This window comes from Equus quagga, chromosome 6 (genome assembly GCF_021613505.1).
Source record: "Equus quagga isolate Etosha38 chromosome 6, UCLA_HA_Equagga_1.0, whole genome shotgun sequence".
Taxonomy (NCBI): domain Eukaryota; kingdom Metazoa; phylum Chordata; class Mammalia; order Perissodactyla; family Equidae; genus Equus; species Equus quagga.
The window spans coordinates 102271314-102415492 of record NC_060272.1 but is presented as its reverse complement, the minus strand read 5'-3'; the positions used below and the strand labels follow the sequence as shown (position 1 = coordinate 102415492).

At 44.0% G+C, this 144179-nt stretch overlaps 1 protein-coding gene and 1 long non-coding RNA gene across 7 annotated transcripts in view; one reads left to right on the top strand and one right to left on the bottom strand.

The window, feature by feature from the left end:
• Positions 1 to 801, bottom strand: part of LOC124241320 (uncharacterized) — an 11974-nt gene extending 11173 nt beyond the window's left edge. Inside the window, exons 1-2 of the long non-coding RNA XR_006889171.1 lie at positions 563 to 801; positions 66 to 155 (exon numbers count right to left, since the gene is read on the bottom strand). This is a non-coding gene — a long non-coding RNA (uncharacterized LOC124241320). The remainder of the gene's footprint in view (positions 1 to 65; positions 156 to 562) is intronic.
• A 22692-nt stretch (positions 802 to 23493) lies between these two features.
• On the top strand, positions 23494 to 135135 carry TJP2 (tight junction protein 2). 6 transcript variants are annotated; one of them, XM_046663836.1, is made up of 25 exons: positions 27545 to 27671; positions 27806 to 27963; positions 48806 to 48926; positions 100025 to 100078; positions 103393 to 103517; positions 104657 to 104759; positions 106157 to 106736; positions 111053 to 111156; positions 111787 to 111940; positions 113218 to 113326; positions 113431 to 113546; positions 115356 to 115422; positions 116265 to 116415; positions 120290 to 120398; positions 121553 to 121763; positions 122474 to 122661; positions 123122 to 123217; positions 124209 to 124288; positions 124704 to 124914; positions 127405 to 127505; positions 128712 to 128924; positions 130134 to 130244; positions 131347 to 131676; positions 133021 to 133106; positions 134150 to 135135. In XM_046663836.1, exons 4-25 carry the CDS (start codon positions 100034 to 100036, stop codon positions 134313 to 134315), a joined length of 3456 nt encoding a protein of 1151 aa, XP_046519792.1. In that variant the 5' UTR covers positions 27545 to 27671; positions 27806 to 27963; positions 48806 to 48926; positions 100025 to 100033; the 3' UTR covers positions 134316 to 135135. The 6 variants fall into 6 exon arrangements, with proteins under 6 accessions (XP_046519793.1, XP_046519792.1, XP_046519789.1 ...); XM_046663833.1 differs by lacking the exons at positions 27545 to 27671; positions 27806 to 27963 and adding an exon at positions 43210 to 43340; XM_046663837.1 differs by lacking the exons at positions 27545 to 27671; positions 27806 to 27963; positions 48806 to 48926 and adding an exon at positions 23494 to 23609.
• Positions 135136 to 144179: the final 9044 nt, after the last annotated feature.

The following is a 144179-nucleotide window of genomic DNA, read 5'->3' as shown; positions in this document are numbered from 1 at the left end:
CAGGCCCCTGAGGCCGCATCCGAGTATAAATTCTAGTGCAAGAGGGGCCTCTACTGTCCACTTACGTTTCTGTGATCTGCGGGAGCATTGGTAATGCCACAGCTTGACCTCAAAGTTTTTAGCTCCCATTTCTGCCTTCTTCAGTGGAAAGGTAACTAAATTATACAGAAAAATAGGACAACGTCATTCTCCAATTACATTCATTTCCTACCCCTGCCCCTCAAATGCCAACTGAGATTTTCCCAAAAAGACAGTTTCTTAAATAAAACCACAAGAGAAAGAAAACTTTAAAATCTCCAAAGTTCAAAAGTAATAGAAGCAGATGGATTTAGAGTCGGGGTTGCTGTACAAGGCTGCCCAGGCTGTGCACTGCACAATTGAGGCGTCATTATTCACAGAGATTAGAGTAACCACCACACGATGTGAATGGTGCCACCTCGAGCTGCTCAAATTGCTCAGAGCATATCCACCTGATTCTGCTGGAATTCATCATGCCAGGCCATCAGCAAGTCTCCTCAAATGTGTCACTGGACACTCCTTAAATCTGTCCCCTCCTACTTACATCCAAATCAGTTCCTCATCATTTCTCCCCTGTGTTATCGCAGAAGCTTTCTTGTTTCCACGCCGTGTCTTTCTGTCAGTCCATCATCCATGCTGCCTCCAGAATGAGCTTTTACGAGTGCAAGTATGACCCTTACCTCTGTAAAACTTTAGCAGGACCAGGTCAGACAGGACCAAGTCCAAGTACGGTAGCAGGAAAAGTGAGCTTCTCTGACTAACTCTGCGCTGACTCTGCCGTACGATTACCCTTTTCTCCCCCCTCACACTGGACACTTCCAAATCCACATCTCCCTAAGTGCGATGTGCCCTTTCATGCAGCTCTGAGACTGGGCCAGCACTGAATCCGTTGTTGTCTTTGTTTCTCACTTTTCTGCCCGGGGCAATTATTCTACCCATAAAATGTTCTTGGCGCAGCCTTGCTGTGGCCTCCTCCACTCGCCCTCTTGGCCTGGACACCCTTGATGGTTCCCTGATCTCACAGCACCCCATGTCTCTCCTTGCCAGCACTAGTGGCCATGGCCATGAACTGGTCTACCATTTGTCACCTCAGCTGGACTACCTGCTCCGGAGGACAGAACCGTGTCTTCCCCATCTACTGTGGGAGCCCCAATATCTAGCACAGTTCCTTGCACACATTAAGAGTTCCACAAATATCAAGGGAATGTGTTGTAATGATGTGTCTACTAGTCTAGTCCAAATAAATTCAAAATAAACCCAGCTCCAAAACTGGTAACAAGAAAATCAATTTTATGGAAGGATGATTTGTGGTGGTGGTAGGGGGCTATCAATGGAGGGTGCAGGGGAGGGAAAAAAATTCTCTTTCTTCTACCCATCTTAGATTGTCCCGTTGGGGCGCTGTGAATTAGACTGGCAAAGGACAGATCAACGAGGGAAGAACAAACAGGAGTTTATTGACATGAGCATCTTGCATAGACACATGGAGCACCTGGTGGTGAGCAACCCAAAGAGGTGGTTGGGCATGAGCTTGTATACCATCTTAGGCTAAACAAAGGAAAACGGGTTTTGTGCTTGTGGGCAGGGAGGCAAGTTATGGGAAGGTGACCAGGAGAAGTATAGTAAACAAGGGTTGTTTAGTGAAGTTTGTATGCACATTTAAGGTGCTGCCCTCTCCATTGTTGAGAGTTGTCAAGAGTTCTATCTGGTAAGTATCTGTCTGCTAAGGAGGAAGGAAAGGTCTCTACAACTGGAAATTTCCTTGATAAATGCAAATGTCCTGTACAAAAGGAGAACACGGCCTGTTTTTATTTTTATTATTTTATTTTATTTTATTTTACTTTGAGGAAGATTGGCCCTGAGCTAACATCTGTGCCCATCTTCCTCTACTTTATATGTGGGACGCCTGCCACAGCATGGCTTGACAAGCAGTGCGTAGGCCAGCACCTGGGATCCGAACCAGCGAATCCCAGGCTGCCGAAGCGGCGTGGGCAAACTTAACCGCTGCACCACCGGGTGGCCCCCATGCCCTGTTTTTAGAGTTTTTCCTGAGTCTGGTGGTTCTCAGTGGCCTTTAGCTCAATATGATCCACATGCCAAAGAGACATATTTTGGAGTGGCATGTTCTGGTACCCTTCACTATTAAGCCGAACATTACAGATTTACAAAACTATAATGTCATTCTTCTCACTAAATGCTGTCTTTTTTGTTTTGAAAATATAGTTATTTATCATAAATTATGTCATTAATATTAACAGGTAATGGGTTCATTATTGTTATTTCTAAATTAATGAACTAATAAATATCTTGAAATTTTTCAGATTTAATTTTAAATATGGTAAAAATGGACAAACAAAAGCTCTTTGCAGCCCTTTATAACTTTTTTTGATAGACTTTATTTTTCAGAGCAGTTTTAGGTTCACAGCAAATTGAGAGAAGGCATGGAGATTTCCCATACACCCTGCCCGTACGCATGCACAGTGTCCCCATCACCAACATCCCCAACCAAAGTGGCACGTTTGTTACAGCTGATGAACCTACGCTGACGCATCACTCTCACCCAAAGTCCATAGCCTACATTAGAGTTCACTCTTGATTGTAGTAAATAAATGACAAGCAATAGGATATATTAGAGTATATGAGGAAGCCATTTAGGTTAAAACTAGTTTGGCCTGACCTTGTTTTTCCAAAAGTTCATGCTGTGGCCTATTGAGCATGCATTGTATAACTGCTTTAAATGTTTACTATGTCCCAAAGACAAGAACAACACTCTTAAAGATAAGGATGTAACTTCCCCCTCATCAGCATTTCTTTAAGGATAGGCACCTCATCCTCTAAGGATTAGTTGCTGACCTGCTGTGCTCACCTTGTGACCACCTACCTTGTGACCACCAACCTGCTGTGTTCACCGAATTGCTGTGCTGGGAAAGCAATCTTGTGACTATTGTAAAAGGAGTATTCCTGTCATATGTGATGCATGCTCTTTGATGGTATATAACCACTCTGTACGCCCCACACCTTTGGAGTGCTCCCTTCCTTTGTGAAAGGACTCTCCCGGGCTATATGGTCCTCAGGGTTGGCTCATAAGAAACTCAGCCCAATTTTGATTTATAGATTGTTTATGGATTACTTGTGTCAACAGTTGTACATCCAATGGTTTTAGACAAATGTATAATGACATGTACCTATTATTACAGTGAAGGAGTTGAAGACATGACAACTCAAAATATGCCACTTTGGCATATTGTCTATTCTGAAGGCACTTGAAAAACAGCAAATGCAGGGAGAGCCTTTTCTGAACTCTCCTTATCTGCCTCCTTTGGAGGCAAAAGAAACTCACTTGTCACAAATCCCCTCCCTGGGAGCTTCATCAACTAGGGATGATTGACTTTTATCCCAGGCGAGACTAGAAGTCAACCCCAGACAAACTTTGTCACAAACTATCTTATCTCCCATCTAGTCTTCTAAGGGCCCGTTCATCTTTTCTAAAAATTACTTATTCTCCTCTAAGTGGCCTATAACCCTCATCTTCTTCCCCAGTGAAGATGTTATAGAAATTCTCAAATCTCATCATTTTGGGGGGTATTCACTTTTTTCCTGTGATGCCCTTATGCACAAGATATTAAAAATTAATTTAAAAAAATTAACAAATTTGTATACCTTTTCTCCTGTTCATCTGTTTGTTGTCAGTTTACTTCATAGATCCAGCTATGGAACCTAGGAGAGCAGAGGGAAAGTCTTCTCTTCCCTATGACAGTATCATACAAAGGAGTTTCAGTGCTCTGAAAATCCTGTGTTCGGCCTCTGTAGCTTTGAGTGTAAGGAGTCCTGAGATTTTTTCTTAAAGTTTGGGATCCACTGTACTATTCTATCCTACTAGGATCAAGGCTGCCCCAGGGAGAAAAGCCCAGGGCGCCCTGCCCTACATGCTGATCTGTATCATCCTCCGGGAAGCATAGCACATCCTACCTGATCTGACCTGATTCGTACCCAAAGTTATAAGACCACCCGATAACCAGACCCCACCTGCACTGATACGATCTTAAGGGTTTTTTTTCATGATCTTTCCTTTGTCTTGTAAAGAAATAACTCATATACCTATGCCTTATAAATTTAGCTCTAACCGTCAACACATTGCAGCTCTTCACTGCCCATGGGTCCTGTCTCCATGCTACTCCATGTTATCCTCTGAATAAAAGAGCACTACTGCCAGACCTTGAGAGTCCAAGAAATCTTTCTTTCAACTCCTTGGCTGGCTGAGCCCACATCAACCCCACAATCCACTCTGGTTTTCTGAATTTCTAGAATTGATGTGAGCCTCGAATCCTCAAGTTCCCCTCACAGCATCCCCTAGCTGTCATTGAGGACTCTCTCTCCACGTGGGCTTCCTACTTTTTCTTCCCCTTTTAAGGGCCCTTTTGTCCTTTCCTCTAATTTTGTGAGTCACCGGCAGGGTACTGCTCCTTCCAAAGCTGGTAGACCCGTCTGTACGGAGCAGGGGATGGAGGAGGGGAGAGCCAAGAGCCCTCTCATCCATCTGCCCTCAGGGTGCACTATCCTCAAGATTATGGGACATTTCCAAGGACCTGACTCCTTCATCCTAACCAGGTGTGTGCCCAACCCTGGGAGGAGGGAGGAAGAACCAGGAAAATGAATGCTGCCCCCTGCTCTGGGCAGCTATGTACCCTGCTCTACCCCACTATGTACCCTGACACTGCTTCCAGTGAGGGCTGCCTGCTGTATGGACTCCAGGTCTGAAAAGCAAGATCAGCCCTAGGGAGTGAGGTCTTCCAGGAGTTTTAGAAAAGAACTAACAAGGGGAAAGTTAAAAAGATTGCAGGACGCCATAAAAACATCACAATAAATGCCTTTCCAGATGTTCACAGGAGCATAAATGAAGCTCAGCCCCATCCTTCACAGCTGACCTTGTCCTCAACTTTGCGGTGAGCTACTGCTATGTGACTCAGGATTTTTCACCAGTGGTTAAGAGTTTTGCAGGGACCACCCTATGCTCAAGGTTAAAAGTGCAAGCTGTATAAAGAGAAAAAATCATCAGACTCCCAAGGAAAGTTCGTTCACCATGCAAACACCTGGACAAACTCTAGGGCAAAGGAGAAATCTGCATCTTTGACTAACTCCCCAGGGGGGTTCTCATGTAAACTAAAGTCGGGAAATCAAGGGCCTTAGAGATAATAAGAGGGGTTATTCAGAAAACCAAAGAATACAATGGATTCCGAAAAGAAGGAGAATCCAGACCTTTCCTTTCTTCCTGCTCAGCAAGGGGCCTGATAAGGGCAATGACTTCCTGGAGCCCATAGCCGCGTCTGGTGGAAGGAAGTGGACCTGGCAGGGAGGGGAGCGAGGGAGTTGGAACTAGGCAATATAAATATCCCCTGCCTCATCCCTTATCCCCTCCTTTCGTCCCCAGAGACTGGCACTGGGACCAGAGAGAGTGGAGAGGTGGGAGGCCAGGCAGGCGCACACTTCCATTGCCAGCTCTAGGGGTGTGTCAGTGACAAGGAGACCCGAGAGAAAAGGAATCCCGCAGGCAGCTTGAAAAGGAGGGGAGATTCCCAGGGGCTGTGGGAAGGCGAGAGAGTCCCAGTGGAAAGCACTCAGGGCTGCATTTGGCTGCAAACCTATAAATACATTCTTCTCTAAGATCAGATACAAGCATTTAGAAGACGGGCCATTAAAAAAATAAACAGTATTAACGATGTTAGTAATCATGAGTGTCAGTGTGTTGAAATTTTTCTGGAACCCTTTCCTGAGTTGCTTAATGCCCAGAGAAGGAAAATAACAGGGTTTAGCAGACGTAAATTATAGGATCAGGGCACAAAGCTATTGAAATGATGAGCCAGGGCTTGTAAATTGGTTTTGTTTGGCCTAATTAGATGTTCGTTGTGTGTATGTGTGTACACGTGTGTTTAATTTCATGATTTTCTTTTTGCCTCTAGCTCTTTCTGATTAAAAACAAAATTTTAAAGGTTGGAAGTGACATACACCTTTGATGGATCTGTGTTTATGTTAAAAAATTGGCTTAGTAAGTTTAACTGAGACAAGGAAACTGTTAAAGGCAGTGCTTTTGCCTTTATTTAATGATTTATTCAACTGACTTTTACTGATTGCCTGTTGGATCCAAGCCATGCGTTAGGTTGCAACAGTGAACAAAGGCATTCCCTTCCCTCAAGGAGTCATGGTCTGGAAGAATTGGAAAAGTAAGAGAAGAAAATGCATGGTGAAAAGGGCGTGTACTCTGGGCACACAGAGACCCGCCCTGTACTTATCCAAGCCTACCAAGATGCCTTTTTGAACTATAAAAGGCTGTAGTACACTGTACAACTGCTGGGCATCTTGGGTTTGTGTTTTAGGTTTGTTTTCTACTGTACAATATTCCCTGGGGATCATTTTACCTGGTGGTTGTGCTTTTCAAATAGATCCTTTGGCCCTGAGCAATGGGTAGTGGGAGGAACTGGGACAGTGCGGAGCGAACTGGGGCGCAGAGTCAGGAAGGGAGGGAGGTGCTGTTGCTGCATTTTCATGGCTGCGTGCCCGGGTGGGAGGGGGACGCCTTCAGCCTGGTGCTGGACCTAGTGGAGGCTCACTCACCCTCTTGCATTTCGCTACAGCTTCTCTAGTGGAAGAGAAAACTGCAGTTCCTGCCAGGGCAAAACCTAGAAGCTATTTTATTCATGCCGCAACTATGGCGAGCTAAGCGCTGGGTTAGTGTTCAATAATTATCGCGACAAATACAATTTACTGTAAGGCTTAAAATTTAGGTGTGTAAACATCTGTAACTCTGTTATGTAGTTCTTAGAAATAAATGTTAAGACTTTAAAAATTGTCACATCTAGGGCCAGCCTGGTGGCACAGCGGTTAAGTTCGCACATTGTGCTTCCGCAGCCCAGAGTTTGCTGGTTTGGAACCCAGGTGTGGATGTGGCACCACTTGGCAAGCCATGCTGTGGTAGGCGTCCCACATATAAAGTGGAGGAAGATGGGCATGGATGTTAGCTCAGGGCCAGTCTTCCTCAGCAAAAAGAGGAAGATTGGCAGCAGATGTTAGCTCAGGGCTACTCTTCCTTAAAAAAAAAAAATTGTCACATCTAGCATAGGATAACCTGTGTTCAACTCTAAGGTTCAATTACATATCTATCGATTATTATATAATTCTATGTAACCATTTGGGAACAATTTTGATTTTGGTAGTGCAATAAATAAATAAAACAAAATTAAACCACTGATTTGGGAGAGAGCATAGAATTCGGGGAGGGCGCATCTCCTCACCTTAAATTTTCAAGTGTTTTGTCAATGTGCTTCATAATGCTGGGTTGTTACTCTACTATTTATCTAGCAAAGGCTTGCCTTTTCTAATTGAAAGGATAACTTATGACAAATAGAAATGGCAAGCAATAGGATATATTGCAGTATATGAGGAAGCCATTTGGTATAAACCTAATTCGGCCTGACCTTGTCTTTCCAAAAGGGCCTGACCGTGGCTGTTGAGCATGCATTGTATATCTGCTTTAGATATTCCCTGTGGCAAGAACAAAGGCCCTTGAGATAAAGGTGCAACTTCCCTCCTCCTTCCAACGTTGGCATTTCCTTAAAGATTAAGCATCTTTCCTTAGGCTGGGAACTGATTGCTGTGCTCATCTGTGACCACCCAGCTCTAGACAACAGACTTGCTTCCTGCTGCGCCTGCTGAGGTAGCAGACCTGCCACCTGCTGTGTCCATCAAAGGCTGTGTCGACAGGGCAATCTTGTGACTATTATAAGAGGGACATTTCAATCATATGTGAAACATCCTCTTTGAGGGTATATAACCACCCTGTATACCCGTGCTTCTTTGGAGTGCTCTGTTCCTTTGTGGAAGGACTCTCCTGGGCCATGGTCCTCACATTTTAGCTCAGAATAAACTCTCCCAAATTTTCATTTATAGATTGGTTATGGATTTTGTCGACACTTCCCAGGTCCTTATCCCTGCCAGTATCTGCTGTGCAATCCCCTAAATTTGATGAAGAGCTGTAGGAATGACTTTAGGGAACCTAAGCTGGGTTCCCTGTGCAAATAAAATGTAGTGGTCCTGGGGAGCCAAACCTGGGCAGAGTGGTGTGCCGGGAAATACTTAACAAGCAGTTATCCGAAGGGGCAATGCCCTGATTTGTAGGCTTTGCCAATTCCATGGTATAAACACTTCTCCCAAGGATGATAGGGCAACCAATTTGTTCCAGTTTACCTGGAACTTTCCCAGTTTTAGCCTTAAAGTCCTGAATTACAGGACACCCCTCATTTCCCAGGAAATAGGGTGGTTGGTCACCCGAATGGCCGGTTTCAAGCTGCCAACATAACATCGGTGACCATGGAGTGCACATGGTGCAAGCCTTGTGGGGAACAGCCTGCAGCACACCACTGCCTGGGTGTTCTTGGCCTGTTAGAGGGGTGCTAACATGGCTAGGTTGTTGTTCATGTCATCTCTCAATTTACCACCTGCCCTGTGTTAGTTTCCTAGAGCTTCCACAACAAAGTGCCACATACTGGCAGGCTTAAAACACAGAAATTTATCATCTCACAGTTCTGGAGGCCAGAAACCCACAATCAAGGTGTGGGCAAGTCCATGGTCTTGACGGTTCTACAGGAGAATCTGTTCCACGGCTTTCTCCCGGCTCCTGGTGTCATTCCTTGGCTTGCAGATGCATAGCTCCAATCTCTACCTCCATTGTCACCAGGGCATTCTTCCCTCTTTGTCTCTGTGCCTTCACATGGCTTTCACATGGTCTTCACATGGTCTTCTTATAAGGACATCAGTCATTGGATTAGGTGCCCACCCTACTACTCCAGTATGACCTCATCTTAATTTAACTAAGTTACTAAGTTGACTTAATTTAGTTACTAACTAAATTAATTTAATTTAAAGAATTAATCGATTTAATTAATTTAACCTCTGCAATGATCCCATTTCCAAATAAGTTCACATTCTGAGGTACTAGGGGTTAGGACTTCAACATATCTTTTTGGGGATGGGGACACAATTCAACCCATAACAACCCCTTCCACCAGTATCACAACAACCCTAATTACTAGGTCCTTTTTTGAAGAAGAAGAAGATTATCCCTGAGCTAACATCTACTGCCAATCCTCCTCTTTTTGCTGAGGAAGACTGGCCCTGAGCTAATATCCGTGCCCATCTTCCTCTACTTTATATGTGGGACCCCTACCACAGCATGGCTTGACAAGCAGTGTGTAGGTCCACACCCAGGATCTGAACCAGCGAACCCCAGGCTGCCAAAGAGGAATGTGCGAACTTAACCACTGCACCACCGAGCTGGCCTCCCTAATCACTAGGCCTCGAGTCAATGTGTTAGAAATATAGGAGTTCTAAAACTTAAATCTGTTTTAAATATTTTGCTACATACGTTCGTAATTGAAGCAGTAAATGAATGAATAAGATTTCACCAGTTATAGAATCATCTTAATTAAAAAACGCTTTGTTAGAACTATTTCTGTGTGGTGAGAATTGGGGTAAATTTTCATTTTCTTTACTCGTCCTTTCCTGTATTTCTTGCTTTTTTCCAAATAGTCATATCACTTTTATATTTTGACAACTAATGACAGATCCAGAGTTTCAGAGAAATGAAGAGAATCAGGTTATTCCATTTGCACTAGGAAGATGATCCGTGGGAGCTGAGCCAATGGGACATGATGGGACACGATGGGACACAAAGTGGGCCACAGCCAGAGTAGCTGCAATGAGGACAGGCATGGAAAGGGGAAAATAAGCTCTAAAAGTAAGCAGAGAGATTGTCCACTCCAGCACCTTCCCAAGTGAGTCCATGGGTTCTGCAGGAATAAAAGAATTCTGTGGGCAAGGAAATCTGGGACGAGCAGCTTCCTCTCTCCCGCTTGAAAAGTCGCAGTGCACACATGCTGAAGTCCTGCAGCACAGAAGCCTGTCTAGCCCTGAATCCCAGACACCCGGATTCAGACCCCTGGTTGGGAGCACGATGACATCTATCAGAACTGGGGGTTTGCTCTGCTGTAGTCCAACTCCTTCATCTTATAGACAAGAAAATCGAGGCCCAGAGAGGTTAACTGAGATCAAGCAAGTAGTCAGAGGCAAAACTGGGACAAAGCAGTCAGGCCTCCTGATCATTGATTTATCCCCATGCCTGCTGTTTCCTGCATTTCTTCCTGCTCAGGTTTGGTGTGGTTCTGTTGGGAGTTTTGGGGAAGAGAAAGAGGAGTAGGACATCCCTGTAAGATTTAGGGAAGAAGGAAGGAGTGAAGCTGTCATTAAAGCAATAGAAGCCTACTTGTTTGGGACAGTTGTTGGGTTTTGTTTGGTTTTTGTTTTTCGCTGTGATAATTCTCAAGTAAATTAAACAAATTTTTAAAAAAATGTTCTCTTGGTTGCTCCTTCATGAGCCAGAAATCAGCCAAGTTTTGCACATGAGAAATGGCAGCTTGCACAACAAGTCTCCACGTTCTCTCCATCTAGGCTTCCACTGGCCTTGGGAGGACTCGCCCATGGAAGACAGACGTCCGTGGTGAAGTGGACCAGTCAGTGGGGTTTCCTGTGGGCCAACACTGATTTCTCCCTCCACACTGACTGAAAGCCAAACACGGACAAAGCTCTGCCTTCCCCGGTTTCAAGTCCGCTCATCAGAAGCCGTCTTTCCTGTGATGACACACAGTAAACATCTGCCCTGCTGATTCCCTGCCCTGTAGACCTCGGGGCTCAATCAGGTGGACCAGACAGGGCTGTCTCTTCTCTCTGCCCGTGGGCAGTGGCCATGAAGTCACATGTGGCCCCATCCTGTTCTGGCATGGCACAGCCACTAACACCCCCATCTAAAGCTGAGAAACAATAGCCTTGACAGAGGGTCAGATGTGGAGTATAATGTCCTGGAGGCACATGTGACAAGAAGTCAACTCCGACAAACTTGCTTTGAGCACCTGTTGTGTCCACCACCACGCTCCCCTCAAAGCTTACAGTCTGGTTGGAAGGAGAGATAGAAGCACACAAATCTTTGATCCCAAACCCAAAATAGTGTTCTAAGAGAGGCTTGAAATAAAATACCATATGAACGCAAGGAAATTAACACTTGCATTTGATCTAGGAAGACTGGAGGAGAAGGCCTTGAAGGATGAGTACAATTGTGGCAAGTGGAGAAGAGAGGAGGGTAAAGGCAGTCCATGAAAGGGGTCAGCTGGAAGAGGAAGGGGGCGCATTCTGGATAGGGGAGAGATTTGAGGAGATGTGAGGAAGGAATAAAGTGGACAAAGTGATAAAGTGAGCAGAAAAGTCTGCTGTTGGCGGAGAGTCGGGGGTAGTGGGGGGAGGGCCTCGATTCTCGAGGCCATGAATCTGTAGGCAAGGAGCTGGATTATGCTCCTGTGACCCTGCTCCATGCAGTGATTTGGAGGAAGGAGGGGACATGCTTATAAATTCCATGGCCACCTTAATTATCGTACTGGAACTGTTACCGTCAGAAATTAAGATGTCATGCCATCTATTACATTTGGACCTTCTACCGCTGTTAGTAAAAAAGCCACAGCTAGCTCAGGGAGTTTTTTGTTGTTGTTCATGGTGTTGGTTTGCTCAGGACCTAACATCTTTCTTAAGTCTTACGTGAGACTTTGGCATGCAGTGGAATCAGGAAGTTATTCCTCAGAATTGATCTATGTAACATTCTGTGGTTAGCACTTACTATTTCTTCTTCTCTTTTTAAAAATAGATTTGTTTTTCTTCTAAACATGGAGGACTGGGGAGTATGGAAATAATAAGATCAGATCTATGTTTCACAAAGATAACCCCGATAACTCTAGGGTCGGTGTTCAGGACGGACTGGATTAGAGGCGGCGAAACTAGAAGTGGGAGCGCTAGTTTTGGACCCAGTTTGCTTGCTCATTTTCATTCATTGCTCCAGAAAATCTTCAGGGTATTGACAATGTGCCAGGCCCTGTTCTGGGCATCGCAAATATAGGAGTGAAGAGAACAGATGAGGCCCCTGCTCTCCTGGAGCTCCGTTTCATCTGGGGGAATACAGACAATACACACGTGAATTGACAGTGCTGGGTATTGATAATTGCTAAGAAAAACAAAGCAGGCCAGGGGGCCGCCCGGTGGCACAGTTGTTAAGTGCACACGTTCCCCTTCAGCGGCCCAGGGTTTGCCAGTTCGGATCCCGGGTGTGGACCTATGCACTGCTTGGCAAGCCATGCTATGGTAGGCATCCCACATATAAAGTAGAGGAAGATGGGCACGGATGTTAACTCAGGGCCAGTCTTCCTCAGCAAAAAAAGAGGAGGATTGGCAGCAGATGTTAGCTCAGGGCTGATCTTCCTCAAAAAAACAAAAAACAAAAAAAAGAGAGGGATGGAGAGTGCTGGGAGGGGCTCTTCTTTCTTTTTTTTTTTAATTGTGGTAAAATGTGCATAATATAAAATTTACCACTTAACCACTTTTAATTGTACAGTTCAGTGGCATTACGTACATTCACATTGCTGTACAACCATCACCACCATGCATCTCCAGAACTTTTCTGGGTAGAGCTCTTTTTGATGGAATAGCTGAAGTCTTCTCCAACACAGGAGCCTCTAAGCAGAAGCCAGAATAAAGAGTGAGAACAGGCTTTGAGCTTAAGGAAGCATGTCCCAGGCCCTGGAAACAATAAGAATATTTCAATAGCCCAGGTGAGAGTTGATACAATAAGGGCTGGTGTAGCCGAAGCCCCCCCTCCCCCCCGCCCCAAAGCACAAAGGAGAACAGACTTGGCAGTCACTTTTCTCCAGGAAGTAACTCAGTTAGTGGAGAGGCCACCCCAGATCCACAGAGAGACAGACAATTCAGGGCTAAGCACAAGATCTTTAATCATGGAGAGGATTTTTATATCTGTCCCAGGATCCCGCATCAAAGAGCACGTGGAGTTTGTGGACGCCAGTTTATGAGGCTGAGAAGTCTACTGAGTTTCCTTTTTGAGTTATGACTTTCTTCCATCAGATAGGAGCAAGGAGTCATGAGTTTACTTTGGAATGTCCTTTAGCCTGTTGGTACACGTTTGCCTGCGACAGGAGCAATTAGTCATACATTACTGAGTACATTCCATTTTTCTGCGGACAACAAGGAAGTGCCTATATCGCCTCTCCTTGGTCAGCAGAAATACCTTTAGACCTTAATCCACTCATCCAACCTAATAATTTTGTCATCCATGAAATCTTCATGTGTTCTGAATTCTGTACCTGATTCCTGTTCATTGAAAGATCCAAATCATGATTTCTGACTTACCTGGATATTTGAAAGATTCACTTGCTGTGGTAATGTTACTGAACCCAGATTCGTTTTTGCCGGTTGCCAGGAAAGTCCAACACCACGACAATGTCTGATGAGCAGAGAGAGGGTTTAATCACAAGGCAGCCAAGTGAGGAAGCGAGAGAATGAGTCTCAAATCGGCTTCCCTGAAAATAGGGACTCAGGGATATTTATGGGATGGGGGGCAAGGTGGTCTGAAATGTGGAGAGGGGTGATTGGAGGTGAAGAGAGGTGAGGTAATTGATGATCTGCGCAAGCATAGTCAGCCACCATGCCTCTTCATAGGACCCATGTTCACAAAATGGTGGCATTAGGATGATCTGAGGGTGGAGTTTTTAGCCTGTTGATGTCAAAAGGTCACTTATCAGACATCTGTGCAGGGCCCAGTTGATGAGCTGGTGGTCTCAACCGGACTGAAGTGGATAAGGAGTTCTAATTCCTGAAAAACAGCTTAAACACCCATTACCATGGTGACCCAGGATTCAGGGAGATGTTACCTATAGGAACCTAGTGGGAGTCAGATAGCATATTGCCTAAACAGCACAGTCAGCAATGGGCAGGTAAATAGCTAAAGGCTATAATCAGTAATTGCAAAAAGGAAAACAAAACTTTAGTTCCTACTACTTAATCATCAATGGCTAACTGTTTGCCGGTTTCAGTAATAATATACTGAAGTCACAAAACCAAACCCAACCCCACAGGCGTGAAAAGGAAATGAAGGGACACACAAAGAAACTGAACATGTTCTTCTTTCAGTTGCTGTTCTAGTTTGCTTTCTTTGGAAACTTGCAGAGAAACTTGAGTAGATTTGCCCTAGGTTGATAGCTCTGTTCTTATTGATATGAAAAGCAGTAAGAGGAACTACAGTAGTGTTGCCTGTAAGGAGGGGCAGCCCTTGTAAATATAGGCAGAGCCAGTGCAAATTTGTAGTGTAAGAATTTTGGGGTGTGTCTGATGAGTTTGCAAACTTTTCTACCGGGCTGATACAGCATGCAATAATTAGGGGTGGGTATAGTGTATGTTCGGTCAGGGAAAGCAGAGGCTCTACAGCTTATAAGGTGCTACAAGTGCAATTTGACATGCTGAATAACTCATCAATAACTGCTCATCTCCCTGAGGTTTAATTTTACAGGTTCACTATCCTTTACCTGAAACCCTTGGGCCATCTGTGTTGGAATTCAGAGTTCTTCAGAAATCTGGTATATATCCTATATGGCATTATATAATACTTCCAGCCGAGTCTGGAGTGGCACCCCGTCATTAAATCCATGGATATATCCCCAGTGAAACGCATGATTATTAATAGGACATAGAATAAATAAAGATCATAAATAGACCCACATCATCAGTTCAGGGTATGGGAATACTAAGACCACATCTCTGTTGTAAAAAGATAACCTGATAACTCTAGGGTCAGTGTTTAGGATGGATCGGATTCGAGGAGAGAAAGCAGAAGTGGGAATACTAGTTTAGATTTTGCTGCCAAATTAGTTTAAGCACCAAACTTTTGGTTTCAGAGACAAAACTCTGAAATTTCAGAATTGCAGCTAAGGGTTTAATGGACCTATGTAGCCTTCTTGTGAGTAATTCCAAAAAGCAATTGCTTGAACCAATCTCCTGAGTGGCTACAATGCCATAAATCAAGAATGTTGGCCGGGCCGGCCGGTGGCGCAGCAGTTGAGTTCACATGTTCCAATTCTTGGCCGCCCGGGAATCGCCGGTTCGGATCCCGGGTGCGGACATGGCACTGCTTGGCAAAAGCAATGCAGTAGGCGTCCCACATATAAAGTAGAGGAAGATGGGCATAGCTCAGGGCCAGTCTTCCTCAGCAAAAAGAGGAGGACTGGCAGTCGTTAGCTCAGGGATAATCTTCCTCAAAAAAAAAAAAAGAATCTTGGCACAACCAGAAGGACCTACAAGTAGAATATACAACTATGTCCTGGGGGGCTTTGGGGAGGAGAAGAAGGGGAAAAAAAAAAAAGGAAAAAGAAGATTGGCAACAGATGTTAGCTCAGGTGCCAATCTTTAAAAAAAAAAGAATCTGGATCTGGGCAGGAACGAATTCCTCAACATCGCATCCTTCCACACACGTTGCATACATCTGTAATGGAAGGTCCTTGATTGGGTGGTGTTTAGTGTCTATCAGTGGGACCTGAAAACATACAAGTAAGAACTAATATGCATTTGTGGGGTGTTTTTATCTGGTTCACCAGAAGGCAGAAACCCTATGAATCATAACCAGTGAAGCAGGTGCAGGCCACAGACAACTGATAGCTCCCAAGTGAGTTTGAAGGATCTTGTTACCCAGGATCCTAAGGGGGTTGTTGCCTTGTTGCCTTGGGAACCATAGGTAAGGATAATTAACTCAGCTCCTTATTTTAGTGACTCGAGTTCTTGATCCAATTTCTCGCAGACATGGCTGCCTAACAATTGCCAGACCCACACTCACGACACATTTCTTCTCCCGGAAGGTTAACGTGGCACCCTTGGCTGCTCCACCCAGGACAGGCACTGTGGATCATGCTCTCCCAACAGGCCACGTACTGGACTACTCCTGGTTTCCATCTCCCGGGTTTCAGATCAGCGAGTTTGAGGCAAAGCAACCTGGACAATGTGGTTCGTAGGATGGCTTGGGAGCCACGTAAGTAGCTTTTTGTTTTTTCCTCACTGTGGGTGTTTACTATAGAGGAACATATAGAACTTTCTTGACAGGCTGTTTAGTCCTATCAAGTCAAGAAATTAGTATTTCACTTTTGACTTACTGTTCACATAAGAAATCATACCTTGATGAGATAGTTCAATTTTTTAATTCAACACATATTATTTATTGAGCACATTTATGGTCACTGAGTCAAATGTAAGCTCAATCTGCAGGATTTAGAGGCTGGGGTATGTGTGTGGGTATATGTGAGTGTGTAATCAGTAATAGACTTAGGACCCAACTTTGGCTAATATAACATAAGCAGAAAAGCACGTAGGAAAGCTTACAGGCAGACTCAGCTGGCACAGGCTTCTGCTGACACTGTGCACTAGATGCCTGAGGTGGAGGAACTGTCTTGGAACTATGAAGATGAAACCACAGGCAAAGATGGGCTGACCCAGTGGCGTCATGGTTAAGTTCCACATGCTCTGCTTCAGCAGCCGGGGGTTTGCGGCTAGATCTGGGGCGCACACCTACACACCACTAGTTAAGCCACACTGTGGAGGTGTCCCATATAAAATAGAAGAAGATTGGCACAGATGTTAGTTCAGTGACAATCTTCCCCACCAAAAAAAAAAAAAAAAAAAACCACCCATAGGCAAAGATGCCAGAACAGAAAGACTATAAAAGCGGTCCCCTGTTTTAATCTTAGAGCTGCTGTACCAAAACTGGATTGTCTACCTCCAGATATTTTGTGATGTGAAAAAAAATAAGGCTTATTTCTTTTTTGGCCACTGTGGTTGAGATTCTGTTATCTGTAGCTGATCATGATCCTGATACAAGATCCTTCTAGAGCTTTTTCTCTGCGTATATAGAGATATAATTTCTAAGACTAATAACAGTCTATGAGGCAAGGAATATTATTCTCATTTTTAAAAGGGAAAACAGGTCCAAGTAGGTCCAGTGAGCTTACTTCAGTCACACAAGTAGAAAGTGGTCACCCTGGGACGTACGCCCAGGTCTCTGGGACTCCAAAACCCATGTTTTCTCCTATGTGCCCCTCTCTAGAGTTCTTGCGCTGGCAGAGGAAGAGGTTCCTCCAAGTCTTTAAAAAGTACACATTGTTAGAAAACTTTGGTGGCATAGTGGTTAAGTTCGCCCGCTAGGCTTTGGCAGCCCGGGGTTTGCAGGTTCAAATCCTGGGCGCAGACATACACACGGTCCATCAAGCCATGCTGTGCTGTCCCACAGTCAAAGTAGAGGAAGATTGGCACAGATGTTAGCTTAGCGACACTCTTTCTCACCCCCACCAAAAAAAGACTTTGAACCAACAGTATTAACATGCATTTATTGAAAAAAAATAAAAGATCAGATCCTACTGCTTTTTCTAGTACTTTTCCTTTCTGCATAATTGTTTCAACTCTTGTTCATGTGTGTGCAGAGCTGCAGCTATTCTGTACATACTACTTTTTTCAGCTGATGTTTCTTTTTTTTTTTAAGATCGGCTCCTGAGCTAACATCTGTTGCCATTTTTTTTCTCTTTTTTTCTTCTTCTCCCCAAAGCCCCTCAGTACATAGTTGTATATTCTAGTTGTAGGTCCTTCTGACTCTGCTATGTGGGATGCCACCTGGGCATGGCTTGATGAGCGGTGCCATGTCCACACCCAGGATCCCAACCAGCAAAACCCTGGGCCGCTGAAGCGGAGCATGTGAACTTAACCACTCGGCCACAGGGCCGGCCCCTAATAGTGTTTCTTGATGTTTCTATATAGCTCACATTTTAAATTAAAAAAGTACTGAATGCAATCTGTAAGATGATGAAAGTGGGGAAATCATCTGGGCTATCACTGCCCCCAAAAAACCAAAAACACAGTTTGCATTTTGGTTTATTTTGTTCCTACCCTTTCACCTACACATTTCATTTTTGCATCTTGGTAATCATAGCATGTGAATTTTGTGCTCTGTCATTTACACTGAATATTCCATGGTAAGTATTATCCACGAGCTCCATGAGGACAAAACCTCCATTTTTTGTTCATTATTGTACCACCTACGCTTAGCAGGATATAGTAAAGCTGACTCAATAAATATTTGTTGACTAGCATATTGCTACATACTCTTCATAGTTAACATATAAATGCCCGTATAATGTTCCTTTTAGTAGCTATGCCTTAATTTACTTAACCTTCCCCTAATTATTGGCTATTTCTGTTTTCAATTTTTGCTTCACTTTTTTTCATAACAATGTATTATGAAAAGTTTTCTGCATATAATTTTCTCTGCATTTGTTCTATTTTCTTAAAAATAGGGCCCCCAGGGTAAAATTACAGGGTCAAATGATTTGGGCATTTTTTACAAGTCTTGATGCATTTTATGGAAATGCTTTTAAAACAAGGGAGCACTTTACAATGGCAATAGCAACAGGACAGTTTCTTCATACTCTCAGCTGCCCTGATTTTTGCTGTGTTTTTAAATCGTTGCTATTGATTTAAGTGGAAGAATCCCTTAATCAGTTAGCATGCTTATATAACCTCAGTTTAGTGTCACAGGCATACTAAGCCAAATAAATACTCATTAAAATGTGAGCCCATTATTTCAGTCACGTCCCTAATACCCCGACTATTAACCGATGCATAATAAGCACAGGTGCAATTCAACTGTATCTCAACTCTAATTTCCATGACTGGCCTATGTGAATACCAGTTGTAATTATCACAGAACTATTATCTTATGGTTTAGAGCTTTTCGAGCATCATAATGAGAAAGATGATTTTTACATTAGACACTATAAGTAATCATATCCTTTTTTCTACAAAGTCGTTCAATGAATTTATCTCTAGCCGTGTCTCTACATATTTCTATCTCCACCTTTCTCCCTGGAAATTTATAGGCAATCCCAGCTCCAGGGAAACTATGCTTTTCATGTGTGTTAAAAATTAAAATTCAGGAGCTGGCGCCGTGGCTGAGTGGTTAGGTTCACACGCTCTGCTTCTGCGACCCAGGGTGGTTGGAATCCTGGGTGGGGACATGGCACTGCTCATCAGGCCACGCTGAGGCGGCGTCCCACATACCACAACTAGAAGGATCCACAACTAAAAATACACAACTATGTACCAGGGGGCTTTGGGAAAAAAAGGAAAAATAAAATCTTAAAAAAAAAAAATTAAAATTCACCAGAGGCTTAACTAAAACTATGGTGATCTTTGGACAGTTAACAAATGATTGACACAAAATATTATTTCTTTATGAGCTGTTTGTCAAAGTCCAAATAATTAACATTGTTGAATGTGATAAAGCAGGCAGTGTGCCACTTAATGAACTAATATTTTCTTAGAAAAACTTCCAAAGTTTTGGCCATAGAAACAATGAATCTCGAGGTAACCCCTAGCTCCAAACAGAGTTATAAATTGAAGGACTTAAGGTATCACACGGAAGTAGAATGGACTATAAAGTGTGTTCAAGGGGATCAGAATAATTAACCCAGTAATTGCTGAGCAAGGAGAAGGCATCATCTTTGCCTACTCTTCTTGCCTTTCTTTCCACTCCATGACGGGAAGCTACACGGGAGGTGTTTATCTGCCCCATTTCCGCCTCTGCTTGGAGAGAGGGTGGGGCTGCTGCCTGTGCGGCCCCATGGAGGAAGGTCCTGGGATTTCTCCAGGCCCAGGAGCAGCCTGCCCTCAGGCCAGACAGGTGTGACTGGGAATAAGGCCAAGGTGGGGAGCATTGAAAGAGCACTCAGCAGTCACGTGACTCAGGCAGTCAGAGCCAGTTTGTTTCTGAGAGCTGCAGCTGGCTCCATTCAATCTTCAGGAAGCACCAGGGCGTCATGACCACAACCTCTCACGAAGCCCCCATCAGGACAGACGTCCTTCATCCCATTAGGCTCACTGCAAGTGTCAGCCAGAAGGTACGCGACAGATCTTCCAACCCACCCCACGCATTTATTTTACTTCTGCTTTTACTTAAATTCAAAATAGTACCCAAAAGTACAGGTCTGTCTTCACCACTGTCTCTACCCCTCTAAATCACAGCCTCTCCCATTCACCTTTCCAGTTAACCACTGTTGTCAAGATGCTGAGCATCCTTGCGGCCCTTTTTCTATCCGTTTGCATATACATGTGCATGTATGTATTGCATAAAGAGGTTCATACCATACATATGGTTCTGTAACTTGCCTTTTTCCTTAGCAACAGGTCTTGGAGTCGTGTCTTTGCATGTTGGGTTCATATAGACTAGCTTACTGCTTTTAACTGATGGAGAGCACTCCTCAGAGTCAGTCAGGGGAAATACCTTAAAAAGTTGTGATCCCTCATCAAAGCCAAGACAGACATCCAGAATTCAATCCAATTCAATTGCCCTGCAATTTTTCTATCCGAAAAGTTCAAATATACAAAATAGTGGAAAGGCTGGTACAGTGCCACCCGTATACTCGCCACTATTTTCAACAATTGTCACCACTTTCGTTGGCTGTCACTTTAACTCTGCTAGAGTTAGATGGTTCTAAGATAATTATGAAAAGAAATAGGATTCATCAAATCCCAAGGTCTTGGGGCTGGCCCCGTGGCCGAGTGGTTAAGTTTGCGCGCTCTGCTGCAGGCGGCCCAGTGTTTTGTTGGTTCGAATCCTGGGCGAGGACATGGCACTGCTCATCAGCCATGTTGTGGAGGCATCCCACATACAAAGTAGGGGAAGACTGGCACAGATTTTAGCTCAGGGCTAATCTTCCTCAAGCAAAAAAAAAATTAAATTAAAAAAAATAAGGAAACCACCCAGAAAGGCACCAAAATACATTTAGCACATTCTGTGGATGTACCATTGTTTATTCAGCCATTCTTTTGCTGGCATTTCATTTTAATTTTTTGCTATTCCAGACACACAGGAATAAGCATTCTTGAATATATTTCTTTCAATACTTGTGTGACTTTGGGGGCAAGGGAGATAGATACCTAGAAATGGAGTTGTCAGGTCAAAGGGTGAGGAGACTGAAGCTGAGGCCAGAAAAGTTAGATGCAAAACTCAGGATCACACAGGGCAGCAGGTAGCAAAGTGAAGGCTGGAAACAAGGCTCTTTCTGGGGCTCTGCGGTGCGCCCATCGCCAGGAAAGAAAACAGCTGTCTTATCAAGGGATGTGTCCCACTTTAGACTGTGGCGTCACCCTTTGCCCCTCCTGCCTGGCCAGCCTGCAGGTGAAGTACAGTATCGATTTCAGAACCTCAAGACACAGAACACAAGAGCTCCCTGTCACAAGAGGCAGCAGAATAGGGCTTTGTCTGGAAAGGCATGGTGGTTTCTATGGGACGGCCTTGGTGCCAGTGGCACAGAGGGAACCTCAGCTGAGCTCCAGCTCAGAACCCTGAGTTCTCATCCCACTTTTCATAGCACTGCCTCTGTGGCCCATAGAAGCGTCTCTTTTTATTTCTCTGAGCAGATTTTGCAGTGTTTAGTCTTCAGAGTGGACATGGTTTTTAGTTACGGAAAATGCTGTTTTGCTGATTACAGGAAAGCACAGACAAAGGAATACATACAGCATGTACACAGAATAAAAAGAGTGGGTGGGAAAAACGAAGATAATGTCAGTTACCAGCTTGGCCAGCCAGAGTCCCTTTCTTCCTACCTGAACACATTCAAAGAAAATCCAAAATCCAAGACTTGCTTGAAATGTTCATTTCATTTCAGATACAGAAAGAAATTAAACAGATGTTTTATTGTGTGTGCATACACATATATAGAAAATGAGTATGCCACCCAAACACATGTAGTAGCAACATCGACTCCATGTGTGTACTAGATTAAATCAGTGATGTATGATTAAAATTTTTCCTAATTTAGGGAATATCAAATTTCCCCAAATATCTCATAATTTTTTTTAATGGTTGGTTGGTTTGAATCAGGACCCAAACAAGAATTATACATTGTATTTCATTGATACTACTTAAGTCTTTTAATCTATAGGTTCCCCCCCCACCCCATCATTTTGAACACCTTGCTACTTGTTGAGGAAACTGGGTCATCTGTCTTTTTGAGTTTCTCATGTTCTGGATTTTGTTGATGGTACTCAAAGTAGTTGTTTAACACATTCCTTTATTCCAGCAGTTCCTATAAACTGGTAATTGGATCTAGAAGCTGGTTCAGACTCAGGTTTGCTCTTTCTGTGCTGGTGTGTATTTCCATCAGATGGCACACAATGTCTAGTGATCCTTTCTGTGATGTTGGTGGCCATTGATGACCACGGCCTTGATCCATTATTTCATTAGGGTTTTGGAAAATTCAAATGTTGTCATCCCTTATTTATTGACCAGAATAATTTCCTCGTCAACGACTTAAGTTATCCTGAGACGCAGTTTGGACATGTCTTAGCCTGGGTTTCTCAAGAAGCAGAGCCTTGAGACGTGGGCTGCATTGGGGAGCGTGGTCCTGGGGAAGAAGTGAGGCATGGGGGAAGCAGAGAGCCAATTCAGGGGAGCCTCCCCAGGAGTCTCCTGCTTCAAGCCAACACCGCTATCCATCTCCAGAACATTTCATCACCCCAAATTGAAACTCTGTACCCATTAAACAATAACTCCCCATGATCTTTCTAGGCTTTTTAAAAAGACTCAGTGGAAGGAGCACCGGCTTGCCAGGTGCAGGCTTGGGCCCTTGCAAGAGGCTGCCCTCCCGGCTGAGCAGGGATTCCGTTGTGACTAAGCAGGCTCTCCGGTTAGCGCTCCCGCCCTCACCTATTGTCCCAGCGGGAAGAACCGGTATTTCCGGATTGGGGCCTCAGACTCTGATGCCGGCTAGGGGCGAAGGAAAAAGGAAGGGGGCAGGGGAACGGAAGCCGATCATAAAAAGTTAACTTTCCACCAAAATCATTAACCTGCTTCGCATCCCCCCCAACTAAAACAAAGACCCCAATACCACCGGATAGACACTCGCAATGGCCCACAACCATCCTCTCGTGGTCTTTTGAAGGTAGCAGAGCCGAGCCCTTCCTCGCCAGCACCCCTGGGGAGGATCGGAAAGCCGACCTGGGCAGAAATAAAGAAAGCAGCACAGAGAATTCCAGTCGCCCTGGGCGGGAAGAAAGCTCAGCAGCGGTTTTGCAGAGAAGGGAAGAGGCAAGGGAGTGGGCGCGCCGGCTCTGGGACGAGGCGGTCTCCGCGCCCCAACCCCTGCCCCACCACTGGGTGGCGTGTGTGACGCTCCCCTCCGTCCTTCCCGACACCCCAAAGTAGCGCTGCAAGAAGCTGCGTCCTTCCCTGAGGTGACACGTCTGGCACCCTCGGGGTCTCCAGGACGCAGGTGACAGCCGCGGCCCACCCTCGTCCCCTCCGGATCGCCGCTCTCTGACTCGCTGCCGCCCACCTCCCCCTGCCCCCACCCTGGATATTCTTTTTCTTTCTTCTAAACCTCCAAACAGGAAATAGCTTGAGTCACAATAATACACAGGAGCAGCGGCCGAGGCCACTGGCTCCCGCCCATTCCCGGGGCAGCCTCCTGCACTCCGCCTCGGGCCAGGCGCCGCCAGCGACGCGCGCGGGGAGCGCAGGGGACACGGGCCCAGCAGCTGGCGCGGCGACGGAGCGCGCCCAGGCGCCGCCGAGAGCCGCCTTCGCCCGGCGCCCGACTCCGCTGACTGCGGCCGCCACCCGCCTCCAGGCGAGTACCCTCCCTCCTCCCTGTCCCTCCCCGGGCCCGAGAGCCGGCCGGGCGGTCGGAGGAGAGCCGCCCCAGGCGCAGCAGCCCGGGCTCGGGCGTCGCCGGGCTGCCTTCCTCCTGTCCCAACTTTGGCGAGGGAGGGATTCGCGGGATGTGGCGGGGTGCTTGCGCCGTGGATCTGTCGTGCGGGCGGAGGTGAGGGGCAGCACCAGTAAATGCGAGTGGATGCCCCCCTCCCCTCCCGATCTCTGGATTCGGGGTGTACTTCATTGGGCATTGATTTTTTTCCTCTCTGGGGATGCTTAACTGACTTTTGCCTCCTCGTACTCCCAGGGGACGACAGCGCATCACGGGGTTTCTGTTGGGGAATCGCCCGGAAGTGGGTTCCAGCAGCTACAGGTGCCTGGGAGCCACCTTCTTTCTCCTACCTGGCCTAGAGCCTTCTACCCCAAGGGATGGGAACTGTTTCACTTTCTGCTGAGCTTCTCTTTAACCAGATTAAAAGGGCCTCTGAGTTTCTGTTGGCGCAGCCAGCGTTTGCAGTATCTAGAGAGGGCAGGAGCTGGTGCCTTGGGTTGAGGGAGGCGCTGGTCAGCTGAAAGCAGGTGAGGCTGCCGGGCGGCCAGCAGATCTCAGCTGCGGGGCTGGAAAACTGTGCACACTTGCGAGCCTCGCTGTACAGCCCCGGAGGTGCTCGCAGGCCTGCGCAGCCGGCAGAGCGGGGATCTGTGCCCCCGGCCCCGCAGGGCTTTCGAGCATCTTATGTGTGTGTGAGGTTTTGTTTTGGTTTTTTTTCTACTTTCTGACCCATTTGTAAGGGAGGGGCCGAGTTCATCAACATGCTGGGTGTTGTCAGTTTTCAAGGGCTGCGTTGCAAGATTCTTCTATAGGAAACTCAATCAGAACTGAGTTGGAGACTTTTATGTTGGATAAAGGCCACTGAATTCCAGGCATTCTTCGAGCTTGAGAAGGGTATTTTCAAGCCCGTTTTGAAGTCTGCATGAGGGCTTTCTACGAAACTGCCTCTCTGTCAACTATCCTTGTCCTTGGCTGCTTCCTGGTCCCGGATGGGGTGAGGGGTGGGGGGTGCTCTCTGGCGGCCCCTTCAGTCAGTCCTTCTGTCCAAATGTCTCAGCGTATTTTTACAAACGGTGGTTGGTAGGTAAGTTGAGTCCTTAACCAGGTTGCTTGAAAGATACGCTCGACCCTCTGCATTTCTTGGTGAGGCCAACGGTGTTCTAGATGGTCAGACCGATAGGGTGACAGCCTGTTTACTTTCCAGTGCTCTGGGGACTTGTTGCTTCAAGGAGGCCCATGGTCCAGGCGCAGGGGCATCACCTGGGGGCCTATTAAAAATACTGGATCTCAGGCCCCACCCAGACCTGCTGAGTCAAAAGTCCCAGGGGACTGTTTGCACATTAACGTTTTTTTTTAAAGATTTTACTTTTTTTCCTTTTTCTCCCCAAAGCCCCCCAGTACATAGTTGTATGTTCTTCATTGTGGGTCCTTCTAGTTGTGGCATGTGGTTCGCTGCCTCAGCGTGGCTTGATGAGCAGTGCCATGTCTGCGCCCAGGATTCGAACCAACGAAACACTGGGCCGCCTGCAGCGGAGCGCGCGAACTTAACCACTCGGCCACGGGGCCAGGCCCTGCACATTAGCGTTTGAGAAGCACTGGCCTGCGGTGTTTAGGGAAGTTTTCTGCTCAGTGAAAAGAAGTGCTTCACAATACATTTCCATCCAGTCCTCCATCTGAACCTTGATTTTTGCCAGGTGGGGACAAATGCACCACAGCCGAATGGGTCCCAGCCCCTCGACCCCAGGGTGACAGGCTCCTTAGCAAGATTTGGACAAGTGGTTGGCATACTAGCCTGTGATTTTTTTGTTTCTGGATGCTTTTATTTTATTGTTGTGTAAAATATACATAACATAAAATTTACCATTTTAACCATGTTGAAATGTACCATGTAGTGGCATTAGGTACATTCACGATATTGTGCAACTATCACCACCGTCCATTTCAAGGATTTTTCCTTATCCCATTAGACTCTGTACCCATTCAACTATATGCCATTCTCCTCCTCTCCCCAGCCCCTGAGCCTCTGGATGCTGTTAATGATATTTTTTGTAGGGTATAGAAAAGGTGGAATAGGAATGTGAAGTAAAACTGAAATTGTGTTCACAAAACACGAACAAACATTTGGAGATTCCTGGGTTGCTGGCCTGGTGGATATGGCACTCTCTAGTTCCAGGCTCTTAGAGACAACCGTAAACCATAAATTAGGGAAATTTATGGGATAAAGGGGTAGAGTGGCCTGCAGTGTGGGAATAGATGATTGGAGGTAAGGAGAGGTGAGGTAATTGATGATCTGCACAAGAGGAGTCAAGCTTCCTGGCTCTTCACAGGATGCACGTTCACAAAATGGCGGCCTTACCATGATCTGAGGGTGGAGTTTTTGGCTCCTTGATGTCTATGAGTCCTCCAGGAAGGCCCAGTTGATGAGTTGGTGGTCTTAACCAGCCTGAACTGGACAAGAAAAACCACACAGGTTACCGCAGTGACCTAAGCAGCCCTCAGAGATGTTATCTATAGGGTGGGGCTTAGTAATGCGTTACCTAACTGCTTTTGCAAACAACTAACTGAGTTTAGTTAAAGCAAGTTGGCCCCCAGTTTCAAACCCATGAGGATTTCCTTTTTGGTTTGGCTGGAAAGGAATGGAGCTCCCCAGGGCTCAAACTACACTAATTAACTAAACGTGATACTGGTAAAATCCATCTCTGTGCTTCTTTTACCTGGCTTCATTTTAGGTGTCTTGTTTATATTGGGTTTAGGTTTTTTTAACACTGACTCAAACTCAGTTTTGAAAGTAGTTGAAATAAACCCGAAGGAAAAGCGCTGTTGTTTGGTAAATAGAGGAGGTCACAGCAAGACTTCAGAATGAAGATTCGAAGTAATTTTCCAAAATACCCCAAACTATTTTGTTTCTGCTTTAATGTTAAATACGTCCAATAGCGTTTTTTCTAGTTGTAAAAACGTTTGTATACTTTAGAAGAGCCTTGCAATAGTGAAAATTATCTCCTTAAAATTGTCCAGCCTGTGGTTTGAGGACACGCTGTTCAGTGAGGTCATAGATATGAATTGGTGATCTAATAAAAATGGTTTCATTTATGATCTAAGAAAGTTATTGTTATGGATCGAGAGTGTGGTTCAGAATACATAGGTGATCAGAGATATTGGGAAGATTTACTAAATAGCTGATTAGTGGGAGATCTTTCAGATTCTTTCCAGATTCTTTTTTTCTCTAAGACCCTTGACTTTTCTCGCATTATGATTTTCATCAGAATGAGGCTGTCAACTTGTAGGAAGGAACGTCCAGCTTCCTTTGAGTGAAAAGTCCCTTTGAAATGATGAATGAAAATAATTCAAATGGGCAAGATTTGGCAGAAAATTCTCCTTATTGAGGAAATTCTTATAGTCAGAGGATTTTAGAATGTTATTTCCTTCTAATTCTAGTAATGCAAAAGGGAAAAAGTTTCCCTACTCCACTATATTATCTTTTGAAATAGCAATATAGTTCAGTGTTTTATTTGGTGAACAAATGCTATTTTGTAGTCCACACGTAAGAAAAAATTCCTTAGAAACTGTCCAATGAATGGTTTTACCACTGGTTCAGTGATGCCTGGGGAATCATGTGGGGAATTTAGTAAATATAGAAACTCTCCAGCTACTCCCAGACCTACTGAGTGAGAATCTTTGCATTGGAATCTGTTAACACCTTGGGTGATTCTGATATATAATTAGGTTTGGGTTTCTCTAGAATAAACACACACACATGCAAACTAAGATAATTGAAAAGTTAATCTGAAGGTATAAGAGAACATAATGTTATATTAAACATGAAATAAAATTAATAATGAATTTTTCCTTTAAATTAGGTAGACATTGTTTCAGGTGTGGCAAATGTAATCAACACCTTTTGATGTTGGTCATCATTCTTGAGATCTGAGATTTAGAATCCTGAATGTCTAGAAGAACCCAGGGGTCTCCAGAGGAGAGATCAAGGTATTAGACTATTTGACTTAGCATCAGCCAACGTTTGTTGAGTGCCTATTGTGAATCCGGTATTTTCAGATATATTCTCATTAAATCTTTATAAAAACGTTGAGAGAGGTATTTCTTTTTTTCTCATTTTACAGACGAAAAAACTGAAGCCAACCTGGGTCTTCCTACTCTAGACCGTGGTAGTTTCCGTGGTCCCTCCATGTAGCATAATAAATCCCTGCCTATGACTCTGTTTCACCTTCAAGAAGCTATGGTTTCATTAATTCTTCATTCACATCTCTTGGAACATCAGGTACTACGTGCACCAGGTCCTGAGGCAAATAAAAAGATGAGCCAAAACTGTAAAAAATTCCGAAAGAGCAAAGAGTTCTTTTCCGTGGTACCACAAGACCTCTGATGAGTGGTCAGTTAGATTATACTTGCTTGAGTGTAGCATTAGTGTAGCTAGTCCAGCTCCCAGAAAAATCAAGTCTTGGTCATTCTTATGGTTGAGATCGGTCAGCTAGGTTATCTCTGCGCATTTGCCTGACAGTGTCTATGTTGGTGCCTCAAGATGTTACACATGTAGAAGAAAGGGCACGGAATTTAGGTAGAGAAAAACTGACATTTCCCTTGACCAGCTGCCTGAGCAGGAGGAAACCTCATAAACTCAGAGCCACTGCCTCCTGGACTGTAAAATTAGGGAGTAATTCTCCCCTCTAAGATCGTGGTAAGGACTCGAAGGGAACTTATTTGTAAAAGTGCTTGTAAACTGTCAGATGATGATAAAAAGCTATCTCCTGTCTTCATTTGGGAGAAGTTTACAGTGCAAAGGAGACAGAAAAAGCAACACATTTGAGGTAACTAACACTTTTTAGTTAACTGAGTCTGTTTGTAATTCTTTTCTAGCTTTAGGCCATTTTTTAAAAAACAATTTTATTGAGAAACAAAATTCACGTGCCATACAATTCACCTATTTCAAGTGTACAATTCGTTGGTTTTGAGTATATGAACAGAGTTGTATAACCGTCACTACAATAAATTTTAGGACATTTTTATTGCCCTAAAAAGAATACCCCCCCAAGCCCCCATGAACCCCTTAGCTGGCACCTCCCGAGCCCCTCCCTCCCTCACCCTAAGCAACCACTAATCTACTCTCTGGCTATAGATTTGCCTATTCTGGACATTTCATACAAAATGGAATTACACAATATAGGGTTCTGCATGTCTGACTTCTTTCACTTAGCATAATGTTTACAAGATTTATCTGCCTTGTAGCATGTATCAATGCTTTATTCTTTTTATTGGCAAATAATATTCCATTGTACGTGTATACCACATTTTGTTTATCTATTCATCTGTTGATGGACATTTGCATTGTTTCTACTTTTTGGCTATTATGAATAATGCTGTTGTAAACATTTATGTACAAATTTTTTATGTGGATATATGTTTTCATTTCTTTTGGGTACATACCTAGAAGTGGAAAACATATAACACTATTTTAACATTTTCAGAAACTTCCACACCGTTTTCCAAAGTGGCTGCACCCGTTACAATTCTACCAGCAATGTATGAGTGTTCCAATTTTTCCACATCCTCATCAACACTTATTGTATCTTTTTTTTTTTGAAAAAGGTTAGCACTGAGCTACCATTCATGGCCAATCCTCCTCTTTGTGCTGAGGAAGACTGGCCTTGAGCTAACATCTGTGCCCATCTTCCTCTACTTTATATGTGGGACGTCTGCCACAGCGGCTTGATAAGCGATGCATAGGTCCACACCCAGGATCCGAAGCAGTGAACTCCAGGCCACCAAAGTGGAGTGCGTGAACTTAACCGCTGTGCCACCAGGCCGGCGCCTTGTATGTCCTTTTTATTTTAGACATTCTTCTTGCTGTGAAGTGGTTTTGAATCACTCTGCTCTGATGGCTAATGATGTTGAACATCTTCTCAGGTGCTTATTTATTATGCCATTCTTTCTTGACTTTTTTAAAAAAATTCTTTTCTAAGGGAAAACTAGATAAAGAAAGAGGGAAATCAGTTTTGAATAGATTCTCAGTTTTGGTGGTTTAGAAGAATACTGAAAATGTAAATTGAGCCCATTGCTCTTTTGACATTTATTTCAGTTTGGGCTCATCTTTTTATTTGCTTTAGGTCCCAGTGCATGTAGGACCTGATGTTCCAAAGGACATGAGTGAAGAATTAAGGAATACGTAGCTTCTTGGAGGTGAAGGGGAGTAAGTAGGCAGGGACATATTATTCCATATGCTGATTTAATGCCCTCTAAAACATCATGCACCTCTCAAATGTCAATAACACACCAAAAAATGGATTGGTGCTAGTGGTAGACATTTTAAACACTTTAACTAAAATATCGTTTAATATTATGTTGGTTAAAATCTGTCCATTCTACTTATTAAAATATACAATGATATACTTTAAAAATCGTATTAACAAATTGTTTACACATTTTATTAGGGTACTCTTTATTTTATTTTCAAGTACTCCTAAAAGGAGGTAGACTAGTGGACATTTTTGGGTTAGTATGTTTTTGTTCTTTCCTAAGCTGCCTAGCGGTGTTTTTTCTCTACTGCCATGTGGACAACTATCTTCGTGCTCTACAGTCACAAATCAATCGTGAATTTTTAAAATACCTGTTGGCATTTTGGAGGCCTACTCTATTGAACTTGGTTTGTGCTGTTTTGATCTTGCATTACTGGTAATGTAGGTAGCATTAAGAGAAATAGGGACATCAGCTGGATTTAGAAAAAGAAAATGACTTCCATTTGAGAATTGTTTGAGACAGCCGTGGAGTAAGCAAGTGGCAGTGTGTGGTGCAGTGGTTTTCAAAAATGAGCCTGAGTCTGGTGGGGCGGAGGGTGGGGAGGGAGGAAGCTGAGAATCTGCATCTCTAACCGGTACCCAGGGGATGCTGATGCTTCTGGTTTGGGGACCACATTTTCAGAACCAGTGGTTTGGAGGTATTTGGAAGTGTAGGCCTGGAGCAAGACAGAGGGAAGGGACAAGGCTAGAGGTTGCCTTGGGCATCCTGTGCACACAGGAGCTTGGTGGAGCCAGGGGAGTGGGTACAATTGAGGAGCGACATGGACAAGTGCTGGGCCCTGAAACATAGGGATCTGGTGGGGAGTGTTAGCTGAAAGAAGAGAAGCCTCTGAGATGGGGAAAGCATGGGCAGAAGGTAATGAGGTGACCAAGGCCGGTGAGGGCCCCAATTGTTCCACGTAAACAGAGGAGCGAGGACACACCTGGGGTTGGTTGCAGAGGAAGGACTGGGCTGCTGCCCAGATGGTGGGTGTTGTATGTGCAGGCCTTGCCTTTCCACCACTTTCAGGAAGGCCAGCATTACCGGGTAGTGGGATATGCTGCTTGGGGCCACAGGGTCAGGTGTGGACTTTCATGAGATGACAGAGCCCCTTTAGTCCTTCAGGCCACAGTCCTGGAGTCATGACTGACTCCTCTCCTTCTTGCCTGTCAGTGCTAACTGTAATCAACTTAGAACCACGGCGAGCTTTGTGAGCCAGAAGCAAGAGTCCTTAGTGCAAGTGGGGCTGTCACTTTTCCGCCTTTCATGCGTTTGCCCGCTCAGCTTAATAGCTTTAAGATCTGTGCTACCGTGCGTCGAGTCTCCTTAGCGTAGCTCAGTATAAGCCGATTCTGAGAGCGGGTGCTGACAATCCACATTATGAAGGTCAGAAGATTTGCTACAGAAAAGAAATCCAAGAAGGGCAGCAGCCCACTGCTGGTGGGTCCTCTGACGCTGAGCTGTGTGCCACCCTTCCTGCTGGTTTCAAAGAGTCGGGACAAATGCCTCCTGATTTTATTTTATATTTTAATTTAAAGGAATCCTCATTATATTTGAGGACATAAAGCATTTCTCTTGGGTTTCGGAAGAAGGCCAAAGCCATCCTAAGGTGTTCTGTGTTATCCTTTGGGGACACTGAGCAGAGCGAGAGGGTTAATATCAGTGGTTGTAAGCTAACTGCCCAGCTCTGCCTGGGGCGGGCCGGGTGGTCAGGAGCTGAGTGGCAGCTACCTACGTTAGACTCACCTATTTGTCCCCAGGCCTACTTAGCTGGTTGCACACTTTTGCATTCCTGCCTGGCCCCTGCAGCTCTGGGTGTCTGATTCTTCTGGTTAATGGACAGGACTGCATAGGAAGTCTTTCACAATCCTGTTTGTGTGGAGAGACCGTGTCTTGAGACCCCTAAGACCACCCCCAGTCTCAAAGATTCTCTAGGAGGCCTCCCAGAGAATCTTCACATATAGTCATCCTCACCACTATGAATATTACAGTGAAAGAACACCAAAAAAGTCCACCAGGGGAGAAGGTATATGGAGCGAAGACCGAGGAAACCAGACTCAAGCTTCCAAGTGTCTTCCCCCAGTGGGGTCACACAGGACGTGCTTAATTCCATCAGCAACGAGCTGTGGCAGCCCACGAAATGTTGCCAACATTCGCCTGTTCATTAAAGACTCAGTGCCCAGCGTTTTACCTGGGGACTTGTTACATTGACATCCTCCGCACAGCGTGTACCAAAAAGTTCAGACTCCCAGAGAGAAAACAGGTGTCAGCCACTCTTATTAGTCCTGGGAATGATGGGAACCTTCCTAAAATCCAAGTTCCCAGATGCCAGCCAAGGGCCGACCTTGTCCACAGTCCTTTCAAAAGATGGTAACTATTCTGTGTACTGATGGGGCTGAGGATGGGAAGTGAGGATGGTGATGCAAGCCCCTGCACTTGGGGAAGGGGTCTGTCCATGCAGCTTCAGAGTCTGGTGCTGCAGGAGCTTCTCTCCCTCTGATCAAAGCAGGGGAAGGCAGAAGTGACCTTGGGTTTTGCACTCAGGCCTTGGTTTCAGGATGATGACTGGGATTCCTTCACTACAGGGATCGAGAAGGGCACATTGGAAAAGAGTTCAAGCCTTGTTCATTCATGCATTCGTTCATTCTTAACATGCACTATTGATGCCTGTACTCTGCCAGGCATTGTGCCAGATGCTAGGGATATTGAGCAGAGCAAAGTCTCTGCTCTCATGAGACCCATATTCTGGAGGAAGACAAGTAAGTAAAGAGGCAATTACATTCATTATGACGGGGATAGGACATACCTAGGGCCCTCGGGCACCTACCCAGGCTTAGTGGGTGTCAGAAGGCATGAATTTTGTAATCAGACCATCCTGGTAGGAATCACACCTCCACCACTTCTTACCTGTGTGGCCTCCGGCAAGTTGCTTAGTCACTTGGTGCCTGAATTTCTTCACCTGAAAACAGGAAGATTTTATATGCACCTTTCAAGGTCATGAAAATTAAACAAGATAATGCATATAGAGTGCTTGTCTCAGTGGTTGGCACAGTGGACATGTTCACTAAATAGTGGTTTATCGACATCTAAGCAAGGGGAAGGTGTGTTAGCTGGAGGGTTTGGCATCTGCCATACCCTTGCTCTGTGCACAGCCTCATGTGAGAAGGCTACCCTGCCTCCTGCCAGCCTTGGGCTCATAGATGCACCGCAGGCTGCGTTCCTGCCAGCGCGCTCTGCTTCCGGGTCCAAGAACACTCTTTGCTGTATCGCTTTTCTGGCTCTTGGGGATACTTTTCCCTCTGCTTAGGATGCTTCAGATCCTTTTGTCAGCCTAAGAAATATCTACTTATATTATTAAGACCTAACCCAAGGACCTTCTCTGTGAAAACTTTGCCAAGCCAAGCCCCTGCGACAGGATTGCCCACTCTCTGCTTTGCCCCTCCCTCTTCCGTGGTCACTCGCATCCCTGTTACTGCATGCTAGGTTGCAGTTACTTGTCATCCCATTGCACTGGGTCATTCTCTTTTTTTTTGAGGAAGATTAGCCCTGAGCTAACTGCTGCCATTCCTTCTCTTTTCGCTGAGGAAGACTGGCCCTGAGCTAACATTCATGCTCATTTTCCTCTACCTTCTATGTGGGATGCCTACCACAGCATGGCTTGCCAAGCGGTGCCATGTTCGCAACCGAGATCCGAACCGGCGAACCCCGGGCTGCGGAAGCAGAACATGCGCACTTAACTGCTGCGCCACCGGGCTGTCCCCCGACTGGGTCATTCTTGAGGACAGGGATGGTTTGGTGTTATTTGTATGTCCAGGTCAATCAGTGTTTGATGGGGAGGGAGCGGCTCAATGGTTGTCCAGGGAATGAATGAATGAATGAATGAGTGTGGGGTTGGACTAGAAAACCCAACAGGAAGTGGATACACTGTCAGCAGAATAGGTCTCTGCCCTCAGATCAGAGCTTGCAGTGTAGAGGGGGAGGCAGAAAGAAACAGGAAAACACAAATATGTAATTAGAGACTGAGAGGTGACACAGGTAAACAGAGTCTGGTGCAGCAGCAGATGCAAGGGGAGCTGGAACCGGCAGGAACGGGAGGTCCGAATGTTGATGCCCTGGGCAGTGTGCTGTTATTTTCTGCAGTGTGGGCGGTGTTGGAGGCTGGAAGGACTGGTCAGGCAGGGAGCCGCACCAGGAGAGCCAGGAGCCCTCCAGATGGAGATAGATATGCAGATCAAAGGTTATAAGCAACTCAACTGCCAAAGGACAGGCCCATGAGAAGATCTAAGTGGACACTGGGAAGCTTGAAGTGGTCTAGTCAGGGGCCGTGGAAAACTGGGGTTGAGGGCCCTAAGGGTGATTGAGGAAGTGGCACCCAGCGAGCTGAAAACCTGTCTGAGCTGGATCCAGGATAGTCAGCTCAGGCTTCCATAACCAAAGGCCATAGACAGGGTGGCTTAAACGACAAACTTTTATTCTCCACACTCCGGAGGCGGAAGTCTGAGATCAGGGTGCCAGTGTGATCAAGTTCTTGGTGAGGGCCCTCTTCCTGGCTTGCAGAAGGCTGCCTTCTTTCGGTGTGCTCACATAAGCTTTCTTAGGTACATGTGTGCAGAGAGAAAGAGTGAGATCTCTCTCTTCCTGTTCTTATAGGGGCACTTTTCCCATCAGGAGGGTCCTGCTCTCCTCACCTAATCTAAGCCTAACTACCTCCCATAGGCACCTCCTCCAAGTACACTGGGGATTAGGGCTTGGGACATAAACATTCAGTCCATAGTCACCTGGGCCAATAAATATTTACTGAGGAAATAATAATCGTCGCTAGCACTTAGATAGCATTTTGTATGGTCTAGGCCCTAAGTGTTTTGCATTTTTCATTAAATTTGACTCCTACCCAACCTTCACAGGTAGGTGCTATTATTATCTCTTGTTTACAGATGAGGAAACTGAGACTCTGGGGAGGTTAAAAGACTTGCCCAGATCACACAGCTAATTAAGTATGAAGCTGGGATTCAAATGCAGGCAATCTGGTTCTAGAATGCACTGTCTTAACCATTATACCCTGCTGCCTCTTAATTAGCAAGTGAACTCTGATATTCTTGAGTATCTATCATATGCTGGTTCCTGAGCAAGGAGAGACTCTGGAGATACAAGGATGAATATGACATCCGGCTACCTTCTAGGCCATCACAGAATGCTCATGGAGATAGACCAGCAAAAACATAATTTTTTGAAGTCGATTAAAATTTATTGAGACTAACAAGAAACTTTCTTTACCTTTTTCTCTTTTTTTTTTTCTTTTGAGGAAGACTAGCCCTGAGCTAACATCCACTGCCAATCCTTCTCTTTTTGCTGAGGAAGATTGGCCCTGAACTTATATCTCTGCCCATCTTCCTCTATTTTTATGTGGAACACCTGCCACAGCATAGCTTGATGAATGGTGGATAGGTCTGTGCCCGGGATCCGAACTGGTGAACCTCAGGCCTCCGAAGCAGAGTGCGCAAATTTAACCACTATGCCACCAGGCCTGCCCCTACCTCCTCTTTTAACTGTGATACATAGAACTATTGGCAGAGGGAAGTGTTTTGTCATTTCAAATGTGTCTGGCAGTTAAACTGCTTGAAAAAAATATACTGTTTAGGGAATAGTGGGCTGACTCATCAAATTAAAATTTACTATTTATTTTTAGTAGAGTGAATAATATAATGAGAATAATTAAGCGATCGTAATAGGTAACCTAAAATTTATAAGACTCTCAAGATGCAATTGAAAAAGTAGATGTATTGAAAAAGTAGAACCACTTCTGTGAAAGAATTTTTTTCACTAAAAAAATATAGATAATTTAGAAATATTTTATAGGAAAGTTTAAAATGAGATGCCTTAAAAGCCTTGTGGTATTTGAGGATCTTAACTATTAGGGTCCTGTGGAAGCTCACTGAGCCCAGGAGGTAAGTCACTTCTGGTTCTGGATGGGGGTGTCCAGGGAGAAACTCAGCCCATGAGGGGGAGGATGAGGAGGACAGTGCCCCCTTGGTGAGGAGCCAGTGTGGTGATGGTGGTGGTGGGGCTTACTGGAGAAGGAGAAGGAAGAGGTTGTCTCCTTGCCACAACTCCACATTTGGATCCACTGAAACCGGCAGATTGGGCAAGAGGGGGAGGAGAGGGAAGAAGAAAGTCTGCAGCTAGGAGGAGAGTCTGAGGGTGGGGGTGTGAGACCTCCTGTCTCAGAGGAAGCAGCACCCCCTACCCAGGGATCAGGGAGCAAATGCTCTGGCTGGCTCATCAGATGCATGAGGATCTACTTTTAGAAGGCACTAGAACAGAATAGTAAAGAGTCAGACCTGTGCTTGAATATTGGCTCTGCCACTTAGAAGCCACGTGATCTAGAGCAGGTTTCTTAACTCTGAGACTTATTTTCCTCCTTGTAAAAGGGAGTCGGTAATATTGCCTTCTCCCTGAGTTGGGGTGGCTCCAGTTTCATTGCTTTTTTGGTTATTCTTTGTCTCAGGTCTGCACCCTCCCATCTTGAAAGGGGAAGGTTTCGTTCAGCCTCCCACACTCTCAACCAATGATCATGAGCTCTTTTTTCAAGGGACAGAAGCTGGCTCTGAGAAGAAAGGATCTTTCCAGCTTTTTTCCAAGGTCTTTTAGTTTCTTTGGAGACCTCCTCATGTTCACAGCTCATCTTGTCGTTTGCTTCAGACCTTTGCTCCTCTGGCTCTGCCTTGACAGGTAGCATCCCAATAAGCTCCATTTCTTTCTCTTGACAAAGTGCCATCATTTCATTTCCTCTCTCCTGAAGGTTTTGAATTGTACTTTCAATCAAAACTTGCTCAATCTGACATTATTAAGATGGCCTGTCGGGTCTGCTTTTCTGTCCTGTTCTTCTGCAGTGTTAGTGTAGATTGATTCTTCTCTCCATCTTGGATGGTGAGATTCATGCTTGATTTTGGAACATCAGGCAGTTTCCTCCTGGATCTTCCTGCCTGGTCATCAATGTGGTCTCCATCCTCTGATTCCAACTTATCACCCCGTTCTCTTCTCCAAGAGAAGCTGCCAGTTCTTTGATCTTGAGTGAGCAGCATTCCACCAGACGCGGCTCTGACTCCCCACACAGGCCCTGGAGTGCTGTCCAGTCTTTCTTAGTTGCTCGTAATAGTTTTATGTGGCTTTGTCCTCTTATATTTTAATGGATTCAGCTTCTGCTTCCAGAGACTAGATCATTCTCACAGTATCAGACATTGGCTCATCTTGAGGACGGAGCATTTTTTTTCCTAGCTGTTGTGCTCTAAGGCATTTGCTGGACCAAATTGCAGTCTGGACATGTCCAGGCCATCAGGTACGTCTGGGCTTTCGTCTTTTTCCATCACAGGGCAAAACTTCAGGAGAGCTTTATATTGTTTTTTCACTTTAGGCAGCGTTATAGGTTGAATTGTATCCCCTCCCCCTCCAAATTCAGATGTTGGCGTCCCAACCCGCAGTTCCTCAGAATGTGACCTTATTTGGAGACAGGGTCTTTACAGAGGAAATCAAGGTAAAATGAGGTCATGAGGGTGGACCCTAATCCAATATGACTGGTGTCCTTATAAGAAGAGGAAATTTGGACACAGACATGTACAGAGAAAAGATGATGTAGAGACACTGGAAGAAGATGGCCATCTCCAACCCTGTCAACACCATGGTTTTGGACTTCCAGCCTCCAAGACTGTGAGATAAAGAAATTACAAGATTTCTGTTGTTTAAGCCACGCAGTCTGTGGTACTTTGTTATGGCAGCCCTAGCAAACTAACACAGGCAGAAAAAGAAATTCTGCCTGAAACTGAGAACCATTAACACAGCGGCTATCACGGCACACTCCTCCACCTCCCACTGATACCCAGGGAGAGCAGGGCTGGGTCTCACATGATCAGGTTCTTCTGCCTTGAACTCCGCGGCGTCTCCTGGGTATACAGCTTTGGGACAGGATGAAGCTCCTCCCTGGGGCCCCACACTGGGGCTCTGCGGCCAGCTTGGCCACAACACTGTGATCACTGAGCAGATGTGCGCCTGGAACCAAACCTGTGTCTGACAACCAGGTGGACCCTGCTGGAGAGGGTTGGGGGCAGGCCTCAATCTATGTGGAGCTCAAACCCCCTCAATGCTACCCAGGACTCCTTCTTTCCTTTAATTAATCTTCTCCATGGAAGGGCCTTCCATGGCCCAGAGGACCCACTGTATCCTCTGCACACATTTCAACACAACATAAATTCATCGTGGTTCCAGTTTTAATAGGTTAAGCAGAAAGTATTTGAGAGAAGAAGGAGCACCTAGCCCAGTCTGGGGTTCAACCAAAAGAGCTTTCTGGAAAAAATGAAGCCGCAACTAGTTAGCAAGGAAAAGAAAATAACACACACTTTCTGGCACATAGAATATGCTGGACATTACAGGTGCTAAGAGCTTTACATGTAATAACTTAGTTTTTAAAACAACACCATGAGGTCAGTGCTCTTACTAGCCCCACTTTACAGATGAAGAAATGGAGGCAAAGAGACATTAAGTGACTTGTCCAAGGTCACACAGCTAGTTAGTGGTGGAGCTGGACTTCAGTCCTAGGCAGTGTGGTGCCCCAGTTCATGCTAGTGAGTGGGAGGGGTGTGTCAGCAGCTGGAACTTCTCTCTCCAGGCGCCGGCAGCAGACTGCTGTATCCCAACCCTTCACCCCTGGCGTGGTCCCTGCCAAGTTCCAGAGACTCTCTCCCTTTCCTACAATTGCAGAGCAGAGGTGACTGATATCCCCCTAAGCCAACGAATGGCCAAGCCCCTCTTGAGCTAAGCCAGCTCCCATCAGTGTTCTAAATTCTGTGCAATGCCTCCTCACTCGTTGGCTCCTGGGCGAGAGACTGGACAGAATCCAAAACTCTAGGTTCTGAGTGGAAACGTAACATGAACACAATTTCTACCAACACTAGTAGGGAGATTTCTCTCACGTAAGGAGTTGAAAGTTTTTTATTTCTTAGGAATGAGGGTACTTGAAGAATCCATGAATTATTATGTAAGCAGGTTATTTGGGAGGGGCAGTCAATAAAGTGATTTTAATTTTGGCTTTTAATTATTCAGTAGCAGAGGTTAAAAATCTGGGAAATATCATAAGGAAGAACCTCCCCAGATAGTGGGCACCATCTGAGGTGGGCCCCAAGATCCTATGTTTACTCTTTCGAACTCACTCCAGCCCCTGGGTCCCTGTACCCTTCAGCCAGCCTGTTTTCCAGTCTCTGTTTTTCCCACAAAACCTCTCAGCCTTGGGGTTTTTGGTTCTTTGACTGTGTGTTGAAGGAAGTTGTAGCTGCAGGGATAGTCAGAAGTTTATCAGTGTACCTTGTTCTTACCTGCAGAGAAATGAGGATTGAGGAAGGTTTCTTGAATAGGTATTGGGGATGGGAAAAGCAGAACAGATGGCAAAGGTGGCAGGAAGGCAGGGAGGAAAAGCTATCCATTGAATGCATATACATCATCTCATTGATTATTGAAACCACCCCTCCCTGTGTTGTGGTCTTATTCCAGTTGTACAGATGATCAAATAGGTTCAGAAGGATCAGGTAACTTGTTCAAGTTCACAAAGTCTTAAACAGCAGAGGTGGGATTTAAGTCGAGTCTGATTTAACCACATTTAAGTATTAACCCATTTAACCACAGCTCTCTTTCCCTGTGTTGTGGGTTTATATGATTGGGCACCCACAAGGAATGGGTGAGGGTGGCTTCAGGGTTGTATGTCGGAGAAACAGGAGGAGGATGCAAGAAGCAAGAAAAGGCAAGAGGCAGCACTGCTGGGGGCTGGGCATTGGGTTCTTTCAGATATATATTGGGTTGGGTGGGAGAACAGGTTTGGAATGACAGATTTGGTGACATCCAGTTGAAGGTAATAGTTTCAACTCAGTAGCGAGTGCGTTCTGAGAATGACTGTGAAGAGAGAAGGGTAGTTTGTGTTGAGGCGGGTGAATCAAGGACAGCCACAACGAAGCCTCTTGAACTCTTTGTTAATTCTTTTACATCAGGCAGCCTGTTTTTCTTACAGTGTTCTGGTGGGTCACCTGAATAGGAGATAGGTAAATAGATATTATATATGAAGATATTAAGGGGGGAAATGAAATGACATGCATTAAGCCATATGGTCTATTTGTAGTAGAGCTAAAAAAAAAAAAAAAAGAAAAATAGCTGTTCTCTACTCTTCTACTTTTAGTTAAGGCTTTTTCCAGCTCCCTGAAAAGCAGACCACACCCTGTAAAACAGCCTGTTTGAGAAATTAGTTCATTTCCATTTTTATACTTCCAAAGCACAGGAACAGTTAAAGGACCCAGTGAAGAAGGATGTCCACTGTTTTCCTCCAGCAGAAATAAAGTTGAAATAATTAGTTCAAAAGGAATGTCAGCGTGATCTGTGAATTTTTATGTTCAACCTTAATCATTCAAAAGGAGAACTTGAACATCCTGACATAAAAGCTATTTTTGGATCATGTATATTTAAAGACTTTTTTTAAAAATAGATAAGTGATTTTTAATCAGACACTTGTAGTTGTAAAGAATTTCTGGAACTCTAAGGGAGTTAACCAAATAAATGCGTATTTCTAGAATCATACAGAAAATGCCATATAAGCACATACCTGGATGGGGTATTTTGGCTAGATAGATTTTTATTCTGTGTTACTGTCCTTGTGTACTATTATGAGGGAGTTCACACAAAGATGACAATTTGTTTTAATGAGTAAATAAACTAGAAAACTGAACAATCTCATTTGTGAAAGAAAAGCAAATTCTTTCTAAATTATTTGCTAAGGCAAAATTCTTTTCCTAATGAAAGATCCTATTTTAATTTTGTATGAGATCATCATAGATAAAGATCACTTTGTAAGAACCGTATGCTAAAGGCATCAAAAATTCTTACAGAAAATGAAACTTTAAAACGGGCCATTTCTAAAGTATTATGTCACTTTTACTGTAGTAAAACAGCTTCTAAAGGGGAAAAGTTTAACGATGTTTTTATCATCGCAGGCTTCATTTCTTGTTCGAGAGGGTTGTGTAGTAATTTTTATCATGCGTCCTCAGAAACGTACAAATTGTTAGAACAAAGACTGTTGTGTAAGTATAATTACATCTTCCTGTATCATTAAGTGAGAGCTGTATTGAAGCTTTTTTCAGGGGTGGCAGCTGTAGCCAGCCAAGTTCAGCCTGTAAAAGAATTCCTGTGACTAACTGGTACTAATTGTTTGCAGAGCAGCCAGTGGGAGGAATAGTCATGAATACTATGGAAATGAAATATCCCAAGTCCAAATGGTTTATTCCTTGTTTTCACCACTTTCTTGTGGTCAGATTACGTTATTTGGATAATCAGGCGAAGTGAAGTGGGTGATCTTAATCTTTTGTTGTTGCTGGAAGATAAGAGCATTCCTGTGTTCAGACCGCTCATCTTAGAAATGGGGAAACTGAGGCTTAGGGAGCAGTTGAGGGGCTATTTAAGTTACCGACCTTCAAACTTTTGGCTCACACACTCCTATCAGATTTTTAAGTGCTCCCTACAATATATATAAGTATATTAATTTATAAGTGATATACCTTAATGTAATTTGCTCTCTTAGTTCTCAAAGTAAATATGAATATTTAAAAAACATAAATACTCAAACTAAATTTTTAATGGATGAGGGAAATGAAAGGAAATAGGTGGTTTAATATTGTCTTCTCACACCCCGAAGATTGTTGGTGTGTGTACCCAACTTTGGAGACCACTGATTTAGGTCATTTTGCTTTATTCAAAAAAGCAAAAGGGAAAAGAAACTTGCTATTGAGGAAAGAGAGAGAATCTGCAGAAGAAGGTTCAAGATTTAGGGGGATGGGGAAGGGTTGGGACATTTATTCACTGTGGATATCTAGGTTAATCAGAATTAGTACACAATGTTGTCCTTTTCTACTTTACTTCCCTTTTATATATGAGTTTGTTCAGACAAGAAGCAGCACAACTCCTATAGCACATTGAACAGAAAGAAAATAGCTTGAAGAAGTTCCTCAAGGAGGTGTATAAATCAGCTTGAAGAAGTTCCTCAAGGAGGTGTATAAATCAGAACTACTTCAGAGTTCTGGAACTCTGAAGTACGGTGACAGAAACTCAACTAAAACTAAATTTCACAAAAGTTAATTTATTAGCTGTAATAAGAGTGTACCGGGGATCTCCTGGGATGACAGTGGCCTTAGGCATAGCTGGATCCGGAAGCTCAAATGATGTCATCCCATTTCTATTGGTACTGTTTTTCTCAGCTACTGATGGTGAGCCCTCTCCACGGGTGGGGAACATGACTGCCAACAGCCCTAATTTCTGTCAGCCCTGGTTAGCAGCTCCAGTGGAGAGAGGGTATTTCTCTCTCAAAGTCATATTTTCATCCCAGGGAAGACTGTGTACCGTGACCCATTAGGTGGGCCACGGTGATGGACGAACCACCTTTACCCCCTGGAAAGAGGGCAAGAAAGGTCCTCAAAGGTGAGGGGAAACACATAAAAAAGGAGGAGGGAGTAGATTTGGAGCATCTCCAAACAATATATTTTCAGGCTAGCAGAGCTCACCCATGGGGTTCTAGAGGTATTTAAAAAGATATTTAAAAAAAAAACAAAACCAAAGCCAGAATTATTCCTCAATTAATTAGTCTTTGCTTTGCTATTGACTCAAGCTAGGAATTTATAGCATTTAGAAATGTATTGCTATAAAATGACAACTGGCACTCCGTCATTTGTCAAAGCACAGCCTTTTAGAGAGAGAGATCTATAGAACGAGCAAATCTGCTTCTGATTTTAATTCTTCCAGAGGCATGCTGGCTTTTTGGACCAATTATTACCAGACCTTGAGATAAATCACCTCCTGCGCCATTAGTACTTGAAGGATTAGTGGCCTCAGATTTATGTGCGGATTAATTGGGCGGTGGACGTTAGATTGCTGTGTTTACAACCACGGTCATCCTGCAAATCATTTTCATTAGTGCTTTATTCAAAATTCTTTAGCTTATATAATACTGACGTTGCAGGGAAATCTGACCGAGCCTTTTCTTTCTTTATTTGTGGTTCGGCCTTAGCTTCGCAGCCACCCTTACCCCCACCGTATTGTTTAACAGCTCTGGCTGGGGGTACACAGAGCATCTAAAAACACAGCAGCTTCTAGTAGTGTTGCAAAGATTACTTCAGTTGCTTCAGCTGAACAGTGACTGAAATTTGCATGCCCTTGAAGTGAGAGAGACAAGATGAGGTACAAGAAATACATGGCTATTCTGGAAGCAGCAGTTGGCATCACCCCACTGAATAAAAGAGAACTTCTACCTGAGAGCAGAAGACATGTGAACCTTTGGCAGCACCCCGGGTAAGCAGAGGAGACCAGAAGACGCCTTGTGGGGGTCTGGGGCCTGGATGGAGGAAAGGGTCATGGGTGTTGTAAGGGCGACAGATGTAGAGTTCTTCATGGAGAACTTTTTTCTTCCTGGTGGATATGGCCTTCCCAGACTGATTTTTTTAACAGTCAGTCATGAAATGCATGGTAATAATACTCTAAGAAAAATCCCTGGTCTAACAGTCAAGAAGATGAAGAAAACGAAGTCTACAGATGATTTTTACATCCAGATATTTTAATTTTCTAATTTTGAAATTTTTTTACATGGTCTATCAATGTAGCAATCCTTAAAGATGAAGTCAATGTGCCTTATTCTTTTCTACAATGCAGTGTTTTTCTGACTGAAGTTTATGTGAAGACTGTTTCAGGTAAAAACTTTTCTTGAAACAGTAGTTTTTACTTCATATACTTTACTTTCTAGGGCTCAGTGATTCACTGTTTTGAGGAAGTGTTTCGACGTTCTTTTCTGAATGGTTAGAGGTCTCCATCCTGACTTCTCTGTAATCTCTCTCCTGTATCTTTTGCACGATGAGGAGAAGTTTAATTTATGGTGCTGGTGTGGTAAGACAGTATTTTTAGGGACTGCATTTAATTTTTAAACTGAATGAGCCACACCTTGGCGCTCACCCAAGGATCAACTCCAGGTATCTGTGTAGCTAATGATATTTCTTTTTAAAAAGTAGAAAGTTTATTTAAAGTCACCAGTTTATTTTTATTATGGAAACAATATATGTTCATTAGAGAAGATTTAGAAAATACAGAAGAATAAGGGGGAAAAGTCACCCATAGTCCCGTCTCCCTATGAGAACTACCACAATCATTTAGGTCCATAGTTTTCAGTGGGAGGTGGGGGGGATTTGCTCCCCAGGGGATATTTGGCAATGCCTGGGCTCATTTTTGGTTGTTATAACCTGGAGGTTACTACTGGTATCTAGTGGGTAGAGGTAGGGATGCTGCCCAACATCCTACAACAGACAGGACAGCCCCCCACAACAAAGAATTAGCCAGCCCAAAATGTCAAGACTGTCACTCTGGAGACCTTTGATTTAGGTAGATTTTCTTCCCATCTGTAAAAGGTTGTTTTTGTAAGAAATAAATTAGATATTTCTTTGGGGAATTTTTAGGATGCTTTGCAATGGAATCCTTAGGCAGCATTATTACCGTTACTATTACTACTATTATGATTTTACTATTCTCTTGAAAGTAAAAGGAAGTGTGTGTATGTGTGGAGGGGCAAGGGGCATATGGTGACTCCATGAGAGTCCATGTGGGTTCACGTGTGGCGAGGGCTGCGGGAAACAGTGTAATGACCAAATTGAGATTCTTCAAGTAGCCGCTAGAGATTGGACATACTGTAGCCTGGACCTTTGTCCCAGAATGATGAGGGTTTAGAGCTGGGAGGGCCTTTTGTCAGGGATGGCGAACAGGTCTCATAGGGCAGGTCAAAGTCAGTTTATGGGGGTGCTGCTTAGAGTGTCACGTTAGGGAGAACCCCGGGTCAAGTCTGGGCTTAGCAGAAAAGCAATAACGCAGTTGATGAGGGATGTTGGTTCTGGACATGTAATTGGAGACTTGGGGAGCTGCAACACGTGGTCTGTATATTTACTATTCCTTAATTCTAGTTTAGTCTTCGAATTTTATAAGTGTGAAACTCAGCCTCATTTGAGTCATCACGAGCTAGAGCTTGGCTCTCAGACAGCAACTGGATGTTCTTAGTTTCTGACTCAGGATCATTCATTAAGGGATTCACCCTAAACAAGCTCACATGATTTAGATGTGTAAATTGAGAGCCAAATTATTCATTTCTTTTTGGAGATGACCTTTTCCAGAAATTGGAATAAGTAAGTACCCTAACTAGAACCATCTCTGCTTCTCCTCATTTCCCCAAGTCAATCCAAACAGAAGTCAAGTTATTTATTCCAACACGATCCTTAATGAGGGAAGTGGAATGTTCCTTTCTTTTTTAAGAGAACGTTTCCTGAAGCCTGATGAGGTAGCCCTGCCTGACAGGACAAGAGGACCTTCCTTATATCTGTAATACTTTGAGTTCTTTGAAAACACATGGACAAAACACGGTTTTGTGATGCCCATTTTTTTGTTTGCTGACTCCTTTGTCACCTGACACAGCCTTCCTTTGGACATACTAATATTCCTCACTAAGCTTGTAGTAAACTCTCCTTTCTGGGTCTGCTAGGACGGGGTATCTTCTAAATCTTTCAAAGGCGCCTTTATGTCTTAAAATGCAGATTCTAATTCTGTAGGTACGGTGGGGCCTGAGAATCTGCATAAGCCTCCAGGTGATGCTGTCAGTTCAGGTGATGCCCCATGGATGGTCCAGATGATGCTGATGGTTCAGTCTCTGAACCACACTTTAGGGAGCAGCATCTGGAGAAGCGCTTTCCATCATAGCATACTTGTTTCTCTTGACCTGGAGCTTTTCTATTTTATTTATTTATTTATTTATTTAAGGAAGATTAGCCCTGAGCTAACTACTGCCAATCCTCCTCTTTTTTGCTGAGGAAGCCTGGCCCTGAGCCAACATCCATGCCCCTCTTCCTCCACCTTACAAGTGGGAGTCCTACCACAGCATGGCGTGCCAAGCGGAGCCATGTCCACACCCAGGATCTGAAACAGCCAACCCCGGGCCACTGAAGTGGAACGTGCGCACTTAACCACTGCACCACCAGGCCGGCCCCTGACCTGAGATTTTTATGGGGGTGGTTGACTAAACAGTGAGGCTGATATTTCTTCCAAGAATTCTGTCTCTTTCATTCTTTTCAAGAAGTGTTCTGATTACTACCGCATCCTTGTACTATTGCATAGTTTTCAAGAGCAGCTGCTTTTGTGTTTTAAAACATAATTGGAAGTCAGGTTATGAAGCAGATTTCAAAACCTCAAGGAATTCATTCTCCACCAAGCCCCTCCTCCTGTTTGTACTTTTTCTTGCTGTCTGCAGACGAGGCTGTGCTTGGCCTTCTGCTCTGCAGACTGCACAGTCACTCGATAGGCCAAACCACCAGCTACAAAGCAATTGACTGAATGTTGCAAGTTCACTGAAGCACAGATCTGATGATTTATACATGTGCGTGTTTCCCTCACTGTCCAGCACATGATAGGTACTCAGCAAATATTTGCCGGTGCTTACTTGGTTTCGGTATAACCACAAATGAAGAAAAAAAAGTTTTAAAGGAATTGGCATCCAAACATAAAATGATTGAGCCACCTACGGATTTTCCTTTTAAAAGTTTGTAAAGTTTTTCAATGCTAACTCATGTTACCTGACGATAATGTTACATATCTGTCAATACTATTGAAAACTAATAATATAATTTAGATCTTTCTGCCAAGCTTTTTCTAAATTTAAAGGTAGCCCTAGTCAATAATAGTATGTTTTAGAAACGGCTGATTGTTATTGATGGTTCCTATACGTGTCAAAAACCTTGGGAATGTTACAAAGAAAGTTAAAACCAAGATGTCTTAGGAATGCAGAAAAGTGAGTAAATTAACAGCAAGCTCTTTCAATAAAAGAAACATGCTCTCTTTGGAGCTGATACCTGTAGGAAAATTTCATATTAAGGCCAAAAGCATAACCAAGCCCATGTTGATTTGCTGGCCATTTATTTCTCTCTGGAAGTAATAATAGAAACCATGTGTAGGCTGGGCTCTCACCCTGTGGTTTGCTTTGTAGGATGTCCAGATGACCTTGCCTGAGCCAGGACCTACATTTCCTGCTGGTCCTTGGAGAAGGGAAATGTGTCCCCTGCCTGTACAAATAAAATTGATGCTATCTTTTAGTTTTCTTTCGTGGTGTAGGGAGTGTTTTGCACAGATGCCACAATATCACTTTGTCTAGCAAACAGAGGAGTATGTCCAGAACTGGTGAGAAGCCACATTCTTCCTCCCACTGCAAGTGTTCTCTGTGACCGCCCCGTGCGAAGCTGCCATGGCCCAGGCCCAGCCCAGAACTGAGCTTGTTTCCTTGTGCTGTTTGAAAAGCACATGCAGGATTAATAAAAATGTCCAGAGGGATATTCCTTGGATTTTCTTGGGATAAGGGGTAAAAAGTATTTGCCATCTGTTTTTTTAAAGATTATATTTTTCCCCTTTCTCCCAAAGCCCCCCCGTACACAGCTGTGCATTTTTTTAGTTGTGGGTCCTTCTAGTTGTGGCATGTGGGACGCTGCCTCATCGTGGCTTGAGGAGCGGTGCCATGTCTGGGCCCAGGATCCGAACCAGTGAAACCCTGGGCCGCCGAAGCAGAGCACGCGAACCTAAACACTTGGCCACGGGGCTGGCCTCTGCCATCTTTTGTAATTATGGGCAACCCATACATATGGAAGTAAAGCCAAGCCAGTATTATAAATGCTGTGAAGAACGAATTCCCTTTTAGTTTAAAATCTTTTCTCTACTGTATACTTTAAAACGGTAAATTTTGGGGCCGGCCCAGTGGCACAGCTGTTGAGTTCGCACCTTCCGCTTCTCAGCGGCCTGGGATTCACTGGTTTGGATTCCAGGTGTGAACATGGCACCGCTTGGCAAAAGCCATGCTGTGGTAGGCATCCCACGTATAAAATAGAGGAAGATTGGCAGTAGTTAGCTCAGGGCCGATCTTCCTCAAAAAAATAAATAAAATGGTAAATTTTATGTTATGTATATTTTACCACAATTAAAAAAAAGTTTTCTTTAAATATTTTCTCACCTGCTGAGCATTTTTTAACCTGAAAAGTGAATTCTTATAAGATGTATTCTTCAGGATGACCCTCAGGTGGACTGATGATGCCAAACTTTACATAGTTACTCATTTTCTCCATTTTTTGAAGACTGAAAACATTAGGGGCAACAATTCCTCTCCTAGATATATATATATATCCACAAGAAATGAAAACTATGTCCACATAAACACTTGCACACGGGTTTTCATAATAGCCAAATAGTGGAAACAACCCTAATGTCCATCAGCTGATGAGTGGATAAATACAATATGGAGTGTCCATACAATGGAATAGTGATTGGGCATCAAAAGGAATGGAGTTCTGACATATGCTACAACATGGATGAAACTTGGAAACATTAGGCTAAGTGAAAGAAGCCTGTCACAAAAGCTCACGTATTGTGTGAGTTCATTCATATGAAATCTTTCAGGATAGGTAAATCTATAGAGACAAAAATTAGACTGGTGGTTGCCTAGGGCCAGGGTGAGGTGAGGGGAGGCAATTGGAGGAGTCGGGGGGTGATGTCTAAGGGGTGTGGGATTTCTTTTTTGAAGCAATGAAAACATAAAATGGACTATGGTGATGGTTGCACAACTCTGTGAATAGGCTCACAGCCATACTGTAAATGGGGAAATCGTGCAGTATGGTGAACTCCAACGCATTTCCCAAGGTGTTGCCATGCTGGGAATGACCACGTTGGATTTTTAACAACACTGTCTTTTTCAGGGTGCGGAGTACCACCTTATTATCCTCTCCCTGTGAGTGGGATTGGCACCCCAGCTCTACCTCCTGGCATAAGTACTCCACGAAACGCAGACGTGTGCCGGCTGACAGCCTGCCTTACCAGGTACTTGCGTTTTTGTCTCTCATCAACCTACTTACTGATGGAAATTATTTCCCATGCTAGAATCAAGGCCACCATTTTTGATGTTGCTGATAGAGAAATTGTTTAATATCAAAGAAAATTTCTTTGTCATGTCCTGTTTACCAAAGAACAGAAACATCTTACCTGCATTTATGGTCTAAATTGATAGGTATAACTTTGGGTGAATGCTAATTGAGGGGCCTTCCTGGCTAAAGCGAATAAGTCCAACTCCTTTGGTTCAGAATAAATGCCTAGCGAGGTATTTTGGTGTCTGGGGTTGTAGGTCATTCTGGTAGGTCACGTTTCTTCCATTATCTTTGAGGTAGCACAATTGTATAACAGTGGTAAGCACTTTGCTGAAAATATAAAAGACATCAGTCACATTGGCTTCTAAAGATTAATTATGTACATACAAGCTTTTAGTGGAAGAGCTAAGAGTGAGTATTATCTGTTTACTGATTCAATTTTAAGTACGAATTAAATGAGATTTACAAGGTATTAGATTTTATTTTGACAGATGCTGGGACGTATTTGTTCTTAGTTACACTTTAACCCCTGATTATAGGCCAGTCCGTGGCCAGCCGGAATGGGGTTGGAATTTTTTTCATGTGCCTGTTTCATAATTCCTGTCTGTGTAAGCTCACATCTCCTGCTGGGTGGATTCCCGCTATGCGTCAGAGTTGGAGTTTAGTGGAGTGTGAATAGCACATTCTGGAATAGCAGATAGCTGTTCAAATCCCAGTGCTCCCGCCTTCCAATTGTGTGATCTTGGGCAAGTGTCCTAATGTCTCTGAGCCTCAGATCCTTCATCTGTAAAAAGGGAGCGTGAACATGAAGCTAAATGAGTTAGCGTACAGAAGCACTGGGCACAGGCCAAGGCCTTTCTTGGAGTTTAGTTATCCAAATGGGAGGCTTGAGTGGGGAAGACTCAGTTTCCACTGAACTGACAGGGTTGGGAGTGGCTTTGGTTTTTCAGAGATGTTCTCTATGGAGCTTTAAAGGTTCCAAACCTAGGAAGACAGATGCTTGCTCAGGCTCCAGAAGTGGTTTTCCTGAAACTAGATTTCTAGGTAGGATCTGCTGATTTAGTCAAATGAGTTGGTGGGACAGCATGGAGTATGGCAAAGGGGGATCGGAACTGGCATTGTCTGTTGAAGAGAAGGCACTTTCCCACTCAGGCAAGCCCCTCCTGATAAATACCTCCCAGGTTCTGATTCCTGTGCCCCTCGACATCAGTTCGTTTCCCCAAGTCCATGCCTTACTCCAAGCTCTTTCGTGTATAGACACTTAAGCTGGGCTTTCTGAAATGAATTAGCCTCCGGAGAGCTTGGGGGGGTGAGGATTTTTCCCAGAGCATCCCACATCACCCTCATTTCAGATCCAGTGAACGTCTATGTAGAGCCTTTTATTTGCCAGGGACTGGGCAAGGAGCTTCCGCCCAGGTTGTTTATCCCCAGAAAACCCTGAGAGAAAGGGGTTACAAGACCCCTTCTGCAAATAAGGAAACTGAGATTCAACTATTTTAAAGATTTTTTATTTTTCCTTTTTCTCCCCATAGTCCCCTGGTACACAGTTGTGTATTTTTAGTTGTGGGTCCTTCTAGTTGTGGCGTGTGGGATGCCACCTCAGCATGGCCTGACAAGCGGCGCCGTGTCCGCGCCCAGGATCCGAACCAGCGAAACCTCAGGCCGCTGAAGTGGAGCGCATGAACTTAACCACTCGGCCATGGGGCCGGCCCCCAAGATTCAAGGATTTTAAATAATTTCCCTAAGATTGCACAGCCCCTGACTCCCAAGTTCAGTGAGATTCCTCTCATCACAGCTGGCTTCTAAACGAACTCTATGGAGCTTGAAGTCTTAACTTCTACCTTCGGATAGTAAACAGGCTCTTTTCAAGGGCCAGTTCTGATCGATTGATAGTGGCTGCCTGGAGTTAAGCATTCGTAGGTGCCATCCCAGTTTGTTTAAGCAAGGATGTTGTGATCCATTAGCAACGTCTGGCATGAGTGGAGGAGCGTGGCTGTAGGGCCTGCCCTTGACCTGAGGTTTCGGATCATCCGCTTCTACCAGTTCTGCCTCCGTTACGGTCTTGGAGTCTCTAGAGAGCACTATTTGCGTGACGCTTGTTTCTTGCTACTTTGAGGGGCTTCAATGATCACTTTTCTCATGTGGCAAAATCATCCTTGCCTCTTGCAGGAAGGCTGCTAAGAGTCTGGGCAGAGCCTCACTTCCTAGACGTGGATTCTCATTGTTGGGCAATTCAGAGTCCTTAGAGTTATCACTGACTCACCCCATAGTATGGGCTTAGGAAAGTGAGTTGAATGTGAAAACTTAAAACTTGTACTTCCAAGCTCCACAGAGCCCCTCCGCAGTCCCCTCGCCCTTAGGGGCCCCTCAGTCTGTAGGAATACTAGGGGCGATCACACCAGCAACCACGCCTCCTCATATTGAATTGGGTAGACGCAGAGGAGTCGTTCTCAAACGTTAGCCGCATCAGAATCACCTGGAGGGTTTGGAAAACACAGATTCCCGGGTCCCACCCCCAGAGTGTCTGCTTCAGCCAGTCCGGAGGGAGGCCCAGAAACTTGCATTTCTAACAAGTTCCCGGTCAGGCTGCTTTCCCTGACCACACTTGGAGAACCACTAAGCTGGAAAGCATTTTTGACAGCTGCTTTAGAGTTTGGGCTTGTGTGGCCAGTTTCTCTACCTGTGGTGAAGGGAGTCCTCCCTCAAACATTTGATGAGCGTCTCCCACAGCGCTGCCTGAGGGACATTTAGAGGAAGGTAAAGGCTCCTCCCTGGGGGCCTTGGGAATTTGGAATCAGTGATCCCACTGCTGTATGCAAAGCACCGCTCTCACCCCTTACAGTGGGTGTGAGCAGAAGGCCTGAGGCAGTGACTGAGCGAGGGGAGGCCTCCTGGGGGAGGTGATGTTTGAGAGCAACCTGAGGAGGAAAATTTGTTGGCCAGGTGTGCGAAGGGGGAAAAGAAACCCAGGGAGCAGAGACTGTACCTCAAAGGGCCAGGAGATGCTGCACTAGGCTGGAGGAAAGCTTGTGGTGTTTGTGGTGAGAATTCCGTTGTAATTCCGACGTGAAGTGAAGCATCAACCTAGAGTAATAAGGGTGAAAGCTTTCTGTTTCTTTGGGTGCTTATTGTCGTGTAGTTGGTACTGTGCAAAACGCTTTAGCTGCATTGTCTTCATTTAATTCTCATACCCACCCCGTGAGGCGTGGTCCAAGGATAATCCTGATTTGTATGCGTTTCCCAGGGCTGCAGTGACAAAGTACCACAAACTAGGTGGATTAAATGATAGAAGTTTATTGTCTCAGGGTTCTGGAGGCCACAAGTCTGACATCAAGGTGTCGGCAGGGTTGGCTCCTTCTGAGGGCTGTGAGGGAAGGCTCTGTTCCAGGCCCCCCTCCTTAACTTGTAGATGGCCACCTTCCTTCTATGTGTCTGTTTCCATGTCCAATTTCCCCTTTTTACAGACTCTAGTCATACTGGATTGGCGCCCACCCTAAAGACCTCACTTTAACTTGATTACCTCTGTAAAGACCCTAGCTCCAAATAAGGCCATATTCTTAGGTAATGAGGGTTAGGGCTTCAACATATGGATTCTGAGGGTACACAATACAACTCTGAGGGTACACAAATGACACCATTTTACAGTTGAAGAAACAGTAGCTTAGAGGACAAAGATAAGCTGCCCAAGTCACACGGCCATTAGGTCGAACTATGCAAACTTGTCATTTTTATAGGTCAGAAAGTTAAAGAGAGGCAATGTCGTAGGTTAGACCTAAAAAGTAGCAGAATTCGGGCTTGTTGAAACCCAGGTCTATCTGATTCATAATTGCGCTCTTTCACTCACTGCGTTACTGGCTTCTAGTGTTTTCTTTGTTTCCGCCATGTTTCCTGATGGCTCACTGGGAGAAGCAGTGGTGTGGATATCAGGGTACCAAACTCCTAGCCTGTTAGTTTCTGGATAAGATACTCTTGTATTTCAGTTTTCTGTCGTATCTGTTTAAGGAAACTGTTGGGAAGTTATTAGAATATATAAAACATTTTTTCATGAAAGAATCGGCTATATTTTTGAAGAAGATGTGCTTTTTTTTGCTATCAAAATGTTAAATATCTGTAAATACACAGGTTATCTGAATATAGATGTCCTTTCTTAATTTCCTTCTCAAACCAGTCTAAACATTTGTAAACACTGTGTTAGCCCTTACACTTGTATTATAAGTACATTTACTTGGAATTATTTCAGCATTCAGGGATTCACGTAACTTCATTGTCTAGCCATAAAGATTTCAGACAAATCAGTACCCATGCAATAATTCCATCTTTTCCTCTGTAAGTATTTAAAATGAGAGCGCATTGCTCCAAATCCCGATCTACAAAGACTGTCATTTTAGCAATTCAAGCAAATTTTCATCATGAGAAATTGCTATACTATTTAAGTAGAAGAAAAAGAAAAATACAAGGGGTTTATGCTTGTTTTCAAATGTTTTAGTGATAGTCTAACGTGTTTTCCAAACAAAAATTAGAGCGTATGGTTTACTCAAAAACAAGGCAGTGGTGGCTATCTGGCCTATCCCTGGAAATCTGAGGTGTCTGGACATTTTAAGTATAGCACAGAGATGGGTACTACTCAACCTTGGATCTGAAATATAAAGTTAATTATACTCTTTGCATGTTTAAGAGAATTCAGGAGCTAAGAATTAAAAGATGAGTAGGAGCTTGCAAATTCACAGCCCTCTCTCTCTCTCATACTTATTACGGCTTAATTTCTTAAAAGGATTCTCTGTGTTTATTATTCCTTTTCCTCACCACCACTTGCCCTTCTCTCCAACACTTTCTCCTCCACCTATTCTAGCCCATTATGGATCCAGTAACTGGTTGCAGGTTCCCTATGGGCTGGGCGCTGCACATGGATAAGGAAATTTACATGGATAGGGGCTCTCCCTGGCTGGGAGTTGCAGACTAATTTGCAATCAGCAGTTACGGTGCTCTGTGTGCTGCCTGTATTGGTCCCTGGTGCTGTGATTATGTGGGGAATCCTAGAGGCAGCTTACTTTATGATTCCCATTAACCTGATAAAATTGAGATAAAGAATTTGCAACTAGCTTCTGGTGGGAGGGGTGTCATCATTGGAGCCTGATTTTGGTACTTCATCACAATTTCATCAATTGAGTGGGTGGCGACAGCAGTTTTCAGTGCAGCCAAAATTTTGATTCATTTAAAGGTAATCTGGTTGTTTAGCGAGATTGGACGGGATATCTCCCACACAATTATAATTATATTGATATTTATATATATCAATTTTTATATATAATATATAATATATATTTGATATATATAATTAATATATAAATATATATACTTATATTTATATAAGTATAATTATATTGAAAAAATATACACAGTTATTCATTATAATTATTAATATTTGATATTTATATTTGAAATAGTTATTGATATTCAAAAAATATATGTATAATTATTTTTAGTTAGGATCTTAAGTCTGGTTACTAGAGTAATTAGTTCTGTCAACACTTTGAAAGAGGCTTCGTGATAATGTTAAAGTTAAATCTGTCTCTTCTAATAGCTTTCGCTCAGCATAAAAAATATGACAAGAAAGAGGGATGCTTTCCGAAGACTTAGAAGAAGAATCAAAATACTTTCGTAACTGGAGGATGGTTCTAGCAGAGGCAGAACTCAATCAGGGAGAGAGAAGATGGGTAAAAAATAAAGTGTCATTGGGAATAATAGCTACAACTGCTCCTGAAAAAATAATAGAAAAACACTTTATTTGTGAATTTAGTGTACAGAATGTAAATCTCAGAGAGCTCTGAATCTCGGAAATAATCTTGATTGATTTGCTAAAAACTTAGGTAATAATTTTGGAGGTGGGAAAAGCTGAAAGCCACATGTATTCCTGAAATTGAATTAAAGATTTCACTCTTGTGCTAACCTCACCCTCTTGGCACAGAGTAGCAAAGAATTTGATGTAGCTTCTATAAACCTAATTTTAGTTATTATAGCTCCCCATGCTGCTTGCTTCTCTCCATTGCTCTAGGAGTGTTGGAAATTAGCTTGGTGCAGTCTTAGCCTCCGAGACGCTGCCAGGCAAGCTCCCCCAGAGATCATGAGACACAAAGCTCAAAGACCAAAATCAGGTGTTCCAGTCACACGATGTATTCGATTTATTCAACTTGAAAACACACAGCAAGAAGCAAGGGAAGGAGATTAGAACACGTTAAAATAATTAGATTAGGATACAAATAGGGTGAGAGGTCCACACTTCTGGGAGCCTGCACTTCCAATGTTTGTCCTGTCTCTCTGCCATGTCAGCAGATGTGTGGTCACAAAGACCAGAGTTGAGGTTGAACCAGGGGTCTCAGCAGATGGAAGCTGTCTGAAGCCAGCACATGCTTGCTCCATGGGAGGGATGCAGGGCAAGTAGCCTGGACAACAGCTGTAGCTTATCAGCCACCTGTGTGTATCTGTATTTCCCGGCAGAGTGTACATGGGGCCAGAACTAGACATAATGGGTGTCACCAGTGGGTGACCAATTTAGGGATGACCTAGCTATCAATCTGGAAGTAACATGAGCTGGGCTTTATTATATATTATTAATATTTTATTAAATAGGAAATATTTATTACTGGTAATATAAATTGTAAGTTATAAAATATATCTAAATAAATACAATTATAAATTAGATATTTATTAAATTTATTAATATTTTATTAAATATTATTACTATTTAATATGTACTTTGTCTTTCCATCCCATTCTATTTATAACTAACACTCTCATTTGTTTCATTCTTTCCATCTAAATTTAACACACAAACACTCCCTTTATTCTGTTTATCTTTACTGCATCTTACAGGTTACTAACTTACTGTCTACACTATACACATCTTATGAATTCTGCCTGAGTCTTACAAGCTACTTGATTTCTCGTTATCTGTGTGAAATATTGCTTAGACGTTTCATCCATCTGGTTTTTTTCCTTGTCCTCTCTACCAGTGTTTTTTTTTTTTTATGGAGGAAGATTAGCCCTGAGCTAACATCCTCTGCCAATCCTCCTCTTTTTTTTTTTCCCCTGAGGAAGAGTGGCCCTGGACTAACATCTGTGCCCACCTTCCTCTACTTTATATGAGGGATGCCTGCCACAGCATGGCTTGATAAGTGGTGTGCAGGTTCACACCCAAGGATCCGAACCAGCCAAACCCGGGCTGTGGAAGCAGAGCACAAAAACTTAACTATTAGACCATCAGCTGGCCACTATACCAGTTTTTAAAAGAACTGTAAATATGCAAATTATAGTATATTCATACAAATGGATTAGTATGCAACTAGAAAATGATGATAATCTGTATTAACATGAAAAAATAGTCAAGCATATTTTTATGTAGACTAACAGCTAGTGGAAGAGCATGTCTAGTGTAGCCCCAGGTGTATAAAGTCGTATACGATAGCTACACGCTTACCTGTGCATAGAGGTACCTGGAAGGGTGCTCATCCAGCTAATAAACAAGTATCGTTTACATACAAATAATTGAAATCCAAATGCGTGTATATAAACATAACACAAGAATTATAGGACCAGACTCTTTCCTTTGTAAACCAAAGACAACATTTTGCAAATAGAGAATTATTTTCTGACCTTCCAAATGTTTTACATGCCTTCGCAATGGTAATCTTCCTGTCTTGTGTCAGAGAATTCTAACAGCATCCCTTTAGCAGAATTTCCTAAACCTCCCCAATGATGAGACTCACCTGGGAGTAGAGGCTAAAAATCCCAATTCCTCAGGCCCCTTCTCAGCCCCACTGGAGGCGAATCTCCGAACCTCCCAGGAGGGCCTCAGGTGATTCTTGCCATCAGGCAAGTTTAGGAGGCCATCCTTATGGAAGCATAAATGTTACGAGCCACGTTTTCGGTTTTTATTGAACGCCTCCTGGAAGTGCCTTTTCCAGGCCCAGCTTCCTTTGTTTTATTTAAGAGGCCTGCCCTGGTGTGCAGAGCTGCCCTGGAAAACTGTCTGGGCAGTTTGCTAAGGTCCCTTTCAGGTCTGAGAATTCTTGGAAAATCTAGGAGACTTCAACAACTTCAGTCCGTGTTGATCAAGGATACTGAATTCTTAGGCCTAGAGGATTTGGGTGATGGCTTTTTTTGAGTTATTCAGTTGTTGCCAGAGGCCCCTCTGGTTTCCCTGGAGGACTCGTGTATCTCATGCCGACAGTCCCCTGGGCCTCTCGGACCTCAGATTCCCTCCCTTGCCCATGAGATGAGGGCCTTTTTACTTAGTGCAATGTTTTAGCTTATTAGAGTGGGGGGTTATTTTTGCTGGTTAACTAATTTTATGGTGGTCATAATTTTGCATATATACACATCAAATCATGTTGCACACCTTAAAATTACACGTTAGATGTCAATTATATCTCAATAAAGGAGCAAAAATATTTTTTCAATGATTTTATTGAGATCACAATGGTTTATAACCCTTTGGATGTACATTATTATTTATCAGTTTCTGAATAGACTTCAATGTGTTCACCACCAATAGTTTAATTTTTGTCTGTCACCATACATATGTGACCCTTTAACCCTTTTGCCCACCCCCAGCCCCCTTCCCCTTTGGTAACTACTAATCTGTTCTCTTTTTTTTCATTTTTTTTAAAGATTTTATTTAACTCTTTTTTTTTTTTTCTGAGGAAGATTAGCCCTGAGCTAACATCTGCTGCCAATCCTCCTCTCTTTGCTAAGGAAGACTGGCCCTGAGCTAACATCCGTGCCCATCTTCCTCTGCTTTATATGTGGGACGCCTACCACAGCATGGCTTGACAAGTGGTGCCATGTCTGCACCCTGCATCTGAACCGGCAAACCCCAGGCTGCCGAAGCGGAACATGCGAACTTAGCTGCTGCGCCACCAGGCCGGCCCCTCTTTTTTTTCTTAAGATTGGCACCTGAGCTAACCATCTGTTGCCAATCTTCTTTTTTTCCTTCATCTTCTCTCCAAAGCCCCCCAGTACATAGGTGTATATTGTAGTTGTGAGTGCCTCTGGTTGTGGCATGTGGGATGCTGCCTCAGCATGGTCTGGTGAGCGGTGCCATGTCTGCGCCCAGGATCCCAACGGGTGAAACCCCGGGCCACTGAAGCGAAGCATGTGAACTTAACCACTCGCCCATGGGGCCGGCCCTGTATGGTATTTCTATTTTTAATATTTTGAGAAATCTCCATACTTTTTTCCACAGTGGCTGCACCAGTTTGCATTCCCACCAGCAGTGCATGAGGGTTCCCTTTTCGCCACATCCTTTCCAACGTTGGTTTTTTTGTCTTGGTAATAATAACCATTCTGACCAACATAAGGTGATACCTCATTGTAGTTTTGATTTGCATTTCCCTAATAAATAGTGATGTTGAACATCTTTTCATGAGTCTGTTGGCCATCTGCATATCTTCTTTGGAAAAATATCTGTTCCTACCTTCTCCCCATTTTTCGATCGGGTTGTTTGCTTTGTTTTTGCTGAGCTGTAAAGTGGTTTTCTTAAAGCACTCATTTAGGGAGAGGGAGCTCTGACAATCAGACTCCAGAATCACATTTGCATCAAGGACGCTAAGTAACTAACCCACCGACTGGAGTCAGGTGGCATTTATTTGTGGCAGCTTTCCCTCCTTAAATTGAAGTTTCCTCACCTCTAAAGCAGGGCAATAATACCAAATATGCAGGGGCGCTGTGAGGCTTCACATTAAGTGAGTTAAAATAGTGTTTGAAAGATTTTTGGCACATAATATGCATTAAATCAATGACTGTTTATTCTGTTTTGTTATTGTTTTTTAATGGAGGGTTAACAAGTAGCATCTTTCCCTGAGAGGAGAGTGTGGATTGTCTAGACCAGACTGTGCTCCAAAAGGTGCTTCCAGGATCTCCAGGCCTTGGGCTGGAGTATGCTCTACCTCAGCCCCGTGTTGACCAGGCTGAGTACACCTCGACCTTGCCTGCCTGCCTGAGTATACCCAGACCAGCCCATAAGTCTCCCAGGAGCCTGCACCCAAGCAGCCTGGCACCAGGAGTTCAGCCCAGACCACAGCTGCCTCTTTCCAACCAGAACTCCCCCTCCAGGGCTTCAGACTCATAATCCAGCCAGCCCACAGCCAACTCTGATTTGCACAGCTAATTCTTTTGTCAACTCTGTGGCCAGCTAAACTAGTTATGCCCAGAAACATTGCCGGTCCCTTACATCAGGGGGAGGATACTGGGGTTTGGGATTTGTGCCATCCCCAGGGAGAGGAGGGCAAATAGACAGGCAACATCCACTGAGAACTGAGAACTTTCTCTCCCTGTCAGTCTGAGTACTGATGTTCTCATCACCTTTGCACTTCCTCTGACATCTTTTCATTGTAGTGATAACAACATCCTGCCAACATATTACCAATAGAAATGATAATAAGGTTAAAAAGAGAGAGGCATGGATAACAGGCACCTTTGCTTTCTTAGGCTACTCTCCCTTCCTGCCTTTGTTCCTCCGTAGGCTTCCCTAACCCTGACCAGACCACCGACTGCCGCCACCTTTCCATACCCCTGCACTGTGCTCTCTGAAACACGCAGCTGGACTCCGGCTCTTTGCTTTAACTTAAACTTGGCCCTCTCCTGAGGTCCTCGCTTCCTGGTAGCCACCTCAACGGATGCTTCCTACTTTAGATAGAAAGTGAGAGCTGAGCAGGAGCTGGCTCTGTGGTCCAAGCAGAGAAGCTTGAACAAAGGCTCTGGGGCAGAAATGAGCTTGGCAGAGTCTCAAGAGGAACCGAGAAAGGCTGGTGTGGCTCCAGGAAGTGAGCTGGGGAGAGTGCAGGATGAGCTGAGCCTGGAGAAGGCAGCAGTGTCAGCTCATGTGGGACTTGGGGGCTGCCTTAGTCAGCTCAGCTGCTACAACGGGATAGCACAGACTGGGGCCTTAAACCACAGGTGCTTATTTCTCCTCGTTCTGGAGGCTAACAAGTCCAAGGTCAAGGTGCTGAGAGATCTGGTTCTTGGTGAGGGCCCTCTTCTTGGCTGTGGACAGCTGCCTCCTCCCTGGGTCCTCACGTGGCCTTTCCTAGGAGCATGAGCATGGAGAGAGCTCTGTCTCTCCCTCTTATATGGCCACAGATCCCATCATGAGGGTCCCACCCTCATGACCTAATTAAACTCTAACTCCGGAAGGCCCCACCTCCAAATACGACCACATTGGGGGTTAGGGCTTCAACCCTCTTAGGGCGCAGAATGGGACACAAACATTCAGCCCATAGCAGAGGCCATGGCAACGAGTTTGGACTGGTGACCTTTTGAGGGTTTAAACGCACAGGAGTGACAAGATCTGATTTGCTTTGTGAAAAGATCACTCTGGCTGCTGGGGAGAACGGATTCGGGGCAGGGGGTGGGCCAGGCTGGATCAGGGAGGGGAGATGGCGAAGAGGCAGGTCCTGGGGAGAAAAGAAACTTTCTGAAATCAAAACATATAATTTTTTCTAAATTAAAAAATGACTCAATGTTTTTCATAATAGGTTTTTCCTTTTTTTTTTTTGAGGAAGATTAGCCCTGAGCTAACTATTGCCAGTCCTCCTCTTTTTGCTGAGGAAGACTGGCCCTGAGCTAACATCCGTGTCCATCTTCCTCTACTTTATGCGTGGGACGCCTGCCACAGCATGGTGTGCCAGGTGGCGCCATGTCCGCACCTGGGATCTGAACCAGCGAACCCTGGGCCACCCAGAAGCAGAATGTGTGCACTTAACTGCTGCGCCACTGGGCTGGCCCCCCATAATAGGTTTTTCTTAAGAAGTGTCTTTGGGAACTCGCTATTGAAGATTTTTGAGGGGAAATTAATCTTTCTTTCCTCTTCAGATGATCTTTTGGGGCCTAATATATTGAAGAACTATTTATCTTATGTTCATGAATTTTTTAATGTTTCATTCGAGTTTCTTTTTTTCTGTCAATAGCAAATAGAATTTGATTCACTACTTTTAAATTAAAATAGCACTGTAGTAGGGTCTCATTTTTGTTAAAATGATTCTGTCTCTGGAGTAGTCATCATCTAGCTTTCTATCTGTATCTATGTATATGTCTGGAATGTTCACCTAATGTCGAAGATGGTTGTTACGATTTTAGTTGATTTTTAAATTTCTTTGTGCTTTTCTGCACTGCTTTGCATGCTTTATAATGAGCATCTTATTTTTGCAAAACTTGCTGGTCTAAAAAATTAACAAACCTGAAAATAGTTTGTGTTAACTATGGAACAATGTAAGTAGCGTTACCTCAAGTCACCTACTTTACTGAATCGAAGAATGGCTATGTGAAAGCTGGCACTGCGCTTTGAGACACTAAAATGTAGATATCTGGACATATTTGAAAAGCGTCAAATTAGAGGAATAATAGTTTGCCTTTCCACATAATATTAAACTATGGAAACAATTCTGAAGACTGGCAGTCTGCAAATTGCTTATCAGTGAACTAGAGACATAGCATGTTCAAAGGTAAAGCAAGAATCTTTAGTTGCCCAAAAGATGGAAGTGGACCTGAGAGTTTTTCTAGCAGTTTATAATGCATTCATCTTTTAGTCTATGTGATTCTAAGTGCTAAAGGATAGTTTGAAAATAATTCTCTGCCTCTGCAATCTTTATAAATCTTTGACTATTATACTTAAAGTCAACTTTGCTCCATTGTAGTATTGTACTTATAGAACCATTGCAGCTTTGAATGAGGAGTGTCTCAATCAGAAGTCTATTTCTCTATGGGGCTTGGGGGTCCTGTGGGAATATGTGGTGTTAGAAGCAGTTCCATATACAAGTGGGCTCTTCCATATACAAGTTAAGCAGTCCTTTAACTTAGAAACAGGATTGGGAAGCTAGGTAGCTAGTCATGCCCCCTCATACCCTCCCCACCACAAGAATACTTTGACAGACTTTCACAGTGAGCAAGAGTAATGTTAAATAACTAAACGTGAAGGCGTGAGGGGCAGAGCAGAACTTTTGAGGCCTCTCTCCTGCATGTTATTTTAGGGCCTTGTGGGGGCTGCTTGGGGAAGGAGTTCTTTAAGTGAACACGTGTGGTTATTGATATGGTGTTTGGACCAAGAGGGGTGGGAGAGGCCAGGAGAGAAGAGGCGGCTACTGGGAATGGGAGGGAATGCCAGGCCTTTCTCCGGAAAAGTGCCCCTCCCTCGGGCCGCTTTAACTGCTGCCTCAGCACCTAAGGCATACGTGAACCTGAACAGTTCTCGTGCCTTGTTGTTATTTGTTTATGTGCCTTTGTCTTCATCACACTGTGAGCAAGGCCCCCATTACATACTGCCTTCAACTTCTCTGTACCTGCCCCAGGGTACGTGGTAGGCATTCAAGAAATATTTGTTGAAGGAGTGTCTTTATGATTGCAGTCCGCCATTCAGTGTCCAGTTAACCCGTAAACTTTTCAATGTCAGATTCTGTTGCTCCCATTTAACAACACTTCATAACCATATTGCAAATATATGTATGTATATATACACAAGTGTGTGTATGTGTATGTGTATATATGTGTATACGTATATGTGTGTGTGTGTATATATACATGTCCCCTAATCTTAACATTCTTAAGGAAATCTGATTATAAGTGTTTAGTTTATCATATTTATTTGAGGTCTTCTGACCAACTTGTTTCAAAGACCTTATACATTGTCATATATACTGAAAAGTGTTGAAAAACTGTCCATTGCACAAACAATAACTACAATTAAAAAAAAATACAATCCTATCCTTTCATCAAATCATGTGCCCATATGCTTTCCAATTCTTTCATATATTTTTCATAATTTCTTCATTGTCATCATAATAGGTAAGATTTGTGTACTTTTTCGTTGATTATCATATTATTCTCCTTGTTGCTATATAGACTTCCTTATTATAATTTTAAGTGATGCCTTGCTGTGCCCATTCAGTTGATTTAACCGCTGTAATTTAATAGCCCTCTCTCATTGCACATTGATGGTTTCTATCTTGCGTTATTATAAAGAGGCATGCAACAAAGTGCTGCCTCGCCTCCGGGTCACCCACTGTAATCTAACCTCTGTCCCATCTTTCTGTTGCAACAGCTCTGGCCAAGATAAGCAGCGGTCTTCTTCTCGAAGAGCATTTTCCCTTCTTACCTTAATTGGCCTCCAAGCTGCGTGTTATTGGCTTCTCTCCCCTTCTTGAAATTCATTCTTCCCTTGACTTTTTGGACACTCTTCTCCAGAGGGTTTTTTCTTCCCTTCTGGCAGTTCCTCTGTTGTCTCTGATGTGGGCACTCAAGCTTGCCCCCTCTATACTGGCATTCCCAGGGATGGGTCCTATCCTTAATCCTCTCTTGCCTCAGTCTGCTTTGTGTCTGTACCGTCTCATCCTCTCCCATGACTTCAACTTTCTTGATACATTGATGATTCCCGCATCTCTTCCTCCATCCTACATCGCTCAGCCCAAATACTCCTCAATGCCTAGCACAGAGTAGACATAGGGACATCTCCATCTGGACTTCACAGAGTCCTTAAACCCAATGAGTCCGTAACTAAATTCACCATCCTCCCCCAAACCCCTCCCAAGATGTGCTCCCACGCCTGTGTTCTCTATTTTGGTAACCAGCACTGTCAGCTACTTAGTTAAGTAAGCCAGAAATCTAGAGTCACCTTAGACTCACTTCCCTCTTCCTTTCCTCATATCTAATCGAGCAGTCATCCAGCCTGCTGGTTACACTTCCTTAATTTCTTTTGAATAGTCTCTTTTTTTCTGACACTGCCTGACTTCATAGCCACATCATCTCTCACCAGCATGCCTACAAAAATGCATCTTTTGCTGGTCTTGTCATTCTTACGGACACTCCTCCCCCCAACCCCCACCCGCCAAATCCATCTTCCAAGAGGCCAATGGAGTGATCTAAGGCCAATCTAATCCCACTTCCACTGTGTTCACAGTCGAGCACAGCCCCTGCTTGCCTGGGCAGCCTCACCTCCTGACACCTCAACAGCAAGCCTACAGTCCCTTTATTCCTTGTTTTGCCACTTGCTATTTATTCTCTTCACCTGGAAAGCTTTTCCGCCTCTTTCTGTCTCACAAACTCCTTCCTGCCTGTCCTTTAGAATGCGTAAGCAACCCTATCTCTAGAAAGCCTTCTCTGAACCCCATTCCCTTAGTGTGGGTGAGAAACCCCTCCTGAAAGCCCTAGAATACCCTGAGCCTGCCAGCAGTCTCAGCACTTACACAGTTTCTTATTATTTCCTGATTTTCTACTGCAATAGACTGAGCTCCCTGAGGGGAGAGCCTAAGTCTTTTATCAGAGGGTTCTGGCTTGACAGAAGGTGTTCAGTAATTACTTGTTGGATGGAAGTTCTTTGGAGAAACAAATTCTAGGAGTGGGTTCAAATGTGCAACCCCACTTGTGAAAAAGATGTACTATAAATTGCTTCTCCAAAGAGTTGTATTGATTTATACTGCCACCAGCAATGCTAGTGTATCACGTTTTTCAACAACTATTTATTGAGTGTTACTATATGTCAGGCATTGTGCTAGAAGGATAGGATTTCTACTATGTAAGTATTTCATCATTTGGAGCAGTGTAGTCCAACAGAACTTTCTGTGATGATGGAAATATTTTATAGCAACGCTGCCCAAAAGGTAGCTATTATCCACATGTAGCTACTGACCGAGCGCTAGAAATGGGACTGAATTTTTCTCTTCCTTTAATTTTGATTTAAATTTAAATGTATTAAGTACCTGCATGTAGCAAGTGGTTATCATATTGGACAGCGGAAACTCTAGAGAGAAAAAGGAGATCACTTAGCATTGCTACATTCTGGGTTCCGTCCTTTTTAAATGCTTACTGGGCGAAGCTCAGTTCACAGATGCTGTCATTGTTATTATTAGGCAACACCACCCAACCTGGGAAACAAAATCAGTGCTTAGGTCAGGCGAGTAACACCTTGCACCAGGAATACAACGGAAACACCTAAGTCTGGAGACTTGAGGGAAGTGGGAAATGTTAGGCACAGCCCTTTTTATTCAGAGGCGTGCACTTACCTACTGCAAAGGAGACCAGAAGCCTAACACTTTCAGAGAGGCATCTGCTGGACTTGTTTTTCCACATAAACTGCCAAACTTGTTTTGATTAGGCAGGAAGTGAAGCAACTTTTCTGGCAGAGAGTCCGGCATCTGTATCTTGTCAGCGGCTCGGGCCAGACCTCTTCACCTTTTCCCTTCAACTTGTGAGCCTAGGCCGTTTTGCTTTTCCAGTTAAGGGAAGAGCAGGGTGCACCGCACTTTTCTCTTACAACGCGGTTTCCTTACATTTCACACCCAACGTTATATTTTCAATCAGTGTACTTGTTTTGATTCTCCAAATAATTTACATGCTCTAAAATAAGGAAGCTTTTCTTTATCTGGCACAGAGAAATGTGGGGTACAGTGCCGTGTACGTGTTGGCTGGCCGGGCAGGCTTCCAGGCAGGGCAGAAAACTTTGAGGTTTCCCCTTTGCAGACAAGAGGCTCTGCAAATCTCTCCAAAAAGTGCTGGTACAAAAAGCGTTCGCATCCTCCCATTGGATGCGCACGCGACCTCACGGGAAGAAGCCGCGGACCCGCAGGCTCGCGTCCGCACTTGCAACTCGTGGCGCTGTCCCGGGCGCGCGCTCGGAGCCGGACCTGCTGGCCCCAGCGCGCGTCGCGGAGCGAACCATTGGGCCGGCCGGGGGGGGGGGGGGGGGGGGCCCGGCGGGGGGGCCGCGGGAGGCTGGGGCCTCGGGGTCCCTCTGCCGCCGCCGCCGCCCCCCCTCCGCCCCTGGCCGGAAGTCGCGCGGGACCCGGGGGCGGCGGGGGCGCGGCGCTGGCGGGCCCTCCTCCCGGGCGGCGCGGGGGTGGTAGCGGCCCATTTGAGAGTTTCCTGGGCCGCGGCCCGCGGAGAGGCGCTGTGGCCGGCGGGGGGCGGGCCCACGCCGGCGCCGCGGGAGGAGGGACAAAGGGGTGGGTCCCCGCGGGCCGGCGCTCCCGCAGACCTGGCGGCAGGTCCGAGGACTGACCAGCCTCGCGGAGGAGGAGGAAGGAAGAGGAGCAGGGCGCCGGTCCCGCGCGCCCACACCGGACCCGCGCCCGAGATGCCGGTGGGAGGAGATCGCGGGTTTCCACCCCGGCGGGAGCTGTCAGGTTGGCTCCGTGTAAGTTCCCTCTTGAGTCCGCTCCTTTGGGAGCAGGGTCGCGAGGAGTGAGGGTGGGAGCGCATGGTGGCCTTCCCTGAGGTGCTCTGGGTAGCTGGGATTCTACCCGGAGGTGGGGCTGAGGGCAGGGGGTAGGTTTCACCGGAGGGGGATGGTGGCTCGTGGCCTCCAGGGCTCCTGGATCCTTTTCTCTGCTCCCTAGAGTCACTTGGGTTTCAGGTTAAGCCGCGAGTAGGGAGAACTGTCTTGAACCCTGTTCGGAATCTCTGCTACGCTGGAGGCATCTCGTTGTGCCTCTCTGTCGCCTGCTGTATGCCTTTGTGTTTTCTTTCTCTGCTTAATGCAGAGTTACGGACGTGTGTGCTTGAGACAGACTGACAACTTGAGACAACTTGAGACAGACTGACACCAGATTCTCGTTTTCCCTTTGAATCAGCTGCCTCTGCAATAGTATAAGTAAAACTTATTTTCAGTAGGGAATGGAGACGGGGTTGGGGAAGAAGTTAGGAAAAAGCAGTGATGAATGCTTTCTCCTCTGGTGTTATCTTACCTGTCGCGGGTGCCTTTTACGTTTTCATTTGTCAAGTTTCCGCTTTTACACTGCGGTGTAAGTTACAAATATTCAGGGTTTGGACTAAAGGGTTTTAGCATTCTTGAAATGTGGACGGCTTGGGAGTGAATACTCCGGGGCTTAGTAATGGAATACAGCCTCCCACCTCTATTTTAGCGTCAGTTCTTAGGCGGCGCTGCTTTCCTGGCAGCTGTCTGGCCTGAGTGATGGTTGTGGTTTCGCAGGAGCTCCCAGCGGAGACTCAGCCAGTCATAGAAACTGCCCTGCGATTGCAGCCCCTCTGTCCGCTTGGGGAATCCTAGCAGAGAAGGAGAGAGGCCCTTTTCTTCAAATCTTAAGGTGTGGTGACAGTTACTTTGGGAGAACAGGTCCGTCTTTGTCAGGGTCGTTCCTGGGAGAGACATCAGTGAATAATGTCTACACGCTCCGCTCACCTGGGAGGAGAGGTTCAAAGTGAGGAGTTAGTAGGAGTAATTGCGTTTGTAGTGAAGTGCCATTTAATGTCCTGTCCAAGAGAATGAAATTTGATTATTCAATAAGTTTTCGTGAACAGTTTCACTTCCGTGTGGGGAATACAAATGGTTAGAGCGTGCCTCTGCCGCACAGTCTTATTGGGGAAGCCTGCAAATAATTAAGACCGATGAGTTCCAATTAGACATATGGACAGGATGCTGTAGCTTCCCCTCTCTGGGGAGGTGAGAGAAGAGGATGCTTTACTAAGGCAACAGAGGCTTTTTAGGTGTTTCTTGAGCGTTTTCAGATCGGTTGCCAGAGATTGATGAAGGGATGTTTTTTCCCCCTGAAGTGCTGTTGGCACCCTTTTCAGGACCCTGCAGCTAATAGCTTAACCAGCAGCCACTTGTGCCGGTCACTGTGCGGAGACACGAGATGAGGGAGACTCATTTCTGCCTTTAGGAGTCTGTTAGGTCTGAACATTTTAGACTGTGTTTTGGAGACTCTGCAGACTCTCTGCAGGGATTCTTGGGGCTGAGGGAGGGAGTGTGCAATACAGAAACACAGCAAAGGGTGGGGTTGTCCTGGAAGCACTCCCTTCAGGGGCTCTTGCTGGGAAGAAAGTGTAAGCCGGTATGGAAGATGGGGCTCATAGCGCGTCCACCTCAGGGGGTTGAGCGAGGACTGAAAGAAGTGACGTGCGGTGCTTGGCATGTAGTGGGTGCTAAGTAAACAGTAACTAATAACATGAAGCAAAACTGGTGCTGAAAACTAAGCGCTGGGTCCTGGGGTTGGTAAGGGACGTGGGATCTAGAAGTACAGGCAGGAGGTGCCAGGTAGATGTCAAGGCAGGAGCTAAGGGAAAGAGAAAGAGTTGCTCACACTCTCTGGAAAGACTTCGAATGCCAGTAAGAGAAGCTCAAAACAGAAGGTTATAGAAATCTCTAATGTATTAATCACTTGACTTTTCCTACAAAGATGTGAGCCTGTTTCCCAGTAAACACTCCCCTCCACCCCCTGCACAGGGAATATGACTATTTTTGAGGCCCTCATATGCTAAGACCAATTAATTTTTACGTCACCCCCTGGGGAATTCCATTTGCAAGGACTTCTGCCTACTTTTGTTTAACTTTTGATCTGGTTTCTTGTACACTGATAAAAGGTCGCAGCCAACCATTTATTTTCTGCAGAAGAGCCTGAGAATGCAGGGAGCCCATAAAATTCTTACAGGGACTTTTGAGTTTAGCAAGGTTTTCTTTCCTGAAGGTTTTCTTCTGAGCAGGCAGATAAGTTCTTGAAACTAGGCGGGGCCCCTTCAGTCCTGTGTACTGTAGTTTTAAAAAGTCACCGGGAGTGGCATGAGGTGTGGGAGTGGTGGGGGTGGGGTGAAGAATTAGGAAGGCTTAGTAATCACTGCTGAAACTGTCAACAGACTTCTACCAAGAATATGAGCCATCAGGGAATTCCTTGTCTAATCCCTAAAATAAATCCCACAAAGGAGTGTGGTCACAGATTCATTTATCCAGGTCGAGAGCTGACTCCCTATAAAATGCCTCATTGATTAGACTGCAGGAATAATTAGGAGGCCAGCAGTTGCTGGCCAGAATGGACCAGCCAGCCTTGGTGTTGAGGGGCATTTTCCATGGAAAGTTGGGTGAGCGGGCAGACTGATTATCTTAGATATTTCACTGAGTTAGTTTCTTGATCCTAAACCCAAGGGTCAGGGTCAGAAACAGACTCAGAGGTCAGATTTCCACCTAAATCAATGTTTATGTGAACTTTTTTAAGGTTAAAAAAGAAATCTTCCCTAAAACTCTTTAGGGCCTACTTCACCCCCACAGGAATTTTTGTGATGACCTTTGTTAGTAGAAGCCCATATAGCTAGCAAATTTTTGAGGGCCTGAAGTGGTGTTCCCATTCAAATGTCAATGGAGAAAAGTTATGGGTCCCAACATGGGTATTGGCAATAACTAGTTCCGGTTTTGAAGGTCCCCTAGGAAAGCCGTCGATGAAGCTTGCGGGCCACCCACATCATCCAGTGACAGGCAGAATTCTGAGTCACAAAGTGCCTGCTCCCGCTTTCTCAACTTGATTAGGAAACGCTCTTCTTAGAACGTGGCGACTGCCTGGCAGAGCCGAGGAAAGCCTGCACGGGCCTTCCCATGAAGGTGACGGTTTCATTTTGGTATTTAAAGGACTAGTGCTGCCACTATCCAGCCGGCCATGGCCCCCAAAGCTTCATCAGCCTCAGTAATCTCTGAGCTCAGAAGAGAGACTAGGGGCTGTCCTGTTGAAAAGGTACCTAATAAGTTAGCTAAACATTTTCTCTGCCTTTTTTGCTGTCCCCAAGGAGTGCTGTACAGGTAGATAACAGGTGGCACACGGAGGGCTATATACTATTTTTCGATTACTGTGCATGAATGTTGTTCCTTAGGAATGAAAAACATAAAGGCAGCCACCAAACTTCATTTATTTCATGGATGGATGGCTTAGAATGAGGCAAAAATAAGTATCAAGTAAAACAGTGAGTTTAAGAAAAATAGTAAATTATTGGGATGAGCAGTATGAAAATAAGGCAGAAATTGTGAATGTAGCTCTTGAAATCTGAGATTTAGGAAATACTACTTAAATGATGAGTGTGACATTTATTATGGAAAGCTAGCCATGCCTTGACCACACCTTCAGGAAAGTCGGACACAGAATGGCCCAGAAAAGGCAAGAACGTCGGATTTGATGGACTTTGTGCCTTAACATGTGCATCTTGCTCTTGTCCACCCCGCTTTCTTATCTCTTATTGCAAACAGTGTTTGTGAAGCTATTTCATGTGTGGCCCAATTCTCATTCCTTTCTCTGCTTCTCACAAGCCATTCTGCAATTTTTTTTTTTTTTGAGGAAGATTAGCCCTGAGCTAATATCTGCTGCCAATCCTCCTCCTTTTCCTGAGGAAGACTGGCCCTGAGCTAACATCCATGCCCATCTTCCTCTACTTTATATGTGGGACACCTACCACAGCATGGTGTGCCAAGCAGTGCCATGTCCACACCCGGGATCGGAACCGGCGAACCCTGGGCCACTGAAGCAGAACGTGTGCACTTAACCACTGCGCCACCAGGCGGGTCCCCATTCTGCAATTTTTAAGGTCTGTTGGTATGATATTTGTGATGTGATAGAGTGAAGAGGGAGGGAATATTTCGGCACTACTGAGGGACATCGCTTGTCATCGAGTACATTTCGCTCATGGTCCATTGGTGCTCCAGAATGGAGAGAGCCAAGTGGCCTTACACGTGAATGCATTTAGCTTTTTAAAAAGTGTTTCAAAAGGGGGCCAATTAGAGAAATTTTTTTTTTCATGTAGCTTATACTGGGCTGTAAATAGGCTTTAACCAGGATTCTCATAGGAACTGGAAGTCTTGAGGTAGAAAAAAAAGTAACCCTCTCATGACCTAGCAAAATGAGCAATTGACGTTCACGTTGATGGTAGGTAAATAAAAGCAGAACAGAAAACACTTTCAGAGAGCAAAATCGCTAATTGTGTGTCTGTGCACACCGTTTATGAGAAATCCTAAGCCTTCAATTAGTCACTTGTACTTTAGTCACTTTAAATCACTACAGATATTTGTTTAGTGCCTCTGCCAGATGGTTAAAGTTAAATCTGGTCTTTAACCTTAAAACATAATGCAGGGGTCTGACCCTGCGGCCGAGTGGGTAAAGTTCCCCGAGGTCTGCTTTGGTGGCTCGAGTTCGCCGATTCGGATCCCAGTGCACACCTACTCCACTCATCAGCCATGCTGTGGAGGCGTCCCACTTACAAAGTGGAGGAAGATTGGCACAGAGGTTAGCTCAGGGTGAATCTTCCTCGCCAAAAAAAAGAAAAGAAAAAAACCCCATAATGCAGCTTTCCTTAGTCACTTATACACTATTGTACATTGCAGACCATAGCAATATACATTTTTGTAATAATGTTTAATTTTCAGACTAATATTTAGCCTAGTTAGAATACTCATGGGTTATAGTTTCTATTTATATTTCTCTTCTCCCAACATGGTATGTGTGTAGGGGGAGGTTTAGGGGCTGGCGGAATGATAGTGGAGGTGAAAGCATACTTTTGATAGATCCTTCGTGGATATAATATTTGTCTGTGTTTTAAGAAACTGGACTCACCAGGAAACTTCAAATTATAATGTTAATTATGGCAGAGATCTCATGTCACATCCTTGAATACAAATGTTTACTAAATTTTACCTATATGCATATGTAAACACGAACTTAAGAATTCAGAATTAATATGGTAATTATTATTTCTATTGTAGGCTTTAATCAGCCATATGAAATATATGCATTATATTCACAAGAAAAATGGTATCATCTTTCGAAACTTTAATTATAGTTTGCCTCATCTGATAGGCACCCTGCATAAGCATGGGGCTAAATATATTGTTATATATTTATAGTTAGTGACAAGTCAGAGGTGTTTGGAGGGAATATATATAATACATTGTGGGAGAGAATTATTGGGATAGTTAATCTTGCTGGTAGGTAACCGTTAATAGGCTGTACTTAATACATAATGATTAAAATCCAATTATATCTTTGCCGTTGTATTAGAGAAAGCTTTGATAGAGAAGAGAGAACACTGCAGATCCCCTAGATTTTGTCACTTGAGTTGAAGGTGAACCGGGGAAATAATGCTTTCTAGTCATCAGTGGGAATTTACTGAAGTCTCCTAGAACCTTTGTTTTTCCGAGGAGGAAATAATCTTCCGAATGTAGCTGCTTGTTTCTGTTGGTTGAGAGGCATTTATCATCAGAGTTTTAAAGGAAGTGTTTCCAGTTCTAGGTTGTGGGATTTCTTTTATGCCCTATGTAGCAGCGTGCATCTGAGACCCCCCCCCCCCCCCCCCGAGTGGGTGGAACTCTTGGATGGGGAGGGGGTGTAATGTATGCTGTGAGAGGTGACTGGCCCATTCTCAATCTGTGGAAGACTGTTCCCAAGTATATCTGGCAAAGCAGAATGACATTATTTGAGGAAACTAATTTAGCAAAACTAACCATTTCTCTTTTTGAAAAGAATGAAGGAACTTCCTGGTGAACTCATTTTTAGAAGCCGAGTTCCTCCCTTACCCTTCTGCACTCAGGCTGAATCAATTGCCCTCTTGGCTGTGATTGGTCACTGTGCTCATGCCAGTATTTATTGGAGCCCTTCTCACGTCTGCCACATGCCAGTCACTTCCCCTCAGTCACTTCCCATCAGCCGTGAGCCCCTCCCTGGTCTGAGTCATCTTGGTCACCCCAAAACTGACAGGGCACCAAACATGTCCACTAAGTATTTACCATATAGAGCCAACTTGATTTGGGGAAGGCCTGTTGCATAAACTAGTAAGAATTGAAGACCCATTGAGAATTTGGAAGACTGGATTCCTGACATTTATATAGTGAGTGGATGATAGCTTTGTAAGAAAAAAATTGTAGAAGTATGTACAGACTATTTCCGTAGCAGCGTATAAGCTGTACTGCTAATCACCTGGGGGACTTTAGCTAAAGCATGGAATTCTGGTTCTCAGTTTCTTTGTAGGAAAGTGAGTAGTTACACTGATGGTCTCTGCAGTCTTCTGCAGTGCTTAAGATTCTAAGTGTTGGGGTATAAAGACTAGAGAACATTCTGAATAATTTCCGTTCATTCTTTTCTTGAATTGCTTCCATGCTCTTTAAACAGCTTTTGTGTTTTTTCTTTCTGTTTTTTTCTTTTAAAAAGAGATCCAGTGGATTCTCTCTGAGAGGCATTTTTCTAAGACAAACTGAGAGCCCAAGAGTGGCTACAGTTGTTTAGTTCATGAAGTGATGGAAAGATCTGTTACTCAGTGCAGCTTAAATAATGTACCAGCACAATGTGTGCTGGATTCTCTTCCTTACTCTGCAGCCCAAGCCAGCAACCGAAACCCTTTGCAGAGCTCCGTGGGAATCACTTTCTCTTTCCTCTTCCTCTCCACCCTTCCCAGTAAAAGCTGCATACTGGGAGCCTCCAACACCCCCTTCTTTTCCCATGGACTTCTCTCCCGGGGACTGCCTTGCCTGTAGCAGCAGCATGGAAGATAAGGCAGGCCTGTGGTTGGGAGCCCTTTCTGGTTTGTTCTTCGTAAATGCGCTGAAGATGAGCCTCCTGGTTACTCTTGCAAGACCTCTTGCTCACTGACTAATGTGAAATCACTCACTGTCATCCGAATTCAGCGTCCCTTCAGGCACATCTGAGGTTTTCCGCGGAACTGCAGGCTGAGTACTTTGCCTCCCTTGGGATGGTCTGTTTAGTGTCTGGGTGAGTTTTAAGAGGGGAGAGAGATTTGTGGCATCCTAGACACCCATTGAAATTTTCCAGAAATGGAACTGGAGACATTTGTGCTTTTCCCTCTGGTGTTACTGTTAGTCTAAAAACAGGCAAGTGGTGGCACGTTGAAATGAAGAGGCACTGAGTTCATTTTGAGATCGGTGGCCTTCTTTCTAGCAGACCCTAAATTCGAATTTTAATCAAAGGTCAGGGAAAAATATTGGGTCTACTTACGCTGCTTAAGCATACAGTTTTTAGATGTCTTTACTGAAGAGTCAGGAAGAGGCAGGAAAGGTAGACTCAATTTACCAAAGAACTGAGGTTAAAAAATTTGCCTGAAACTGAGAAAATTTTTTCCCATAGAAACAGTGTCTGTCCTCCCAAACCTGCTTACTCATAACGATGCTTTTTCTAGGTTATTATTTTTGTGGTGTTTTTATGGAAATACAAAGTATAATTTACATACAATAAAATGCACAGATCTCAAGTGGAGAGCTTGGTAAAGTTTTTTTATTTTGCTAAAACACATATAACAGAAGAGCCACCATTTTAACCATTTTAAAGTGTAGAGTTCAGTGGCATTTCACACATTCACAATGTTGTGCAACCACCACCACTGTCTAGATCCAGAGCTAATGGACTTTTACAGGAATGCATTCACCTGTGTGATTACCACCTAGGTCAAAAAACAGAACTTTCCATCATTCCAGAAGGTTCTCTCTTGCCACTTCTTCTGACTGTTACCACCCCACCCACAAGGCCGCCTTTCTTCTGACTTCTCTCACCAGGGAATAGTTTTGCTTGACCTTGAGATGATCCATATAAATGAAATCAACATTTTGTGTCTGGCTTCTTTCACTCAACGTTACCTCTGTGAGATTCATCTGTGTCATTATGTGATTCAGTAGTTCTTTCTTTCTTCTTTTTTGGGGAGGAAGATTGGCCCTGAGCTAACGTCTGTTGCCAGTCTTCCTCTTTTTTTCTTGAGGAAGATTGTCCTCAAGCTAATGTCTATGCCAGTCTTCCTCTACTTTATGTGGGATGCCACCACAGCGTGACTTGATGAGTGGTGCTAGGTCTGCACCTGGGATCCAAACCTGCGAACCTGGAGCTGCCAAAGCTGAGTGTGCGAACTCGACCACTACGCCCTCAGGCTTGCCCCCAGTAGTTCTTTTTTGTTGCTGAGTAGTATTCCGTTTATATGAATTTACCACAGTTTGTTTATCCATTGCATTGATGGATATTTGGCTTCTTGTCAGTTTTGTTTTTGTTTTGTTATTATGAATAAAGCTGCTGTGAAAATCATCTGCACTTTGTTTTATGAACTTATGAACCCCTTTTTCTTGTGGAATTTCCTAGAAGTAGAATTGTTGGATTAGGGATATGTTTAACTTTCATTCTGTAACTTTGAAGTCAGATACACCTGGATTCAAATTATTCTGTCCTGCCCCTTCCGTGCTTGACCTTAGCCAATTTACTTTTCCATGTTCACTTTCCTTAGCCGTAAATGGGCATTATATACCCTATCAGTCGGGGTTCAGTGAAGAAAACAGAAGAGCGTCTAGCATTTCAAGGAGAAGGGGATTTAGCGGAGAGAATGAGGTGCCCACAGAGCAGTGGAAAGGCTGGAGAAGTGAAAACCAAAGGCCCACCCCTCCCTTTGAGATTTGCCCCCCAGAAAGCTGGACAGCCGCTGCTCCCGGAGCCAGGACCTACAGAAAGCCCTTCCCTGCACTGCCCCGCACCCCTCCAACCTCTGTCTCCTCAGGGTGGCTGATCTGGTAGGGAACCTGGAGATAGCTGCAAACCTTAGTCTGGGAAACCCACTTTTTGCCCAAGGCTGCTGCTATAGGAAAAAGGAAGACAAATGGCATCTGTTTTCCTTCGTTCTTCCAGATCTTAAACACGTGCACCCCATTGGCGCCCTGTTGGCAAGGGAGTCTGGGCTTCCTGGACTCTGGGAGTGAGGGAAGCTGAGTGCCAGCCAACAAGAAATGGCATAGACGCCTCCTGCGGTTGCAGTGGCAACCTAAATGGCCGTGGTTATAATTTATCGTCATCGTCGTGATTACTAGGAACACAGTGCCGCTGCAGTCCTCAGACTGATTTCTGTATCACGTGTTCAGAATCGGTCCTGGGACGTGATTGTCCCCTGCTGGACTGTGGATGCTGCCGTGGGACCTGCCTGTCGCGTAGGCATCGTCTCTCTGAAGGGCCTCCATTTCTTCGTCTCCTCCTGTGATTCTAGCTACTTTTCTGTATGTGTGAGCTTGAGAAATGATCATTTTCAAGCCTACAAATTAATACCAGAGTTCCAGGTGCCTGAATTGTAAGAGCTGCTGCTTTGATGGATAGCTTTATGAAACTTCCTGAGTGTTTTCTTCTTAAAGTCATTCTAATTTGTTAGTCTTTAATGAAGTAAAAGGTGATTCGTAAATCTGGTTTACGGTGGGCTAAAGAGGACGCTCCTTTTTATCTCCCTCCCTCTTTAACTTCCTTTATCTTTTGACAAATGAAATGGAAAGAGATTAGATTTATATCCTATTTTGTGCCTCACATCTCATGCTGATAGCACGTTCTAGTCCACCAAAACATTTGGCAATAGTGTCTGTCCTGTTTCTAGCTTATTTTATGAAATATGAGCTGTAATGTATTGCTCTTGAGACGTTTAAAAATCTTGAATCAATTTTGGCAAACTCCTCCCTATAATGTTACATGTGGGAAGAACTGCGTATTTCTCACTTTTGACTATCTGTGCATCTTCTCTCATTCAAATAATGTTCCCTATGACCCTGCCGGATTTTACTTCCGAGGGATCTTACTGTTGCTGCTTTGGGGTGGTTCCTAGAAACAGGCCGGCTGAGTGATTTATTGATTAAGGTATTTTAGGCTTAGATCCGCAGTGCTGCTTCTCAAAGCTCCTTGCAGACACATTTGAAGCGATAAGGAAAGCAAATATTCCAAGTGCCAATATAAGCATGACCTGGTAACTTCATTTCAGCCACTGGTTTAGCAGTAAGAGTGAGCTGGCTCTTTGCAGAGCTTGCTTGGAAATACATTGACAGAATCCCCTGTTTTATCTCTTTTTCCCCAGACTTAACCAGGCGGCCAGGGCTAAGAATGGATGTCCAAACAATTTACAGTGGCTAACACAATGGACAAAGGGTTTCACTGTTCGGAGAGTAGAAAATAGAGCCGATGGGGAGCTTTTTAAGGGCGTTGACCTAGTTCACTCCTTTGACAAAAATTATTCGTTTTAAATATTTATGTATTTCTGATCCAGGTGTCTGTAAATATTTCAGCTAGTAGTGTTACAGCCTGAGGAAGGGACGTGTGCTGCTGCTTTGTGTGTATTTTTATAAAGTACAGCCGCTATTTTTATTTGACAATATCCTTTAAAATTAAAAAGAAAGAGTTTTGCCGTGAACTGATATTCCACGAAAGTTAGAGATTAAGAAAGGCAGCTGAAATCAGATCGTCACCCCCCAAGTCCTGAAACCACCTCACATTTGGGAATTGCTTAGTCATCCACGTTTTAAAGATAAAATTCCCCGTGGATCTTTCCTTTACAAAATGTGGGGAAACAGAACTGGGTTAAAAATAAAATTAGTTCAGGCACTGCTAAATTTCCAAGTATCGTGTTTGTGATTTACTTTGTCCAGGAAACATAAATTGGCAGTGTTTCTGCTGTTTGTTACCGCAGAATATTTGCTGTTGGAATGCACTGCCTCAAAGAATAGCTCTGCCTATTAATAGAACGGGAGCGCAGGGGAGCCCACGTGTCACCCTGGGGGGAAAGCTCCTCTGGCTTAGTAGTAAGCTCCAAGTAACAATTGCATTGTTGTTCTGAGTTGTCTTTGAGTGTGATTGGATGATTAAATATAAATGCTGACCTGATTGGATTACATCCCAGCGATGAACCTTCCTGAGAAAACAGCAGCACTGTATCACTCCCGACGTTTCCCAGACTACTTCTTTTGGCTTTCTATTTGGGATAATGATTTATGCAGTGCAGTGTCATAGAAACTGGGGTGCTGTCGTGTCTGTCTGTCTTGTCTTCCGTTGGTGTCGTCTTGGATGTACTGGCTCTATTTGTGTAGTCCACTACATGGAGAGGCCATTATCTTCATGGGAAGCGGCGTAAGCTTTTTGATGGGGATGAGCTGAATCAGAACGAATGCCTGGAAGCAGTGAACTGCAGAAATGTCCTCATCTGATATAACCTCCAGTGCATATGTTTATCCTTTCAGAAGAGCCGCGTGTTTTCAGGGAGGCCTGGATTCTCCCTAGTGTTGGGAGGGGGGTCGGCTTTAATGTTGGGGGTGGATGGCAGTTCTCAAGGGCAGCTCTGGTTCTTGCATTCCTAGGCCAGGCGGGGAGTAGTTGCTCAGTAAATGAGGGAAGGTGAAAGGAAGACAATGGAAAAGAGAAATTCCAAAGGACTGCAGTGTGCTCAGCAGGGGTGTGTATTCTCTTCCCTTTCTTACCAGATTCCCCCTTGCCCCCCTCAAAAAAGCACTTTGCGGGTGGTTTAGAGACAGTTTGAGCCCGCAGCTTTGCAAATTTGGACCAACCCATTTAAAATATGCATCAGTGGTGCTTGTGGAACAGGCCGTGTCCTCGGTTTCTACAAATACGGGCGTGTTGGGGGCAGGCTCACTCAGCCTCGTTCCCAAGTGTTCAGTAGGTCTCCTGATGTTTGTGTGAAATGCCTGATCACGAGGGAGCCCAGACACAAAGTAAGAGGCGGTCGTTTTTGCTCTGTGGTAAGACTTCTCTTTTCTCCACAGAACCCAGGGAAGAAAGCCCCGTGGTTGACGAGGCGTTAGACCCTTGGTACAGATCTCACCGAGTACTCCCAACCAGGTGGAGTGAGGTGTTAAAACCCGATTTTATAGGCAGGGAAATTGAGACTCAGAGACGTTAAGTAACTTGCCCAGTGTCACCTAGCTTGTGTGACAGGGAGGGAATTTGAGCCAAGGTCCATTTGACTAATTCAAAACCTCTAGGTTCTTTCAAGTCCACCAGCCTCTGCTTTTCAGAGTCAGATGGCCAGAGAAATAGGGAGAGAAGCTAAAGGTCCTCTGTTGATTTTTAGGAGTTTAAACATTATCATTGGAAGTATACAGAAATTTTCCACTCCGGGGAATCATGAGCAACAATAATATATCAATGTTTTTAAGAGATGTTTTTATTCTTCAGTGGCCTATATGTGTCCTTTACTGTGTGAGGCCCCGAAGATTCTAAGATGAGTAAGACACAGCCTTATGGGGAAGTAGATTACATAGACAACCAACTAAAATCTCAATTTTATTATAGAAATATTAAGAGACTATGTCTTGTCAAATGAGAGTCTGCTGTCTTCAAGTCTACAGCCTCTGGTTAAAAATGATGTGTTATCCCCCCCACCCCCACCCTTTACTCCCCAAAACTGGTTGTTAGTGTCAAGAAAAACTTGTGGTTACAAAGCACTCTATTAATAGAGTACTTTTGTCTCTTCTTCACTGCCTCACCGTGTGGCTTTCTTCCCCCAGGACCCGGAATCTCTTCCATAAGGCTGACACCATTTGAAATGTCAGTGCTTGGTTCTGAGCTCAGCTGTGACAGTGCTGGGTCTATAATTCTGACCATATTCTAAGTTGGACTTCACGGTGGGCAATGGAGACTTCCAGTGTTTACACCCCTCTTTAAAAAATTTCTTCTAAAGCCTTGGGTTGTGGGTGCTACATCCTTGTCATCTTTTTGTGAGCATCCCAACTTGAGACCAGGAACCAAGGTTTCCACTCCTCTGCGTCCAACACGTTTCTTCACACAGTGTCTTGCCCAACACATGTGTCAATAAGACCAACACATGTAGTTAATTATCTGCTTTGAGTATTATCGGAAGCAAGATTTTGTTCCCAGGCCAGCTTGCCCTGCACTATGTGATTGGAAATTGTGAACAAGGTCAGATTTTAGTTTAGGTAAAATATAACCAGAGAACTTCCGTTGCTACCAAAACCAAGCGGAGTTCACTTCGAATTGACCTAACTTTTGGATTATGTACCCAATAAGAACGTACCCCTGTCAATTAAAAAAAGAAGAGAAAAGGAAGAGACAGGCACACAAAACAGGATTATCCCCAAATAGTGCCTGGATGCTAAGACAGCCCTAAGGCTTGTTGAGGATAGAAGTGAAAAATGAGATGAAGGAAAGCGAGAGTCAAGGAGCCTGTGCACATCCCTCTGTCCCGGGCAAGCACCCTGCAGGTAAAGACCATGTCTTGATAAACAGACACCTGCATGTCAGTCAGGGTCGGCAAACTACTACCAACAGCCTGGTTGTTTTTCTGCCTACCAGCTAAGACTTGTTCTTACCTTTTTAAATGGTTACATTTTAAATGATTATATAAGTATCTATAGAATATCCTCACCCACAAGGTCTAAAATACACCCTCCATGGCCATATGAGACCACGCTCGCTCCCCCTGGTTTAGAACGCCTAGAGGCAGTGTGCTTGGTTTCTGGCCTGTTCTGCCTTCTGGGAATAGATATGTCAGGATGCTGACTTGTGAAAGATTCTGGCTTCATGAGGATGCTCTTGTCCAAGATCCCTTGGCTGTAGGAAAGCAAAAGAGAGAAGGGGTTGGTCCTGAGCCCCAAAGGGCTGGTTTGCCTCTGGTTTTGGTCGAGGAAGGTGACTGATAACAGGGCCACTTGTGGAGTTAGGAGTATAGACTTCCTCCAGGGTGAGCAGTAACATGGGTACAAGAAGATGTGGGAAAGTATGCTTCGAAGCGCACGTTTTGTTTTTAGGGTGTAGAAAGGCCATAAAACTGAAATGTCTCTCTATGATAAAACGTTTCTGTCTGGATTGTAGATACTCTTATTTCCTTGCATTTCCAGTTTGGGGATGGGTACTGTTTGCTGTGTTTATAAGTTGTTGACCGTTTCAGTTCCAAACAATGCATTCTGTCCTGTCAGGGAAAACTTCAGAGCTGGAATAAAACCGCCATCATGGGTTCAAAGCCTTGAGGAGATGTAGCGCGGAAGAGGAATTAATGACGTTCCTCTGGCTCTGGGGGTTTGGAAAGGCTTTGGCTAATCGACATATCAGTGACTGATGCCCCAGCTCAAAACGCATTAACTGCGTTGTCCCCAATACTATCTCAGGCCTTTCTGCATCACCAAAACAAGCTTCCTTTGAGGGTAGGGCCTGGGTTCTATGTGATGGGCCTTTGTTTTCAAAGCCTGATGCAGAGTGGATACTTAACTGTTGAATGACTGAATGCAATCTATTTTTAAAATCTTTCGTTAAACTTAGACCACATTACCCTCTTTTAGAGTGGGGCTTTTCTTTTTTTCTTTTTTTTTTTTTGAGGAAGATGAGCCCTGAGCTAACATCTGCTGCCAATCCTCCTCTTTTTGCTGAGGAAGACTGGCCCTGAGCTAACATCCGTGCCCACTTTCCTCTATTTTGTATGTGGGATCGGCTTGATGAGCAGTGCGTAGGTCTGCGCCCGGGATCCGAACCAGTGAACCCTGGGCCACCGAAGCAGAGTGCACAATCTTAACTGCTACCCCACTGGGCCGGCCCCTAGAGTGAGGCTTATTTAATATGGGAAACATTCTTCCTTTGTGTGGTACTTTACAGTTTGTAAAAACTTCCACATAAAATTCTCGCTTCATCTCCCAAGAACCCTGTGCGCTGGGTATTATCACCCGAGATGTTCAGAGAACTTAGAGTTTATACACCTAGTTAGTGATAAATCAGGGACTTGAGCCACTGACAAACTGGGAAGGTTGGAGAGAGAGTGTTGTGTTCTTGTCTGGCTCCCACCCTCAACCCCCAAGGGGAAACACAAGCCTGAGTCATCTGGCAAATGCAGGGGAGGTCCTTACCTGAATTTTCTTCGGTGGACAGGTTTGGGGGCTTGTTGCTCTCCTTCAGATGAACACTCTTGACGGTGCCCAGCGGCTTCCCTGGGTCCTTTGACGTTTCCTGGTGTGTGCGTCCGTTTCTCAGAAAGCCTAGGACACATTTCTGAGGCGTGTCCTGATACCAGTTCCTTACCCGCTCCTCAGTAGCAGACTGCAGAGGTGTCTTTGGAACCTGCCTTAGAAACGATACTTTACTTTGGTCTTTCCTCACAGGCGAAGGGGATCTTGACTGGTACCTAAACCCTTGGCCTCAGCTGCCCTGAGGAAACCATTACTGCAGGCGGAATTCAGGGCCTCCCTTTCTTCCTTCTTCCCGCCTCCTGTATGCAACAACTTGCTGGGGCTGCCGACCTAGGCTTGCATTTCTCCCCTGCTTCTCAGTAAAGTGAGGAATTTAGACTTAAATAGATAAAAATACACACCCACTTGTGCCATCGACCTGCTCAGACTTCTTCTTATTTTCCTCATAGGTGGGGACCAAGATCCTTCCTGAGACCAGGGTCCCCCATCTGCCTCCTCTCTGTGCCCCAGCTGTGGGGGTCTCCTGCCTGTCCTTCCTCAGGGGGCCGCATACCCTGCTTCCACAGGGTCACTAAGAGGGAGAGCCTTCCCTCGTCTGCCTGGAGAGGCCAGTCCTCCTCTAGACCTTGCTGTGCTTTCCCTTCGTGGCGCACGTCACAGTTTTCATTCTGCAGTTGCTGACTGACCCTTGATTTAGGGCCGACCGCGTTAGCCGTGAGCTCCAGGAGGGCAGGACCGTGTTTAGTAGCCTCACCATTTAATCTCTAGTGCTCAGTACAGAGCCTGGCACGAAAGAGGTGCTTAATAAATGTTTATTGAAGGAACCAACGATGGAGCCCACCTTCTGCGTGAAACTTCAACTCCTGTAGCTCTTTCTCCTTGAAATTCTGTTCTTCCATACCAGTTAGGGAACGATGAACAGTAGAAAGTGCTGTCTTCTCCTTTGCGGATGGCTTAAATTCCTTCGGCGATCCCGTGGCACCCAGAGCAGGGTCGGAAACTGTGGGTGTTGATTGATTGTAATAACGCTTTTGTGTTTTTTTAATGTTAATGAGCAACAACTAAAGGTGTAATTTTCCACTTTTGGTTTCCCCCCTGCTATTTGCACATTTACCTGGCCTCTTACAAAAGCCATAATGGCAGCCTTTTATTGTCATTATTAAAGTCCATTTCTAATTTCCTCTAAATTACGTTTTGAAATTTTAAATTTAAAGGGAAACTGGTGTCTCTCCCTTTTTATTTCTGCGTCCTTGTGCCACCTAGTGGATTATAGGTGTGTTACTATGCCGTGGCCTTTGCTGGTTTCCTGATAATCAACATAGTCCACAAAAGGAATATGATGGGTACCTTTTTATGCTTTAAGATCACACACAGTTTCTGCCAAAAATTTACGTTACTAGGCAAAAATGGATTTTTTTTGAGAGAAGCTCAACGTTATTTAATTCAGAATTTAAAAAAAAATGTTGACCCGTATCTGAAATTTCCCATTTCACCAATAAAGGAAAACAATGTGTGTGTGGAGGGGAGAGTGTCCTACACATTTTTTTATGGACTGTCAGTTTAACTCAGTTTATTTAATAATGGCACACAAGATACTAGATCAAAGAATGAAGTCTTTTTTTAAGTTTGGAAATAAGCTGGTTTCGAACATCTGAACTTTTTCTTTCTTTCAATTTTGTCAGGAGAAAAAAAATTAGAGAAGCCTAACTCTTTTGGTATAACTTGCTTCAATTTCATCTACTTCTCTGTTTTATTATTAAGTCGAAGTCATTAGTAAGGCTCCTTGATTTGCATTTTTCTTATTTTTAACGGCCTGGCTCGGGTTCCCACATTTCATACGTTTCATCGGTGTGGGAGGTAGATGCAGGAGACCTCACCTTTCCCCTTCTTGTCTCTGGTCTTTGCCGCCCCCTCCCCTTAATGGAGTGTGTTCTAGTAGGACCGAGCCGACTGTGCAGACCGAGGAGTTCTTTGTTTTTCTCCATTGATTCCCTGAGACGCAGTGGACACGTGTGCTAAATGCACCATACAAGGACACCTTCTATTATCAAGTTGATGATATTTTAAATACGTATAAATATATAACAACAAATACTTATGCAGTACAAGCCCTAAATTGTAAGTTTTTTAATCGCATCCATACATTAATGGTTTAATTTAAAGTTTTTGTGTCTCTTACTGAGAGCTGGTTAAATTAGTGTTTTCAAAGTGTCATTTGCTAAGCGTTATTGACATGTCTACAAAAGGCGTTCAGTCTTTTCGTTTTCCCCCACAATCTTTTTTTCTTGCAGGGAAGTTTTTAAAAGATTACCAAAAGGATGCTTAAAAGTATGAAAACAAGTACTGTTTTTGTAAATAAATAGTATTTTGTAAATAAATAGTATTTTTTTTCTCCTCAAAATGGCGTTTGAAAAATATGGCATTTGACTCATGTTGCTGCAGCACTGTAAATGGCTAGAACTTTTTTTAAAAGAAGAGTCAGTACACATGAAGAGGCTTAGAGATGTTGATGCTCTTTAATTCAGAAATACTACAGAATATGGGGGGAGTGCTTCAGATACAACTACATTTGCCATAGTATTAGTTACGGTAGCCAGAAATTGCAAACAGCTTAAATGACTGCTATGAATATAGTTAATAAATTGTCTACTAAATGTGGCTATTTACAAATTTAATTTAATTAAAATTATGTAAATATTCAGTTCCTTTGTTGCAGTAGCCACATTTCAAGTGCTCAGTAGCCGCATGTGGCTAAGGGGCTACCATACTGGACAGCACAGCCACAGGACATTGTCATCGTGGTGCAAAGTTCTGTTGGAGAGCTCTGCTGGTCCACTGCCTCTCTGTGTCAATGTGCCTACCAGTCACGTGCGGGCTCTTGTTAAAATGCATGTTCTTATCAACAGGTCCAGGGGAGGGCTTGAAATTCTGCTTTTCTGACAAGCTCCCAGGTGGTGACAATACAGTACCTAAAGATGAGATTCTTCAAGGTCCTGCATTTCTTCCCTGGTTATGATAGGAAAGGCGTGGCTTTGAGACTTAGGACTCTGTGTGTAGGCTCACTGGCTTTCTGGGGATTAGCCAGGAAGATTGATATGTGGCGGAAGCATCGTGTCACTCTTTCCTGTGTGAGCCATCCTCTGATGGTGCCCTGGGTCTTCAAGGCATAGTTTACCTTGTGTGTTCCATCACGGCCAACCCTGCTGGCAGGATTTAGCTGAGCACTCTAATAATTGGTTTTCTAACCTGCCTTTTGATAAAGCAGTTTATAATTTTATTTATCTTGGTACCTATCGTGGGGTGGTAGTTTGTTGGTATGTTTGTTTTTATAAAGTGAAGCTGTGTCTGATTGTTATGGGCTTAGTCAGATTTAAAATCATAGGGTAGACAGGGTTGTGTCTGTTTTGCCAAATTAGCACCTTTCTGTTCAGCTTATTAATGGCTTCTTTGTAATTGCAAATAAGAATGGTCTGTTTAAATGATAATTATACTTTATAGCTTAGTGTACCAGAACTATGAACATTGAAGTCTTAAATGTAATTATCTGCTGATGTGTTTTTTTTGCCTCATATTTTACTAAAATTGGACTCATGCAGATCTGGATTCAGAACATGACCAGCCACCTACTAGCTGGGGGGCTGTGTGCAAGTTCCTTAATATCTCAGGTCATATATGTATATATTTTTTTTAAGACTAATTTTTTCAGAGCAGTTTAAGGTTCACAGCAAAATTGAGGGGAAGGTGCAGAGATTTTCCATATATTCCTTGTGCCCACAGGTGCACAGCCTCCTCCATTATCAACATCACCTCCCAGAGCAGCACATTTGTTGCAGTTGATAAACCTACACTGACACATCATCATCACCCAAAGTTTGTAGTTCACCTTAGGGTTCACTCTGTGTTGTACATTCCAGGGGTTTGGACAAATGGATAATGACATATCTCCATCTTTATAGTATCATACAGAATATTTTCACTGCCCAAAAAATCCTCTGTGTTCTGCCTCTTCGTCCCTTCCTCCCTGTTCCCCTGGCAACCACTGATCTTTTTCTTGTCTCCACAGTTTTGTCTTTTCCAGAATGTCGTATAGTTAGAATCATGCACTATGTAGCCTTTTCAGATTGGCTTCATTTATTTAGTGGTATTGCATTTAACTTTCCTCCCTGTCTTTTCCTGGTCTGATGGCTCATTTCTTTCTAGCGCTAAATAACATTCCATGATCTGTATGCACTACAGTTTATCCATTCACCTACTGAAGGACATTTTCGTTATGTCCAAATTTTGGCATTTATGAATAAAGCTGCCATACACATTTGTGTGCAGATTTTTCTGTCGACCCAAGTTTCCACCTACTTTGGGTAGATTCCAAGGAACGCGATTGCTGGATTGTGTGCTAAGAGTACGTTTAGTTTTTTGAGAACCCACCACACTGTCTTCCAAATCAGCTGTACCATTTTGCACTCTCACCAGCAAGGGAGAGTTCTCCACATCCTTGCCTACATTTAGTGGTGTCCTTGTCGCAGATTTTGGCTGATCTAATAGGTCTGTAGTGGTGTCTCATTGTTATTTTAATTTGCATTTAGCTGATGAGATGTGATGTGGAGCATCTTTTCGTGTGCTTATTTCCCATCTATATGTCTTTTTTGGTGAGGTGTCTGTTAGGGTCTTTGGCCTGGTTTTTTTATTCAGTAGTTTTCTTATTGTTGATTTTTAAGAGTTCTTTCTGTATTTTGAATAACAGTCCTTTATCAAAAGATGTGTCTTTTGCAAATACTCTCTCCCAGTCTGTGGTTTGTCTTCTCATTCTCTTGACTTTGTCTTTCATACAGCCGAAGTTTGTCATTTTAGTCAAGTCTGGTTTATTAGTTCTTTGTTTCATGGATCATCAGGGCTTAGGTTTTCGTATGTAAAAAAGGGAGGAATTGGATAGGGTTTTTGGGAGGATTAATGGTCAACAGCCATAAAGCACTTAGCCTGGTGTCTGGCATGCTGTGACGTTCAGTCAATGATGGTGTATTTCAGGCCCCCTGGTTTGCGCATGTGTTCATGAAGGCGCAGCCATTAGGGAGCTTAAACCTAACTGGCTACTGAAAGAGCCAGAAATAAAATCTGACCCGATTCCCTTCCTCCACCCTCTTCTTACCACTCCTTGCAGAAGAGTCACTGAGCCAGGTCGACTGAACCCAGGCCAACTACTTGGAAATGACCATCATGCTTATTAAGATGCTCTGAGTTGTCTGAGTGATTGCATCCATTGCTAGTCTGGGGCCCAAGTACCGACAGCTGTGGAATTTTTTTGGTTTGAAGGCCAGGGACCAGTCCCAGGTAGCTTTTGAAAGCCGCAATGGGTGCACTGTGGGAGAGGCAGTGTTCTTCAATGCAAAGGATATAGACTTTGTAGCCACACTGACCTGGGTTAGAGTCTGTCCTCTGCCACCTTTTACTTGTATGACCTCGAGCAAGTTACTCTACTTTTCTGACTTCAGTCGTATTTTCTGTCAAATGAGTCTAACAATTTTGGTATATTGATAATAGCTGAAAATGCCGGAGCATTTCCTCTGTGTCAGGCACTACCCTGAATTCTGTATGTGTGTTGTCTGATTAAATTCTCACAACTCTGGAGAGGTGGGTCTTGTTACTGCCCCAGCTTTATGGATGGGGGAAACTGAGGCAAGGAGCAGTTAAGTAACTTGCCTAAGGTAAGTGACGGAGCAAGGATTGTAATCCCTGCTTTCTCACTACAGATGCGTTCTTTTTTTTTCTCAAACAGCTTTGCTGAGATATAATTCACATACCATACAATAAAAGTGTACAATTCTGTGGTTTTTAGTTTATGCAGAGTTGTATGTACAGCCATCACCCTATCTATTTTAGAATGTCATCATCACCCTGAAAGGAAACCCCAAACCCATCAGCAGTCCCTCCCCGTTTACCCCTAAATTCCCCTATCCCCAGGCAACCACTCATCTGCTTTTGGTCTCTGTGGATTTGGCTCATCCGGACATTTTACAAAAATTAAATCATACAATATTTGTCCTTTTACATCTGGCTTCTTTTAGTTAAAATGTTTTCAAGATTCATCCATGTCGTAGCATGTATTAGTACTTCATTCCTCTTTATGGCTGAATAATAAATAGTCCACTGTATGGACATACCACATTTTGTTTACCCAATTATCAACTGATGGACATTTGGGTTGTTTCCACTGTTTTGCTCTTGTAGATAATGCTGCTGTGAACATTTGTGTACAAGTGTTTGTTTGGGCGTATATTTTTCATTCTCTTGGGTTCCATGATGCATTTTTAATTACTATACTTACTCTGCTCTTCTGGGAGAAGGAAAACAGGCAGTTCTTACTTGGGAGAGGTCACTTTACTTTGCTGCTAATTAATTTACCAGCATTGCCTCATTCATTTCTCTCAGCAATTATAATGGGCTGGGGATTGTGAGTCCCATTTTACAGATGAGGCAACTGAGCCTCACCAAGTGAACTGCTCTAAGTCACAGAGCTCGGAGCATGTGTAGGGAGCTGAGCTTGGACCCAGGTGTGTGTGATGGGCTACAGAGCTCTTACCTCCATGTTGTATGGCCTCCATTCTCAGGGTATTTATGGCCACCTCACCTCCCACTTGAAGGTTTACTGGCCTGGATTTCAGAGAATGCTTTCGCGGGACTTTCCCTTCTTTCACCCTGTGAAATAGATGATCATATCCTTGTTTGTACCAAGTGGCAATGGAATTGCTTGGGTGCCCAAGGTCATGGGTAAGTTGGAGAGTCAGAGTCTTGGCTGGAAGTGTCTTCTTGGAGTCTGGGCTCATTGCTCCTTATATTTCAGCACAACTGCTTTCAAAACAACAGAGCGTGCCTCCAGGCTTACTGTCATCCTCCGCCAGTTCCTCATTGCTTACTTAAATGTTCACTGAAAATTTTCCCTTAGGTAAATAAAAGGCGATGGGGTTAAAAACTCAGTAACTCTGGTACCCTTCAGCGGTAGGTCTGGAATCTAATCATATGAATTCCGATGACCTATCAGAAACCCATCTTTAAACTTCTATATTTAGGTTTTTTTCTTACCTCTGGTCAGACGCTGGCTATGTTTGTTGTGAGGTGTGTGCTGTGAGCACACTGTGCCCACGGGTCTAATTGTTGCCTGTCAGCACTCGCCTCCCTGAGTTGTGAAGGGAGGGTCAGGAGCTGGGGATAGCATTGTGATTGTATTGGAAAGTGAAATACTGTGGAGTAAACTATGAAAGACTTTTATTGGTAAACCAGAAATTACATAAGGGGTTGTTTAATTCTCTGCTGACTAGTTTACTGCTACCAGGAAGGATTTACCTTTGAAGAGACCACAGGCAAGGGCCTCAAAGCCAAGGAACTTAGTTTATAAATTTAAAAATTACTCATTTTAGGAAGAGGGAGAGTGGAGCTCATTTTCTGTCTTCTCTGGGAAAAAGCAGTTCCTGTTTATTTATTTGATGGGTGTCTCAGAATTATGTCCAGTGAGTAGAATTTTGACTAAATCCTTCACAACCATTAAAATAAGACCGATTTCATGGGGGGAGAGGAGGAGACCACAGAAACCCCATTCTCGGCTCAAACCATAGCCTGCCCATCCTAAGGTTGGCTGGCTATTTATACTCTCTCTTTCCAAGGATTTGAGATGCCTTCTAGAATGACATAGTGGACACAACATAAAAATATCAGAGGAATTCTGATGCAGAAAACCATTGGCCCATTATAGTGGGGTGATGTTCTCCTAAGGTTTGTCAACTTAAAAGCAAATTCACCTGTTATTTTACCCCCAAAATGAGTTTATTCAGGAATAGCCTAAAGAATTTCAGTTGGGGATGTGCGTGCTATAGCGAACCACAGGCAAATCTGGAAAACAAGGGAGGGGAGCTGCTTTTGTAGAGGAAACGGGGGAGTGGGAGGGGCTGTTGTAAAGGAAAGTCCATTGGGAGAAAGTAACAGCTCAGGGTGGAAATGGCTTCTCATTGGCTGAGCTGTGGTGTTTCTCATTGGCTGAGCTGTTGCCAGGTGGAGAGAGAAATCTTCCTTCAGTCGTAAAGTAGTTTTACTTCCTGTGGAAGATGAAGATGCAGGTGTCCCTCTCTTCCTGTTTGGTGTGATTGACGATGAATGACAGGGCGTGAGAGCTCTCCCTGCAGATCTTCCCCACTCCAATTTAGTTAAGGTTTCTTTTATTAATGTCCACAGGTTTCACATCTGCAGTTTGGAGCCTCTTGGGAACTTTGATGATTTCTATTTGGACTCCTTTAGTCTTTCTTACTTTCTTCCTCCCCCTTTCCTTTCTCCTTCCTTTCCTTCCTTTCAGCTACCCACATAACACTTACTAAGGGCTTAGTGTGTGCAAAGCACACATCACATTCTGCTTGTGAAAAAGGGGTTCAGTCTGGAGCCGGGCACCATCTTCACCTCTCTGTCTGGTGGTGGTTAGCTGGGTAAACTCTCTGGCCTCAGCTTTCCTATCTGTAGAATGGGGGCAGTCAAGGCCTGCTCACAGAGTTGTCGGCCTTCAGTGAAAAACTGTATACATAGCCCTGGTGCGGAGCTCTGCTGACTGTTAATGACTTCCTTCCTTTCCAGTTCTCATTTTGTCTCCTATTTCCAGGGAGGGTATGGGTTTTAAGACCCCCAAGCTGCAGATTAAGTTGTTTCCACACTTGTTTCCATGCTGAGATTGTAGAATCCTGTGTGTGTTGTTAAGCACTTTACTGCCCAGCCGCACTGAGGACTTGCAGTGACTTGAACACACCTTGCAGGTTATCCCTCCTGCTCTGCCATGCTGGTCCATCTTCCTACAATGTTCCCCGACCTGGCAAGTCAGCCAGCCTTCAGCAACGAGCTCCTGTAGAACTCTGAGTGGCAGAGAGGGCCTTCCTGTGGTCGGGCACACCTCCCCCCCCCCCCCCCCCCAGACCTCCCATCCCCAGTGAATAACTCCCACTTACGCCATCACTTTCACGCAGTATGTACTTGCCATTACCTTGTGGCTCATCTTGTTCCAGCCCCACACGGCCTTTTTTCTTTCATGAAATAAGAAGCTTGGTTCTCACCTCAGGGCCTTTGCATTTGCTCTTCCCTCTCCTTGGAGAGCTGTTCAGATTTTCCTGGGATTAGTTCTTTCCAGTGTCACAGCCCATGGCACTTATTGCTACCTGCGATTATAATATCTGTTTACTTGTTTATTGTTTGTTTCCTCTGTTAAAATCCTCCCCGTGAGGGAAGGACTTTGGCTTGTACCCCTGCAGCATCTAAAACGGTATCTGGCACGTCGTAGGTATCGGGGAATATGTGTTGAATGCATGAACCTTGTACATTTGTCTGCTGTTGTAGTTGCACTGAGTACGGATAATTGTTTATGTGGCCCACTTCCCACTGGCCTGTGACTGCTTAGGGTCATGACTTAGGGTCATTCGTCTTCAATTTACAGGGCTAGGTGTCTAGTTGCTGCTCGGTAAGTATTTTCTGAATATGTGACTGTGGAGGTTAGGAATCTTTGAGGAGGTAAATCGCTAAACTCTTGAGATCTTCTCATGGAGGTAGCTGTCCACCACAAAACGTCCCTTTGACGTCCTGGCAGAACAGCTGCTGGTTGGCACGGGCTGCGGTGGTTCTGCTGGCCATGCCCTCTGGCCCCTCCCCCTTTCTTTTTCAGGGTCTTTGCCCTGTGCTGTTCCTCGGGTCCTGCACAACCCCCTCCACATTCTTCAGGCTTCATCTCTGCCTCCCTTGCTCGTGCAAACAGCCCCCGCTCCCCACCCACCCAACTGGATCAGGTGCTGGGTCTTGCCAAACTTCCTGAGGGCAGTGCTGTATCTGTTTTGACTTTCATTTGATCCTCAGCGCCTAGCGCATTGCACTTGGTAAACATTTGAGTGAATCAGTAAAGAACTAGTAATAGCACACTCATGTTCATAGCAGCGTTATTCACAGTATCCAAGAGGTGAAAGCAGCCCAGGTGTCCATCGAGGATGAATGGGTAAACAAAATGTTGTATATGCCTACGGGGGAATATTATTCAGCCTTAAAAAGGAAGGAAATTCTGACACGTGTTACCAGGATGAAACTTGAGGACATTATGCTAAGTGAAATAGCCAGTCCCAAATAGACACATGTGATTCCACTTTGGTGAGGTATCTAGAGCGCTCAGATGCATAGAAACAGAAAGTACAACAGTGGTTACCAGGGGCTGGGGGAGGCAGAGATGGGGAGTTGTTTGATGGGTGCAGATTTTCAGGGTGTACATTTTGCAGGACAAGAGTCTTGAAGATTGGTTGTGCAACAGTGTGAATGTACTTAACACTACTGAACTATACACTTAGAAATGATTAAGTTGGTACGTTTAATGTTATTTGGTTTTTAGCACAATTACGAAAAAGAATTAGGGCAGAGACTGATTCTGGAAATCACTGTACAAGAATCTGGAATCCTTAAATTATAGGACACCTGTGACTTCTGGGCAGTATGCATAAATTTAGGGGCAAGAAGTATTTATTTCCTCACCAGGGAGACCCAGATGTTTTCTTAAGGACTGTCAGAGTCAAGGAGTGGGCTGGCTTGAGCCCCTCCACACCTCCCAGAATTCCTGTACTTTTTGCCCCTGGGGCCCCGTGAGCCAAGGAGCCGGGCCCTAGCCCCGCTGGTGTGCAGGGACCCTGCCCAAGTCTGCACGGCCCGGACTGCTTAGCTCCAAGGTTCCTCCTTCAGTCGGCTCTTTTGTCCTTTCTCCTCTCCTGGGTGTAAGGTCTGAAACAAACTTTCATTCACCTCCCATCTTGTTTTGCTGTTCCAGCACTTACGAAGAACTGATTCTTGTAGAGTTCAAGGGAAGGACATGACCATTTCGAGTGCCTGTTCAGCGCAGGCACTTGGTAGTGGTGGCCTCATTTCATGCTGACATTGGCCGCTGAGGTGGAGGTGGTATTCTCCCTGTGTTATAAAGGAGGAAGCAGATTATCCAAGGCCCCACAGCTAAGTCACACAACAGAAGTTGCACCCCAAATCGTCTCCCTTTCAAACTCACATTCTTGCTTCTGCTTCAAGTTGCTCCCTACGTGGTCTCCATCTTGTGGTCCAAACTTATTGCACGTCTCAACCTCAAACAGATCTGATGGTGTAGTCCCTTACTTGCAAATGGCTCGGTCTAGTCCATTGGTGTGACCTACACTATGGTAGTGAGAATGATCACGGGCTCCCCAGACCAGCTTCTGAAATCCCAAACCCAATCTGAAGCCCTGGGCATCCCATACAATCTTTTCTAGATATTCAGAAACCTAGAAATGTGCTTTTCAAACCCCTCTCCCCCAAGTGGTAAAGACAAAGAAAGAAACAGATAGCAGGGCTCTGTTTTGTTCTTTTATCTGCTAAATTTACAGAAAGTTTAGAGAGAAGAGAAAATTCTGCTGAGTGAGGACTCTGTCCCTGAGTTGGCCTTATGCTGCCCAAGTCTTATCTTCTCCAAGAATGTGAAACATCTTATCTTCGTGCCTTTTCGTTTCTATGTAACAGTAGCAATTCAGTTCGCCTAAAATATTACCAGTTCATTTCCAACCAGCTTTTTCTTTGTGTGTGTATATGGGAGGGTCTGTGTATATAAATACTTCTCCAAATATTCCTTTCCATAGTATTGTTCTAGAATGTCCTGCTTTCTTAATTTCTACTAGATACTGAATCATTTTATATGTCTAAAAGGAATATTGACTCAAATTCTCTAGTTCCCTCGCCCAGGAGAGAGGGAGGAACAGAAAGCTGTGAAAGTGGTGCGCAAATGCAGACTGCTTTCCTTTTTCCCTCACAAGCGGTGCTTTTCAAAGCGTTTGGCGTCCCTGCTGTGTGGATGTGCCACTGCGAGATGACAACAGGATTTGCTGGGAATGTGGGCCACTATTGTATCCGCCTTACGTAACCACGTGGAGTGATGGCAATGGGTGAGCAGCCTGGGATGTAGGCAGTAGCCTGGCTGAGTACCCTCCAGAGTACCCATGAAGACTGCTCAGGTCCTGCAGAGGATGTGGATCCAGGCTGTTAAAAAGTTGAGGAGATGGAAAGGCCGTGTGAGTCCCTCTGCAAACTCCCCCCCTTTTCTTTCCCAAGCTTTCTTTGTGGGAAGTTGGTGGGGGGTGGGGGCTTGGGGGGGAAGCAGAAGCCTTCTCACAGTGACTCCTTTCTCTTCCGTTCTTGTGCTATTGGCAGCTTTCAGTATCAAACCGTCAGATGCAGATTCTAGTCAGTGTGGGTTTTTGAAATACTCATCTTATTTTTAGCAGACTTGCACGAAACTGATAGCCTCTTATGGGATTTATGAATCAAAGGCTGCTGTATTCCATGTGTTGGCAATGTGCACGCACAGTTTTGCTTGCTGCGTGTAGCTTTAATATACTGCCTTGTATAAGTCGTTTGTGTTTGGGATTTCTTGTTTTGGGGTAAAACTTTTTGCTTCCTTGTACTGTAGAAACCTATATTCCTTTTCTTATATGTAGGTTTCTAAATTATAGGAAAAAAATTTTTCTCATGTTCCTTTTTTCTCTTTTAGTTTGAACACATGTAATACTGTCACACACAGGAGCGTTCACTTTTATGACTTGGGATTTTTTCCAAGCATGTCCCTTCTGGGCAGATTCCAATTCATCTTTAGTTTTAGCTGTGGCCTCCATCCCTGGGAAGCAGCAGTTTGTGGACAAAAAGCCTAAAAGTTGCCTTTTGGGGGAGTCAGGACAGTGAAGACTTTTGGTATCTGCCTTCTGCTTGGTTTTTATCATACTTCTGTATTCTTATGTAAACTATAGGATTTAACCGGTTCGGCCAGGATTTTTCAAGGGAAAGAAACTTATAACAGCTAGAGGATATTTTTTAAAAGATCAGATAACTATTTGTCTTTGTCCCTTTCTCATCATTCTTCATGTAAACACCTTATCGTTAACGCAAAGTTTTTTGTTTATGGCGGAAAAACAGGCTCACTTTGAACTTCCCCTGTGGTCCAGGAATGACCCGTTATAGTATCGAGGGGGTTGTTGTCAACACTACTTCCATGAAAAGTGAAAGTGATGAGGAAGAGGGGGTGCAGGGCGGCTGCAGATCCTGCTGGTGCACGGAGTGTTGACTCTTGGGTGAGAAGGGGACCAGGGGGCTTCTGTGCGCTGCTGCTCCCCCAGAGCTGGCCTCCTTCCTTCTCCACCTCACCTGCCTATCAGGCACCTTTCCAGTTACAGCCGCCAGCCCTGCCTTGCCCTCCCTCCAGCTGAAATGATCGCACTTTCTTCCGCTCTTTCGTTTTGCAGACTCTGTACTGCGTTAAAAGGTGTTTGGTATAAGATCCTTGGCCGGGAATTGGGTACCCACTGATGTTCATTTATTCCCCCCCCCCCCCCCCCCCATTTTTTAGCTTACGAAATGTTTGGTACATGTAACAGAATTATGTATCTGAATCGTAAAGCATAATTATAAAATCCATATCCCTGAGTCCATCACACACCCCGGAGACCCTCACCAAGACGGACGCGAGTTCCTTCCCCACTGCTCTGCCTCATCCCCAGGCTGCTTCATCCTGAACCTTGTGTTTTTCGTTCCCTTGCTTTTTCTTTATAGTTTTACTACACACACACACACACACACACACACACACATACATACAATACATACAAACATCTCTAAACAAAAAAATGGTTTTTTAAAGTTTTTTTTGGTTTTGGGGGGTTTTTTGCTGAGGAAGATTCACCCTGAGCTAACACCTGTGCCAGTCATCCTCTGTTTTGTATGTGGGTTGCCACCACTGCATGGCTGCTGCTGAGTGGTGTGGGTCCGTGCCCAGGAACCAAACCTGAGTCACCAAAGCAGGGTGTGCTGAACTTAACCACCAGGTCGTGGGGCCGGCCCCAACGAAAAATTAGTTTTGTTGGCTTTTTTTCCTATTGTAGTCAAAAACGCATAATGTAAAATTTACCATCTCAGCCATTCTTCAGTGCCCAGTGCAGCAGTGTATATTCACATTGCTGTGAAACCTTGGTTTGCTTTTTGAATCATATAAAAATGATATCACACTCTGCAAATTCTTCTAGGATGTTTTTCACCCAACATTTTGTTTTGAGTTGCGTCTGTGTTGTGGTATGTGTGGCTCTTGTTTGTTTTCATTGCAGTATTGCATTTTAATAGTATAATTCTATGTGTACACCCTGAAGAGGACTCATCGCATAGTGGAATATGTGTACCTTTAACTCTGTTATATGTATGTTCTTCCTATGGCCCTGCATATAAAGCTCCCCAAATGCTTAGCAGCTACCCACAGCCATTCACCCAGAGAGAGTCTGAATATTGACAGCAGCTCTCTGATCTGTGCATAGCCCAGCACAGGTTGGGTGGGGCCAGAGCCCAGCAGCCCAGTTTGAAAGGCATGAGATCAGCTCTCAGCTAAGCTGCTACAGGCTGGCAGCCTGTCCCAGGGGATGTACACAAGCTGATGTTCTGAGGCATGTGTGTGATTATGTGGGGTGCTCTGTGTTCTGAAAAAAGAACAGATAGAAGAGGCAGGGAAGATACTCAGTGATTGGCTTTTGGGGCACACTGTGATTGGTTTCTCCACGTGGGCTTTGGCTGTTTTATTTTTTAATTTTTTAAATTTTTTTTTTTTTTTTTTTGAGGAAGATCAGCCCTGAGCTAACATCTGCTGCCAATCCCTCTCTTTTTGCTGAGGAAGGCTGGCCCTGAGCTAACATCCCTGCCCATCTTCCTCTACTTTATATGTGGGACACCTACCACAGCATGGCGTGCCAAGCGGTGCCATGTCCGCACCCGGGATGCAAACCAGCGAACCCCGGGCCGCCGAGAAGTGGAACGTGTGCACTTAACTGCTGCGCCACCCGGCCAGCCCCTTCTTTGGCTGTTTTATACAGCAGTGTACCCCAAGTGCCACATAGTGGTTGCTCAATAAATATTTTTGAATGAATGAATGAGTGAATGAATGAAGGGTCTCAGTAAGGAAGGGTTTCCTCTGAGACTTGCAAAAAGTCACAGCACTGTGGGCTCAGCACGCAGGTGTCGTGTATTTTTAATGCTCAAAGGAGCTATTAAAATTTATTTTTAGTCCAATTTCCTCACCTTTAAAATGAAGATTTTATATTTATCACTTAGTTTAACAGAACACATATTCTTTTAATATTATGTTTAAGTCGGTAATGGTTTATGTCATAACCCATTAGCCCTGTGTAAGGTGAAGCCCCTTATGGTCTGATCAGTTTCATGTCAAGTTGGTCAGCAGCTGGCGAGCTCTGATTGATTAGGAATTTGGTTCAGTCCTATTGGCAGTAGGGGATTAATCCTCTCTCTGACAAATCTAATTTAAATTACCCCAGCAGGCAGCACTGGCATACTTAAAGACAGCAAAATCTCATTATGGAAGAACAGTCCGTTTCAAAGCCAGATTCTTTCTACTTGGACAACATTTTTAAAATGGAATTTTGTAGTAATTCATTTACTTGGCCAAATGATAAAATTTAAATCCAAAGCTTTCAAAAGGGAGTTTGCTGTTTTCTATTTTTAAAATAAAAATGTATTCCAAAATGTGCTCATAGAAAAATCTCTGCCGTACCACAGCTCCTGGGGAAATTTAACATTTTTTGGCGTTTATTCTTCCAGTCTTTTCCCTATATACCTATATAAATATATATAGTTATGAAAATAGGAATGAAAACAGTGATGGTTTGTATCTTGATTTTTTTTCTTCCCCAAATAGACATGTAAGTATAGATCTCTAGATGTGCAACCAATCTCCAATTGCTGGGCATTTCATGATTATCTAGTTAAAAAGTTAAAAGTGGTTGTAAATAAATTTATACTATGTCTTTGTGCAGTTGTGCAAATATTTCTGTGGAATAAATTTCTAGAACAGGAATTGCTTGACCAAGGAATATGCAGATTTTAGATTTTGATACATATTGGTCATTTGCCCCCTGGAAGGTTTGTATTCATTTATATTTCCATGGCTTCCACCAACAACGGGCAGACCAGAAAATATAAAACTAACTCTCTTTCTCTCTCTGTTTAATTGGAAAAACAGTCATCATGATGAAGAAACTTTTTTTTTAGGTTATAAAGGTTTATAACATTGTGAAATTTCAGGTGTACATTTTTTTTAAAGATTTTATTTTTCCTTTTTCTCTCCAAAGCCCCCTGGTACATAGCTGTATATTTTTAGTTGTGGATCCTTCTAGTTGTGGCATGTGGCATGCCGCCTCAGCATGGCCTGATGAGCGGTGCCATGTCCACGCCCAGGATTCGAACCAGTGAAACCCTGGGCTGCTAAGCCAAAGTGGAGCACGCGAACGTAACCACTCCGCAATGGGGCCGGCCGCTCTGGTGTACATTATTTATCAGTTTCTGTATAGACTGCATCTGGCTCACCACCAATAGTGTAATTTTTTTTTTTTTTTTGGCGAGGAAGACTAGCCCTGAGCTAGCATCCATTGCCAATCTTCCTCTTTTTGCCTATGGAAGATTGTTGCTGAGCTAACATCTGTGTGAGTCTTCCTTCATTTGGTATGTGGGGTGCTGCCACAGCATGGCTTGATGAGCAGTGTGTAGGTCTGTGCCCAGGATCTGAACCTCCAAACCCCAGGCTGCTAAAGCAGAGCATACGAATTTAACCACTATGCCACCAGGCTGACCCTCTGTTTGCCTTCTTGGTTAAATTTATCCTTTGGAAATTCTATTATTGCTAGTGTATGGTAAAATCTGCCCCAATTTTTGTTTTTGTTTTTACTTAAATGTGTTTTCTGCCCACTGAATCAACAGATGTTGTTTTAAAGCTATTATTCTACTGACTTCACTTCTGTAACTGCTGTTAAGAAGTTGGCTGCCGTTGTAACTGTTCTTTTGTAGGTAATCTCTTCTGTCTAATTGCTTTCAAGATCTTTGTATCTTTTTTTGCAGTGAGATTACCATGTATTTTAACATGTTTCTTTAATTTACCCTGCTTGTGATGTACTGAAAAACCTGAAACATCTGCAGTTCTGGAAGAGCCTTTGCAGTATCGCATCTCTCCTCCCTCTCTTACCACCTCCTTCAGGAAATCAAAGACTCCTTGTAAGACTTCCTTACTCTTCACTTCTCTTTCCCACGTTTTTCACTCTTTGTGCTGCATTCTGGGCATTTTCTTCACATCTGTCTTCCTATTCATTAATTATTTTCTCAACTGTGCGCAGTATGTCATTTAATCTATTGTTTATCTAATTTCAAATACATTTCTTCATTTCTAAAAATTTTATTTGCTTTTTTTTCGAGTTTGCTTGGTTATTTTTGATGTTCTCTTGTTCTTTCATTATACATTGTTTCTCCTTTTAATTTCTTATAATAAACATGATACATGTTGTACATACTTTTTTTTGATCTGTGACTATTTCCCATGTTTCGTCTTTGATTCTCCTGTTTTTTTGTTTAACTCTCACTTGTGGTGACTTGTTTTGTGTGTGTGTTTAAATTGTGAACTCCTGTCTCTCAGATGTTTACCTGGGTGATTCTTCGAAGCCTGTTTTTAGCCTATTCTGGAGAGAATTTGCATTTGCCTCTGTGTACCTGAGTGGCGCCCCCAACACAGAACTGTTTTGGGTGTGAGTGTTTTTGAGGGGTGTGGGCATATCCATAACATGAATTTTGCTCCCGAACCTGTGTGGCACAGGTCTGTTGATAGGAATTCTCTAGGGAGGTATTTTTAGTTATTTCTGTTCTACCCAGAGCCAAGGTTGAGACAGGCGAGCGTCCTCCTGTCTCCATCTGCCTGGTGGTGTTTTTCCCCCTAATTCATCCTCTCGGATCCGATCTCCAGCCTGTTGGATCCTCCAGTTTCTCTCTCTTCCCAGGCTCCTGTGTAAATGCCTGCTTCAGCGCTCACTTCTCTCTCTGGCTTTGAGCTTTCTTGGCGTTTCCAGGCTTTAAGGATTTCTCCTCAAAGGCAGTTTGACTTTAATGCATTACTATTATTTTAAAAACGATATCCACTGTTTTCAGGTTTTTCTAGGCATCTGTTTTGGAATATTGTCAGAAACTGAAGCCCCAGTGGTCTTTTTATGAAGGCATTTTCGTCTTGCACACCCAGCAATATACTGGTGGAGAAGGGGAATCCCACAGATTACCCAGTTGGGGGCGCTGTTTGTGATAAGACCGTGGATTCTTTTAGACATAAAATGCAGAAAACTTGCCTGGGAGATTGCCTTTGCTGGGGGATGGGGAGAGTGTTATAAAAAAAGAATGAAAAAATATCTGTTTGAAACTATCTTGATTTCTATTGGAAGGATTTTGGAGTGCTGATAATAAATGGGCTCAACACTTAATGTTCCATTCTTTTTAGGGTGTATCTCTCACTGTGCATTTCGCCGATTTTCTGGTCCTGTCAGGACTGCCATTTCATCAAAGGAGAGTGTATCTGAAAATAGATAGCATAATGTTCCTAAAAAACAGCAATTCTTGTTGATGTGTTGAAAGCGTGAGCTGGACTTTACAGTGAGATATTTTGAATTATAATTTTTGCTTCTGGCATTGAAACGTTTGTGGTTTTAATCAGGTTCGTTTTGCTTCTTTTAAAACAGGCCCCAGGCATGGAAGAACTGATATGGGAGCAGTACACCGTGACCCTGCAGAAGGTGAGTGCTGCGCGTCTCCTACAAGCTGCAGCTGTGTTCCTGAGTTTCTAGATCACGGATCTTAGTTATTTTTGCCCAAACACTTTTTCCCCCCTTTGAAGCGGATAATGCTTCGTAGGTGATAGCTGGCAATAATTACCAAATTAACAAAGACCTGCATGCTACTATCTTTTTTGGTTAAGGTCACATAATATGGAAAATTATAGAGATTAATAGTGCATTCACCTATCTCCAGACAGAATAGGTTATGGAAAAAGAGAAAGGAGGGGAAGAATGGAAAGAACCCATACTGTTTAAGGACGTTTAGGTGGCCCCTACAACTTTGGTCATTTTAGTTATAACATATATGTAGCTTGTAAGTCCTTCAGTCAGTTTTAAGTCCAAACTAAATTTTTTTTATTAATTTTTTTTAAAGATTAGCACCTCAGCTAAGATCTGTTGCCAATCTTCCTCTTTTTTAAAAAATTTTTACTGAGTTTATGATAATTCACAGCCTTGTGAAATTTCAGTTGTACATTGTTGTTTGTCAGTCGTGTTGTAGGTGCACCACTTCACCCTTTGTGCCCACTCCCCACCCCACCTTTCCCCTGGTAGCCACTAATCTGTTCTCTTTGTCTACATGTTTAACTTCCACATGTGAGTGGAATCATACAGAGTTGTCTTTCTCTATCTGGCTTATGTCACTTAACATAAGTCCTTCAAGGTCCATCCATGTTGTTGTGAATGGGATGATTTATCCTTTTTTATGGCTGAGTAGTATTCCATTGTATATATATATATACCATATCTTCTTTATCCAGTCATCAGTTGATGGGCACTTAGAATGCTTCCATGTCTTGGCTAGTGTAAATAATGCTGCACTGAACATAGGGGTGCATGGGACTTTTGGAATTGCTGACTTCAAGTTCTTTGGATAGATACCAAGTAGTGGGATGGCTGGGTCATAGGATATTTCTATTTTTAATTTTTTCAGAAATCTCCATACTGTTTTCCATAGTGGCTGCACCAGTTTGCATTCCCACCAGCAGTGTATGAGGGTTCATTTTTCTCCACAACCTCTCCAACATTTGTTACTTTTTGTTTTGGTTATTTTTACCATTCTAACGGGTGTAAGGTGATATCTTAGTGTAGTTTTGATTTGCATTTCTCTGATGATCAGTGATGATGAACATCTTTTCACATGCCTATTGGCCATCTGTGTTTCTTTTTTCAAGAAATGTCTGTTCATGTCCTCTGCCCATTTTTTGATCGGGTTGTTTGATTTTTTTGTTGTTGAGTTTTGTGAGTTCTTTATATATTATGGAGATTAACCCTTTGTCCTCTTTTTTGTTTTTCTTCTCCCCAAAGCTCCCCAGTACATAGTTGTATATTCTAGTTGTAGGTCCTTCTAGTTTTGGCATGTGGGACTCCACCTCAGCATGGCTTGATGAGTGGTGCCATGTCCGAGCCCAAGATCTGAACCAGTGAAACCCTGGGCAGCCGAAGAGGAGCATGCAAACTTGAGTGGTTAAGTGTGCAGACTTAACCACTCAGCCACGGGGCCAGCCCCAAACCAAATTTTGAAACATTGGTTTAGCAGTCAGGAGTGATGGGTTGTATTCCTTGTCCCCCTCCTGATTATATTAAGAGGTGTTGAGTTAATCTGATTTTAGTCACCTCCCCACCCCCCACGGGATTGAAAGTAGAAGTAATGCCACATGGAAATATGTTTTACTTTATTTTTAAAGTCATTTCACAGGTATTGCCTCTCTTGATTAAATGAGGTAACACAAAGAGCTTCCAATACATGGAGTCTAGCACATAATTGTTGCTTAATAGATCTTAGCTCCATTCCTTTTTGTTTTGACAACAAAGTTCAAGGTAAGCATGATAGGTATTAGCCCCACTCGAGACGAGCAAGTGCGGAGTCTGGACATGATTTGTGTGTGGCTGAGCTAGACTCGAACTGCACTCGGGGTCCTGAAGTCTGTTCCATCAAGGTGCCTTGGTCAGCATCGCTGTGATTTTCCTGGGCCCCACAGGGGTCTTAGTCCTCCTCTGATTCCCTTCAGTCTGTCACTTCCTAGAGGGATTATAAGTTCCTCAAGGGGAGATTTTTCTTTCGACCCTTGGAACTGTGAACTTCAAACCCTGTCTTCAGTGAAAATTTGGTTCCTAGATAAATGTGTCTTAAGTTAAGCTGGATGGAAAAAAATAGATCAGTGCTCAGGTGCCAAAACCTCCTGAGCAGCAGTCACGGTTTCTTCATTCCAGGGCTTCCAACCCCTTTAGGTCTCATTTTTCAACTCTAGCCATCTTCTACTTGCTCCATCTTCTGCTTGCTGTCTTGTGCCCTTCCACCAGCATTTCACATACTCTTTGAGTTGTGGACCCCAAATCGGCAAAGGCGAGAGACATTTTAGGCCTGGTATGAAGGATGAAGCTGCCTCTGCGTAAAAGCAGGTAGCAGGTGATGGTGCTGCCAAATTCAAAGCCATGTGATTAGCAGATAACAGCTCAGCCTGTTGTCGTCGTTCGTCATCAGTTGGCATCGTGGGCCCCACGTGGGAACTTTTCTTTGGGGGGAAGGTTTTTTCTTTTATTCCCTGAGTAGATTTTTACAGAATCAAACCCTGATTTAGGGTTATAGTCACACATACCTGTTATCATCTGGGTGAAAACTGGGAGCTTAGCTCTTTTAAACACTGAAATGAATTAGGATTATGTGTTATCTGAGTTCCCTGTTATACATTTCTAGACCAATCATGGATGTAATTAATCTGTGTTTCCATCGTATATGCATGTAGAAAAGAGTTTAAGACTTTGCTCTCTTATAGGATCTCAAAACTGAGTTTATCTTCAGATTTTATTTTATCTTGAAAATCTGTTTACTTCTTTTTCACCTTACATTAAAATGAAACCACCGGCTCACCTAACTTAGAAGTTCAAGGTATACTTTAAAAACACGGTTTTAGCACGGACTCAGCTCAGGCCAGGACCGGAGAGCAGGGACGGTTGGTGATTAGAACAGCACAGCCCTATTTGGACAGATGTTCTTTCCCGTCCCCAGCCAGCTTCTCATGGTAACTGCAGTCTGTGCTATCAGTCTTTTCCAGCTTTCCCAAGGCTGTTTCTTTAGATAAGAAATTTCCCTTTATAAACCTGTCAGCTCACCATGATGATGCTTTATTTTGTTCTCATTTGTTTTCTGTAAACCCTCTGTTCCTGAGCTGTCTCTGGTTGTTGGTTTGACCTTTATTTTATCAGGTGCTTATAATAAATCCTGAAAGCCACTTATGGAAGGATTTTTTTTTTCTCTTAACTCTGATGAACAGGATTCCAAAAGAGGATTTGGAATTGCAGTGTCTGGAGGCAGAGACAACCCCCACTTTGAAAATGGAGAAACGTCCATCGTCATTTCTGACGTGCTGGCGGGTGGGCCCGCCGATGGGCTCCTTCAGTGAGTGTCCTTTCTCCGACCCCTAGCCCCTGGCAGCCGCTCTGGCGGGCCCTAGACAGGGTGCTTTGGGTGGTGTGCACTTTTAAAATATGAAAAAAAGAGAACTTTTATATATATATAGAAAAGTCTTCAAATGGGAATTGAGACTATAACATACTATGTTTTAGCAATGCTAGACCTTTGGCAACAGCCAAATTTTGGAGGAAGGAGAGCAGTCATTTCCGTGGTAAGATAGTTATGATTATCACAATTATCATTCCTGGGTTTAGGGATCATTTCTGAACATGGAATATAAAAGTAGCATGGCCCCCCCCCATGCCTACCCATCAGTGTTTATGTATTTTTAAATTTATATTCATTAATTTAATGGGGATACTCTGACTTAATGATTATCTGATTTGTAAGAGGGATGTGGAAATTGAGAAAATTTACTACATGAAAGTACAAGTTTTCCAACTGCCAGCCTTCTGGTCTGAAGAGATAATGCCATTTGAAAAGATGCATGCCCGAGTCCCCTCAGGATAATTTCTCAGGGCACCATCTCAAGTTGGCCAGATAGCCCCAACATTTAGGTTCTCTCAGCATTTCAGGTCTCGATGGTCCTATCAAAGTAAGTAGTCTTTACTACAGGAACCCAAGTAGAATTTTTTTTAAAGATTTCGGGGGATAAGATAAAGTAAGAGTTAGGGTTCTGTGACCTGAAAATTTCTTGAAGAATCTGAGGCAAGCTCTTGACTTCTTCCCCTCCTAAACACAAGTGGATATAAACCTATTTTGGGGGATATTTTTAGAGTTCCTGAAGTCCAGCTAGCACCTTGAGTGTGGAGGGCCTGATGCAGAAGTTCCATTTGTGTGCAGTCCTCGAGAATGTCACGTGCCTCCTGGAAGCACCCCGTGGTTTGGGTCCTTCCCCCAGGTGGTTCCCAGTAGACCCTGTCAGAAGTGGGCTGAGCGGCCCCTGGGTTCCTCCCTCAGAGGAGCTCAGACCCAGTCAACTGATTAAGCCTCAGGAGTCATCAGACACTGAGCCCTTTAATAAGTATTTCGGGTCAGATTGCTGCTTCTATTTGTTCTTAAATAAACGATTTATTGTGAAGAGATGGGAGTTTTTCGCATCCCGTTTTTATTTTTGTTTGCAGAGAAAATGACAGGGTGGTCATGGTCAACGGCACCCCCATGGAGGATGTGCTCCATTCATTTGCGGTGCAGCAGTTGAGAAAAAGTGGGAAGATCGCTGCCATTGTAAGTTCCGGGTTCGGCTGCAGTTCGCCTCAATAGCGTTTTGTTTTTATGCCCAGAGGAAAATTACCACTTGCTTTTAAGCACTTGACAGAATTACGTAATCTAGAGGCCACTACTTCTTGTATCCTCAGTACTTTGAAGGGTGATGTTATGGATGATGTGAAGATGTATGTAAGTGATCTCTCCCTGCCTTTTCCTCGACCTTCTCCTAACTTCTTAAGACCAGTGATTCTTTTATCTGAGTGAGTTTGCCTTAAGACGGATTAGAGAATTAACTAGATTGTGAACAATAGTAAAATAGTATTAATTTAGAAAAAAATTTTCAGCTCAAAAGCTCGTTTGTAAAAAAGGCACAAACAAGATCTGTTACATCTTAATAGACTGGAGTTCCTTAGGAGACAGAGGCTGTCTATCGCATTCATTCATTATTCACTCACTCACTCATTCAGCAAACATTGGTTGAGGATCAGCTATGAGCCAGATGCCGTCCGGCCCTGGAGCGGGTCTGTGCTGACTGGGGCAGGTGGACACACGAAGTGAGCATTGGAAGACAGGGTATTTAAGGGTGCTGCTAGGGGGCTGCACCGGGGATGTGGTGTTTAATTTTGTTTTCAACCTTATATTATGAAAATTTTCAAACAAAAAGAAAAAAGTTCACAGACTAGTAAAATAAACACATTTTTTACAGTGTTAATATTCTGCCATCTTTATTTGATCTTTCTTTGTATGTGTACAAACACTGTACGTATGTTTAGTGAACCATTTGGAGGGAAATTACAGACATGCCAGTTGAGTCTTACTTCAGCATGCATCTCCTAACTAAGGACATCCTTCTCCATAACTGTAATTTTCCTAAGAAAATTAGTAATAACTCTGTGGTATCATCTAATATCCAGTCCATATCCCAAGATGTCTTTGACTTTTTTCTTCCCCATCCAAGATCCAATCAAAGTTCACTCGTTGCATTTGGTCCTTATCTCTTCAGTCTTTTTTCAATCTAGAAGGGTCCCTCTTTCCCCTGCCTCGCCCTCTGCCTCCTTTTTTAATGACGTTGACTTTTGGAAGACTCCAGGCAGTCATAGACTAGAATAGAATGTCTCACTTGCTGGGTTTTCATTTTTATAACTTAGTGATTTAAAGTCCATTGGTGATTTTCACACTCTGAGTAGAAGCAGATTTTGGAGGCACTGTGCTCAGAGGTTTATACTCATTGTTGTCGTATTTTAGTCACAACCATGTGAAGTGTTTATGGTCCGTTTTCCAGATAGAGGAACCGGAGGCGAAGTGAGTAGGCGGGGACATAGGGTTTTACTCGAAAGAGAACCAGGACTCTTGACCACTGCATTCTGTTTCATTGTGATTGTCCTGTGTCTCCGCTGTGTTCGTTTTGTTGACAGGTGGTCAAGAGGCCCCGGAGGGTCCAGCTGGCTCCGCCGCAGGGCAGCCGTCCGCTGGATGAGGATGACCGGGCTTTTGAAGTGATGGACGACTTTGATGGCAGAAGTGCCCACAGCGGATACAGTGAGAGGAGCCGGCCCAGCAGCCGCGGTGGGCGCAGCCGCAGCTTCGAGGACAGCCCGGAGAGGGGGCACCCCCACGAACGGGCCCGGAGCCGGGAGCGGGACCGGAGCCGCGGCCGGAGCCTGGAGCGCGGCTTGGACCACGACGACTACGGGCGAGCGCGAGAGCGCAGCCGCGGCCGGAGCCTGGAGCGGGGCCTGGACCACGATGACTACGAGCGAGCACGAGAGCGCAGCCGCGGATGGGGCATTGATGAGGCCTACAAGCGGGCCTACAGCCCCGAGGTGGGGTACAGCCGCAGGGCCCAGCCCGATGCCCGCTACGAGGGGTCCCGGAGCCGCAGCCGCGAGCACCTGCGCTCCCGCAGCCCCAGCCCCGACCCCAGGGGGCGACCAGACCGGCTGGATGCGGACAGGCCCATCGGTGTCCTGCTGATGAAAAGCAAAGCAAATGAAGGTAGTCATGCTTGATGAAGAAAAGCGCTGTTGTTATAATACTAACAGCTAACTCCTGCATGTCGCTGACTGTGTGCTGAGCAGTGACCCGAGTGCTTTGCACTGTTAGCTCATTTCATCCTCACAACCACCTGACGATGGAATTCCTCTTAGAGCTTCGCTTTATAGACAAGGAAAGCGAGGCACAGAGTTCATTGACTTGCACGTAGTTGTGTGTCAGCGGCAGAGCCAGTCTGCAGAAATTTGACCTTAAGCTACTAGTACAGTGGTTCTCAAAGCAGCTAAGTTATCGCCTGGGCCCTTGTTAGAAATGCAGATTCTCAGGCCCCAGCCCCACTGGTCAGACCCTGGGGTGGGCCCCCGGAGTCTGTGTTAACAAGCTCTCCTGGTGAGCCTGGTGCAGCTTAAATTGATCAAGGACAATACCGATTTTGACTTTTTGCTCTTTGCCAGGGCCTATGCTGAATATTATCTTATTGAGTCCTCACCAGGGCCCTCTGTGGGAGGTGGGAGACTTCATTCTTGTCTCTCAGGTGGGAATACAGATGCAGAGAGGTTTTTGGTACAGCCGTGCAAGAGGGGGCATCTGGCCATCCTGTGTTACTTCTGGCAGCGTTTGCACATACTTAGTCACATCCGGAATTCACTAAAGCCCCGTGCAGCAGCTAGAGATCTAGTTGCACCTACAGTTTAGTGAGGATTCTGATACTCAGGGGAAGTGAGTTGCCTGTGTTTTGAAGCCAGTAAGTAAGTGTTGGAGCTAGAACTCAGGCTGTATCTCCTGGAAATAGATGATAGGAAATAAGTAGATGAATGAGCAGGGCTTTAGAGCCCCGTGTTGAGATGTTCCTTGCGTCCATTCTTGGCTTCCAACTTTTCAAGTTCCTTGTAACTTACCTTTTATCTCGTCATGTTTCCTAATTGTTCTACTTCTTAGAGGAAAAAAGATGAAGGGCATACCTGAGACTGCAAAGTGAAAAGCTTCTTGCTTTTTAGGTTTAGATTTTGCATAGTAAATGGCCTATCAGATGAGGGGCTTTGCTTTCTTTAGTTCTGGAGGAGCATAAAGAGTTGAGTTACAGAACTAGGTTCCTGTTGAAATACCTGAAGAATAATGTAAGGACGTGAGTAATGGGGTACCTGCAGTCCAGTTCCAGAAGATGCAGGCCAATGTTGAGATTGCACTGTCTCTGAGGAATGTGCATCTCAGGAGGTTTAAGGATTCTGTAGAATCTGTATAACCGTTTATCATGACATATTAATTCATTAACCCCCAAGAGTTGCAGAGTAAAAACCCTCTGCTCCCAGATTAAAAGGCGGACTGTAGAGAAGTTTTGAGAAAGAAGATTTGAGAGATCCGATGCCCATTCTATAGGACTTGCCTCCCAGGTTGTTGAGTTACCCAAGACAATGCTTTCCAAACTTTTCTTCTTCCTCCCCTTCTTCCTTTTCCTCCCTCTCCTCCTGCCACAGAACGAACCACATCTTGCAAACAATCATGGATGCACTTACATATCAAAAACTTGAAAAATGTTGTGGAACGGTACTCACTCTGTGTAATGCAGTCTGAGAGGTTCTGTTACATTTAATTTAAAAATGCTGGCCGTAACTCACTAAATGGATTTCCAAACTAATGGGTTGTGACCTGTAATTTAAAAAGACATTTTCTGGTTCTGAGAGACTGTCCAAGTTATGCCTGGTGTAAGTAATACTGTCCTGGAAAAAAGGGGCTTACGTCCCTTTGCTGAGACAGCATGTTATTCTTCCCGGGCTATTTTTCTTCCTCAAACTTGGAATTTGTTTAAAAAAAAAAAAAAGGTCACGCCAGCCCTGATGGCCTAGTAGTTGAAGTTCAGTGCTCTCACCACTTCGGGGGCCCGGGTTCGTTTCCCCGTCTTGGAACCCCACCACCTGTCAGTCACTTGTCATGCTGTGGCGGCATCCCACGTACAAGAACTAGAAGGACTTCCAACTAGGATATACAACCATGCACTGGGGCTTTGGGGAGGGGAAAGGAAAGAAGAGGAAGATCGGCAACAGATGTTAGCTCAGGGCGAATCTTTCCCTGCAAAAAGAGAGTTCCACTTTTTAAAAGAGTTTTGTCACCTTTTGCTGAGATTACACAATAACTTAGCTGTCTCTGGCTAGAGTTGCATAAGAATTAATCTTTAAAGAAATATGGCAGTAGGTAAGACCTCCATTTGATAAGAAAAATATGATCCATTCGTATGACCAGCTATTGCGTTTCATGGGCACCAAATAGCCTTGCTGGTAAATCTTATAGAAGCTGGTCAGCTGATTTTTTTCCCCCCTTCATTTAAGAGATACCCATGCACACCACAGTAAATCTATTTGCAGCCGTACCAGTAAGAGTGCAGTTTTTGGGGCTGGCCCCGTGGCCGAGTGGTTAAGTTAACGTGCTCCGCTGCAGGCGGCCCAGTGTTTCGTTGGTTCAAATCCTAGTGCGAACATGGCACTGCTCGTCAAGCTATGCTGAGGCGGCGTCCCGCATGCCACAACTAGAAGGACCCACAACGAAGAATATACAACTATGTACCAAAGGGCTTTGGGGAGAAAAAGGAAAAAATAAAATCTTTAAAAAAAAAAAGAAATACCTTAGACTCCCCTCTTTACACCCTGCCCCCCAATATTAAAAAAAAAAAAAAAAAGAGTGCAGTTTTTAACAGGAGAGAGGAATTGTTGACATATGAGAAAGAAGTCATCACTCAAACGTGTTTCAGCCTTCGGTCCTGGGCTGTGAGGCTGTTTAACCAGTAGGGAATTGTCGTCCGTGAGAGAAGATGCTGTCTTACCCATCTTTCTTGTCAGCTTCCTAAAGGGGAGGGGGTGGACCTCAGCACTTTTAATCATTGTGGTAAGATCTCATGTTAACTTACTGTGTCATTTAAATCATCTTTAAATCCACTTTATAAATTTTCTTTTCTTTCTTTCTTTCTTTTGGTGAGTAAGATTGGCCCTGGGTTGACATCTGTTGCCAATCTTCCTCTTTTTTTTTTCTTGTCCCCAAAGCCCCAGTACATGGTTGTGTATCCCAGTTGCAAGTCATTCTAATTGTTCTATGTGGGATGTCTCCACAGCATGGCTTGATGGATGTTGTGTAGGCCCAGGATCTGAACCGGTGAACCCCAGGTCACCAAAGTGGGTTGTGCGAACTTAACCACTTGGCCATGGGGCCGGCCTCCATAACTTTTCTAAATGGTAGAAAGTTACTTTGTTTTGTAGTTATAAGAGTTTCAGTGCAGAATAACAATATAATAAAATTTGAATGTGGCTCTTTTAAAATCTGCTAGGTTGTGTTAGCTTCCTAAAATAACCAAAATTCATCCTTAAAATACATGGTTTACTAGTTTTAATAAGTAAAATCAGGATAGTTTGAATAGTATTTAAAATACCTTAAAATATGCATACTTGGTAAATACAGTGTTTTTTCTTCTGAGAGCATTTGAAAGTCCCTAAGCCCCAGAAGCCATGCTGGTTTTGGTTAAAAACTTTATTTATTGCTTTGCCTGGCTTTTTTACCCCTTTTCTTCGCACACTGACTTTTCTTGAGTTCCAAATGCCACACAATCTGAATTGTTGCAGACGGAGAGTATACTGTTTGCAGTGCCTGCCTGTAGGCGGCTACATTGTCAGCAGAACATGTCTATTAAGATGGGCTGAGTTCTTTTTTTTCTTCCCAACATTTTATTTTGAAAAATGTTAATTCTATAACAAATACTCATATAGCTTTCACCTAGTTTTACCATTTGTTAACATTTTGCTACATTTGTTTTCTTTCTCCTTCCATTTTCTCCTTTCTCCTTTCCCTCTCTCTCCCCTCCCCCCATGAATTTTTGGAACCACTTTAAAGTAAGTTGCAGGCAACGTAATTCTTTACCCCTAAATATTTCAGCAGATATTTCCCAAGGATAAGAACATTCTCCGACAGAACCGTAATGCCATTGCTACACTTAAGATAAATAACATTAATACCCCTTTTAATAGATTTTAGTACAGTTCATTTTAAAGTTGCTTTAACATAAGGTAACCCACCTGCCACCTCTGCCCCACATTGGATCAAGGATCTAGTGAAGCTTCATGCATTGTGTTCTTTTTGTCTTTTCATCTCAAATAGTCCCTCTGCCTCTTTTGTTTTTTTATGACACTTTTTTGACAAATCCAAACCGGTTGTCTTACAGAATATCCCATGTGCAAAATTAATGTTTTCATAAATATTTTTAAGTAGTGCTAAAAAACCAGACTAAGTTTTCTGAACAAGTTGATGAAACGTGTGTGTATTTATGTGTTTTCTCTTAGAGTATGGTCTCCGGCTTGGGAGTCAGATCTTCATAAAGGAAATGACCAGAACGGGTCTGGCAAGTAAAGATGGCAACCTGCACGAAGGGGACATAATTCTCAAGGTGGGTCACGAGGGTAGGGGACAATGGGACTCATGCTTGGCTTCATAGTCTACAGTTCCACATTCGAGAGCCAACACAGTGAAATGTTGTTGGGACCGGAGTCAGCAGTGAGGCAAAGGCTGGGGAGAGCAGCAGAGTGACATAATCTTATTAGAAAAACCAGACCTGGAGATTTGTAATAGTTTAATGTCAGTCCAAAAAAACCCTCAATGAATACTTTCTTCTTCCCTGTTTATTTAAAGGTTAAACTCTTATTCTCTAAACTGAGGAAAGATGAGAGCAAGAGTTGGTGGTATAGGAGTACTGAATATTTAATAGTTTTTGTAAACCTGTCTGGTCAGGAAACACGTTCCAGCAGTAAACCAAACCATTGTCTTGAGCTTGGAAGTTAAATAAATTAGCAGAGTAACTTAAGGACACTACAGCTCTCTCACGCCTGTGTTTGGATCCAGGCCGGCAAGGTTATATTTAATTTAAAGGATAATTTCTTTTTATTCAGTCAGTCATCCGGAAGTCCATGTTTATTTTGAATATCTGAGCAAAGCCTTTTTTGAAGGGGAAAACACAAATTTTCTATTTCGCTGTGAATAGTCGTATTGCATGTAACATTACTGTTCTTCATAAACACAGATAAATGGAACTGTAACTGAGAACATGTCTTTAACGGATGCTCGAAAACTGATAGAAAAGTCAAGAGGAAAACTCCAGCTGGTGGTGTTGAGAGACAGCAAGCAGACGCTCATCAACATCCCGTCCTTGAATGACAGCGACTCAGAAATAGAAGGTAAAGGAGGCCGTGAGCTTAGCTGGCCGCAAGGAAGGCTGCGCTTTCGCAGTCTCATCTCTAGTTAGCATAGCCATCCAGCTACAAGTTATATTTCCGACAAAAACCTCTCATTTAAACTTGAATTCCAAAAGATAAGTGTTTGTTGTTATTTTCTTATTAAAGTGTCTGCTGAAATTAGGTTTCCAGTATGGAATTCTGGTGCCCTTGTGAACTGCCGGTGCACTCTGATTTAGGCCACTGAAAACAAAACTTCTCAGTGAAAGATGTATGTACGAGCATTTCGAAGAACTAACCACATACATTTGTAAATTGCTCATTCTTGCACTTTCTCGTGTGGTTTTTTTTAAAGGGGCTTTTAATATTTCCAACAAAGAGAAGACAATGTGGAGGATAGCTAAGACAGGTAGACGCTAGAATGAAGAGTTAGAATGGCTGCATATTGTGGTATTCATTGATTAGCAACCGGTGTCACCTCTTTAATGAAGCTATGTTCATTTCTCCAACGTGAATTATATGTCGGATAACATTTTAACCATGTAAAAATTACCAATAAAAATAAGTAATCATGATATTTCTTGCTTAACCATCTAATATTGCCTTTGTTCAGGAAAGTTTAGAAAATATTAAGTTGGCAAGTTTGAAAACAGACTCCGTTGATTTTTAAAAGAATTACTTTATAAAACCTTAAAACTTAGTTTAATTTCCATTATATCAAAAGTCTAACCAATTGGTGACTGCCATGAGTGCAGTGCGGGAAAACAAGTGGAGTGTGAGAAATGTTCCCGGCTTGCTGGGAGCTTAGGGTTTATGTCCTTGCTGTTCAAAGCGTGGTTCTCAGGCCCCCCAGCAGCAGCATCCCGGAGCCTGATAAAATTGCAGCGTCTTAGGCCCCACTGCAGGACAGCCTTATTCTAACCAGATCCCAGGTGATTTTTATGCACATTAAAGTTTGAGAAGCACTGGCCTGTGTGGGTAAAAATGAGTATAAACATATATGATCCAATAATTGAACTTTGACTCTTCAGAAGCAGCTTTGATGGAAAGTATAATGAAAGAGGCACACAAAATTCTGAATTTGGCTTCCTCTTTATTAATTAATGCCTTTCCCTTCAAACTCTCAGATTGTTTTTCCAAGTGAAGACTATTAGACTAATAGCACACTTACTGCCTGCCTCTCTTCCATTTCCCACGCTTCCTTACCCAGAGAAGAGTATAATTTCTGGTACAGGTCTTAAATATTTTATTGAACAGTCTTTGCTTATTTTTGAAACTAGATATCTCAGAAATAGAGTCAAACCGATCGTTTTCGCCAGAGGAGAGACAGCAGCAGTATTCCGATTATGATTATCATTCCTCAAACGAAAAGCTGAAGGAAAGGCCAAGGTGAGATGATGTGTATTTCCCCTTGCACCTGCCACTGTGAGCGCACACACACAGTGTTTGCAGATCTCTTATGTTGCGAGGCATTAACATGGTATGTGCTTAAGTTCAAGAGAGGACATGCAGAACAGATGGTCCAGGATGGGCGCCACTCCCACTCCCTTTAAATCCTCCGGGGATGTTGAGACCAGCAAGGAGCCCAGACACCAAGAGGAACCCCCAGGTGAGGCTCATTTTCCACAATTGTGTTCAGAAGTATGTGCTTAGAAATTCCAGGGGGTGGCTAGAAGGAGAGAGAGAAATTATTTTAAAAAATCATTCTCATATGGAAGAGGCATTCCAGTCTCTTTCTCTTTTAATCTTGAAAAAGTATGAAGAATAGCTCTTTCTATATGCCAGTAGATTGGTCACATTTTGTTATATTTGATTAGTCTTGATCCTTTTATCTCTCATCCCTGATTCCAACCTGAACTGTTTCTGCTCACAACACTTCTGGCACCAGTTGTGTGGGTTTTTTCCTCTACCCAACTGTCAATTCTTGAATTCTCCAGTTGCCAACTGGATGTCCTACAATTCGGTTCAGTTCTGACACTGACAAGCTGGAGTTAGCACAGACCCCCACAGGTTAAGGACTTGGTCCCCCAGGATGCCTCCACGTCAGACGTCAATCGAAATTCCCAGGTTACCACCTGTACTTCTGACCGAACGGCTCTAAACTAGGGGTTCCCACAACGCCCTCCTCAAGTTTGATAAATTTGCTAGAATGGCTGACAAAACTCAGGAAAGCGCTTTACTTTGTTGCCGGTTTTTGTTTTTTTGTTTTTTGGTTTTTTTTTGAGGAAGATTAGCCCTGAGCTAACTACTTCCAGTCCTCCTCTTTTTGCTGAGGAAGCCTGGCCCTGAGCTAACATCCGTGCCCATCTTCCTCTAATTTATATGTGGGACACCTACCACAGCATGGCGTGCCAAGCGGTGCCATGTCTGCACCCAGGACCCGAACCGGCGAACCCCAGGGCCGCTGAGAAGCGGAACATGCACACTTAACCACTGTGCAACAGGGCCGGCCCCTTGTTGCCATTTTTTTTAAAATAAAGGATCCAACTCAGGAACAGCCAAATGGCAGAGATGCCTAGGGGAAGGTGTGGGGCGAGGGACACAGAGCTTCCACGCCCTCTCCAGGCACACCACCCTCCCGTATCTCAGTGTGTTCACCAACCCTCAAGCGCTCCACACACTATCATTTATGGGTTTTTATGGAGGCTTTGTCCTGTGCGTGATAGATTATTTACTCCATCTCCAACCCCTCTCCCCTCCCAGAGGATGGGGCGGTGGGCTGAAAGTTCGAAGCTTCTGATCATGGCTTGCTCTTTCCCCGTCCTGAAGCTGAGAGTCATCTCTTTACAACCAAAGACACTCCTTTCATCCAGGAAATTCCAAGGGATGAAGGGTTCTGTGTTAGGAACTGGGGTCAAAGAGCACATATTAGAGCAAAAGATGCTCCTGGCACCCCTGTCACTCTGGAAGTTACAGGGATTTTAGGAGCTCTGTATCGGAAACTGGGGACAGAGACCAAATATATATTTCTAAGTACATGTCACTTTTTATCATATTTGATTAGTTGAGTTTCTTTTGTCTCCTGTCTCTGATCTCAACCCCATCGCCTAACCCCACCTCCACCACCCTACAGTTGTCATCATGATTTTACACACATAAATATTTATCCATGGAAAATATAGCATCGTACATGGTTTATAAGTTATGAAAAATGCTCTCTTCTTGTACATGGAATTAGGCACCTTGCATTTTGGAGGTTCATTTTTCTTCTCACTTACTTTGGGAAACCATTGGTTCCTGTTAATGCCTCAAAATTAAACTTTATTTCAAAGACTTATTTCATTTGTTTGATTTGATGACATATATGTAGCGTAAGGTACACACTGGAAATTTCTGTGGATTTTGTGATCCTTCTGTTTTGATACGAACAAACTCCCATTAGTTCAGGTTGACATCGATAGATGTTTTTAATCCACAGCTCCTCAACCAAAACCAGCCCCAAGAACTTTTTCCCGTCCTAGTCCTGAAGATGAAGCAATATACGGGTATGTATTTTAGTCTCTCTCTTTTTTCTTTCCTCTTCCACACAGCTCTGTCTTCATAACTGAAATTGAGAAGAATGGTGTTTTTAAACTACAGATGGTGATTCTGCATATAATCAGCCACCTTTAACCAACCCCTACTGCCAGTGTTTATGAGGAAGAGAAATCATTTATAGGAAAAGTAAAATGTCGAGTGGGTGAACTTTGTGATGTTAACTTTATCTGCTGTCTGCTTATCTGGCTGCTTCTCCAGAATGTGATTCAGAATATTTGAGTTTTCCAGATCAGCAGCTCCCAGATAGGAGGAATATTGCTGAACTGCGGTGTCTCAGTCGGGGCTGCATGACAGGAGGATCCCAGCATGTGGAGGGCAGGGAGACATGGCACGGTGACATGCACTTGATAATGACAGGCCCTGGGTCATCGGTGGTCAGGAGCAGCAGCTCCTGGAGTAGGATTTGCTTCCCTAGACCCAGGCTGTGTCTCCATTTGACAAGAGCTCTATGGTGGCGGCAGGATTTCCTTTGGAAGAATCCTGAGCCAGCAGGCAGATGGCCGCAATTTAGCCCCAACTCTGCTCTTTGTTGCTTTCTCGTCTTGAATGAGCTTACGTAAGCATTCTGTATTTCTGCTGCTTCTTCACTGGTAAGGTGGGCCTACTGATGATCGTCTCACAGTCCCAAGGAAGATAAGATTGTAGACTAGATGAGAAAAATGAGAGAGACCTTTTTAAACTATGAATCACTCTACAGATAGAAGAAATCCGATCTCAACTGCTGATGTTGGTTCCCCTTTACAAAAAACCCACCTCCCTTCTTTCCTTTCTGAAACTGAACCCATTACAGCCCCAATACCAAAATGGTGAGGTTCAAGAAGGGAGACAGTGTGGGCCTCCGGCTGGCCGGTGGCAACGACGTTGGGATATTTGTGGCCGGCATTCAAGAGGGTACCTCGGCGGAGCAAGAAGGCCTTCAAGAAGGAGACCAGATTCTGAAGGTAATGAAAACCCAGCATGTTTTCTAGAAGTTACTGGGAAAGAGTGGGGTTTTCTGGAGAGGCAAGTGGTCCACCTTGGGAAAATTGACTGGCTGTGGTTTTGTTGATGCTGAGCGTTAAAGTCTCTGTTTTCCTTGAATGGGTCCTGTCTCCTCAATCCCGGGACCCAAAACTCCTCCCTGTGTCTCTGGGATTTTATAGTATCGCAAGACCCTTGCAAAGACTTTTATTAGTTTGGCAAAAAACAATTGTGACTCTAAGTAAAGGCCTAGGAGGAAGGTCTTTCAAAAGGTCTTGCTAATGTTTGGTTTTAGTTGACTCCCCTGCCTGGTTGTCACTCTTAAGGCCGTGTGCTGTAATTGAACAAAGGTGGGTGTTGTCATCAGATCGTCCCGTTTGAATCCATTCCCAGCGTCTCATTAGTTCTGTGCCCCTGGCTCAACCTCTGAAACTCGGGTTTCTGTATCTGTTCATTGAGGATAAGGGTCCTTCCTTGTGGGGACCCTGGGGAGATTAGAATAGATAAGACTCACAAGGCACCTGGCAGAGTTTCTGGCACAGAGTAGGAAGGTCAGTGTCCATTCTTTTTCATCATTGGGAAACAGTAAGTCGCTGCCACTCAATATGTTATTTACATCTAGAATTGTCCAGGAAGGGGAATTCCCGGTTAATCAAATATTGATACTTTTAAAGTAACTATAGGTTTGTATCCACCTGTTGGTTTTAAAGAGTTAAAAAACGATAACCCACTCAGCTTTGACTGAGTTTTATTTTTGACTGTATATTTATTTATTTTTGACTGTATATTTATTTTATAAAATAAATATAATTGTTTTCCATTGACTTTAAAATAAACTTCAGGAATGTCAAGCACCTTTGTGGCTAAAAAGAAGAATATGAGGGAACTGTTTTCACCAGAATTTCTGCTTCTGAAAACTTGCAGTTCTTATATCTGAGGTTTTTATCATCAACTTTAGTGGAAAATCCATGTGTAATCAACTAGGGGTCTGGAAAGACCATCTAGGTGCAAAGGAGAAGAGAGAAGAAGTTGCAGAGTTCCTGAGGGACCAAGCAGCAGAGCCCCAAACAGGCGCTCCTCGTCCTTCCTGGCTCCTGACCCCCTGCGGTAGCCCAGCTTTCTTTTCTGGAGCAGATGAAGGGCAAACCTTGATCAAGAGCTTTGCTGAAGCTTTCCAGTGACATTCTAGACCCTCTTTGGCTCCGGTCAGCATCCTAGAAGACTAAACGTACCTGGGTGAACTTCGTGGTACCACACGATCCTAGGAAACACCACTTGCCAAGTGTTAGGGATGAGAGTCCCGTCTGGGTGCCAGCTCATACCAGTTTACTCCTAGGCTGATGCCAAAGAAGAAAAAGCCTGTTTCCTAACTAGTGTGGGGCCATAGGATGTCAGCTAGCAATTTGGAATCCTTTGCTCCTGGAGGTTCAAGGATAAAATATTTTTGTACCACAGGGAAAAAAAGATTTTCTGGATTTCCGTGAAAAAAATAGTGAATTCACCTAGGGGCTTGACGGATCTCTGTGTAAGTCGTTAAAGATGGGAGAGTCACTTCCACAGACAAGAGTCATGGTACGCACATTTATACTTAGGAGTTTTGTTTTTTGTTGTCACGCTGGTGACAAGGAAGACACTGTGGGAACCGGCTTCTTTTGCAATAATCCCACATGGAGGTCAGGCAATAGATGGTTCTCCTTCTCCGGCGTCAGTTATCTTCTGTTGACTCCAGAAGGAGCCCTCAGTTCTACAAATGGGTGAAAACGATTGAGTTCGCCTACCAGGGCGGAGAAGCTGCTACACGATTGTAAGCTGTAGCTGACACAGAATCATCTTCAGGCTCACAGTAGAAGTAGCTAGATCCTGCAGACCACTAAATAGGTAACGAAAGAGGATATTTATTGGAGAGGACTGTACAACTTAACCTTCAAGTATCAAAGTGCTACCCTGGCCTTTTTCACTTTAATTTGTTTCGCTGCCCCTTTTCATGGCCAAATTGAATGTACATGGAGAACTAGGTGCATAGACTAGACACATTTTTCTCTTGTGGATTTTTTTTGGGGGTGAGATTAGTCCTGAGCTAACATCTGCTGCCAACCTTCTTTTTGCTGAGGAAGATTGGCCCTGAGCCCATCTTCCTCTATTTTATATGTTGGATGCCTGCCACAGCATGGCTTGATAAGCAGTACATAGGTCTGTGCCTGGGATCTGAACCAGCGAACCCCAGGCCACTGAGGCAGAGTGCACAAACTTAACCGCTACACCACCAGGCAGGCCCCTGTTGCAGATTTTTTTAAGTGCACAACTCTTCCTTTGGTCAAGGTGACAGGCTTACATGTGAATGAAAGCATGTGTGCTCTGCTGTGGCAGAATATGTGCCTTATCAATAACAGAAATGTATGTGCTTTTGTGCTTGGCTTGACTATCTCTTTATTGTTTATGGTATTGGTTGTCATTTCTCTTTCGGAAACTTCTGTGAAATGGAAAAAAGAAAAAAGCTCCTAAGTTTGGTTATTAACTATGTGGATTCTAAAAATGTAGCTTCCATGTGTACTTTAATTTTGACAATTATGGCTTTGGGCTTGATGGAGGGTCAGTCTCAGGTGGCCATAGAGATGGAGAGAGGGACCTCCAAGGTCTTCCCCCAGCCCTAGGGCCCTGTCTTATTTAAGTAAACAAATAGAAGCATGAACAGCATATGAAAGCATATCTGTGGCCATATATAGACACAGGTGTAGTATACCGATGGCACAAGAAAGGATTCGATTCCAAAGGCAGTGATCCCTATTAGGGAATGGAGAGATGGGGGTGACAGTTATCGTGAACAGAAGTATGTTTCAAAGGAAAAGTGAATGTGATTGCTTTAGCAAATCGCTTTATTTTAAAAGCACCAAGTAAGTTTTAGTCTAATGCCTATTTTCACTTAGTCATAAACTCTAACCTTAATTAAATTAGGCTCAGTTAATCATCTTTTTCCAGTAATAAAGCATTATTCTTCGATTAAAAGGATTCTGCAGTCCTCAATGATTGAAGAAAATCTTCTTTTCACTTCTGTAATTCATTATTAAAATATCAGGTACTTTAAAATAATTTTTGCATTTTACTAATTCTGTTTTAAAGGTACAGAACTGAGATTTCAAAATGTCTTTTTCTTTGTGTCACATTTCAGTTTTACTTGCTTTCTAACTCATCTTCCAAAAGCTATTTAGAGTGTCCGCTACTTAATCAATGAGGAATAAATGTTGTGGGCTCCTTGCCAGAAATAAGTGTGTGCCAGAAGCTTAAATATATAAGCCTGTATATTAGGCTAATGGTCTTCAATTTCATAAACATATTAAACACCTAAATTTAGTTGATACAAGCTAGAGGAGAAAGGCAGACTTGGTCAGAATTCTTATTGTCACGCTTTTATTTGAATCAGTTTAAAAACAGTGTTAATACCTTAAGCTGGACCAGCATGCTTGTTTGCCATAGACCCCACCACTACCTATTGCATTATAGCTCTCTGTTCCATGATTGCATGTTATCCCCTTGGCTACCTCTATGGGAGACTCAAAGAAGAGAGGGAAACAGACACAGCCACAAGAAACTCTAATGGGATCCCGTGGCACATCCTTGATGGACTGGCATATCCCTAAGGGGTGGTTGGTGGTGTGAGGAGCAGGAGCGGGCGGTGATGCTCGCACAGCCCAGGCCCACAGCAGGCTGCTGCGAGGGTTCGAGCGGGCACACTGAGGACTGCCTTACATCTGAGCTCTGCTCTGGGCGGGTCCTGATGAAAACAGACAGACAAAAAGTGCAGGTGGCACCTTTTTATAAACTCCTTTTTTTTTTTTTCCTGTTTGCCCTTCCTGTCAGGTGAACACGCAGGATTTCAGAGGGCTGGTTCGGGAGGATGCTGTTCTCTACCTGTTAGAAATCCCCAAAGGTGAAGTGGTGACGATTTTAGCTCAGAGCCGAGCCGATGGTGAGCACGTTTGGTCATTAGTTTAATTGGGAGGGGAGGGGAGGAGATGAGAGAGGTATCTTGGCTCCAGAATAGGCTAATCTGGATATTGAAAAATTGGTGGTTCTTCACCCTTCATCTCTGGGTCACAGGTGTGTGGAGAAAATTCGGGTACTATTTAACTTTCTATAGAAATGTTTTCTATGCATCCACTGAAATAATTTCACTAGTCGTGTCAGTTTGGAATAACGCTGCTTCTCTGAGCAGTGATCTGTCCTGAAGCACTGCCTGGGGTTCTTAATGAGTTCTCCATGCGACAGATGCAAGGGCCACACCTGCCATCGGCCCCCACGCTAACCCTTACCATCTGACACGTGGCTTCCCCTTTCCAGGCCTCATTCCCATCCGTAAAAAGGGAGCTGATTGTATCTTCCCTGTCTGCTTCCAAGGGTTGATTGGCAGCTGTTTTAGTTAAGATTCTCCAGAGAAACAGAACCAACAGGATGTTACACAGGGGAAGGGCGGGCAGAAAGAGGACGAGAGATTGAGTTTTATTATAAGGAATTGGCTCACGGTTATGGAGGCTGGCAAGTCCCAAGATTTGCCACGTGAGTCAGCAAGCTGGAGACCTAGGAGAGAGAAGGGTTTAGTTCCAGTCCAAGTCCAAAGGCCTCAGACCCAGGAGAGCCAGTGCTGGGGGTGTCTGAGGGCCAGCGGGCTCAAGACCCGGGAAGAGTCAGTGTTTCCATTTGAGTCTGAAGGCAGGAAAAAAGCTAATGTCCCAGTTCAAAGGCAGGAGGAGTTAGCTTTCTCTCACTTGGGGAAGAGTTCACCTTTTTGTTCTATTCAGGCCTTCAGGTGTTTGGATGAGGCCCACCCACATGAGGGAGAGCCATCTGCTTTACTCACTCTGCTGAGTTAAATGTTAACTTAAACAAAAGCACCCTTGCAGACACACCCAGGATAATGTTTGGTCAAATATCTGGGCAACTCATGCACTTAGGTATTTGTCCTTCTTCCTTCTTGATCTGTGGTTCCCTGGGGCCTGTCCACTGGGTTCACTGAATGAAGAGAGGGGAAAGAGGGTGATCAGAGATGGCAGAAGCTCGTACCTCTTCAAGAAAAGACCTCTGGCCAGGCTGAATGCGACATACGACGGTGCTTTTGTCTTTCAGTGTATAGAGACATACTGGCTTGTGGCAGAGGGGACTCGTTTTTTATAAGAAGCCACTTTGAATGCGAGAAGGAGACTCCGCAGAGCCTGGCCTTCACCCGGGGCGAGGTCTTCCGAGTGGTTGATACGCTGTACGATGGCAAGCTGGGCCACTGGCTGGCCGTGCGGATCGGAAATGAGTTGGAGAAAGGCTTAATCCCCAACAAAAGCAGGTATCTGGGACCACACACTCCCACATGCCCCTCTTAAACCTTCCCCCCACAGATAAACCGCAATACTTCCCCTCCGCCCCCTGTCGGAAAGAAAGCCCCACGTGACTTCGTTATTTGTCCTCATGTCCTCTCCCACCATCTACGTGTTGTTCATGAGGCGGGGCCGGGAACTGGGGAATAGCCACCAGCTGGTTTGCTGTATTAGCATCACGTGGTTGGTTGGTGCACTTGGCTGGCGTTGAACGACATCCTGAGGAGCATCTGCTGCCTTGCACAGCATATGAGCAGGTGCCACCGGCCGTAGCACACCAGCACAGCTCTTAGAAACAGGCCGCCCTTGTCGAGTGCCCGGCCCTCATTGTCGACCCCAGTGAACGCTGGGTAGCTGACAGTGGGGAGAGTAGGAAAGGTAATTGTACTTGAGCCGGTGTTTCAGGTGTGTGTACCATATACCAGCCTCCCAGAACGAGCCATGTGTAGCGTGTTTATTACTGAGCGACTTCGAGTGGATTTTACGTGCACGCATCTTTTCTTTCCCTCCACTGGGCAGAGAAGGTCCCCATGTTTCCCACCCTGTGAAACTTTTTCTTCATCAAGCCTCATTGTCTTTAATCCAGCTTCATGTCAATGTTACTGGATTTGGTTAATGACACGCACATTTGCACATCTTCTGGCTTTAGGGGTTTACTTCCTGTGGTTTCTTCTCTCAGAGCTGAACAAATGGCCAGCGTTCAGAATGCCCAGAGAGACAACGCTGGGGACAGGGCAGATTTCTGGAGAATGCGCGGCCAGAGATCTGGCGCGAAGAAAAACCTAAGGAAGAGTCGGGAAGACCTGACGGCTGCTGTGTCTGTTAGTACCAAGTTCCCGGCGTATGAGAGGGTTTTGCTGCGAGAAGGTGAGGAGGCCAAGTGGGGCCAGGAAATTATCCGGCCGGGGTCTGAGCCTGTTTCTCTTCATTTTCAGACTGTAAGGGTCAAGTTCAAGCTTATCTATATCACTTAGGCCAAAGCCAGGTTATAGATTAGAAATCATATTTAAACAAGAGTTACAAGAAAGTGAGCTGTGCAGACTCCTGTTGGAGACCTATTTCCTCAACCTCATTTATTCTTTTTAATACCACCATCCAAACGTCTATTACCCGAAGCGAAGTTTATGTTTAATGATGGCGAGGGGAGTAAGGGCATGTTCTTCAGGAAAGAGCTGGGCTGAACTGGGCGTGGGGAATGCAGTTTCTTTCATTCAGTCATCTTATCGATAGCCCGTGAAATACTTGTGTTCTTGTCTCAACATCTGGGACGTTGTATATACCCATTTACATAATACGTGTTTTCATGGCTTTTCTCATTTCGTTTCAGCTGGTTTCAAGAGACCCGTGGTCTTGTTTGGCCCCATAGCAGATATCGCGCTGGAAAAGCTGGCGAATGAGTTACCTGAACTGTTCCAAACTGCTAGTAAGTCTGTCAGGGATATTTTTTTCCTCCCCCAATTTTTATTTTAAAAAATATCTAACATTTAGCAGGAAAATTGAAAAAATAATGAACACCCACATACCCTTCACCTGGAGTCACCATCACTGGGTGTTACCATTTTGCCGTTGTACACCCCTCCCCGCCCCGTAGACACACATAGTTATACACTTTTTTAAATTTCTGGTGAACTGTTTGAAAAGTTAAGGTGCACATGTTGTAACACTATTTACCCTGTGAATCTCCTAAGAACAAAGATATTCTCCTCCTGCACAACCACACTGCCATTATCACAGCCAAGAAATTTGACACTGCTGCAATAGTATTATTTACTATATAGTCTGTTTTTCAAATTTCCTCAATTGTCCCAAGTATGTCCTTCACAGCTTTTCTTTTAATTCAGAATGCAGTCAAGGGTCATGCAGTATCTTTGATTTTTTTGTGGGTTTTTTTGAGTGAGGAAGATTGGCCCTGAGTTAATTTCCGTTGCCAATTTTCCTCTTTTTACTTGAGGAGGATTGTCCCAGAGCTAACACAGCTTCCTCTATTTTTTTGTACATGGGATGCTGCCACAGCATGGCTTGGTGAGTGGTGTGTAGGTTCACGTCCAGGATCCAAACCTGCAAACCCCAGGCCACTAAAGCAGACCACATGAACTTAACCACTACACCACCGGGCCACCCCTGCAGTACATTTGATTTTTATGTCTCTCTAGTCCCCTCCTTTTTTCTAAATTATTTTGTGGCATTGAAATTTTGAAAAGTCCAAGCCAGTTGTCTCATGGGTTGTTCCCTGTTGTACTGGCCTGTTTCCTTCTGATTGGGTTTCAGTTGAACGGTGGTGTGGGTCCTTTCCATTGCCTCTCCATAGGAGGCACATAATGTCCAGTGTCCCATCACTCCTAATGGTAGGCTGGAGAATTTGGTTGTCACTAATTTCTAAAAAATTTTTTAGCCAATTTTTTTTGCTTTTACAGAAACGGAACCAAAAGATGCAGGATCCGAGAAATCCAGCGGGGTGGTGCGGTTAAATACCGTGAGGCAAATTATTGAACAGGTGAGCAAATTCATCTGAAGCCCATGTTATCAGAAAGAATTGGGTCGTGATTTGCCACAGTCTATTTTAGAACAGAATCTGCATTTTCATAATCATTAAATGTTAATGATAAAAGATGACTATAAATGCAGACCGTGTCATTGTGTGGAAACCAGTCAATGTTCTATGGCAGTGATGTGTTGGTTTTTTTTCCAGAGTTCCCAGCATTATACCAAATAACCTGTTAATTCATTTTCTCAGAAGTTCTAACAGATTGGTAATATTAAAGTGGACATAATATAGAGGCAAACATTTTCTGCTTTTTTGATTTAAACTGACAAGTTTTATCTGATGCAGCCTTTATTATTAAGGCAAACTCATCGATGCTATACAACTTTATATACTCGTTTACGTGACTTTTCCCCATTTCTAACAGGATAAGCACGCACTGCTGGACGTGACTCCTAGAGCTGTGGACCTGTTGAATTATACTCAGTGGTTCCCGATTGTCATCTTTTTCAACCCAGACTCTAGACAGGGGGTCAAAACCATGAGACAGAGGTTGAATCCAACGTCCAACAAAAGTTCCCGAAAGTTATATGATCAAGCCAACAAGCTTAAGAAAACTTGTGCACATCTTTTCACAGGTAAGTGAAATGTAAAATGTAGCCTCTTTGCTCAAAAATGAGAAATAGAGAATTGAAGAATGAAAGAAATAAGAAAACCATCTGAATAGAGAATAGTAATCTGAAATCCTATTGATGATTTCTTGAAAAGTAGCTAATCCTAAAAAATGAGTACATGAGACTCATGGCTTTTGTATATTTAGTTTTCAATGTTTGAAAATGATCATAAAGATCCATGACATGTAATAATTGGTCATTTTGATGAGGTTCAAATTTTTGTGGGGGCCTGCAAGGCTAGCGCATGACCTAGCACCCACATGTCTATGGATTGCATCATTGTTCTCTACTTACCATCCATGCATACTGAATTACAAAGTGGTGGGGACTTGGTTTAATTATTAAAAAACCTAATGAGTAAAAGCTAACATGTTGTAAACTAAAGGTACGTGATTCCCAGTAAAGGAAAGGCAGCATCGTAGTTGCGTACCCGCCTGTCAAAAAGAGGTCACGTGGGGCCAGCCCAGTGGTGTAGTGGTTAAGTTCGAGTGCTTCGCTTTGGCGGCCTGGGGTTTGTCAGTTCAGATCCTGGCCTCAGACCTACACAACACTCATTAAGCCATGCTGAGGTGGCGTCCCATGTAGAAGAGGGAGAAGGAGCTACAACTAGGATATACAACTATGTACTGGGGCCATGAGGAGAAAAAAAAGAGGGAGATTGGCAACAGATGCTAGCTCAGGGCTAATCTTCCTCAACAACAAAAACAAGCATACCTTAAAAAAGATCTACTCCTTAAAAAAAAAGATGATCAAGTGCATGAGTTAGATGTTGCCAACATAGTTGGATATTACCTTTATACGGGGCTTAGGAAATTAGCTACTGTGAAGCTCCCCGCCCCCCTGCCCCACATGTTTGACTCAATGTGAATTCAATAAGAGGTTTTATGACTTTTTTTATTTTTTCAGGGGGCATGAACATATTTTCAACATTTCATAAATAGCCCTTTTAACGTTAGGTTTTCCTCATGATAAATACAGACTGTACTCATCTCAGACAAGTCCAACATAAAGCTCAAAAGGCAGCTTAATGTTCTGTGTACATTTAGTACAAATCACTCATTTTGTGTGTGGGGTGCACAGTCCCACTTCTGTAGTTCCCGAGAGCACAGTAATCTCTGCAAAGTACCATGATAAGGATACAACTCCAAGGAGTCGAGGGTAACTTCCTTTGAGTTGTCCCATGTATCAGTTCATTCTAGTGTTATAAATAATTAATAACTGAGGAAACTGTAAGACCATTCAGGATTTTCCAAGGTCACTGTTAGAACTTTCTAAATGAAAGAAGGCTATGTGTTACTAGGGAGAAAAGTTGAAGCATAATTGCTTAGAAAATTTGCTTCCTGGTTCTTCTTGGCCATCTATGGAGAGGAGTAAGCAGACTTAGGATCGATGGAGCAGGGTGCCAGCGACTTCTAACCAACAAGCTCCAGCTTCTTTCAAGTGGTACACGTAATGTGATACACCAAATAAAAAGCCATGCCAATATAGTTTTTAAAAATCCTAATTTACCTGCAGTTTGACAATTTTAGGCCCAATTTTGCTTGTCTGGCTTATCCTCATTAAGTCCATAAATACATATTGCTGAAGAATGATTGCATATCTTCACTTGGTTGGCATTTTATGTTGGTGCTGTAAATTCATGTTTTTAGAAGGCCATGGGCTCTTAAAGCAGACCTCCAAGTTTGCATCCAGGCTTCTCCACTGGCTTGGTATGAGGCCTTGGGCTACTTTCACTTTTGTGCCTCAGTTTCTCATCTGTAAAATGGGAATGATAGCAATACCCACCTTGCAAGGTTTGTTTAAGCATGGAATGAACTAATCCATGTAAGGTATTTGGAAAAGTGCTTTGTCAATCCATAGTAAGGGCTATTATGTAAGATATAGTTTGTTCTGAACAGAAAACATATATTCCACAAATACACACCTGTACAGTTCAGTTAATCTGTGTCTGTATTCTAAAATGTTTAAGCCTATCAAAACGATATACATTTAAATGTTACCTTTAGTATTTTATTGGAGATAATAGTCCATCGGTTGTATATTTTTCTTATTATATACATGTCTATGTAGTGATCTTTAAAATATGATACTTTTATATTTATTTTAGATGTGTTGTTTGCTCCTGAAAACACATTCTTTAAAAACGTTTTTTAAAGGTAACCTTTCTGATAAATAGACATTCTGAAAAGGAGCTAATCCATTTTTAGCTTTATAACATTTGTCTGTAATGTAAACTCCGACAGCTAGATGGGAAATAGTTTTAATTACATTCAGCTAAAAGGGTTTAGAGTTCAAATATGTGCACACTTTCTCTTGAGTTTGCCAAAGTTCCCCCCCCACCCCCAAAGTTTTAATTTAAATATGACAGAAATTCTTGTAAATTATGTCAAATAGCATTTGTACTAAACATTGCTCTGGAAATTGACATAGACCTTTGTGTTTACGTTTCTGTAGCTACAATCAACCTAAATTCAGCCAACGATGGCTGGTTTGGCAGCTTGAAGGACACAATTCAGCAGCAGCAGGGAGAAGCCGTGTGGGTCTCCGAAGGAAAGGTATGTGGCGTGATACTCTGCTCCGAGGTGAGAGTCGTGTCCTCAGTGTTTTCTCAAGAGGGTAGTGAATGTAGGGAACCCGTGCCCATTTCAAGTGATGCCCACATGTGCGTTCATCAAGTTTGAGATTTTATAAATTCTCTGGAAAAGTAATACCACGAAGCGCCTTTTAACAGAAGAGCAGAATGTGACGTATGCAACCCTACATTCACTTCCCTTTCACTGTTAACGTAGTAACTAGTGTTGTATTCCAAGCACACTAATCAGAGCTTACAAGATCCTGTGCTGAGCTCCACCGCTTACTAAAGACGCGGGAACTCAGAGTGGAGGGGAGAGGTGAGGTTGAGGGGCGTGGAGAACATGGTAAAAATTAATAGGAGGAGGAAAAGCTAATGGAGTTGGAATCATCTGCTTAGAAAGAATGTTGGCAGAGCATGTGTCCTGGATTTGAGTAGGTGATCAGAGGGCTTAGAAGCTCTTGGAGGCTCCCCCAGCTGGCCAGCTTCTCGTCGGTGGAGGTGGTTTCCGCACAGCTCTGCTGCAGGGAGGAAGCAGAGAGGTCATAGAAGTCCTCTGGTTCTGGGCGCCTTCGGTGCTAGTGCAGGCCAGCTGAACTGAGGCAGTTTGTGCGACGTTAGAGGTACGATTTTGTTGCGGAAGGGACTCAGTTACCAGTTAGGTTGTTGAGTCGTAGTCTTGCCCTTTGGGAACTGTGTGTTAGCGAAGGTGTCTAGCATCTCCTGAGCGCTTGCAGCCTGCTGAGGCTCTGTGCTGGCCCATGCTGAGAGCAAGTTGAGTAAGGCGGAGCTGCTGCCCTCAGGATTGAGGAGCTGTGGATGAGTGGAGAGGTGTGCAGCACGGGGCAGCGTGCATTTATTACTAGGAGACAAGCACCAGCAGAAGAAGCTGGAAAGGAACCAGATTCTGGAGGAAAAGCCCAATAATCTGAGGAAGTGTGGCTCAGTAGCGGTGTGTGGATGGATGGTAGCAAGTATAGGCAGGGTGGAGGGTTCCTTATTTGAATCCCTGCACAAAAATTACCATAGTAATTTAAAGTGAAGTGATTTCAGCAAAATAAAGGTGATTTCCCTTTCTAGAACATCTCAACGTTTCAGTCACTTGGCTCTGCCCTTGGGAATTTTCTTGAGTCCCCATTCCCAGGAGCCATGTCAGACCCCACTGACCCTCCGAAACAAATTCCTCTAGATGGAAGGGATGGATGATGACCCCGAAGACCGCATGTCCTACTTAACCGCCATGGGCGCGGACTATCTGAGTTGCGACAGCCGCCTCATCAGTGACTTTGAAGACACCGACGGCGAAGGAGGCGCCTACACTGACAATGAGCTGGATGAGCCAGCTGAGGAGCCGCTGGTGTCTTCCATCACCCGCTCCTCGGAGCCGGTGCAGCACGAGGAGGTGAGGCGAGGCAGGCCACAGGCTGCAAGGCCACGGGCAGGAAAAGGCGGTTCTGGTGTTGCACTTGAATTCTTCCAGACAGCTGTTCACTCAGGGCGCCGTGGAAGGTATTCCTAAGGGCTAGAACAGATGACTTCTAGGGCATCTCTCATTCCCAGTCAAAGCCTGTCTGATTGTGGCTGTGCTCCATGGGAAAGCGGGGCAGGGACTAAGCGCTGGGAGAGGTTGAGTGGTCAGTGCTCATCACACCGATGCCCTCGGGCAGGATGGAGAACCTGACCGGCCTTACCTGCTGGCTGTCCAAATTACACATGGAACAGTATTTTTAAACACAATATTGTTGTATTTACTTGTAACCTTTGATTAGGTCTCTCTCTGTACTCTTAGGTATCCTCGCTTTTTCTTCTCCAGCCTACCTTTAACCTTTCTAATCTTGCCAAAGCTCCTGAGTGTTTCCCCATCAGTTTCCTTGTCTCGTGTTTCAATTTTTAAATTGAGTTCATGATCAAATAGACATCTGATCACATGTACTACACCTCCACTGGCCAGTGAACAGACAGCTTCTGTGATCCTGGAAATCACCTGGACAGGCACTCAGTTAGGACCCGAGTAGTTGTTGGTTGCAGCTCTGAGAACAGTGGGATGATGATCTTTGTAGACGAGATTATCCGTGTATTTGAATAATTATTCCTGTGGATTTCCCTTTAGCAAGTTAGCTCCTTCCAGTGAATGATTGTATTCTTTCTGAAATAGAAGCAGCAAAAAATAAGTTGAAAGGAGCATAAAACCTACCATGACAAAAAAATTAATATATACTGCTGGACAAGTTGTAAAGAATAACTTAACTCCTGAATGTCTACAGGTATAGAGGAGCTAATGCTTACAAATGTTAAGCTGTAAGTGACAAAAGGGATTTTAGACTTTAGGAGGACTTTTTTTGTCCTTTAAAGGAAGAGACTACTGCCATCAAAGCAGTTACTTTCAAAAAAATGTGTCCTAAGCATTTGCCAACGGGAATATGCCTGGGATCTGCCCTTTCAGTAAAGAAGCGCTGAGTCAATCTCAACTTAATGCAAGGTACCAACTGTTATACAGGTTACGAACCTCAACTTCTGAACTTAGGCAAGTTCACAGAACTCCAGCAAAGCAGGCGAGTGCTCTCTCTCTGCTGGGATGTTTTTGTTGCGAATGAACCTTTGTGTCTTGTAGAGCATAAGGAAACCCAGCCCAGAGCCGCGAGCTCACTTGAGGAGGGCGGCTAGCAGAGATCAACTTAGGGACAATAGCCCGCCCCCGGCCTTCAAGCCAGAGCCGCCCAAGGTACGTGGCTGGGAAGCCCAGGACGGGAAGGAAGAGGAAGCGGACGCCCTATGTTCTCTCTTAGAGCCTGTCACTCAAAGTGAACCCCCAAATTAGGGACGGGCGAAAAGATAGGAGGGAAAGGCAATTTTAGAAGAGCATCCAATTTTCGAACCATTAGCGTTTATTTTGTTTTGTTTATTTATTTATGTAGAAAGAATAAAAGTTTGGCAATTACTGCATGCCCAGAATCACCAATCTCAGAATCTGTTTCTCTCTTTCTGTCCAATTAAAGTTTTCTGGCCACAATTTGATTTAAATGTACCAGAAAATATTTCCTGGTGATTTGCTCAAGAAAACAATCACTACCATTGTTTACAGTGCCTCTCATTATGAGGCCTGCTTAATTTACTTTTTAAATAAATGATTGTTCAGAACAGAATCAATATAAGGACACATGGGCATATATAATATGATTCCTTACTCCCTCTGAATCAAAGCTGTGACCACAGGCTTTTCCTTATAACCCAATGCAATTTCTCTTTTTAACTAAATACTTTAGATGAGAAGAAAGTAGTAATTGATTGTGTGAGCTGTCAGAAGTAATTGGTGACCTCATAAAAGGTATCAGTGAAAATTTACAGCAGGCCTAGGATCGAAGGATGAAGGAAAAGTGGCCATTAGCAGGATAGGCTGCCTTCCCCGCTCCGCACCCCAGACTCATGCATGGCCGGACATGGGCGTCACCTCGGGCCAAGGTGTGCACCTCGGTGAGGTGTGAACTCAGGAGCTCAGGTCCGACCCTAAAGCCTGACTTGTTCGGAGGTCTTTTCCAACATTGTAATCTTCTCTAGTACCGATGAAGTCTAACCGACCTCGAGTACTGGCAGGCCTCCCAGCACTTCCCCACACCCTCCCGGGTTCCTAGAGCTCTTAATACCCTTCTGTAGGAAGTGAGGTGGGACTCAGGATGCCCGACCAGTGGCTCTTGGATTACTTGTCGGAATGGTATTTGTTGACCACCTTTGGAAACTGATCAGGAAATGGAGTGTATTAAATCACTAATATAGATTTGAAAATAAACCGAAAGCCCAAAGTAAAAATGCGTCATTGCTGTCTGCAGGCCAAAACCCAAAACAGGGAAGAATTCTTTGACTTCTCCAGATCCTACGAATACAACTCAAACCCCTCAGCCGTGACTGGTAACGAAGTTCCCGGGGCATCTCCCAAGGGTGGTCCTCCTCCGGTTGCTGCGAAACCTGCCCTCGGCCGGTCTATCCTGAAGCCCACCACTCCGGTCCCTCCGCCCGAGAGTGAGGAGGTGGGAGAGGCCGGGGAGGGGCAAGACAGCGCGCCCAAGTCCGTCCTGGGCAAAGTGAAAATATTTGAGAAGATGGATCACAAGGCAAGGTTACAGAGAATGCAAGAGCTCCAGGAAGCACAGAATGCAAGGGTAATTGTTTTGAAACCACTAGATTATGTTAGTGTGTCAACAATAAGAATTTTAAACAAGTTTCATTTCAGTATAGTGATTCGCAGTCCTTTTTCCAATGCCACAGACATGAAAGGGATGTTCACATGCACAGGACCAAAGGTACATCTGTGTGTGTGTCATGTCCAGGTCGTCAACTCTCAGTACATCTCAGTGCCAATGAGATAGGTGAATAAGATTCTGCTCTTCATACTTCAGAACTTTATATCAGGTTCTGGAATGGGGAAGTGTGATAAGAGAATCAGTGCCTCTCAGAAGTTATTTTTCATTAAAACATTTGTTGGGGCTGGCCCCGTGGCCGAGTGCTTATTAAGTTCACAGGCTCCACTTTGGGGGCCAGGGTTCGCTGGTTCAGTTCCTGGGCGCAGACATGGCACTGCTCATCAAGTCATGCTGAGGCAGCAACCCACAGAGAAGAACCATAATAATTTACAACTAGGATACACAGGTATGTACTGGGGCTTTGGGAGCAAAACACAAAACAAAGCATTTTTATATTTGTTTGGGACTTTGAGTTTATTTTGCTCCCAAGTTTGCCACAGAAATCAAGCAAACCTTGGGTGCTAAAGTTGAAAGGCCCATAGATTGTACTTTTTGATACTGTTTGAATTTTTGTACCATGTGCACATATAACCTTTCAAAAGTCAAAGAAGAATTTAAAAGGTCCATGGAGCATATTCTGCCCAATAGATATGAGTGTTTTCTTTATTCAGGTCTGTCACATTTGTGTGTGTGTGTGTGTGTGTGTGTGGTAAAATATAGGTAACATAAACTTTACTATTTTAACCCTTTTTTAAGTGTTCAGTGGCATTAAGTACATTCACATTCTTGTGCAACCAGCTCCACCATCCACCTCCAGAACTTGGTCATCCTCCCCCACTGAAACTCGGTATCTCTTAAACAGTTGTCCCCATTACTCATCTCCCAGCCCCTGGCAACCCCCATTCCACTTTCTGTCTCTATGAATTTGACTGCTTAGGAACTGCATATAAATGGAATCGTGCAGTTTGTCCTTTTGTGACTGGCTTTTTTCACTTAGCATAACATCCTCAGGGTTCATCCATGTTGTAGCATGTGGCAGAATTTCATTGCTTTTAAAGATTTTTTTCTATTTGACATGTACCACTAGGCATCGCACACAACCATGGAAACTAGAGAGCTGTGTCTACGATTCCTCTTCTTCTTGAAGTGGACTGGAAAAGAAATAGGATGTGGGGAAAGAGTGGGACCAGCAGAAGGCCAGCGAGCCGACTGTCCAATGATGCATTCTTTCCCTCTTGTTCTTTTTTCCCTTCATCACCGCAGATTGAAATTGCTCAGAAGCATCCTGATATCTATGCAGTTCCCATCAAGACACACAAACCAGACCCTGGCCCGCCCCAGTACACAAGGTAAGGGCTGCTCAGCAGAAAGCAGTCTGAAAAGGGGCCTGCCTAGGAATTGGACTCCTAAGAAAGCATTTTCTTCACCTACATTTCAGAGCCACAAGAAGATTTTTTTTCCTGGTCAACTGTTTACCTTACTTATTTAGTCAATTTTAGTTGTAAAGATTATAGAGTCAAAAATTCACGGTAATGTTGCTTGTGTGCTAAAAACTCGGAGGAAGCATCATCAGTGTTTCAAGTCAGTCCCCTTTGACACCTTGGAGAGCAGTTCTATTAAATTGTAGTAGGATAGCACATGAGCTGAATTCCTGGGATCTGGACCTGTTTGTCGCTGATGTCTGTCTCTTAGCCAAGCTCCTTAATCCCTTTGCGTCACCTCGCAAGGTCAGGCCACTTGGGTCGAACTGTGGCCTGAGGGGAAGGTGACAATCATTGACTGGTATAAGCAAGATGCTTTATATTTAAAGTGCTCCGTAAGCACCAGGAATTATCACAGCATCTTCCTGTTGAGGTTTACACTGGATCGTTTCCTGCTTCTGAGAATAGAAAAAAATAAATCGCATTTTCTTGCAGCCACTCTGACTGGAAGCTAGAGTCTAGTTTTACAGCATTAGAAAACTCAAGGCAAATTTCTTCTTTACCAGACAGTTGCACAGCCGACCAGGTCTCCCCTGGCAACAAAGGGGGTTTGGTATAATTGACAGAAACTGGCAGAGAGCTCACTCTACTGGGTGGGTGAGGCTGTACTGGGGGCCTTAGGGATGAGGAGGGCCCCCCAACCCCCCCAGTCCAGCTGGGGAATTCCTAGGTCAGGGAGCATGGCTGGCTTCCTCACTCACTTCCTCCCTCCTTAACCTACTACCCTCATCCCTGCGTGAACCTGGAGCGGGGCCGAGTGCCCCTGGTTTGTCAGCATGGAGGGTGGCTCAGTAAGCCATCTGTCTTGGGCAGTTGCCTACTGTGCGCATCACCACACCCCCACGGGCAGCTGGAGCAGTTGGAGGCCCTTGGTGAGCTTTGGGATGCATTTAACCCTCTCACTTTGTTAGTTCCAGAACCCCCGAGCCACAGAAAGTTCCTTCCAGACTCTATCAGGATCCCAGAGGAAGTTATGAAAGTGACGCCGAGGAGGAAGAATACCGCCAGCAGCTGTCAGAACAGTCAAAGCGCGGGTACTACGGCCAGCCTTCCCGATACCGGGACACGGAATTATAGATGCCCGGGAGCGGACTCCTGTGCCCCGCTGCTGCCGCCTCAGAGAACACTCCCACTGAGCCGTGGGATCGTGCTTTCCGGTTCAAATGCACTGTGGAGATGCAGAGGGACCTGAGCCCCCATTCCTTCACGGGGAGCCCAGGGGACAGCCAGCCCACGTCAAGAACTGAAGGCTCTGTTTGGGGGACTGGGTCTGGGGAGTTGATGGCTTTTTACTCAGAATTAAGAGAAACACTACAGTCTGATACTGTTACCTGCTTCAGTGGACCAAAATCTGTATTAATTCTGTTTGCCTATTTTTAACATGTATATTAAGACGTGATAACTATTTTTCCTTATTAATAGCTGCCTTCAAGGACTGTTTCAGTGTGAGACAGAAGGTGAAAAAAGGAATAAGAATACTGTCAGACTCAAATTCAAAGAAGTATTTTATTACAACTCTAAGTGCCTTTTGATGAGAAGTGTATTAAATTTTCTTCTTTGAAGCTTTATGCAAAGCCATAATGAACTAAAACATTTTGACTAAATTTTTATACCAGTTTAATAGCTATGGTTTTCTGTGCACTGTGTCATCTTTTCAAAGCATTGCTTTTGTAATATTTTCCACAAATTCTGACTATATACATAATAGCTAAACTTGGTAGTTTGGCTACCAGTGCTAAATATTAGCTTGAAGACCAAGAAGTTGGTATAGAAATTTTTTGTTTAAAACCCTGTGCCCCACAAAAGCAGAGACTCAAGAAAAACACATTTTATTTCCAGAAGTGTGTGTATTGACTTCAGTTTTATAATTTAATAAAGAGGAGGACATTGCAATCAATAATTTGCCCTGTGGTGGATTTCTACACTACTTGCTATTTTTAAAGGCAACTTTTATTTCAATTACTGATCATGAAAGTGAGAATGGGCTCATTGCTGAATATTGGAAAATGGAGACATATATGAAAAAGAAATTAAAAATTACCCATAATCCCACACCTCAGATAATTTTGGTACACTTCCTCCAATATGTATTTATGGAGGTCTGTGTGTTATGCTTGGGGATATACTGTGTCTGCACTTCTGTTTTTTACTTTTTCTAATTAACATTCTATCATGAGTATTTCTCTCAGGTAGTTAAAACTCGTGCACACATCATTGCTAACAACTGCAGAATAATTTATCCCATGACTGCTTGATAAGCAGACAGTTCTGTTACTGTTGGCTATTTGGGTTTCCAGTTTTTTGTCTATTTTACATGAAATGTACCTCTTCGTATATAATCCATTTTTGTATATCAATGATCTGTATTTCAATCCTTTTCTGCAGGTAGATTCTCAGAGGTGAAATTACTGCGTACAAGCATAGGAACATTTTTTTTCCCCCCGAGGAAGATTAGCCCTGAGCTAACTACTGCCAGTCCTCCTCTTTTTGCTGAGGAAGCCTGGCCCTGAGCTAACATCGTGCCCATCTTCCTCTACTTTATATGTGGGATGCCTACCACAGCATGGCATGCCAAACGGTACCATGTCCACACCCGGGATCCGAACTGGTGAACCCCGGACCGCTGAGAAGTGGAATGTGTGAACTTAACCGCTGTGCCACCAGGCTGGCCCCTAGGAACATTTTTAAGGCTCTTGATGTTCATTGCCAAATTGCTTCCTAGGAAAGTTGCACCATTTATACTCCCACCATCACTCTTTAAGGGCTAAAATGTGTTTAGAATTTAAACAAGACAGCCTAGGCGTTTAGGCTTGTATAAATCAAAAGTACACTGAATTTAGGAAAGGAGGAGGAAAAGAGTCTTGGTTCCATGAAAGGTCTTTATAATATGAGTTGACACAAAGGCGTTAAGCTTATGTTTTAGTCGAGTTAAAAGTTCATCTCACTCGTAACTGAGTTATATTAGAAATAGGTCCTTGGTTGTGTCTCTGTCACTCGGTGCTGTCACTCATAAACCATTTAGTGTTGTAGTACCTCGAATTTCTGAGCAGTCCTCAAGGCACTGACTCAAATCTGTATATTCTGTAAATAAAGGCCACCTTTCGTGAATAGAAGAAAAAATACGATGTTTAAGTGTATGATGATTTAGTTTCCTTGTGTCCTTTAAACACAGGAATGAGCACTTCGCCAAGCCAGGGAGGGGAGGCGGGGAGGAGCTCAGCAGGAGCTGGCCGGCATCAGCTCCAGCACCATGATGTCCCAAGTGGTGCAGGCAGGCAGGGCCTCCATTCCGCGTGGTGCCCCCCCACCCCTTTGTTATTCCTATTCTGCTTTGTTCTGGGGAGGATTTAAGGCGGCCTACAATATTCAGGGAGTATCATTAAGAAAAAGTAGGTGCTAGGCAAATAGGGAAAGCGGGACAAAGCCGTCAGAATAAGAAAGATAATGTCGTGAGTGAGGGTAGTGTTGTCTACACATGCTGTCCGGGCTGCTCCACGGTGCAGCGGCTGGGGTGGGGCACGAGGTGTGACTGCTGTGTGATTTGATTCTGTATGTCCCTAAGGGAGGATGTCGTTCCGGAGTTCTCTCCCCTCCTCCATTCTCTCTCTTCTCCTGTGGGGTCTCACGTTGCATCCGGCAGTCAGGACTGCTTCCTTGCCAGGATGGTTTTGGAGGTCCATTCCTTACTGTGCCCCCTCGTGTGAGGCGATAGACAATTCAAGGGCCCTTCAGTCAAAGTTCTGGAGACAGCACCCAAGCTGCAGTGTGGACGCCTGGCTTTGCAGTCTGGCCTCATCCGGAGATCAATTCCAGACCATCTCGAGCCAATGCCTCCCCAATGGCAGTGTGACATGCCTGATGCCCCAAGGTCAACGTGTTGTCCGTCTTCCTGGAAAATCTATTTTACTCAAAGATTGGGGGAGGGGCGTTTTGCATTACAACGTAGGGTGGATCACGCAGCAGAATGCAAACATCACACGAGTTTGTAGCATAAAAATATGGGACTGACTGGAAGTTGTGCGGCTTCCGGCGTCCGCGTAGCCGGCCCGCCTCCTAATTAAGCAGCCTCGTTACCCGCTGCCGCAGGGAGAGCGGCCACCTCCCCGCCATCCCTAAGCGTCTGTCAACCACGGTTTTTTTCGGTGAATGAACAGCAGTAATGGGGGGGGGGGGGGGGGGGGCGGGTCTTAACTGGCGCAGCAGACGCCGAGACCAGGCTTTGAGCGTTGGTAGTTAGGTTGGGAAGGACAGGGAAACTGCGCAGTGGGAGACCAGAGCCTAATCCCACCACGGGATGCTGGTGGACCGCGTAAACACGGGCCGCCGCGTGTCCCCCCACCGGGAGGTGGAAGAGCCGGGCTAGTCGCCAACCGCTTCAGACTCAGGGCTGCTCTGTGCAGGCGTGCGGGTTGGTCGGGGGAGAGGGTGTCCTCATCCCCCGCCACCTCAAGCAAAGAGATGCAGACATTGGCCCTTGAAAGGCCGGAGCGCCCAGGGAGCGAGGCCCGAGGGCGGAGGAGCGCTGACCGCGCGGGTGGATCAGGGTGGTGACTGGCCTGTGACTCTGCCGAGGCCTCCAGGGTGACAGGTGTTTTCTGTACAGTGTCTTAGGGTGGGCTGGGAGAGACACGGAACTAGAGAATTATTCCTAGGGAGTGGAGAGGGTGAAGCCTGCACACCTGTAGTCTTGAGGGTTCTCCAGGGAAACAGAACCAAGGGGATGTGTGTACGGAGAGGGATTTACCTTAAGGAATTGCCTCTCACACCATATGAAGGCTTGTAAATCCAAAATCCAAAATCTGCGGGGTAGACGGCAGGCTGGAGACTCGGGGAAGATGGCAGTCTGACGGCCAAGGGGGTGGGCTGGCAGAAGTCCTGCTCGCTTGGGGAGGTGAGTCTTTGTTCTCTATTCAGGCCTTTCACTGGTTGGATGAGGCCCACCCCCGTTATGAAGGGCCATCTGCTTTACTCAGAATCCACTGGTTTAAACGTTAATCTCATCCCCCAAACACCCTCACAGAAACATCCAGGATAACTTTGACCAAATAATCTGGGCTCTGTGTGTCTCCCGCCCCCAAGGTGACACATAAAATTAACCATCACAATACCCCGTCCTTTTTACTTTGTAGGCCACCTGTGCAGCTGTACTTCTTGTCCAGTTTAAAGCATGAATGAATGAATGAACAAGTGAACTAGAAGAAGGGAGAATTACATATTTACATATATGTATAGATTTTATATGATAGATATAGTTCGCCTATGCATACTTATAAATATATTGTTTTAAATAAAGAAGAGTAAATTTAATTTTAATGAGTAGAAAAGTCTTCAAAATTAAGCAAAAACAAAAATGAGTAAAAGAGATACAAATAATAGAGAAATCCCAATAAAAATAAAATATTTAACATTTAAAAATATTACTGAGTGAAATAAATAAGATTTAAAATAAAAGGTTGACTGACAATTAAAATATATATGTGTGTACACATATAGAGAGAGAAAACTTATTGCCATCCTGCCTTTTATTTTAAACCTCATCTATATATACATAGATATAAATTTGGCACAATCTACATTCCCAGCCTAGTGACTGCAATGGCAATATTAGTATTTTGGCATTTATTTTGTGCAATAAAAAGTGAGATGTAGGAAGCAACCTAGGTGCCCATCAGGGACGAATGGATAAAGAAGACGTGGTATATATTCTCAATGGAATACATACTCAGCCATAAGAAACGATGAAACCCGGCCATTTGTGACAACATGGATGGACCCTGAGGGTATTATGCTGAGTGAAATAAGTCAGAGGGAGAAAGTCAAATACCATATGATCTCACTCATAAGTAGAAGATAAAAACAATGACACACACATAAAGACAGAGATTGGATTGGTGGTCCCCATAGGGGAAGGGGGGAGGGAGGAGGGCAAAAGGCGTGATCAAGCACATATGTGTGGTGATGGCTTGTAATTAGTCTTTGGCCGGTGAACATGATGTAATCTACACAGAATTCAAAATATATTGCAATGTACACCTGAAATTTATTTAATATCACCAACCAATGTTACCACACGCACACACACACAAAAGTGAGATGTGGTTTCATTGCTACTGACTGCACTGTCCTCAGATGCTGTTCCACCTCGGGGCCAGAGTCCAGGTCCCTCTGCCTTTCTGAGTTTGAGTCTGTCCAGGAAGGACGATTGGGAAGAAGATCCTGAATGATATAAATCATCCCTGGAGAGATAGGTTGAGTTTACGAGAGTAGATCTGTCTCTGAGGATAAGAGGAGAGAAGAGTAGAGAGAATGAAGGCCTGGAAAAAAGGAGGAGGAGCGGCTGACGCTGGGCAGAAACTCCCCAAACCCCCTCTGTCCCTTGTCCTTCCCTAATTCCACACCAAATGCTGTTTCTTTTCTCTTCGCCCCCCTGCCATTCTAAAATTCCTCCATTAGGGACTACAGGAAGTATAGAAGACCCAAAGGATGTGTGGGAAACATCCATGATGAATACGCATAAACCTCATTAGAAGCCCAGGAAATAGGAACCACAGCAAGATACTTGGGAAGGGTTTGAAACTGGGGAGGGACGGGTTCTGAATCTTTCCAAACAAATGCACCTTTGAGTCAAAATGTAAACGACTCAAATTTCAGGTATTTTAAAATATCAAAATGTTTTACACCAATAAATACACTGGCATTTTATTACTTAAAAATAGAATGGTAGGCCAAAATTTAAAGTCACTATTCCAGTCCCTACCCAAATCAAATGTTAGTGCTTTCCTGAGCTGGTTCCCTTGTTATCCCCGTCCTGAGATTTTGAACTCAGATTCTGGAATCAAAGCAATTTTATGTTCAAACCCCAGTTTTGTGAGTTCTTAGCTTAGAACCTTGGGCAGGTTGCTCAACCGTTTTAAGCCTCAGTTTTTTTTCATTTATAAAATAGGGATAGAAAGCTATAACACTATGTCATAGTTTTTTTTTGTGGCACTTTAATCGGATGGTATGCATAAAATATTTGTAATAGTAGCTGGTACAAAATAAATACTCAATAAAAGTAGCTAGTATTATTATCACTATCAATGGTTTCACCATACCGATTTAGAAACCTGAGTGGTGTCTTTGATTTTCTTACTCTTCTTCCAAGTGATGACCTACTTTATTCTACTTAAGAACTATTTTTAATTTGTCCCTCTGTCCCTTTTCCCACAGCCACTATCCTAGTTCGGATGGTTGTAAACTCTCTAATCCTCCATCCAGCTGGCAGGCAGAATCATCTTTCTAGCATAGATCTGAGACTGTTTCCCTTCTGCTGAAAAAACTGGGATGACTTCCCCTTGCCGAGAACAAAGTTTAATTCTTTTTTCTTAAGTGAGATATAATTGACGTATAATATTGTGTGAGTTTAAGATATACAACGTGTTGATTTGATACATTTATATATTGCAATATGATCACCCCCTTGGTGTTAGCTAACACTTCTATCATGTTACATAATTATCATTTCTTTTTTGCGGCGAGAAAAATTAAGATCTAGTCTCTTAGCAACAAACTTTAATTCTTTATCACGGCATTCAAGGTTTTATACTATCTGCCCCTGTGGTAGAGTGCATCATTGGCTCCAATTCTTCACCTCTCTTTGTGTCTGTGTTCTTTGCCATGTGACTTTACAGTGCCTTCCACTAAAGAGGCAGAATCTATTTCCCCTTGGCTTTGGATTGACCACGCATCTTGCTCTCTTGCACTTCTGCCATCCCAGGAGAGGAAACTCCTCAGGTGACCTGGTGTTCCGGGAGCAGGGTGAGAGATGGAGCAGAAACACTCCAGCTGAGTCCCGCCTGCATCAGCCAACCTGCGGATGTATGAGAAATAATGAACAGGTGTTGTTTTAAGCCACTGAGTTCTGGGGTAGTTTGTTAAGCAACAATAGACCCCCAAATCCTTTTTCGGGTAACTTTCTCCTACAAAACCCATGTATGTTCCAATTTCATAGGAGAACTTGTCCCCAATACATTTCTTGAATTCTCTCTGTTTCTCTCTGCTGGGAATACCCTTCCCTTTTTTCACCATCTTTCAAAACCCTAGTCATCCTTCTAGGTCGAGCTAATATGTCACATTCTCTGTCAAGCCTTCTCTGATGCTGCAATCAGATTTAACACTGATTCCTTCCATAACCTTCCACAGCCCTCCATCTGTATCCTCTGGTATTTTAGTTATCCATGTACAGATCTGCTCCCCACTAAGTTCCCTTAAAGGGAGTGTGTGTGTGTGTGTTTGTGACCATTATTCATATTTGTCTCCTCTTCAGTGCCCTGCATACATTCTAGAAGTGTTTGTTGGAAAAATGGAATGAAGGAATGAAGGGAGAAATAAATTGAAATGCAGTGTCTGTCTTTTATCACAAAGGCAGGTCAATGAGGGACCATCTCATGGCCGAGTGGTTGAGTTCATGTGCTCCACTTCGGTGGCCCAGGGTTTTTGCCGGTTTGGATCCTGGGCACCGACATGGCACTGCTCATGAGGCCACGCTGAGGTGGCATCCCATAGCAGAGCCAGAAGGACCTACAACTAGAATATACAACTATGCTCGGGGGTGCTTTGGGGAGAAGAAGAAGAAGAAAAAAAAAGATTGGCAACAGATGTTAGCTTAGGTGCCAATCTTAAAAAAAAAAGCAGGTCGATGACATAATGATTTTCTGACAATGTGCCCGGTTTAAACTTCAATGCTGATGTCACTGATCTAAACTGGAGAACATTAGTAAAACAAATTGAGAAAAACTGCTAAGAATTCAGTTTGGTTAATATTAAAGTATAATTTTGAAAAGGATAAAATTGTGATTCTCATGCAAATATAAAATGAACACATGTCAAAGATTTTATTCAGCCCATTACTTAATGAGGGAACCAGTAAGATGTTAATACCGGTTGACACAGCTTTTGAGGAACTAGGTATATTTAAGCAATTAAGGAATATTAGAATAAGCATTCTGAGTTAAGTACAAAGTTGGTTAACATTCTACAGAATAGTAAATGATGACCTTTGTAGATATCTTATTCACCAGACAGTAATTATTTGCATCTCTACCAGACAAAAATCTATACTTTAAGATGTAATTTTATGAAGTCTGGGAACTTTGATCAATGGTTTTAGCATGAATGAGTCATCATGTGAATTATTAAGCTTAATAGGCACACAAACTATTTTAGATCAGTAAAAAGATTAATTCTCTAAATTTGCATTATAACAGAATTTTGGCAAGCTAAGTCAATTAAAAATATGTGTTGAGTGTCTGTGTGCAGACAAGCACAGGCACCGTGTGCGTGCCAAATATCACTTATTCTCTGCCTTCCAGAAGTTCACATTGTAAATTCTTTCATTTTATGAGAATTTCCTGAATTGATAGTCTGATTTGTTCTTTGCCACGGCCCTGCCTAGGAAGAATGGCAGGTGTGGCTATGCCAATTTTGTAAGTAATCTGTAACTTAGTCAGGTAACTTGCTCAGAATTCTTCAACTAATGAATCACACATATAGTTTGGATTCAAACAAAGTTTTATGCTTCTGAGTCCAGTCTCCCTGTCTTTCCATTGAGAAGCCCCTTCTGTAGGATCTCTCGAAATGGTTTGCCCATCATGTTGCATGGTTTTCTATTTACAATTTTTTTAAAAAAGCACTTTAGAGCTGGGTCTGCAAATTGCCAGAACCCATGGGACTGTTAGTTTCCCAAACATGTTTTGTTTGGCCTGCATAAGGCAATGAAATTTTTTTTTTATTTATAAATCAGCAGATTTTACATACAAGTCCAGATTTGAGGCCTTTTTTTCTTTAAAAAAATAGTAGATTTGACAGTCCCGGGCCCATATCTTTGTATGACAACCAGTGGCTGGAGCTGGGTGGCTGCTGCCCCATACAGACAGTCCCCCACCACCCTCACTAACATGGCCTTCATGTTGCCTGAGGGCATTGAGTTTGCAACCCTTGCTCACTTCTTCCTTGCATCCCCTCTCCCCGCCAGACCCAGCCATGTGCAGCATCCACGCAGCTGCAAGAGAAGTCAGTGATCTGAGGGCGCAGAAGGAAGGCCGCAGTTCCCACAGGTTTGCAACGTCCTCTACAAGATGGGCCAGAAATTTCACCTGGTTCTAGAGGAAATTGGTGAGAATGTCTTTTCAGTCCTGTTCTCTGTGACCACAGCAGCTTAAATGGGTTGGAATAAGAAACAAGAGATTTTGGCAAGGGTGGCAGATAAACTTTTGTGGCTTAGAACATTACCTCCCATAGCTCTGCTGAATAAGGACCAAATGGAATTTCTGAGAGATGGCTGTCCACCTTTGCTAGCAAGATGATGGCACAGGTCAGAATTGTGGAGCCAGTCTGGGGAAGTGCATTCTGAAAAATTCTGGAAAGAATAAATAGAATGTTGTCTAGTACATTACAGGAGATTAGATCATAGCTTTAGGCCCAGCTGCTGGACTTGTTCTGTGCCTGTGTTCCTCTTCAGGCCTAAATTAATTAACATTCCATAAACTAATCAATATTATCCAACAATAGACGTGCATGTGACAGAGGGGGAAGGAAACCAGGGCTCCAGTGTTCTGCATTTGGACCCACTGGGCTGAAAGGGGGTCAGATGGAAGGATGGTAATGTTATCCTGTGTGCCGGGAAGGGGGAGTGGTACCTTCTCCCTATTTGTCACTTTCTTTTTTGCTGCACAGATGATTGAGCTGAAAGAGGAAAAGGGCTCCTGTGAGAGAGCCTGAAAGGCTGGAGTAGAGCTAGCCACCTCCATCCTCGGCTCAGAGCAAGGGCTGGCGTCTCAGCCGATCTGGCTGCAGTTACTCAGTGGTCCTGTGACCTGGGGTAAGTTACCTGAGCCTCAGGCTCCTCATCTGCAAAATGGGGCCAGCAGTAGTTCCTTCTGCAAAGTGTGCTTGTGAGATTGA

Coding starts and splice junctions, on each gene's coding strand:
- TJP2 (XM_046663833.1), top strand. CDS start 43,225: ATGAGGTACAAGAAATACATGGCTATTCTGGAAGCAGCAGTTGGCATC. Junction 48,927..100,024: donor CTGACAGCCTGCCTTACCAG/GTACTTGCGTTT, acceptor CTTTTAAAACAG/GCCCCAGGCATGGAAGAACT. Junction 115,423..116,264: donor GAAGATGAAGCAATATACGG/GTATGTATTTTA, acceptor AACCCATTACAG/CCCCAATACCAAAATGGTGA.